This window comes from Idiotropiscis lumnitzeri, chromosome 7 (assembly GCF_059441095.1).
Source record: "Idiotropiscis lumnitzeri isolate Australia: NSW breed Sydney's pygmy pipehorse chromosome 7, RoL_Ilum_1.0, whole genome shotgun sequence".
Classification (NCBI taxonomy): domain Eukaryota; kingdom Metazoa; phylum Chordata; class Actinopteri; order Syngnathiformes; family Syngnathidae; genus Idiotropiscis; species Idiotropiscis lumnitzeri.
Window position 1 is genome coordinate 6,925,083 of NC_142397.1, and position 110,111 is coordinate 7,035,193.

Consider the following 110,111-nt stretch of genomic DNA (forward strand, 5'->3'; position numbering starts at 1 on the left):
TTATGACACAGCAACATTGATTCTATTTGTTAGCCTGTGTATGGCGTTTCACATTGTGCGTTAGCATTGAGCTAAACAAAATTTCCAACGGGAACGCGACATCTTTGTTATAAATGCACGTGTATTATGTTTAGTTTGTTAGTAAACTTCACCTGAGGTGCCAATAAACAGCTTGAAGGCTCTTTTTGAAGAACTGTTCACCATCTGCCAAACTGCAAACCCATTTCGCATGAAACATAAAGTAAAAAAAAAAAAAATGTTTTAGTGGGCCACATAAAATGATGCGGCAACTGCATCTTGAGTTTGAGATCACTCTTTTAGCTTTGATCTTCTTCCGCTACCCCAACCTGACCTAACGCTATTCCCCCAAGACCCATGCAGCACCACATCCGTCTCTCGTCTTCTCCTCAAGAGTGGGGGGCATAAGCGCCTGCCTGGCTGGGTGGTCCCCTCCGAACCATACTCCCCCTCCTTCACCAGGGTCAGAGGTGAACCCCGACAGTGTGTGGGAAAGGTGCAGTGCGGTGCGCGGCGCAAAGGAGGAGGAGAAGGAAGGAGCTGGTGGAGTAGGGGATGGGGGGGGGGGCTGGCGTCGCTTCCTCCGCTAATGCAGCGCCGCGGCTCTTTAATGGTGCTGAGGGGTCAACAGGACAGAGAAACACAGGCGTGTTGCTGCACGATGTCGCTTGCACTTTTGATTTATTGGCCCAATTTCTTCTCCAAACGGGCCTTTGTTTGGATGACGCAAAGGCGCGGAAGACTGACTTAAGTGAGGGGAGGCGCTTGACTGCAGGGTGATGCTCAGTTTGGAAATTGAATGTGGAAAGTGAAGCCTCTGGAGTTGAACATATGAGTTGTCCTCATTTTGAAATTGTTCACAGCTTGGTGGAATGGGACTGCAGCCTGAGTCTGAAGCTTGGAGTTCGAAAAAAAATATATAAAAAAAAAAAGTATGCCTGTTTGGTTCATTGAAAACTCTAAAGACACTTTTTTATTGAACCGGTTCCACTCTGAAATTGCCTGGCTGGCATTTCCATTATACCTTCTAGAAATGTTTTGTCTCCTTATGGAACATCAGTATTGCAAACTAAACTTGAAACCCAAATCATTGTTTGCAAAAACGCAATGATCAAACTGTCCCCGGAGAGATATTAAAAACTCAAAACTATTTTTGTGGTTGGTGAATGAACGTCACAGTCTGCGCTCTCAAGGACATCATTTTTTGTCAATGACATTCACGCGGTGGAAAAAAAAAGAAAAAAAGATCCACATTGGAATACAATGTGCTGACAGGAAATTAAAGCCTTGCGCGGCTCCGTCTTTTACTTTTAATCTGTTAATTCATTCTGGCTCTCTTTGGGAGTCTTAAAAAAAAAATTACAAAATAACTTGGGGATCATAAGAAAAGACAAGCAGCTGCTCCGAGTTTAAAAAGCATCCCAGTGTGAGCATGTGTACTTAACAGTGCGCATACAATTACACACATAAAAGTATGCAGTAAACATACTTATTGTTATGAGCAAACATGCCCTCATTCACAATGCCGCCTGTGTGCTGACAGATTTGTGCGTGTCACCGCACGGCCACGCCTCCTTTCCCAGCATGTGACTACAAACACATTGCGTCAACAACAAGACTGCGTGATGCTACATCATTTGCCAAAACATAAAATTATCCAGTTTTTTTTTTTTTATACCAGGATCTAGATGGTGGTGAACTGATAAAACAAAACAGCTGTCTACATGAAACACTCTCCCGGGTACGGAGTTGGATGGCAGTGTCACAATGTCTAATGGGGTGTTTCTCGTTAGACAGTGTTCATTTGCTGCGGGAACGTGTTTGGTTTTTCGTTAAAATAAAAAAGTTTACGTTAGAGGTGTTTTGCGCTGAATTTTTGTGCTTTATCATAATCGAAAAATAGGAAAAAATATTAGAAGTTTTCAATTGCGACCACGAATTGTACCTCAGCACCACATGAAGCCAGATAATGCAATAATACTCACTGGTATATACTGGTATATATTCTTTATCCTCTGCAAAGAATGATTAAGACTACTGCAGTGCTGAGAGGCTGAGAGAGGCGCTGACTCTCAATTATGTATATGTTATACTGCCACCAGGTGGCCAATGCATGACATCACAAGGAGCAGCAAAATGTTCATCGAATTGAAGCAAAAAAATATATAAAAAAAAAAAAAGTTGCTGCTGTATTGAGAAATGTTGAAGGTATTTATAGTTTAGGTTTTGCACCGGTTTCTGGTGAACAATCCATTTTTTTTGTACAATTTTCGACTAAATTCTATAATTCAAGTATCAGTGGAAACTGATTGAAACTGTTACCAACTGTGCACATGAAATTTCTTCTAAACAAATTTGTTGCCTCTTTTATTTTTGTCATTTTTCTTTTCCCAGTGGCTTTACTCGCATTGTTCTGCTACAAATTAGCCCAGCGTTACATGAGACTCACAAAACAATACAGCACTATCCTGCATTTACCTATCGTCACTGTTAGCTTTCGCAAGCGGTCACGCTTTGTCTGGAAAGTTCATGGGCGGGCGAAGTGACATCATGGAAATGTCATTTTGGAGCCGAGACGGCAGCCCCCAGGTGGCTTTTATGATTAAGAGATTATTAGCAGGGAAATGAAAGAGTTTCGCGCTCATTTCCATTGTGTGTGTGTGTGCGTGCGTATGTTTATGTGCATGAGTGTGTAAGGTAAAGGAAGTTAGGTCATCATGGTTGCCTGTCCTGACCAGTAACTCAAAGAGCTTGCCTGCAGACAAACAGCCTCACACCACCTCCATTCACTCAACCACTCCAACATTCAGACATCTAGTGAGCTCTCCCCCTTCTAAGATGTTCATTTCATTGAGTCATCCTCGATAATTAAAGTCCAAGCGTTTCATGTATGTCTGGCCCCGGCCTGTTATTTTCCAGAGTGTCTCCAGATCCGCTGAATGTTGACGAAACAAACTTGGAGATTGAACACTGTCTAATATTCAGGTTTTGGTTTTTTGTACACCTGATCCTTTGTTTGTTGCTGAAAATTCTAATTGGCTAATTTAATATAAGCTACCACTGCCAGTTAAAATGAATTGTAATCCTTCCACAGGTGGTGAGGAGACAAAGGGAGAATAGACACATCTTATTCCCATCACTTTATTAAACAAACGGTAACAAAATTGCAGAGCTGGGCACTTGACCTTTTTTCGCTGGTCAGTCCCTCGCCATCCGGACGCTGATTCATTTGGGTTCCAAATTGCCTTTGGTTTCATAAGCACTGACGGATAAGATATGTGACCTATTTTTTATTGTGGCTGATGGGAATGCTGATGCTGAGCTCAAATGTTTGCGCACGTGCCGGATGAAGGCTCTTCTTCTCTGCCTAGAAATTCTGCCCGAAAGGTTATTAAAACAACTGGTGACTAAGGGCAGTCTTGGCAAAGTCCAAACTTTTGTTGGAATCAATTATTAGTGAAGGCGATGCAGACCGAACAGTCAAGCAGCTCATGCTTACGGAGAACCCTCCACATCGCCCAATGGACACCAGTGTAAGACTTTCTACTGGAGCATAAATAATCTTAAATCATGATGAGGAGGAGATTGAAACCCGGCACTTTTTTTTTTCACTTAAAGCACTGACAGGAAGAATTAAAATAAATGGTATCCCTACTTGTGTGTCTTTCACACACGTTGATCAAAGCTCAGGAGGCGTTTCAGGCGCGGCATCGGGACGACGACGCTTGTGCTGGCATCAAATCAAGACCGTATTTACACAACAAAGCCGGCGGGCCTCACGTTGAAAGGATTCCACGTGAACCACCTTACGAGCTGATGTTGCCACATGTCGTCCATATGTGGTGATTATGCGAAGGTTGAACAAAAAGCTCTGTCATCCGCACCTGCCCTGTAAGATGAACCGCCACTGGCTGAGCTAGCAAACGAAGTTCTGATACTTTCAAGAAAAAAGGGAGTGGAAACTAAGAGTAAGACATCAGAAAATGAAGTGTTCCATCTGAAAAATGCTTTTTAATAAGAAAAGCGACACTCAGTAATGACAAAATTAAATATATTTCAGCCGAGTTCCACAGTTTTGTCCTTCGATGCACATTGCGCTGCTCATTCTGCTCAAAAACGTACTTTATTAGAGACGCCGCTATTCGCTCCCATTCTCAGTATGATAGTAATATTCGTCGTTCTTTGCAGAGGATAAAGACCAATTTACCATCCAGTATATGTCTACCTGTTGCTTCTCTATTTGTGTTCAGCTATAAATTGCTAAAACACAGACGCACCCATTTTAGCGTTAAACTAGCCAAGCATATTTTTATTTTTTTTTCAAATACAATACAGATAATTCTCTCTGTTTTGTATTGAGTTGGACAGTAAGCTTCAAATTGGATTGGCGCTGAAAAATTTGAAGCCTGTTTTTCGGCAGTCGTTGTGAAAGTGTTCGTTTGTGCCCCCCAGGGGCTAAGTCATGTGCACCAGAAGGAGGTGCAATAAATGAATCGTGATGCACAAACTGATTAATTATATTGTATTTAATTGTTAGAAAGTTCATAGAAAGTGTCATAGTTTCCTTTGTTAAAATACATGACCAAATATTTGGTTGGGTTATGGTTGCCCCCTGCTGTTCAACTCAAGCACAAATAAAACTGTCTTTTCAGATACAATTTTGGGCAAACCAGAGACAATTTGAACGTGATCCCCCCAAAAAATTTGACTTGTCTCCTGCATACAAAAACTCTCCATGAATCCTTAGATGTGATAACAATTACAGTGTGAGTGAAATCACAGCTGGATTGAGTGGTTTCTAACATGTTGGGGCTTGTTTGCACCCAGACAAAAGGTGTGAGGCAGTGTTGCTATGGCAACAATAGCAGGGTTTGACTTAATCGCTACTTTCCCAGGTGAGCCCCCCCCAAAAAAATAAGCCTCCTGACCTCCTCACAACTTGTCACTTCCCACAAAGGCTAATCCGGCCCCTCCATTGGGTCCCGCTCACATAGCGTTCAGGCCCCCGCAGGCGAGACGCTGGGAACGTCATGTAAAAAGCCAAGATTGTAAAGAGCTACTGTTGAGCCGGGCTTTAACTTTATTAACCGCTGGCCCCTTTGAGGTGGACGAGTCAGCCTTGACTGGGGTCCTTATGAAATCTTGGCTTGGAAAAAAAGTTTTCCTTTGGTGTGCATTCAGAGAGAGCATGAAAGGGTCGGCAAACACAAAAGAGGCACACTCCAGCCATAAATGACACACACTGTTGTGTGCACGTGCGCTCTCATTGGTCGCAAGTGAGAGGACGCAAGGGCAGGGCTGGACTCACGCCAAATTAAACACTGTTAACAGGTCATCAGCACAATAACATGTTTTGATGGGAGAGAAAGTTTTGTGCTCAAGAGCTGCATTTCATTTTTCAAAGCCGTCAGGAGGAATGGGTTCAAAAAAAACAAAAGTCAAATATGCATGTATAATTTTGTAATAATAATTTTATTACTCCAGTTTTTTTTGGGTGGGGGGGCGAGTTAACAAATGGCATACTGCTGATAATTAAACAATGGAAAAAGAGACTTAGTGCTTATATAGTGACAAAACTCACTGTGGGTCAAAGTTCTCTAAAATGTCTGACGCAATGGAGAATTCAGCTTTGAAAATGTCTGGCAGTGAATATTTATTTCACTTATGTGCAGTAGATTTTAATTGAACTAATGGGTTTTACCCCACAATCTATGCATAAGTGGACAGTGGCTTTTTATGATATCAAAATACATTATTTAGATATCAAACATCTGTCTCGGTTTTGATTAATCACTCTGGCCTACAATAGCCTGCCGCTGTTGGTCTGATGGTGGTATTTAGAAAGCATTTTTAGGCGATACATGTCGAAGGCTCGAGATCCCTTACAATAGGTCCTCCCATGATGATGTCATTTGACAGCATGAGATTCCAGTGTAAGAGATATGAAGGTTCAAACACGAGTCTCTTGGGGGATTTTAGAAAGGATGATAAGACAATTAGAGCTAAAAGGATGGTCAGGAGGGGGAGGCAGGCAGGACAGTGAGTCACACTCACCTGCGTGATTGGGCTGAGCGCAGGTATTGCACACCTGGGCCTTTGGGGAGGGGGGGGGATCACCTTTAGCCTCAAATTCACCCGTCTGGCTTGGGGGTCAATAACCCTCTGGCCTCACACACATGCACGTGCATTTAAAGTGGAATAGTTGCAGGCTAAGAGATGGACGGATAGATATAAGACAAATTAACTAACGTTGACAGAATATTGGAAAAACTAAATTTGGTGTTTGTACTCTTAATGTCAGCGTTAAAATAGCAAGTGAATGTTTTAGGTTGTATTAGGTTGACGTGAGTGTACAATAGGGTATAATAAAACTTGAACTTTTTTTAACCTCCTGAAAAGTTGTCATTTTGACAGTTTGGGGATTTTTGGATTTTTTTACACACAGACAAAATAGGAATTACCGGTAATGAAAATTGTTGGACAAAAATATCAGATGAAATATACATACTGGTGCATTTTAGGAAGCAAATACAAAAAAAATAAATAAAATAAAATAAAACATTACATATGAGACAAATATACTACACAATAAACATTTGTAACTAAAGAAAACAGATATTTTAAATTAATTCAGAAAAACAAAATAATTTTAAAATGGTATCCAAAAATATTGGATTGACAAAGGCAAATACAGTTACAAACAAATTGTTTGACACAATACAAAAAATATAAAACAATCCAACAAATGATGAAAACAAAAATATATTACTAACCAAAGCAAAAATATGAAAATATTTTAAATGAATACAAATTGAGTGACAAAGAACAAAAATATTAGATGAAAATGTGTACATTTATGAGAGAAAATACAAAACAATTGAAAATAATTACAAAGGAACAAAATTAATAGATAAAGCTTATTAGGAAAAATGTCATTTAATGTGAAAAATATGACATATTTTATAAAGGAAGTAAAAAATAATTTAAAATAATACAAACTATTACACAAATATTAAATAAAAATCTATTAGTATTAAATGTGAGGTATTACCCAAAAACACGACGCTAAATGCGGAAATTGTTTGAAAATAATACTGTTCAACAAAAAAATAATGAATTAATAACAAATAAATATAATGTGCAATATTTCTTATCTCATACATATTGCTGGCGTCGGGCCAAAGTCACATTTTGGTGAATTTCATATTTCTTCAAAAATCAATGCTATTGGTCAGTCCATGGGAGCTATTTTATTTAATTAGTCACCAATCTAAATTGTTGAAAATGGCTTGCTCTCTTTCACGATACAACGCTAATGATTGAACAAACTTGTAATTTTGGAGGTCTTCTGAAAAGTGACTATTTTGGAGGAATAAACTTTTGGCCCAATGCTGGTGATATAAAGTCAATAAGACACGATGCGGTGTACTCACTGAGGAGTCTTCTGTGATTTTAAATGCTCGAGACAGGGGGGATGTGACGGTTGATTTGCGGGCGTCTGGTGTGGAGGTCACTGATGTCATTCATCAGTCCTGACATCATCCTCCAGGGCCGAATGTCTTATCTCACTGACACGTCGTAGTGCTGAGGACAGGAAGCAACTTGCACAGACCTTGGAGGGAAGCTCCCCTTTGTATTTCTTTATGAAATTACGAGTGACAAGCGGCACAGATAATGGATGGAAGGACCTACATTTCTCAGATTTATCATGTTGGAATTCCTTATACCGGACATGCTTTTAGTTATTTTATCTGAGTTTCAGTTTTGTAATTTGGTACCCTGTAGAATGGAAATGTGCAGTTTTAAGAAATTTGAATCAATCTTTCAATTACAAAAGAATCAAATGCAGTCCTGGTCCAACACAAATACAACATTTCAATTTAGAATAATGTGGATTTTATGTTTTATGTTTTACATGATACGTTTTGTTAAATTGTTGAAAATTCTAATCTGATGTTAGAGCACCCAGTAAAATAGGTGAAAATATTTGCCGTTTTCAGAAATTTGAATCAGTGTTTAAATTGCAAAAAGCAAAGTCTCAAAAGAGTCCCGGTCCAACAAATTAGACTGATGCAACTTTTTTTGATTTATAAAATGCCAAAGGTAAATCAAGGTAACTAGACTTTTGAGGTTTGTTAAAAACTTTTCTTCATCATCCAAAAGGCACGTTCACTTCACATTTTAGATTTGGAGTCCTCCTTTTCATATCCACGGTGAATGTATGGTTTGTGGCATTACCAATGTTGTTGTTGCGAGGTGTGGCTGTTGAGTAACCGTTTCCCATAGCAACGTGTTGCTCACATGTGTGCTGGGTAAAACCGTTCCCATGGAAGGAGACAATCTTTTTAGGGGCGAGATGTCATAAGCAAACGATAAGTGTTAGTTTATAGCTCCTTTTCTGTTTCCAGAGGGACAATCTAGTTCGACATAGTTTTCTTCTTTCACACCTCTTTTAAATCAGCCGTATTCTCTGTACAACATTTGGACATTTTTGTCCTCAAACAGAGAACCTGATGGCAAAGGTTTTCCTTCCATATAAAAATGTAGGAATAAAGCATTTCTGGATTATTTTCCAGAGGATCAATACTGAGGGTTTGTGACAAGCGAGGGAGGAAGGAAATGAACGGAGATGTTTGGGGAATGTAATTGTGCCTGGAGGGAAGGTACACGAGCCTGCTGTGACTACGGGAAAGTGAGGTAAACTCAGAGATGATAACAAACAAATAACAAACAAATGTGCTTTAGTTTCACAAAATGCAAATTTAGCATCGGTGCATTCGAGTCTCTGTACGTGCCATGTAGAGGAATGAGTCTTTTGTTGTCAACAAGTTTTTGTGCCTGTGCAGTCTGGCATGTGTCATTAAAGACTTGATGTTCTCCAGAGGGATCTTTTCATTGAAGTGAGTGTTGAAAGATGAACTGTCAGTCACACTGACGGAACACTCCCCCACGTGAGGACATCTGAATGTGTGTTATTTGCCGTGGCTGGGTGGGGGATAAAAAGGGAACAAATGACAAAAGACACAGGGAGGGCTTTACAACGCAGACTTGTAATTTGATATTCTTAACATTAACTACCTACTATCAATTCCAATCATTGCAAGTGACATCATGGAGAGATTCCTCTACAAGTTCCATCCGGCAACACTGAGGATCTTACAGGTCAATTTGTGTTTTCACAGGAGATACAAATACAAGATTGATTCTTTCAGTTCAGATGAGAAAAGCCAGATCAGTAATCTGAACTTTCTGAACTTTAGTTTGAATTCCCTCCGCCTATCTACACACGATTCCATCCATCTGAACTGGTCATGTTGAAACGTCCAAGGTCGACGCCAACACGCCGCGCTCACAGAAGCACGTGTGTCAGACATCCATCGTGATGATGAAACCTGCGTAGGACTAAGAGGACAAGAAAGAGAGAGGGAGGGGAGACAATGTGTGATGAGACACCCACAAAGCACAGTAACCAAAGACTAACAGAAGCGCTGTCTTCTTTTTTTTTCTCCCCCAGCCAGCTGCACACCTTTGAGCCCACCTTAGGAAAACATCCTTGCCCCACACGACGCACAGCCCTGTTTCCTCCCCGGCTTTAATCTCAGTGAAAAGAGCTTTTAACGATGAAGGGACCTGCCAAAGTGCAACAAAAGGTAAAAGGAACTTGGAGGGATATTATCAGAGAGGAAGGCTCTTTAATTTATCACCTGTTACCAATGGGGGGAGGCTATGTATACTTCTTGCCCCCGGCTTAGTGCAAGTGTCTCTTTATTAGTGGATATGCAAAGAGCAAGCACTAACATGCATCAAAGGGGAAAGAGTGAAGTGCATTTATACTTAGCGCGAAAGTGTGTGAAATTATTTTTCTCCCCAAAAGTTGTGAAAAAAACAGCAATTACTTTATCATCCGTTACATAATTGTGCAAACTCTACGGGGAAGATCAATCGAAACATAAATAGTAATGTTTTATCAATTTATATGGTTCCATAAAGTCAGATTACGTTGATTTTAATTTGTAGGGAAACTGTAAATGAAGTTCCCTTATCGCGTTATTTGCCTGCCACCTTGTGGCTCATTGTTGCCATTGCAGACATACCGTTGCTAAATTGAAGTCACTCGTTCAATCCGATTGGTGAAATGATATATGCCTTGATTGAAGGATCCATTTATATATTTAGTAGAACTAATCAATAAATTCTATGAATAAAATAATATGAACTTAAATTAGTGCTGACATAATATTTACATACAGATGTATTATATATAATTGCCCAAACAAATGTCCCCATTGATATTGTCCTTTCGCTTCAAGAAATCAACGTGAATTGATGTTTCTGGATGTTGCGAAATGTGCCCTGGCATCTAGCGGTATTTGTCTGCTGGGGAAAATAATCATAAATATATTTTAGAATATCAAATAAAGGGGGGGCTTAACGGGGCCTACAGACCCGGGTGCCTATGCCCCCCCCCATAGCGCCGGTGTAAGCCTAATAACCCATCGGACATTTACAGATGCAGCTACTTTTGATAGTATTTACTGCCAATGCGTTTGACTTTAATCAGAATTTGACAGTTTGGTTATTATTCAGTCCATTGGCCCCTATGGAGTGGAGCAGTAAAAGTGACGTTTGCTCATATAAATTGACTTACTTCAAACGTCTATCTATCAAAATACACTCGAGCGTTATGAATTCCAACAGACGATGAAATCAACACTTCAGGCGACGCATGACGTCATCACGTAACTCCGAGCTCTGGCTTGGCTCAGTTGGCTGTGGCCAAAGCGAAACAGCTAAGTCGGTATCGGACAGCATTAAAAAAACAAACAACAATAATAACAAATAACCCACTGACTTTACGAGTCAATTGTGCAAACGGTCCGAGTGACTCGAGGGGGACCAACATGTCCGAGACGTACGGTATGTTCGTTTTGTTTTTTAATTGGCTGAGGAAGCCGCGAATGTTCAGCTCAGTTGTGATGAGACGCTTAGCTACGCGGCTAACTAGCTAGTTTACACGTTAGCTGGCATCCCTACAATGGTAATTAATTAATCGTTTCTGGCCGGCACTGACTTATATAAAGACGCCTTTTGCGTTTGTGTTGGTGATTCTATCCTTCCACCTCCTCTTCCGATACACACTCCGCTTCCGTAGCACTGACGAGGCTACATTTGGCAGGTGAAAGTTGATCAAACTTGAGGCGCTGTGACATGTCCGTACATGAATGATGAGTGGACAGACACCGGGCTCCTTAAAATGAATGCAATGTGACTAGAAATTTGCTATAATGTCCTCACTGTAGTTTTGTTCCACATAACTTCACGTTTACCTCAGTGGCACCATGGCCTACTGCATCAAGAAGTTGGACAGCGGTTTTCTTTTTTTTTCTACCTGCACACCAATGCCTGATAGTGGTGCCTTCACCTAGGTGTTCAAATTATCTTTGCCCACTAAAATAAATGGAAATGCCATTAATTCGTCCTAGCCACGTATAAACATCATCCATCCAGTCATTGACTGAGCCGCTTATCCTCACAAGAGTCTTAGGGCAATAGGCATTGTACACCATGAACTGGTTGCCAGCCAATCGCAGGGTACACAAAGACAGACAACCATTCACAATCACACCTAAGGCCAATGTAGAGTGTCCCATTAACATACCATGCATTGCTTTGGAATGTGGGAGGAAACCGGAGTACCCAGAGAAAACCCACACAGGCACGGAGAGAACATAAAAACTCTACACAGGAAGGCCGGAGCCGGAATCGAACGCACGACCACTGCCCTGTGAGGCCATAGTGCTAACCAGTCGACTGTCCTATAAATACATTAATCATATTAAATTATTATGAAATTACAATATAAATGAATACCTCTGTCAGTGTCAATCAAATGTAACCATAATTGTATTGTAAAGACAACACTTTTTTAATGGATTAGATAATGCAGGTGTAGTTAACGTTGCACCTGCTTAGTATATGCCTTTGTGCATTATTCTCACAACTTGGTAAAATATGATCAGTTTTGACTTGTGTATTCTTCCATTCATTCAAGTCATATTCGTCAACTTCTCTCCTATTTCGCAGTGCCGTTAATGTCGTCTTGTGATGCAAAAACCACAACGTCCTGGTGGGCTGCTGTTAAAGTGGCAGCGTCAGCGTGTTGCTTTCACACTGACAGCCTGATTGTCATACAAGGGACTACGAGGACATGCAGAAAGTCACTAAAAAGCTGAGGCAAACTTTTAGAAACCAAGACTTTTGATTTTGTCAGCTTTATTGTCTTAGCAGAAGACCAAAAAAAGTGTGAATGCACGACGATGCCTTCATTTAACCTAGACGAAACAACACCTGAGTAATGTTCCAACAAGCAAGTTAGATGTGCTCTTAAGTTCCAAATTGACCGGACATGAACTTGAAACAAAAATTGTACAAAATTTAAAAAAAAAAAAAAAAAAAAAAAAAGGGATATTTACATTTGAATTCAACTCAGTCAGGCAGCACGGTGGACTTGTGGTTAGCACGTCCGCCTCACAGTTCATAGCTGCAGGTTTCGCTCTCAGGCTCTGGCCTTCCTGTGTGAAGTTTGTATGTACTCCCTGTGCCTGCGTGGGTTTTCTCAGAGTACGCTTGTTTTCCTCCCCCATTCCAAAAACATGCATCGTAGTTTAATGGAACACTCTAAATTGGCCATAAGTGTGATTGTGATTGTGAGTGCAAGTGGTTGTTTGTGTGCCCTGCGATTGGCTGGCAACGAGTCCAGGGTGTACCCGCCTACTGCTCGAAGTCAGCTGAGATGTGCAGCTTAGATGATGGATGGATAATGGATTCTATTCAAGTGAACAGAGAGACATTCAGCAGGAGCCGTGATGGAATATCCGTGCCTTCCACATCACATTTGGAAGCCAAAATGACATGGAAGAACAAAATCTTTGCGCTTAGGGGCTGTTTTTTTAAATTGACAGATGGGCCTGGTCATTTGTAGATAGGAGTAATTGTTCATGTGTATCAAAAAAATAGTTGATTCTAATCATAAAACTATGATTTGCTGTTTAATAACATTATTTTATTTTATTGACAAATTATTTAATTAGATGGATTTATTTATACAAAATTATAAAATGAATAAATGTGAATGGAATTTGTCTTGCTCTTTGCAATAAATAATTTAATCTTTCCCTTGCCTCCGCGTTAACTACCTCCCGACTTTACATTTAACCTGCTTCCAGGAATAATCCACTGCGCCTCAGGTGTGTGTTTGCCAAAGGAGGCGGCTTAAGTGAAAGTTTTACACTCTAGTAGACTGTCTTATCCTTGGCATAACCGTTGTTGACCATTAGCTCGGCAGGAAGCGCCGTAGGTTTGTGCTTAGCACGTCTGCCACATTATCAGAAGATCTGGGATTGAATCTCATTTGGAAGTGGGGAATATCATTGTTCTTTCCATGCTTGTGTGGGATATTCCATTTTTGTCCACATGAAAAAAATTCCTGCTCTCAATTTCAGACTCAAAAAAAAGCTTCACCAGGGAGGGTTTGAACATTAACAGATTTCAGATTCACAGTTATTTCAGGTTATTCTTTTACAACCAGACACAAACACACGCCCTCACATATTTCCCCTAGAAAGTAGTACAAAAGAAAAATAATGAGTTTCACAGTCAATTGTCATGAACATTCTCCAATGCACAGACAGTTCAAAAGTAGTATCATTAAAAAGCCTGACTATTCTCACAATTAATGTTTTGCTAGTCAGTGTGACCCTAACTCGCTTTCATACAGAAGTAGACGAGCTATCGGACATTCACACCTGTGGGAAATTTGGAATCTTCTATGAATCTTGCTTGCATGTTTTTTGGGGGGGAATGTGGAAGGAAGTTGACATACCTGTGGAGAACACCTAAACTCCACATAGGAGGGCTGCGATTAAAAAAATATCTAAAACTACCCTAACTTGTGCTTAATGAATATTTATATAAAATAATTATTCTATCTAATTAGCCCATCAATTAATTGACTAACCCGATAAATATTGATTTTGCATTATTAACATGCATGTGAGGTGCAGGTATTATTTTTGGCCACTTAGGGTCACTGTCATCACGTTCTACATTTGTATTGGTGACTGAGTATGGATGGCCTGGTCTGGTGAGTGATGTGGGTGTCAGCGAGTGAGAGTGTAGAGTTGGCTGGCTGTTCTTTTAGTTACAAGACTCCGGACTGCGACCTAAATGGTGACATTTTGCGCTTAACATTTGAGACAGTGCGACTACATTTATTTTTTTTTGTCTCATCACACCTGTGCAACCAGTAAATTTGCATTGGAGTTATATTTGCACACCTATACAACACGGCATACTGACGTCTTGCATTGTAACTGCACATCTTCCAGGTTTTGACGCTTTAGAGGTTTATTTTTCCTCCAACATTTTGGTCTATACAAGCATCACAGCGCACAAATGCTTCTTGGATGTCATCAGCATGCACGCTGGCATCTCGGTGTCATCAGAGCCATCCAGCTTGTCCTCCTCAGCAACAACAACATCTGTACAAACAGCTGGTCACGGCTATGGCGCAGTCACCCAAAGCCATGTTTAACAGCTCTAATGCCAAACATGTGCTAAGTTCTGCTGCTTCACTTTCCAATGCCGCAAAGCACGCACAAGCCATATTGTGCGTGCGCAGTGATTAGGAGGTTAAATTAGGGCCTACCAGGAGCTGTGAGAGTAGGATCTTGATGAGATTAAAAGGATTGTCTGTGAGGCTCCAAGTGCAGCCGCTTCGGGTTGTCCCCTGACATTTGCTTGATATTGATTTCCCTCCCCTCTGCTTTCAGACTTCCTCTTTAAGTTTTTGGTGATTGGCAGTGCGGGGACGGGGAAATCCTGCCTTCTCCATCAGTTCATTGAGAGCAAATGTGAGTTGCTTTTTTTTTTTTTTATGCACAATTTCAAAATTGTGTTGTTAAACGTTATTCATTCACTTCAGACCCTCCAAAAATATGAAACCACGTTGTTAAGCATTGTGTTAAATGAACACTTCTGTGACTGCAGTCAAGCAGGACTCCAACCACACCATCGGTGTCGAGTTTGGTTCCAGAGTAGTCAATGTCGCTGGGAAGACGGTCAAACTGCAGATATGGGACACTGCTGGTCAAGAGCGCTTCCGGTAACTTCTCACAGTTTCAATTTTCAGATTTATTTTCGCAGAACATTTGAGAATTGAATCAAAACTTGGTGTATGGCTTCACAGTTCAGTGACGCGCAGCTACTATCGCGGAGCAGCCGGAGCACTTCTTGTCTATGATATTACCAGGTAAGATATTTTTGATAATTTTTTTGGTGGAGGGATTGCCAGCGTAAAATGCTGTTTTAAGGATTTTTTAAATGTATAAGCAGACACAAACAATCTTAGCAAAGCGCTTTCATGTTTATTTTGTTTCCGACTTCAGTACAAAGTTGGATGACGTCAGCTCAGGAAAATGTATTACTGTCAAATTAAACCTGGGTTTACCTTTTTTTTTTTTTTTTTTATAATTTCAAATGTATGTTTGACCAAAAAAATCCTCATCACCAAAAGAACATCATACCTACAGTGAAGCCTGATGGCGGCATTTATTTATGTTCCCCATGTGTCCCTGTGTCCTGTCCTCCAGCCGAGAGACGTACAACGCTCTGACCAACTGGCTGACAGACGCCCGCACACTCGCGAGCCCCAACATCGTCATCATCCTGTGTGGCAACAAGAAAGACCTGGAGGCCGAGCGAGAGGTCACCTTCCTGGAGGCGTCTCGCTTCGCTCAGGAGAACGGTAACTCCAAACACACTTGTTCTGCCTTATCACCTTCTTGCTGTCGTGCTTCTTCATCGCGCTTCCTTCTCTGTTTGCCCAGAGCTGATGTTCTTGGAGACCAGCGCTCTGACAGGAGAAAACGTTGAAGAGGGCTTCCTCAAGTGCGCTCGCACTATCCTCAACAAGATCGACACGGGTACTCATCCGTTGTATGCCGTTTTTTTTTTTATCTTTCTGTGCTGTTCACTCATTTCCCTCGCCAGGCGAGTTGGATCCAGAGAGGATGGGCTCGGGCATCCAGTACGGCGACGCTTCGCTGAGGCAGCTGCGACAGCCGCGAGGCAGCACCACACAGAACAAGCAGCAGTGCAGTTGCTAGGGCTCCGCCCTCTTCCTCATCCAGTACACAGAACATCCCGTACAGGTCAGTGACTCCTTATCAAACGCTTGTGTTGGAGCCAGCGTTTGTGTTTTAAGTCGTCTTCTCTTCTGTGTGTGTCAGCTCCAGGTGTTTTGGGGTGTCTCACACACCTCGGAGCACCTGGACGAGTGCTCATGGAGACCACTGCAACTCCTGAGCCTTGACCTCTGGTAGGGCGTATTTATGCGTGAGGACACGCTGAGATGGTCTTCGGTTCTTACCAGATATGGACAAGTCATGGGTTGTTTGTATGGGCTGTCATATTCGTGTTTTTTTTTTTTTTAATTCATGTGCTTCTCATTCTTTTTTTTTTTTATTTACACACACAGCTGAAATTTGCACATCTTTGGTTTATAAATTATTGTTGTTTAATGCGTTTCTGGGTGTGCTCGCTTTTCAGCACTTGAACATTCGTTGACTCTTTTTGGAACTACTGTGTTTAAATAGGAGGGATGTATAATGCTGTCGCAAAGCTTATCCGTAACTAAAAGCTTTTTTTGGGTGTCGAATTGCACTTTTATTACAAGGGAGTATTGGCCTTGTTTCAATCCATCGTAGAGTAGATGAGTGTTATTTTGAATCTGTATGTTGCCCACTCCTTGCGTAAAAGCACAAAAGTTGAGCCCACGCTCCAGCTGGCAAGTTTAAGTTGTGCTCACGGACCTCCCAAGTCTCACTCCTCATGCACATGCAGTCTCCAAACGTCATAGGAAGCCACATTTCCCACAATACCCTCAAAACGCTCCTACGAGAGCAAGCGCGTTTTGAACCTCCGGAGTAGTTTTTCACTTTCCCTCGCCAAGCACAGGAGTAGCTCGGCGCTCGCCTCCATGTTATTGAGAGAGCAACGGGGAATTTCCTTCTTCTCTGCACCGCAGCCTGTGAGCTTTGTGGGGCTGCCGAGGCCACGAGGGTGAGAAAACAAAAAAACGTCCGCCCGAAGTCAGAGTGACCCAAAACCAACAAATGCGTTTTAATGTCATCTCCTCTCGTGTGTTTGTCTTCCCACACATACACACTTTATCATTTTGACTGAGCAGGCCAACAAACTTGGAGCAAAAATGTGGGAGATTATATATCTATATATACATCTATAAATATACAGTATATCAAGAAATTGTTTTTATTCTTTCTCTAATAGTTTGTCTACTTCTTTTTGAAGGAGTATTAAGGTCACACTGACAAGAAAAGCAAGAATTGTGAGATTAAAGTCCATATGTTACAAGAAAAAAAAATGTGATGTGCTTAGGAGTATAAGTTGCATTTTTGGGGAAAATTTATTTGGCAAAAACTGAGACAGAAAACCCGGACTCGCCCCCAAAATTCTGTTTCCCTAATCATGGGTGCATACGGACATATTCTCCAAGCGTGCATTGCTTCACTCACACCGTTGGGAAAATGGTTGATACTTCCGCTTAAAATGGGAACAAGTTTTTCTTTTTATCATAATTAAAGTGGCTTGACTAGAACCCCATGTCGCTTATCTGGTCAAAGGTAATAACATTCTGGTCATGCATTGCAGCTTTAGTGTAAATCCTTCTTGTGGTGTAAGGAAGCATGGTAAACTAGTGATAGGTCACATATTCGTTGCCATGACCACCACCTCTTCCATTCCCTCTGCTACATTCTTTGGTAAATACTTTTGGTGCATTACTGTCAGTGACCTAATGGTGGCGGTAACCACCAAAGGAAATTCAACACGTTCAGGGAACATGGATTTTGGGTGCCAGTCCAAGCGCCAAATTTAAACGATACAAGTTGCAGGACCAGGCAAACTATTGAAAAACTGTGACTTTAGTCCACTGGGCATAAATATTATACAGACATGCAGACAAAAGAAGAGTTTTTCCTCAGCTACTGTTTTTTTTCCTTGTGACATTACTTTTTTTCTCATTTTTAAATTCCCATAAAATGTTACTCTTTCCTCAGTATTTTTCTTTTCAGTGTGGCCTCAACTCTCCTTCCCTCTGCAAGTGCACTTTTACTTTTCAGATGTCTTGTTTATATGCTGTAATTATAGAATTGCACATTTTAGTTGACTTGAAACTGTAATAAACATTTTGACTTTAGATGTCATCATTTCTTACTAGGGAACAACTGAGTGTGTAAGGTTTCTGTTTTCCTGGAAGAGTTTGTGTTCAACATGCAGGCGGTAACAAATGCCACATAATCTGAAATAGGACTGTACATGTATGCTGTAAATAAGCGATGTCTTGAGACGGCGAGTGTTGCTCAAGGATTGTAATGATTATGCAATACCCAGTAAATCTTCTTGTCTTTTTCCAGTGAAAACCGAGCACCTTGTCATTCCATGTCTCTGACCACATAATGGGCTTCCTTCTTAAAGTCCCACAAATAAATCGCAATGAGTTTTGGCACGCCCTGAATTGTAACAATGGCTTCGCATCATCTTCCACCGTGGAGCACTTTGTCTTTAAGAAGCAACGGAGCGAGGTTATAATGTCAATGGGCTCACATGATTAACAGTAAATGGCCGCCACGGTGCCCCAATCGTCTTGATTTATGCCCCTGGCTTGGTTCTGTTACAGCCTGGGTGGTTTTATGTAGCTGGAGTGGCTCTATCGACTGATTTATTGATCTTAGCCAGGCTGTCGGTGTGATTTCATGTTATAATTGCACGAGAAATTGTGTTACTGACAATCTGCCACTAGATGGTGCAAGGTCACCGGGTTTCACACTGTATTACGTCATTATTGTGATAATCCGGTCAGAACTGTGTGGATTTGTGCAGCGTTTCCACCCTTATCAAAAGAAAAATATACCTTTCCCCCCCCCATTTTTATCCTTTTCAATTCTCTGCTTCATTTTATTCTAAAATGACTGTTTTTATTTAATATTTACGTCAACAGTAGTTGGATTTTTTTTTTTTTTGCGTATCCCAGTTAATTGTAAAATCAGCAAAGGTGATAATTTTGTAGTGGTCTTCTAGATTCTCTGAGCTGCATATCAATGCTAATACTAGTATTTACATAATTGTTCCGGGGACCTCAGGTGGCTACTTAAGGCCATACTTTGCGCTTTCGCACACCATTACACAACCGAAAGGTTGCTATGTGCTAGGTAACGTTCCTGTTAATTTGCATATTTCAAATCTCCAGGTTGGACCGAGAGCTATAGATTCCTACTGGTTATGCTCCAGAAGTGACTTATTGCCATGAAAAGGGAGCACATACGTATTTGATATATATATTTTTTTCTTTCGGGTCATTATTCTCACCCAATACGCTACCAAAATGATTCAATGCCAATTATTGTAAGTCACTCAGCTCCTCTAACATGTCGCTGCATTTTTCAGTACATTTTGTGTCAGCTTGCGACATTCCCGCTTTGGTGCACCAAAAACGACAGCCCCGGAATTGTCCGCCCCTTGGTTTCACGTTTGTTAAAAGCTAACAAAAGTCTCCGTAGTTAGGCACAGTTTTCGTCTTTTCAAAGCGACAGCAATGCGGTCAAAGAAGCTATGCGTTGTTTTAAGAATATTTGCACTTGTAAATGTACATGACATGAAATTAAAAATAGACAATTAGATGCTAACACTGTTCTCATCTTTGTATTTACACATAATGGGACATGTATTTAAGATGGAAGACAATACTGCAAATAAAGACTTCCATCAACACACTTGGAAGGAAACTAAAGAAAAGCAGTACACATGTAACCAATTGACATATACAAAAACATCGGAAACCACGATTGAATATGGTCAATGTTAGGCTATGAGAGGTGGTTTCACAAGCAAAGCATCTTTTGTTGTTGGTTACATTAAGCCAATAAGTAACTAAGCATTTATCAAATGACTAAACACTTTTTGAAGCGCACGTGTAGTGCGCTCTGGAATGAATGCTTCATTTCATAGTCAACAATTATTTTAAGATACAATTATATATGCACAAACCATACTACGCATACATCACAGTACTGCTTTAGAAAACGTGACAAGCACCACGTCATGAATAGTAGACTACATTATTTGAAATGCCATTGCAATGAGGCGGCCATCTTGTGACGCGACGTGTTGTCATCGCACACTTGGCACGCCCTGAATTGTACAGAGTGCACTCGTTCGAGCCACTCTGAAGGGCCACCTAATTAAAGTTAATGTAAAATGCCCAATGACGTGTTTGATATGACATCAGTGGCGGGTTTTAAAAATCTCTTAAGTGCTGAATGCACTGATTATGATGGTGCGTGTTCATGACAATAGTGCTTTGAGATGAAGGTTAATTGGGGGAGCTGGATGCGAGCACACGGTTACCAAGTGACTGGAAGAGACGACTCACTTCACTTCCCAAATTCAAATTTCATATTGGGGATTACGAGCAGTGCGACACAGCCAAAATATCACGAAGAATTTCAAGGTCTAGGAACTTTGCTTCATCCACAGGAGAGAAGCCAGGAACATGTTTGTTGTCTATTCGAGCGACTGGAGCATGAGGAGCTGCTTGAGGACCTTGGTCTGACTGGTCTCCCTGATCTCGCCGGCGAGGAACATCTCGTCCACCACCGTATACACCTGAAAGGGACGATGGCTTGGTTAAAAAGGGCAGACGGAGTTCCAACAGACAGTAGATCGGCCGCGAGGGGAACTGCAGAACAAAAATAGTCAATTACTACCACAAACCACAGACTGAAAGTAGACGTGACATTATCTCTTTCCCTACCCGTATAAAGACGAACTTCCTGGAATGGTGCCTTACCAAATGACAACTTGTTAAGTCGGCATATTTTAAAATAACTACCAAATGACAATTTCTTCTCGGTTCGGCAGCACAATTAAGTGTAAAAAATGGTGGCAAAACTATAGACTTAAAGCAAGTTTATTTAGACACTGTAAGTCAGTTTGCAAAAACAATTTCTGACTGAGATAAACAGATCTGAATGAAATAACTCCTTGAAGTCCGGAGCTCACAGAGATCACAGATTGTGAGTTTTTTCAAAGAGGTGCTTTAGCAGGCCTTCACTGCCGTCACTTGCAAATGCATTTAAAGCATGTGGGAGTTTAGACCAAAAAAATATATACCAATAGCAGGTGAGGTCTGTCACCTGATCTCAACCCAACAGAGCATGCTTTTCACTTACTCAACACCAAAGTAAAGGTGGCAAGACCCACAAAGAGAAAATGAATGCAAAACAATCATAAATCGCCAAACTACTATGTAGGACATGAAAAAATGTAGATTTTTTTTTATTGTACATTTATTGTGGTGCTGTATGAACAAAAATAAACCTAATTGTCCAAACACCTTTGGACTTGGTTATTATTCAGTTACCCAAAATAACAAAACACGGCAAGTGTTAAATTAATGTGGGCGGAACCTACGTTTCAGACAAAAAGTAATTAGCGTGGCAACAGCAAGCTGGGGAGTTTTTTGTTGATAAGCATTTTCGCCTTGACCTTCCAAGGAACCGTCGGTGTTAATTACAAGGGGGAAGGAAACATGCTCATTGTCTTTTGCGTTATGTGAGTCATTCTGTCAAAGCGCTTACCTTGTAGAAGTTGAAGACGAGGTCCAGTTCACACACGTTGTGGAAGTACTCGTTGAGCACCTTGGGGGACAGAGAGGCATAAATTCAAGTCTTGTCGGCGCAATCAAATGATGCTTGTGTATTATGGAATACACTTCCACGCGTAGCTTCGAAAGCAACCAAATATTCAGTCACATGGATCCAGAATGTTGTCCCTCAGATGTTAGTTTATCACAAAGACGACAGTGTTCTAAAAAAATTAAAATAAATTTGGGCCGCGCTAACTTAGGTGAATCATGTGTGATTTGAGTGATGATTGATATCTGAAAGGAGGCGGCTTGACTCTGCAATGCTAATGTAGCTTAGCGACGACACAGGATTGCTTTGTTTAACATGCACCTTATGGCGTTTTAACCGGGAATGTAAGTGCTTTGCTTTAAATGTACACTAGCGATTATATGTGATCTGTGAATTTGAATGAGCTTTGATCTCCATAGCCAACATTGACTCACTTCAGTGAGCGCATATTAGAGAAGATGCAACTAGTACACACTACACACCATTACAGGTGTGATTCAGACTCACAGATACAAGTTCTACTAATGCATTCATCCATCATCTTAGCCGCTTTAGCCTCATGAGGGTCGCGGGTGTGATAGATAGATAGAGATAGAGAGATAATCATATGTCTCTGAAAGATTATCCTGAGCATAAAACGATCAGGGGCCGACAATTGGAAAAGTTAAACCTGATTCTATATTTGGTTCTTAGTATTTTCCAGCAGTCTGGATGCACTCTGGCACCATGCTGCCTCTCACATGTCAGTCTTGGTAATGAAACTGATTTGGAAAGAGAGACTTGTGACTGTAAATTAAGATGTATGTATGTCTGTTATTTATTTTTTTTAATAATTAACGACAGTATGTATAATCCACAAAAGCTGAATAATGAGTAGTGTACAAATAATACTTAATGGCATAGCTAATACAACAATGCACTTCTCACAAGAATGTGATGAGGTACAGCAGCCAAGAGAACGGTAATAATAATCATTAACAGACATTCCGGAACACAATCGGAGCACAAGAACTAAATCATCATAGTTGACTTACTGAGTAGCTCTACTGTATATAACAGCATGCTGGGCGCACGTGTTTCTTACCTCTACAAAGTTGTGGATTCCCTCGAGATATGCCAGGTTATTATCGGTCACGTCAACACAAATGCAGAAGTATAGTCCAGCATAGCGTCGGTAGATGATTTTGAAGTTTCGGAACTGTGGAAACAACACTTGTTAGCTTTAATTATTTGATCTTGGGGTGTTTTTGAAAATGCAGTTTGACAAGAATACAGTCGATAGAAAAAGTCACGCCCGTTTAAATGCCAAGTATAGTCATAGGAAAAAAAAAACACAGACCAAGATGAACCATCTCAAAACTTTCCCCACTATTAATGGCACAACTGAGGGATATACATTTTTGAGGGGATATAAAAATAAACTAAGCTAGTGTGACTGTACAAATGCGCACACGCTCTAATAACTGTACACATTGGCTGTGTTCGGAATTACCCAATCACATTCAAACTCATATTACATGGAGTCAGCACACACCTACACCGTGTAAGGTGGCCCTGATTATCCCGAATACATTTCAGCTTTTCTAGTAGGATTTTCCTGACATTTTTTTGTGCTGTAAGGAATTCCTAAAGTCTGGGGACTGGCCTACACCATCATATGTACAAAATATCCACCTGGAATTATTTCTCCGAAATTCTTGGAATGTTTGTAGGTCATTTTGTCTCCAATTAAAGCATTCTGACACTGAGCTTGTCTTTGTCACGCAAGTTAATAGTTGATCAGCTGCTCAGTATGAGGTACACAAATAAGCGGAGTATCTATGTGTCACTGTATCCAATACATGATAAAATAGTTAATGAAAGGAAATTGCGGCTTGCAATACCAATTAGGAATAGATTTACCTCCACAAAGTTGGTGTGCTTGGCATCTCTGACAGTTACCACGGCGTGTACCTCCTCGATCAACTTCTGCTTCTCGTCGTCGTCAAACTGCATGTACCATTTAGCGAGTCGTGTCTTGCCGGCTCGGTTCTGGATCAGAATGAAGCGGATCTAAAATAGACACAATTATATGAGACAGGGGGAAAAGACAGCATTATATCACATTGTAATGTCATCGATCAGTATTGCTTTGACGTCGAGTGGAGCATTGGAAGACCCATTTCATTCAAAGGTAAACATCTTGTTTACGAAGTCGAAGCGAGGACGACGCGATCCATAGTACTTGTTTTCATAAGTTGATGTCACATTGCTTCTCAGCGAATTGTTAAATTGCCTTATTTTAATTGTATTACATTGTGTGCCTTTAGCGATTTAACCAAGCAGCTATGTTGCTAAATGTTAAGCTTGCTAGCGGCGATAGGCAACAAAACTATTACAAATGTATTACATTAATCCGCGACGTATTTACCATGTTCGTCTCCGGATTTAGGACCTTATAAACTCCAGCAAGGCACGTTCGTGGAATACTATGCAGCGCGTTTATTCCAATACATAAGTAATTCTTCCGACCGCTCGCCCGCTATCTTTTCCAAGCTAACAGGAAGTGGGGCGGTGGGTGTGAATCGCGTTGCATGCTGGGATGGGAAGTTTTCATGTGAGCGTTTGGCGCTACTGCGAGTGATTTTAAACTACACAAACTAGCATCCCTCAGTAATGCATTTCTCGTGCCTATGTCACATGATGCTTAACCAGTTTCATCTTTTGCCCACAGATAAAACTGCGGAATAATGACTTAAAAATTATTGTAATCAACGAGTTAATCATTTTTAAGAGTGATAACCATATTGCGAAAAATGGTACATATTTACGGTCTTTAACATGTTATCAGATAGTTGACATGTTAAAACTTCAGGAACTTATTGATAGGGCGCAAGCACCCCAAGAAAAATAATAATAAAACCACACAGGCAGACTGGATCCCTCATCCCTAATTTCATTTAAATAAGGCACTGATATGAATAAAAACATTTTTTAGCAAATTTTCATTAAAAAAACAACGTTATTATGTTTATCAAACACATTTATGATTTTGTAATTGTAATTTACTCTCATTATAATTTAGTCTAACATGGAGGTATTTTATGAGTAGAACGTTCAGTACCTCTCCAATCGAGCTTTAGTTATAAAGAGCAAAAACAAAAAAAGGAAGACACTCACTCACTTTGCTCTCTTTTGGTCTCTCCAAAAGTGTGATGTCACATCCACAATATGGATTTATGGGGACTATTTTTTTAAATATTTTGCTTTAGCGGGTTAAGCTACCACAGACCAACATGGTAGAATAAAATAACGAGGATACATGGTCAATTAGAAAACGGAGGAATACCGCAATCTATGATCAAATGGTTTCACAATTATTATTTGATTTTCAAGCAAATTATTAAAAGTCTTCATTGGGACGGAAAAGACATAAAAACACGGCAAAAAAAATACAAACTAGGAATGACCCATAACTGAAAGTGGTAAAATGCAAACTCCTCAAAGTAGGACCCCAAGCCAGGATTTGAACCCAGAACATATTGATTGTGAGGCAGATGTATAACCACTACCATTACATGTTGTTCACCTGAATATTTTGCAAATCTTCCATTACTGATTAGATTATTGATAATAGATGGTTAGCTTCATCATTTTATGATGCATCTACTCTCTTTGTTTACTTTAAACAATGTGTGTCTCTACTGCATAATCACGACTACGGAATTGCTCGATGGTCTGGAATGGCAGCATGTTCAATCGGCCAGGAAGTTTGGACAGCATTCCCGACTGAGCATTCATTGGAATTAGACAGGGTGGAGGAACTGGGACTGTCAATGTTTGAGTGGAGGAATGTGTTGTTGGCCCTTGAGACAAAAAAATATTTCAGCTGCAAGTCCAGAGAAAGGGATGTGGTGAAATGGATAGAGAAAAATGCAATGGCAAGGAAAGCTAGTTTAGGTATTTAGAGCATCTTTATTGTAATGGCTTTTCTAATTCAAAATAATAATTGACCAGTGTTTAGGCCAAGGCAGAAAGAAAAACAAAACGGATGAAAAACAGAGGCAGATTATTTTAGCAGAAACTTTGACCCTTGTTAATCTTGCTTTGTGTGACCGGGGTCGTGCAAATATTGATTGAGAGCGACACGGTGACCAATGTGATTGGACATGAGCTTGTGTGTTTATTCAAGCAAAGGGCAGTGCACTTTGAACATAAACTGGCTGTTTATAAATAAAAATGTGTATATTGTTAACTATCGGGGCTGCTACATTGGATTCCTCCCACCTTTAAAAAACATGGAGTATGGTAACTACACCGAAGACTAATTTCATCGTGTCAGTCCTGGGATTGACAGGTGAGCTGTTCAGGTGTGTTACGCCTTTACCCGGAAGCCCTTTAGGAAGCACCTTATCTTCTATCATGACACCAAAAAGGATAAACTGTACAGAAAAAAAAATCTCCGTTTTGATTGACACTGTCAAGGACATCTGAATGTAACAATAAGTGTACAATTTTTGCTGTGGTAGCATATATCAAATTGAGATAATTATTTTAGATAGTGAGCCTAACCTAATGACAGTGGCAAAATAAGAGTCCTTATGTATCCCTTCTACGTTCTAGAGAGCTTTTCCTCATTAGCGTCACGGGTGAGCTGGAGCCCTAATTCAGATGACTGGGCGAGAACAATCAAGGCTGGTCACCAGCCAATCGCAGGGAATAAATTGCTATAATTTTTATTTAAGTTCATCAATTTATTGATTCTGTTAAAAATGTATTTATTTAAGTTAAAAACATTCTGTCCCGACAATAATTATGACTTTTGCAACTGTATCATATTTAGCCAATACTAGCCAATATTATTATTCTATTCACTTAATTAAGTTGATAAAATAATGTTATCTACAATGATTGTTTATATATTAAATAATGTTAGAATGTTATCAATATTATTGTTGCTGTATTTTATATATATATATATATATATATATATATATATATATATTTTTTTTTTTTTACATATTGTAGTATCTAACACTTTTTCACTTTCTTTGTTTTAAGTACAAGTACATTACTATTATTATTTATATAATTTGTTTTCCATTTTAAGCATGTTTTTACTCCACGCACACGTACACGTATATACACGCATGCACACACACGCACACTCATACCACGTGTGTGTATATATATATATATATATATATATATATATATATATATATATAATGTATATTAATGTTGTTTGTACAAGATTTTACTTTAAGTATATATTTTCAAACTACGAATCACATTCAGTTTTTAATGCGTTTATCAATAGCACCGTGCATTTCCTTTATTGGTTGCCTCAATATGTATCTTTTACTCCAAATTCATTTACAATCCTTAATGGTGAATTGTCTTCACTTTTAAAAATGTCCTAAAATAATTCCAAACTGTTGAGTTCCACAGCTATGTCAAATGGAACCGCGACAAAGCATTCAACAGTGTTGATGAAAACGCAAGCGAGAGTGCGCGTGCACGTGCGCGTGCGCCTTGTAATAGTGTGCATGAACCACTGGGCGAGACTGTCTCTCTCTGTTGGCCGCGAAAGAGGAGGGGAGATGCTGCCCGGAGTCAGGAGAAGGGCCGCCGCCATTATTGGGAAACTGACAAAAAAATAAGACTTACCACACACCGTCACACATTTTTTTAGCCTGCCAGCAGCTCTACAACACTAGCGAAGAAGACGGGAATCCAACCTTTTTTCTCTCGCTCTCTCCGCTGGGATCATTGAAGACAGCTCGCCCCTTTTCCCTCTCCTGGCGAATCTTTTATTTTGGGCATAACAAAGGAAATAATAATTGCTTCTAACAACGTGGTGGCGAAGCAAGAAAGGCAAGACTTCCGAAAGGATGATTTTAAACCAGTAGACCCTCCGTTTCGCCCCTCTTCCTTGTTCACAGGCGTGTTAAAGACGACTTTGTGCGGCATTTTTTGGTCGCTTTTCCCCCTTTACTAGCATTCAGTTGTTGGTTAGCCCTCCGGCACACACAACAAATGCTAATGTGAAAACTTCAGACGTGAGCGTACAAAGTGACATGAAATGGACGCTTAGACTCTTTTCGCCCTTTGGAAGCGGATAATAATCGATGAGAGTCTTGGCGGGGAGTGTTTTTGTCTCTTTTTAAACACTGCGAAGAGGGAAAGGAGTGGACGGAATCCGGAGAGGAAGGAATGTTATGGTACGTAAACTACTTCCTTTTAAATCTTCCCCAATCTTCATTGTGTTCTGACAAATAATGTGTGATTATCCCCGTTTGTGCTACTTGTTCCAGTTTAAGAATTTAACTGGGAGTGGTTTGTGACCCTACTAAACCCCTTTTGTAGTAACGATTATAATTCATCTTATTGGATTGCAGCTTTTGTGTTGATTTCTATCTTATTAATGGGAAGTTTACAGAGGAAGGAACTCAATAAACATGAACATCATCCGATGAAACATTCAAACAATTGTTTGGAGCACAACACCAGGAATGCATTGGTTGTGTCAGGCCTGTAGAGAAACTGCACGAGTGTTGGTTTTAAGGAACAATCACAAGGAGGGACAGACAGCATTTAACTCATGCCTGTGGTTTATATAATCCCAAATGAACCACAATGTGTATGTAAGTAAGGTAGTGTTTGGTTTTAAGTTGTCAAATTGGACATTTGGGCACCAAAAATCAAGAGCTGGAACTGTGGGTAACCTAAATTGTCCTTATATTATATTCCAGACTATCAAGATCTCTCATCCACCCTCTTGTACGCATCAATTTCATGTCACTTGTGGAGCTATGTGGCTACCATGTTTTATGATAATGTCGCGGTAGATTTATGGGGGTGACCTCATGTTAACCATTAACATAGCCGTTAATCTTTTTCCGTGCCAGTCTACCCATGTCACGCTTACTGCAAAGTGGTGGTTGGCCCCGCCAGCCACTCCCTTTTTGCGTCCCCCGCTGGACATCTGGCCACTTCATTTCAGGAGACGTCTCTCGTACTGCCACGCTAGTTTAAGATTGATGCTGAAGGATTTCAAGTGAGATACCGGTGGCAGGTGGGGGCGCACACTGCTGTGTCATTGCCGAATCGAAGAATGAGATAGGAACTTTAAGACCAGATGAGGATGCTGGTGTTGTTTCCCTTGTTAAGTAAATCAGTCATCAACCAGATGGTTATGATAAGCAGTGGAGGGATTGAAGAGTGCACTTAGTGTGTTTAGTGCCTGTAATGTCACATGTCCCAAAAACATACCAGACGACGTGGAAGAAAATGTAATTTAATGCTGCAATGATCTCAAATTAAGTGAGTTCCCAATTTAATAATGAGTCACCAAAGCGTATGCATATTTTACAAACCATGTTTCCTCAGATCGTTGCCTCCAATGCTGGACTGATTTGCCAGATGCTGTTATCCACTTGAATAAATTAACACCACACCCCAAATACATAACCCACCACTCTATACCCAAACATTTACGATGAATCTACTGGAACTTTTTGTACATTATAGAAAATTAGGAAGCGTCACGGAGGAGTCACCGAAATGATGTATAGTGCAGGGGTGGGGCTCGTAATCCATTATTTGATACATCATTAAGAATTCTGTTAATTGTGTGGAATTAAAGCAGTTCAGCATCTCTAGGATAACCATAACTATCAATTAGTCGATTAACTGATGATGAAGAGCTGTGATTGGTTGGTAACCATGGTGTCAGTTAGGATAGGCTCAAGCTCACTTGTAAACCAAATGAGGACAGATAATGAATATATGGTTGTTAAGCATTGTTGATTAACAGTAACATGCCGCCAACGCGGTAAGAAGCCCAACTTCAAAATAAACCTTACCATACCAAATAATGAAATGACATTACCTTGGTACAATTTTACTTTGAAGTTGTTCCTGGCAGCGTGTCGCAGTGTAATCTCCGACTCGACTCGTCTTGTCTTGCACACTGTGTTTTGCGCGCTAATTTAGTGCGCTAAAAAAAACAAACGTAATTACGTAGACTTTGCGCCTGTTAGCAGAGTTTAGCGCTACCCGCTAGAAGCACTTGAGTTAATAGAGCTAAATGATCTCTGCACACTTTACTATTGAAGTCCTGACACAGTTGCCCTTCCTACTGATCAGTTTTTAACAAACCAGGTTTACTCAAGTGTGTTGTTTAAGCTGAGAAATTTGCTACTGTGCTTCTGGCATCAGTTCCTCTTATAGACTAAAAACAACGGGGAGAGATTTGTCTAAAATCCCACTAACGTTTCTAGAGTGGAAGATAGTGTGCCTTTTTAGAGTGCCTTGTTGTCAGCCATGAGTCTGTGCATGTGACATAGAGAAAGACGACAGGGCTGAGGTGAAACGGTGACTGCAAAGCCCGTGGACTAAATCTTACAGCGCCTTGTTGTCGACTATCAGCGCACGCACGTCACATACCCGAGCTGTGGACTGGTTTCAACCCTGGCATTGCGACTTTAGAACGCCTCGTCGTCGCGGCATGGAAAAGCCCTACACCGACTATACATTCGAGCGGCTACATTTTCATGACTCAAACCTGTAGTTGTGTGCAGGCAAAAGAACGATGCTACACGAAGTAGCATCCACTTTTCCAGGTTGCCAAGGATATTTGATTGACAGTTAACAATTGAGTGAGCGTGCCCACAGCATGTTTTAACATTTTTATAGCCTCATATTGTATACTCTATTTTTAAAAATCATTCAAAGTTGGCAGGCTTGTTAAGACTGCTCTCTGTGCTGCATCACATTTCAAAGACATCAATTGACTTTATGGCGACTTTAAAAAGGAGAGCAATAGTTAATTTAATTTTATTTTCCCCATGGTTGAACAAGGAGTTGTCATAAATGCCCATCCCTATTTTTTTTGGGTCCTTTCCCAAGCAGATACTTTGACTCATCGTAGCCTACAGTACGTTTGCCACCATTTTATGATGAGTCTCCCTTTCACTGTGGTTCATCAACTGCCTTGGAAGGACAGAGGTGAGAAGCAAGTCAACACGCAATATTTTCATAGCAGCACACTCATCGGTTTGCTCCCAAGTAAAATGTGTTAGAAACTGTCAGCTGTTCTTCCTCTCCCCTGATTGGGCTCATTGAAGCGCGGTGGTCACACCTTGAAGCGGCGGGCTCGCGACCGGCGTACCCACTCACCCCTGTACCGTCTGACGTCGGCTCGTGTCGATCCAGTCCTGGGATTAAAGGAGGCTGGCTCTGCTTGCCAGGCTGCGGGCCAGACATGCGAATGCATACTGCGATTAGGACACTGGAAGTGAGATTAAGTCCCTCATTATCTGGACAACTCGGAGTTTGACAAGCGTGAAAAGCGGAGGGGTGTGCTCTCCTCGATGTTTTCTACAGGATGTGAAATGGTCGCGTGGAGCGATTTTTAAAATCAATATTGAGAGGCTGTTATTTAAAATGTGACCAAGGTTGGTTTAAATTTGAAAATCTACCCTACACCATATTACCGTGTCAACCCACTCTATTATTCCCCAGCCTGTCACCTGCACATTTGCACATCCCCCCCGACGAGCCTACCCGTCAATGCCACGCAACTTCATACGCCAGTGACAGATCGCTTCACTGCTCATCAAAAAATGGTCTCTTTTCCCTAAATCTTGTTTTACAGCACAAGCTTGCGTGTAAGTCAGCGAAAGCCTGTGTTTGATGGAGAAACCGGAGCTAATTATAGCAGGCGGCTTTGCAGTTTGGTGGTCCAGATTACAGTCACTCTTTGCTCAATAGTGGCTTTGTTCTGGTGACCGATTATTAGGCAGAAGGAGGTGCATTCTGGGATGATTGCGTCTGAATTCCCATTAGAAAGTGTGCCGGACTAGGTTGAAACGAGGCTCTCTTCTCTCCTCGGTGTTTCAGCCTTTTTGCATATTACAGTTTTCATCTAAAGGCCTCTCCAGTTTGCCCCCTATTCTGCTTTAGGGGTACTTTAACAGACGAGCTGAAGTATGTGGCAGAGACTGACCTCGAGTCAGCAGTTCCACTTGTGCCCCGCATATACTCCTGGGAACAAAAATGACTGTTAAATATTGCCCGGCTTTATAATAAATTGCACACTGAGGAACTTTGAATGGACCGTTAACAAAAATTGCATTTGCCCTATACCTAACCCTCCCTGTAAAGGTATTGTTTTCCAATTCATATGGCATATTAAGCGTGATTGCTTGTAGTAAGTACCGCTTTTAGATATGATTAATGGCGCAACGGGTGGCTCAAAGGAAGTGAACACGATAAGAGTGGTCTTTTAAAGAAGACCCCACGGTGACACGGTTTCCATGGTGGCCTTGATGATGTTAGACCTGGATGTGAGCGACAGAGCTGAATAGTGATTCCTTGTTGTGTGAAGACGGAGAATGATTGAATAACTGGAATAATTTAATAAAAAAAAAAAAGTCTTAGTAAAATCTATGCCTCGAAGCTTTGCTGGCATTAATTTTCCACACGAACTAATTTTACTGCAGTCGCCTGCTGCAGTCCTTATTAGTGACGTTATTGTTTACTAATCCAACATACATTTTCATTTGATTATCTGAATTTTATTTATTTTTTATTAATCGATGGGATAATTGGTAGAATTCAACTAAGAATTGGGTGCCTTCAATGTTGAATAGACATTCATTGAGTGCGAAGAAAATCAAATTAGTTCTATTAAAAATAAATACTCATTGGTCGTGCTTCGATTAGGAAAAAAATATTAATCACAATTATTGTGGTAAAAATAGAAATCACGATTTGTCAAATGATTATTTTTTTTGGTAGGGGGGAATCAAGAAAAACATTTTTAAATGTAAACAATATTACGACAAATCAAATTCTTTAAAACACTGTAATTATGTAAGTACCTTTTGGACTGGATTTGGTATAACACTACTATATTTTCTGGACTATAGGGCGAACATGTATATAAACCGCAGCAACTCTTTATTGGAAAAAAATAAATAAATGAAAATAAAAAAAGATATACAAGCGGCACCAGGCTATAAGCCCCAGCATTCTATGTTGAAAAAAAAATTGTCCCCCAATTCCTTAGTCAGTCGTTGGCAAAAGAGAGAGCCCGAGCAAACTGCTGTTAGTTTCTGCTTCAGGGCTCTGCTCCTGGTATGTGCCCTTTCAGCTTTGCACTCCAGGATCAACCAATCAATGACGGCCATAAGTTAACTCTGCTGCTTGGCTATTGGCCACGGCTGAATTCCATGACTCAGCGTGTCCGTAGATAAGATGTTATGATTGAGCTGCTGCCAGCGAAATGAGGCCACTGCCTAGAGTTCGCTAGGTTGGACTTTTGCTGTTTAATGGGTCACGAAGACGCCCTCAGGGATTGTCATGGGTGTTTTTTTTAACATTGGACATTATGACTTTCATTAGCTCAGATTTGTTTTTGTTTTTGAGGGAGAGAGTCATTGTTTAAGCAGAGTGTACTTAAGAGACCTGAAATCATGAGATGCTTTGTACTTTTCTTAATTTATCTTATAGTGTTTCTTGTAAATGCAGCTTCTCATCGCATGCTCTTTTTAAAGAGTGCTGCTATGTGTTTTACTCCTCCGTCATTTTATTCAGTGCTGGAGTGCTTTGCTCTCTTGGAAGCATCTTTGTCATGAACCTGATTTGTGACGTCAAAGAACTTTGAGGGGTGGTGGGAATTGTTATAAAGCTATTATGTGGAGTATAATATAAGAATTACAATGACACCGGTTTTTTTCTTTCAATCAAGTACAAATAAAAATAATAGCAATACTTGATAATGCTAGTGTTATATTTGGCTTCCAGGTGGCAGTATGGTGCACTAATGATATTTGTAATTTTTTATTTTTCTAACCGACCGTTTTGCCTAAGCTGCATTATTGCAGTGTATAAAAAAATACATGAATATATTCTAGTGAGTATTAGTATCAACTTTCTGCATGTCATCATTTTTTATTTTTATTTTTTACATTTTTTTTTTACATGAATGGGGTTTCTGAGTTACAGACATCCTATTAATGTAAAAAAAAAAAGTCCAAATTGGACTGTTTTTCACAGGACCATGTTTTTCAGTAATTATTTTAAGGTTTATACGCCAACACTGATTCAAATTTTGTTTGTTGTTGTTGTTGTTGTTGTTGTTGTTGTCAGCCTCACAAAGTATTGGCGTCACTGTATTGGAGCATTTGTTGAGTGTGAGTACATGCGCACAATATGGACGCCGATACTGCACATCCCTAACTTTATTTACTACACTCAGCAGTCCATGCTGCCTGCATGTCCAAAACCATATCCTTTTGTTTTGATGACTAACAGTAAAAAAGACAAAAAAAAATTGAATCACTGTTCTTAGCCGTCTGTTTTGGACAGAAAATCCTGAAATACTGTTTACTCTATTTTCTCATGTCCCTTATCACATTGTGTCGTTTTCTTCGGGCTTATCCACTGGCTTATGAGGTTCAACAGTTCAAAAATCCTGATTTAGATTGTGTGTGCTCCACAGCAATCTAGAAAATTTCCGTTCAAATTTAGCCCAAGATGTTGCTTCCTTCATCATTGCACGTGTCACTTTAACTACCTCAAGGCAATTAAAGCTGGCCCCTTTAGTCACAGACTGGCAAAGATTTTACAAGAAATGAGAAAATGAGCCGCAGATACCAGCTCCCGCAGGTCTGAAAATACCTCATCCGACCCTGCGTGTTCTTTTTTTTTTTTTCAGTTTTTTCTTTTTCCCTTCCCTTTTGTTCCTCACATCGTCATCATCTATTTTAATGTGGCCATTTTGAGGGCATGATGCAGTGTAAGTGTCAGCTGCAGTTGAAGGACGCAGGAAGGGCAGCGCCTTGTCACCCAATGTTTGTCTCTGATGCCACTTCAGGGGGTTCTGACCACAGCGTTGGCCTCTGGCGTGTCCTTTGCCAACTCGTGCTGCGACTGTCTTGCACACAAAACCCCATCAATTCCTTTTCGGAACTTTGGTTTGATGCAGGCGTTTTAACTTTGGAACTTTGCTGGGATTTATTTATTTATTTTACAATTTATGGCTGATCCAAGTGACTTATTCTTTTTGTAGTATTTGTAGTTGAACTTGATTTTTTTTTTTTTTACTTTAATTTTTATTCTTTGGCTTTTGACTCAGCATTGGACTCAGTTTTGGTTTTACTGTTTTTATGCTTTTTACTGTCTTCATTATTAATTGGTTTTGTTTGTTGCGCAATGTACAGCGTTGTTGATACAGCGGTGGTTCTCTTAAAGTGCTTTATGAATGCAGTTGAGCGGAGACAAAATTACCTGTATCTTTATCGTTTCACATTTTTTTTCATATCTCACAGCACTAATGGCGTATTCTCTCTTTCGTACTGTGAAGCGACTTAAATTGCAACCATTAGAGTCACGGATTGGTTCAGCATCAACATATTGTGGTCTATTGTATTGTAAAGAAGAAAAGGACAACACTGCTCTGGAGTCATGAACATTAAAAATCATTATTTTGGCCTAAACTAAATAAAAAATTAACAACTCTTGACAGTAGACGTGCAAAAAAAATGCTATAATTTTACCAATGTTCACCGCTGCGTACTGCTTGGTAGAAACTGATCTCAAGTGACCCAGTTAATCCGACCTCCCAGCAAAAATGTCAAGATTGTTTCTGGCATCTGAGTGGTGGCGTGACAGTGGACATCATATCCTCTTTAAGGTGGGAAGATAAGGTGGCTGCACATAGCTATTTGATATCCCGGACCGCAATTCCCCGACACCTCTGCATCGCTTATCTGACCTGGTCTAAACCTGTGGCCCCAGCAAATGCTTACGCAAGCCAAGGGCTGATGAGTAAGCACCCCCCAGCCTGTGGATGGTTGAGCCGGACATTATCGATCGCCGCGCCGCACCCTGTCACCCAGCCACCACTTAGCTAATGATGTCCATGCTATTGTCGCATGATTGAGAGAGAGAGGGGGGGGGCATTAACTATAGCGGCGTTTAAAATAAAGATGGAGGAACCCACCAAAAAAGCTTGGACCCAAGCAGTATTCTTTCATTTGGTTGGTAGTACTAGATTTACTTGCCGCACTCTCGCTGTCTCCGTCCGACTCTGCGTGCTGGCAGCCGTCTTTGTGGTGCTGGCGGGTCCATCTGCATGAAAGAAAGACAGACCACAGTTTCCGACAGGCTGCCAGTCTCCAAGTTGGACTGGCTTTGACCTTGTTTCTCTGAGTCGTTGTGTTTTTGGACAAACAGCACATGGACGCTCCCAACGATGAACCACCTGCTTGAAATTAAATTAAGATTAAAATGAGAGAAAAAGGCTGTTGTGTTATGGACAAGTCAATGTTTTATTTCACTGCTTTTGCTGTACTGGCGGGTTTGTGTTTTTTTTTTGGTCTTTGTATCCTTTTTAAGGGGAATGTCCCGATCACATGTTTTTTTTGACGCCCGAATCCAAGCCTTTGATTTTAAGGATCCGACGATCTTGATTCCAGATCCAACACTTAAAGAAGTATAATAAATTAATAATTAAAATGCTTAATAAAGAAATGTTTTCTGTACATATGGACATGTATACATAGTACATAAATCTGTTCATATGTTGAATTTTAGTGTGTATATTTTCATTTGTACAATGCACCAATTTAGTGCTAATTGCTTGTACCAATACTCGAGAATGAATAAACGATCTATCTGGTTTTTTTTTTAGCTCAAAATTTGATGATGCACATTGAACATCGCATATTTTATTTATTTTTTTATTTTAGTTAATTTTTTTTTAAACTGAAGCCCTTTATGTATTTGTTGATTCTATGCTAAAAATATCATCAATGATAACTATGACATTTGCAGTAAAAGAATGTTAACATTAAGCACAATACGTAATGTGTGGGACGCGCTACAAAAATGTATTTTTTTTTTTTACTGTAACGTCCATTTGTATGCTTGGATTTGATTTATAATGATGGTAAACAATTGTTTATTGGCGTGTTCAGGCTACAGAAAAAAACAAAGCCAAGTCCATGGAGCTTCGTAGTTGGCTGGTACTTGCTTGACTGCTCTCATCTACAAACAACACTATTGATTTACGATCTTGTTAAATGCATCCAGTTGTTGACAAGCTTGCTTGTCAACAAATAATTTAGACTCGTTAAACTTGTATTTGAAGTTATGTTGTTTGGAGGCATCACAATCGCTCACCTGTCTGTCGCTCGTTATTTTTTTTTGTATAATCAACAATGTAGTTATTATTAGGCAGTAATGTCGCGTCTGCTTACGACACAACTTGCATGTGAGTCCAAGTGACGACGTAGCGCATCTAGTGCCTTCCCATTTCCTAAAGGCTTTGCTTTTCCACCCTTTGTCTCTGTCTCCCCAAACAAGTTAAAGCGGGAGGGGGAAGACGCAGATAAAAGCTGAAGCTGAAGGGAAAGTAATGGGATGGGGCCTTATTGTCACTCAGACTACTACCTCCCAAAAATAAACAAAATGGAACATTTTGTAAAGTAAATTAATTTATTACTGCTCCATTTCAGTAAATAGTTATAGCATTAGATTATTTGCTTACTTTGTGACCTTTAAAATTTCAGAAGATGGAGAAAAATGATCTCGATCAGGACATCTCATGTATCAAAAACAGCATTTTGGAATTGTGACATCATTACTCTAAATTAAGGTTTCTTGAGGGTGACTCGGAATAACCTCACCCACCAACCAACCCCCCTCTCAATGCCAGAATTTCCCAGGATGCACCAGAGGCCCCAAAGTCCATAGTTCTTATGTCAGAGTTCATTTCCTGCTGCTGGGCTGTCGAGGATCCACCATTTTGGTACATTCCTGTTGTTCAGAAAGTGTGTATTCCTCCCCTATCTTCGAGGCGCTCAAGTTTTGAAGCCCCATGCGTGAATAAACAGGGCATGGATCAGTATTACTAATAAATCAAGTAGAATGTCAACAACAAAAGTTGGCATGTTTTTTGAGCCGTGTTCCTTTTTCAATGAAAACTACTGTTACGTGCGTACTGTCCCCAGATTTAAATCCCTGCTTCTGCTACCTTCCATCTTCCATTGCTGTGCTGACGTGCATGTGTGTCATAAGTTGTAGAGATAAAAGTAACACGGGTGAAGAATGTAAACAAGAGTTGTTTTTGACAAGACGGCCTCACCACACCACACCACGGCTTGCGTTAGTCACAGTTGTTGGAAACGAGAGAATGCCGACTTGTTTTTTTTTTTTCTTTTCCAAAAACCCAATGAGGGAAAAGGTCATTGAGAATGCAGTTTGTCAGGTCAGGACGAGCTGGGCCTGTTGTAACTGAAATCCACGTGACTGCTGTGTGTGTTTGGTTAGTAAACGTCAACTGTGGTTCAGTTCAGAAGGTAAAATGCTCACTTTATTTGTGTACTTGATGTAGTGGGATTATTTCAGATTTTGATGTTTGCAAGGAGGCCTTGTCAGTGTTTGTGTGCATCTAAGAATTGTCAGAGAGTCACCCAGACTATTTGAACCCTATTTTGTGTGACTTTAGACACACATTTTAAATGTCATTGAAATGATTAAAAAACCTCATAGCTATTGTGATTGACATCATTTGAAGGAAGATATCCTCAATAATGCATCAAGTTCTCAGTAATGGCTTACATTATGTAGAATTATCGACCGGGCCGATTATCATGGCCAATATTTGGCATTTTGCCGATCTGCCCTTTTTCTTTTTCAACTTTCAAGGCCAATAAATTAAAAGCTGGTTTATTTCGGCTTGCTGCAGCACACTTCTCTTGCCCTCTTTGCTGTGCTTGTGGCCTCGCCTGCAGAAGCAGATTGGCCTGCCCACAGCACCACCTGATTGGTTCCTTGTGAAGTGGGTAACAGCCAATCAGCACTAAGCTGCCTGTTTGCTTTTTCGCCTCAAGTCACACGCACTACAGGAGAGGTCCCGTGAGGAAAGGAACGTAAGGCAACAGACTTTGCGGAAATTTTAATAAATGTCAGTCTACTGCAGCTCCCAACTAAAGCAAAAACATTTGCGGGAGCAAACTTTAAAGCGATATTTGTTTTCATTGAACCATAAGACATGCAGCTGAGCCTGGGAGCTCCATGCGGTTTTTGTTAGACTTTTAAAACAAAGTAGTCTATTTTGTAAAATCTAAAAAAAAAGCTTTTACATGTTCTAAATCACTAAATTTGTTTAATAAACATGTGCTTGAATTAAACAAAACCAAGTTTTGGAGTTGCTGTTTTTCAAAATGTTGACACCATTTTACCCCTTTTTTTTCAACAAATGATTATTGGCTTCAAATATCGGTTTATCGGCCTCCATGACAAATAATAAATGGTATCGGTATTGGCCCTGAAAAAAGCATATCGGTCTATCACTAATATATCACACAAAAAGTCTTCATTAAATCCATGACTAGTTATTACTCATTCAGCAACAGTGAGCGGGAATGAACAAAAGCTTACGGTTGAGTTTGTTTTTCGTGTTGCTGAGTCATGATGAGTGCAAACAAAAGTGACACACAAATTGATAACATGCACATATGTGCAAATCCTTTTCTGGCGATACATTTTGTCAATGCATATTCATAGATTTGAAAAGCTCATTCCTCAAATCGGCCTGTAATCCTCCTGTTGCGGTGGACCGCAAATACAGATGATGGCGGGTAGATTAACATATTTGAGATGGAAAGCGCAATCGTTCGTTGTCGTTGGTTGACAAAGGGGGAAAAAAACTATTAATAATCATTTGTTTCGCTCTGTCAAATTTAAAATTCATCAGCGCCCATGCTGGTTGCGGCTATCTTGTGCAATCTATTTTGTCTCGGTTGCTTCAAGACATGATTGTTCAACAAACAGTCAAAGGTGCTAGTGATGCTCTGACACTGATATCATTTTTAAAAAATTTTTTTGAGTTCACAAAGTTGCTTACTTTTAACGAGTTTGTTTTTGGAGTCTGTATCAATTTTTTTTTTTTTAAATAGCTATTACAACTTACTCAACGAATATTGTGTTCCCCAGTGTTATTAAAAATAAATATTGATTTAATTTGACCATCATTTGATTAATTAATGGCTGCACCTCTTATTAATAAAGAACATAAAACAGAACACCCTATATTCAAGTGAAATTTGTGGCAAGAAAACGTCAATGACGGTTTTGTTTTGTACAATATTTGATAACATTAAAAAAAACACTTAGACAAATTATAATGACGTAATATGGTAACGGTGAGTGCTTGGATAATACTTTATCCTTAAGATATATATATTGTTGTGTCTGTCTGTCTTGATTTATTAATACTCCATTGTGAGCTAAATAGCCCAAAAAAATGTCTGACAGAATTCCTGTAATTGTAGCACTCAGCACTTACGACGGAGTTTATCAATTTTTCTTCAAGTGTGTGCCGGGACAACACAAAGAACACTCATTATAAGACTGTTGATGTTTCATTTATGTGCAAAAAAAAAAAAGATGGGGGGAGTAGTACTGAGGGTCCATACAAAAGTACAATTACAAGACAATCTGTACCTTTTTTAGCTGAGGTGTGACAAACACGCCGTCACGCTGCTGTGATTGCAAAGAATTTTCTTGTTTGTGTGCTTTTTGGTTGAACAAATCAAACAAGTCGGCTCTGACTAGTTTGACCTGCCCTTGAACCGCAGCTCCAGCTTATGCGCACACTTACCGTCAGACCCAAAGCAAACGCTGTGTGGTTCTACGGAGACTCCCATCCGTATTTTTTAATTTTTTTTTTTTTTTTTTTTGCTTCATAACAATGTCAATATGTGCTCTGGTTGTCCCCACTCAGTGTTTGGCTCGAAAAGATCCAATTCTGGGAAATTGTGCAACACTGCGAACGTTCACATGTAATTTCATCGAGTCCCGTTTTCCCGCCCCCGCCTGTTTCTTCAGAGTTCAGAGTTGACAAGAGACATGGATGGATGATGTCAGTCCTCTCCTCACGTGAGCACTTTACAACCCACCACCACCACCTCGCCCCAAGGGTGCTTTGCGGTTGGGCAAACGTGAGCACGGAGCGGTGATGGCAGAGTCCGTGGGGAAACGACTCACTGTTGTTCCACTTTGTTCGTTTTTTTTTCACGTCAGTGCTAAAGCTAGAGACACAGGATGTGGATGCTCAAGAAGAGTTCATAGTTTGTGTGTATGCCGTGTGCTTGAGCACAACACGCAGTGTTGAGTTTTAAAAACATCTGTCCTGTGTTTCTTGTGTGACCACTGCCAAGGAGGCAATGTTTTCACTGCATTTTTTTTTTTATTTGCATAATTGCATAAAAGTGACCGTCACAGACATTCACAACGCATTTTTGGAGGCGAGGGAAAGGGTGAAGGATACGGTTTTCGGACAATACTGAAGTGTTTTTTTTTTTAAATGTATATTTATAATTAAAAAAAAATATCAACAAAATATTAACCTTTTCTTGAACATGGAATATGTTTCACTGAAATAAATTTCTTAGAGCAGTGGTCACCAACCTTCTTCCCGCCGCGCACCGGCAACCTTTGGGGGAGGGTGGAGCACTTTTCGGTGAGGGGTTGCAGTGCTCACCGCATGTTGTGCAAAGCAGGTTTCGTACATGGTCTGTTTTTTTTTTTTTAAACTCATTTTGCTAGCTTGTGGGTTTAATATTTGCGTAATGCGACAGAGACAATTAGCATCTTGACATGCGTCAAGAGTCTGATGGAACGGAGAGAAGGTCATTTTTTTAAATTAAATATTTTTCAGCCTCAAATAATAAAGAAACCGAAAGTAGTGCAAGATTTTATTTTTCAATTTTCATTTAATTTGTGTGGAGTTGTTGGGAAAAATGTCTGAGTACGATCTTATTATTACGACAATGCTAATAAATCCCATATTACAAAACTAGATAAAATAAATCATTACAACTGCGACCATATTTGGTGTGTTAAATAAAGCAATACAAATATAAATTCTCCATAGTATTTATTTATTTTTTTAGCTTTTATAATACCGTACAGAGAAGAACTACACCGTATCTTACTGAAAAATGTGATTGATTTATTATTGACCTTATTTAGCGCCATGACAGTTTGTCATTCAAAAGTGATCATTATAAACTTCGGCTGTTGTCTATTCATTTAATTAGATTATCCATGAATTTGTTTGGAGAGCAAATCCACCTTCCATATGTATTTTGTGTATGTTGCTTTCCTCCATTCAACAGACGGCAAGAGGAAATCTGCCACCTGCCTTCTCTTCTCTATCATCCTTTCATCCTCTCCCTCTCACCCACTCCCAGCTGCTGATTGGCTGGACAGAAAGTGAGGGATGAGGTTTTTTTTTTTTTTTTGTCTAATCTGCCAGCAGATCGCCACTGATGGGCCTGTGCAGAATGGCTTTAGTAAATTACTGTTCCAGGGTAGAGCAAATCCCTTCGATCAGATAACGGCTCTCTCTTCACTCCAGCCTCCTTTCCAAGTCTTTCTCTTGGCGACGTCCATCATGCTTTGACTTTATCTCTCCATCGCTACCTCGCACGCCGTTCTCTACTTCTCTGTAGCCACTTTGCCCTTTCCTTCCCGTTTTGTTGTTTGCTGGCTTTCATCATTTAAACACCTCCACTTGTGCTCCCATTGACGGGCCGGCTGAGTGGAGGAAGAATTGTCAGAAAATAGACGCTCAGCGGATTTGGATCACAGGCTGTTTGCCGCCTAACAGACCATGTGTGACCAGTTTCTCAGACACCCTGGTGCGTTGGCACTTGTTAACAAGATGGACCCGTCCAGAGGGCGGCCATCTTGCTCAATCTGTAGCGGCACACGAGCCAATGCTGTGGAAACTCCAAAGTCGAAGGCATGCAGGAAATCCGTATATTTTTAGATACTTAAGATGATCGTGCATGTGTTTTGTTTTGTTTTTCCGTGGCAGGCCATGCATTTCACACCTAGGCCTTCAGTGAAGTCCTACTTAGTCCGACTCGAATCAATACCCGCCAACCTGGCGAAATAATATACAGAAAAAAAACAGAAATACCTACAAATATTTGCACCTTAAACTTGAAAATTAAATAGTATCTTTACAAAACTGGAAAGAAAAACTTGTTTTTGTATTTTGAGTAGCTACAGGTTGCAACCATCTCTTGCCTGAGATGGAGATTGCATAGAAAGCAGAGTGTAGCCAAACTCGCTCTGATGCATAAAACTGCCAACATCATGACTATTCGTTCACATACGGCACTCAGCGTCATACAAACACTGCTTCCTTCATAGGCCGCAAAACACGGCATGCCGGTCCACCAACTGTGCGATAATTAACATCATTAGAAGAGGTGTGGAAGGACCACACACACAGACACACGCACACACAAGTGCAAATGGGTGCTAAAATGTTTCATGTGCTTCAAGCTAATGTGTTGTCCGGGTGGTAAATTGTGTTGTCCGGGTGATGTATTTAAGGTATATTTACTAGACACAGACTCTCTCACCGCATTTCCAACAACATTCAATCCCATTTTAAAGTGTTGTTTGGCCTAAATAGGTACTTTTAGTACGCTCTTTAAAAAAAAAAAAAAAAAAAAAAAAAAAAAAAAGCAGAGACACCTTTGGTCGGATTGAAAAAACAGTGTGTGTTTCCCGCTGAGGCCCTTCCCCCTCAAGGCAAGAACCAGATGCTAGAACATGTTCGTGAGGTTGTTGTCCAGTTTTGGCGGCTGGAGGGAAGTGGACGAACATGCAGCTGCACCAGAGTGGTGTTGAGCTGCAGGGACAACACCTCCTCCCATATTTCACCGTCTGTCAAACTGTCGCCGTTGGAAAATCGTTATTAATTCTACATTTTTTTTTAAAAGGCAAAAAGAAGTTAAACACTGTTAGTCTTAACATGTAAAACAATGTTTTAACATTATTTACTGACAGCTGTTTTCTAAACCGTTCCCCATATTACCAGTTGCTTTCGAGGATTTTGGCGACTCTTTAAGACCTGGGGAAGATTGTGTTCTGTAATAAGACTTAAACTTACCCAAAGGATAAACTTCCCTCCAACCAGGAAATTATGATCTGTAGGAATCAGCATGGGGAGGCTTCAACAAAAAGACTGGTTTCTGTCCTTGAAAGCTGATGAAACGTTTTTTTTTTTTTTTAAAGAAACGCGTCAAGCAGAATACTGACTTTGACAAGATTTTTTTTTTTTTTGCTGTTTTGACAACTCAATATGTAAAACAACAAAACAAAGACTGAGAAAGGGGTTTTGATGGCAAAACAGTTTATCTATTATATTCTAAGTATTTAATATATTTTTTATAGTTTGAGCTTTTCATCCTGGTTGACGTCAGCCGTTAGCATGTTGTTGCTCGAGCGTGTGCTAAATTGCCAATGTCGCTGTCGTCTGCATACACATTAATTCTTATACAAATTTTCACTTCTGGCTCTACGGCCTAACGAGGTTCTTGCCAGACTTCTGTCAAAAGTCTACTGTGTATACCTAAGCACTTCATTGTGGTCTTTCTCGACTCTGCAATTTGCATGCTTAGCGACTCGTCGTTCGCCTCCTAGGTGAAAGTGCTATTTAGGTAGGCTAGTTTATATGTAACCACGTAGGAGAGAAACCACATCGCTCAGCTCCTTGCTGCTACTTCACATGAATTTACATAAAATAAAAATCAAGTCTGGATTTACAGAGGGTTTATTAATCTGTATTACGAAAGGTCAGGTGTTAATGACGCCCAAATACACCCATTATTGAGGCCAGTCCTTTTGGATTAAGTGTTGCTAAAAAGCCAAAAAAAGCTAAATATACACAGACAGGAGTTAATCCTTTGATGCTTATCGATCTGACTTCAGTGCCGTCTGCCGTCACCTTGCGCAATGTCATGCATGACTGCACTCTCTTGTTTGTTTGAAGTGTTGCAAAAAGCCAAAGAAAAACCAAGTCCATAGACACTTTGAAGTCTTGCGTGATGTGTCTTATTTCATGCATGGATTTCAACTTAGAGGACCACCCCAACCCTGAAAAACATCACTTTTCCCGCTGGCTGTCGGAATGCTACATTACACATATGCTACGCTAGATGTGTGCACTCCAGTGGAGCTCCAAATCCCTTCCCCGCAATATGGAACCCAGCTGTCTCATTTACCGGACATTAACATGTCTGCTCATTAAAGAAAGCTGAGCTGGTTGTTTATGTGCATGCAAACATGCAGGGTCTGTTAATGTGGAGTCTAATCCAGCGGTGGCGTACCTCGGTGGTTGCGGGGTTGGGGGGTTTTATGTTTGGCAAAGCCAACCGTTCTCCACCAAGTCTCTCTCAATGCCTCGGCAACTAATCCTGCTCTCATGGCGCATGCTCTCTATCCCGCTCACAACCGATGTCGCAGCCGCTAATCTCTACCCACGTTAAAGGCCATGCAAAGAATTTATGTCGGCCCGCCACAGGAAGAAAAGGGGAAGTGAAAAAGCATTTGAGGAGGTTGACAGATAAGGCCCTTGTGCTTTCCGTGCGGTGCTTTTTAAACCATGTTAAGCTGCTTAATTAGACATAATCTACAGGCCCCAGACTGAGGCGGAACTAATGAAGTTAAAAGACTCAAATCCCAAATCCTGCCATCACACTCTCCTCTACCCGCCGCCATCCAACTCCTAGCGACACTTCCCGATATGCTGCCTGAATCTTCCTTCTTTCCTTTTGAACACCTGATTTCGCCCACTGCATCATCATCATCAAATACTTGACCATTAATAAATTATCATAGCTTTGGTTTAGTCCCTCAAAGACCTGAGGCTGTTTCTGAACAGTCGGTCAACAGAGGACACGTATCATCACTGTCGGAAAAGCGCCATCTTGCTTGCAAACAATTAGCTAATTTATTACGTTATGGACACGTCGCCTGCGCTCGTGCGGGGGCCCTGACAGAAATTTTAGTGTTTGAGGCACATATTTTAGTAGAGGGGTAGGGAACTCCACTGTTTTAGATGTCTCCCTCCTCCAACACACCTGATTTAAATGATCATGATCGTTTCAGGCTTCTACAGAAACTGCTGTTGAGCTGATCATTTAAATCATGTGTGTTGGCGTAGGGATACTTCGAAAACAGGCACGATATGGCTCTCGAGAAACCGGAGTTCCCTCCCACCTCAAACCACGTCGTGTTGAATTTCAAAATAAGAATTTTATTTGTTGTATATGCTTGTGGTGGCAAAAGTCAACCAATTTTCCTAGATGATTCCAATGACTGATTTTCTCCTTCGTATGATAAGAATATTACAAACGTCGTTTCCTATTCATGCAGTGACCTTTTGTAAAAATCATCGTCGCATAGATGGACAATAAATGTAGTGGAAGATGTCTTACTCAGTCACTGGACTTGATGAAAGTGACACGCACGCTGCACAAACCCAACAAGCAACGATATAATGATGGCTGTGTTGGGCCAAGGCGCCTCATCACCGGCTGCTGCAGCCATGCAAATTCCTGACTCAGAATGTTTGGGAAAGTGGTGAGCAGTACAGCAAGTTAATTAAAGAGTTTTCTGCCTTTTAGCACATTTTGGTCTCTGCTGCACTTCTGCTTCCACAGTCTCTCCCCATGTCCTTGTTCTCAGTTCCTTGCATCTTCCCCATGTATTCGAAATTGAAATTGTGTTGTTTGGTGACCCAATTTATTTTACTTAATCTCACCATGGGGATATGCACACTCGCCAGACACTTCATAAGGTACGTCTGTGTCATGACTGCTCTATAAAATGTCTGCCTTTACAAAGACAATCGTCAGGATTTGTTTCCAGTATGGCATTGTCAATATTTTCCATTTTATTATAATACTATTATTGTCTATTGGGGCAGTGTTACCCCCTCCCCCATCCCCATCCGTCAATGAAATTGTTGCTGTAACTACAATTTGTTGGATTCTGTGCTTTCAAACTTCATTCGAACTTTGATCTTCACTCTTAATTCTCGTTTCATCAGAATCGGGCAAATGTAAACATTGGCCTAACTTAATTTAGCTTATCAGATGAGACTTTTAAGGCAATTTGTTTCTGTCCACAATGTATTATTCCCATTAGATAAACGTTCACTCCCCTCTGCTACCGCTTCTTCTTACTTTCACGTCCTTCCGTGCAGGCTCTCCACTCGCTATGATCATTCCACCGATGAGTGGCCTGCATTCTGGCCGTGCTTGATTAGCTCCAATATGACGCGGTCGGTAGCTTTGTTTAGTGATTGAATGGGCGGTTGCAGTGAGAGCGTCGTGGTTGTAAGGCTGAGGATGGAGAGGATATGGGTGTTTCGGCAAAGAAAGAGGAGGAGGATGCTGAATGGCGGAGATAAAAGCCAGGGAGGAGGATGTGAGAGCAGGTGGGGAGGAGATAAATGAGACGGGAGAGGTGATGGGAGGATGGCGATGTCGAGAGGAGAGACCAGAGGAAGAAAAAAAATAAATGACCTTTCCTTCTGTGCGCAGTGATGATAACTGTTTAGAAATGCTGAGGTGGACAGAAGTCATATCTTCCCCCAATAGAGCATCTCGTGCTCACCTGCCTGCTTGCACTTGCTTCCTTTTCAAAGATCTACTTTCTAGTTCATCACTTGTCTGTGTGGGAGTTGTTCAGATTTTAGTTTCCCACTAATTCTGTTGAATTTTGATGAAACTAAGAAAGAAGATCTACTGGTCGGCCGACGTCATCCCACATTCCAAAAACATGCACATTAGGTTCATTTTAGACTCCAGATCGTCCGTGGTTATGATGTGAGTCGGAATTTTTTTTTTCTTGTCTGCATTATATTTGCCCTCCAGTTGGTTGGCAAGCAGTCTATAGTGTACCCTGCCAAGCGCTCAAAGTCAGATGGGATGGGCTCTAGCTCAAACGTGACCCTAATGAGGACAAGCGAATGAATGGATGGGTGGATGCATTGTGATCTCATTTTTTTTTTTTTTTTGATAACTAGCAGGAAAAAGTCATGTTTGCCTACTGATGATCTTTAAAGTATAATATAAGGGAACGCAGTCTTTAAGTTGAGTCTGACCACAGTTTTTTGCTGTATTTTGGGTGCAGAATCCAAAACCGATCTCAGGTTTTTGTGTATGGATAGATGTAAATAAAACACCAAGATGGAACAGTGACAAGCTTTGAAATCTTAGTTAGAAAAAAATGCATAAGACAAAATACACCTCTCAACGGCACACACTTGGTTACAGGGTTACGAGAAAAGCCAGCACTAATCCTCTTAATTCCTACTGTGCTAGCTTTCTGTTTGAAGATATTGATAGTGCTTACTTATTGGGAGCCGCACACACCTCTCACTGCACTATCTCAGTTGTGACAAGTTGCCATGTAACTGCAAACGAGTCTGAGTAAATAAATGTTCTTTAGAAGGTTCTTGAGCCACATTTTACAAATCGTCACCTCTACCACAGATGATGGTCATGGAACTTAAAAACGGAAGCTATATTTAACGTAGCCTAGCGAAGGCAGAACTACCCCCTGCACACACTCTCTCATCCAATCACACATGTAACAGCAGCTGTTAAGAGTTGTGATTGAATGTAAATATGCAGAGGATATTATGGCATCATTCATGTTTGCGTTTATGCGGGCTCTGTCCCTACCTCTTGCGAATAGCGGGACTCCACGGCGTCTGGTCACTGGTTAGCCAAGGTTCCAAGTGTCCCAAGCTGTCGCCATATGGATGGAAGGAACCGGGTGCAGATTTGAAGATGAGCAGATTTGATATTACCACGTCATTTTGACGTTTGAAAATGTTAACTTTTGCTGTTTCTGTCTGCGGTATAAAATTAGTGTCTCCCTTTTTATGCAGCGCTGTTTTCTTGCTTTCTTGAATAAAAGGTGTCTCTTTACTGTAGCAGAGACTCCATTGTTGCTGTTTGTCAGCTTGTCTCGTTCCAACTGATGCACCGTGGTTTTCACAATTTTCCGCCAAGAAAATGTGGGTTATATATTCATATCTATACTTGGGAAAAAAAACAAGTGTAGTGCAATTCAAGCGTTTCTTCATGCCTAGCATGTGTGAGATTCTCTTCAGCCCGTGCCAGCGCATGCGTTTGGTTTTGTGGAAGCAGACTGCCGATGGAATCGAGCCCACTCTGGGTGTTGTCAGTGTTGTCTTGTTATGGCTGAACGGGTACATGAGCACTGAGTGCCATGTGTTTGTGAGAGGAGGTGGATGCACGGTGTTTTCCTTGCACTGTACAAGAAAGTATCTCCAACAATATAAAGGTTGCATGAAAATATGACTTGACCAACCTTCCCCATATGTTCTGTCATGCCGGCGTCTAATAAGTGACTTGTTTTCTGCCTCCTATTTTTCGGTGTCCCTGCGTATTTCTGTCTTGTCTCCCCATCTTTCCACTCCTCCCTCTCCTTACAAATGGTCTGTTTGCCAGATGACCAGGGAGAACACACCCGTCTACACATCCTTTTACACAAAAGCGAGAGGCAGAAATAAAGAAGGCCTTATCTCTCCTACCAGAGACACTTTGTTCATGTGATTGCATGCTGATGAATAATATATGTGCTCACATACACACTCCCACGAGTCACACTCTTCGATCGGTGATAATGCTGACATGGGCCCTTGTACAGTGTTGTGTGTGGGGGTGTGCGTGCGTGTGTGCGTGTGTGTGTGTGTGTGGGGGGGGGGTGTAGGTGGGTGTGTGTGCGCTGCAGACTGTTGTCACTGTGCAGGGATGAGGACTCTCCAGGGATATGCTGATGAATGGAAGTGTTGTCACCAGTCAGGTCCAGCTGCCTTAATGCTGCAAGCTCGGCTTTTTCCGTCTATGGCGTCTAGCAAGAAGAATGAAGTTGAAAATTGGAGAAACACCCAAGCACTGCATTATGTATTAATAGGGTGGTTTTTGTGACAGTTGTGACTCAACGTAGGGATGCACTCTAAAAAAATGTCGAGTACTGTTGTAAATTGAGTTTATATTTATATGTATTTTACTATAAAAAAAAAGGTTAGTGCCCGGGGTGGCCACACTTTTCGTTCAAGTTCTTCAAACAGAAAAATGCTAAAACGAATCCACCAGTCTAAGTGAAGATATGCCAACAAATTGTATAATGTTTTTATTAAGGCTGTCGAAATTAAAATGTTAACTCTGGAGATTAATGTTAACATTTTTAACTCAGTCAAATATTTTAACTCGGTGAACTCAGTTTTATTTAATTCATAAATAATTTGCATACTTTGCAAAGTCAAATTCAAATACAAAACACTTGAGTTTCCACTGGGCCTTGGAAAGTAACAATGCTGGAGTGTGGTGCTCGTGGGCAGTTTTTAGGAATGTTTCAAAGAAAAATTCTTGTAAAGACGACTCAGCTTAGATCGTAATCAACGATCAAAGAAAGCTATTAGAACGGTCTTTGAATTAAAATATACTTCATATTTGGTGATTTTACATTAATTCCAAAATATGTAAAAAAAAAAATTCTGTTACAAGTTTTACAAAAAATAGTAGTTAAAAAATGTGATTAATCACAATTAATACTGAACATTTTTGTGATTAGTTAAAAAATGTAATGGCTTGATAGCCCTTTTTTATGTACTGTATATACATTTTAATTTTATCTTATGTTGAAGGCTGCCCAAAAAATGTTTAGTGGGTTACAAAATGAGGAAATTAAATTTTCATATTAACTTACCGGTAAGTGTCTTGGAAAGAAATATGCTTCTTGTATCCCCAAAACTTAATGTCGGAACCCAACACTACTTTATGGTGAGTCATCAACGCCAGAATAGTTCTACTTTACTTTCATATGTTAAACTGTACAATATACTAATTTAACTTTGAATTTCTTTCGTGTCTACGGTCTGTAAGTGTTATATTTACTGTTTACCTTACACTTGTTTTAGCTTATGTTAGTAATAGACAACAAGTTCTGACTTATTTGGCTTATGCTGTCGCCATAGAAACAGAACCCTACGATAAACCAAGGTCCTCCCGCCTAAAGCGATAGACTCCACATCGCCCAGTGAGAACAAGTGCTCTACAAAAAAAGGACGTCTGTTTTGTCACATCTCCAGCGAGTGGATTTGCACCTGTGCACTTGCCTCATGTTTCAGTTGATGCATGTGCTGGGTTCATTTAGCTAATTACGCGCCGCTATTCGTTAGCGGAGGGTGTCTCCTGCGTACGTTTCAGCGTGTGAACGATGTGTCCCGTGGAAAAAGAAATGCTGTCACAGCAGCAGCAGCAGCTAAATAATTTTCCAACAGAGGCATTTGTGATTGGGTGACGTGCGTGCATTAATTCAGCCCAGTGGAACCGGCTGTACATTTTCCGTGTGTGATATCACAAAGCCCATAGCTCAACTGCAGTTTTTTTTTTCATCTTCTCCCTGCTGTTCTCTACTTAAGTATCGGCTCCAATGGGATATCTTGTACAAGACAAGCAGAACACGTACTATAGAGAGCCGCACTAGGTGGTGCAGAAGTTATGTCTTCCTTTTTTGTGTGTACAGTAGTGCGGTTATGTGTTTGCCGTGTTTTAAGCACACTCTGCCATAATTCTGTTCTGTTCATTCTCGTCTTTCTTTCAAATAATGATCTTGTGTATTGTGCAATCCTTTTAATGGAAATGTACAGTAGTTTTCTGTAACATTGGGACAGGTTGCTCAAATTGAAAAAGCTGCTTGCTATACGGGGATTAGCCATTAATACTTGGTAATATTAACTGATTTAATCCCAGTCGTTTTCACGAGAGGAAACACCTTAATCACAGCGTTTTCTTTCTTGTTTTTGACTGATTTTGCAAGGCCTATAGAATATTGTGTTCTAAAGATAAAAACATGGAGCTATGGCACCAAAAAAAGCAAAAAAAAAGCTAAGACGTATAAATACGTCTTTGGGAGGCAGGGACTACAATTTTGAAAATGTGTTCATACGTTTTATGGATTGAATGAGTTAAGTAATAGGGGGGTCTTCACATTACGATAGAATCGGCATGACATTGCATTTGTGCGGCTGCGTATCAATACAGTGCCCAATTATATCCTTTCTTCGCTTCTATTCTGTCTCAGCTATCATTCAGACAGGCGTGAGGCCATTATAATTTCAGAGCATTTGCTTTGCCACCAGGCAAGAAGCTGTTATGTCCCTGACCTGAGTTTAGTTTGAGAAGCTTTATGCCCGTCACACTGCTCCAATGCATACTACAGTTTCCACTCTCCATGTCAAAGTTTCTCAAAACGGGCTCGATTATTGACAAACCACACAGCGGAAGGCGTTCTGCAGTCGGGCACATTTTCTTTGGGCCAGACCTCTGCCAAAAATAAAGAAGTGAATACTGTTTAATTTTTTTTGCAATGCTGCTCTAACAAGGGTCAGAGATTAAGGCTTTTGGACTGGCGAGATTGGTCATACGGCCCAAATTGGGCTTGGCTGGCATGTGTTGGAGGAGGGAGACATCTAAAACAGCCTTGATAGGGTCTCTCGAGGACTGGACTGCTGTACATTATCATACACCTCAAGAAGGCGCTCTTAGTTCCCACTGTACTTAGTTTTTTTTATTGTTTTGTACAACATTTATTACCTAACGTTTTTTTTTTTAGCAAGCAGATAGTCACAATAGTAATGATTTACCGCCTCCTTAGCCAGGTCTGAAACTTGTCCTCGAGTGATTCGGGTTCCTTGGATCAAATAAATTTGCTGAGGATGCTTAATTAACTCTTCCAAGCACAATTTTATTTTTAAAATTTCGTTCACGCCATTGTGACGTGAATTTGACTGCAGCTCAGTTGTTCATTTTGACGAGGATTTATCACCCTAATTACGGTGAGGTCGAACACATGCGCACCCGTAACGTGCTGTCAACGCCACGTGTGTCTGCGGTGATCTAAATGGGATTCTGACACAAGGTTAGCATGTCGCTGTGCAGAACAGCCCAGCAAACACACCTCCTGACAGGCCAATTAATGTGGATGTGTGTGAAAGGGATTTAATACTCAGCGCGGCGGGAATGAACGGGACAATATTTACCAGTGTGGTCAGGGCTCAATCGAGTTGAGATTGGTCTCGCCGTTCCGCAACACGCCAGTTGTCTTCTAATTCGTATGATTTAATTAGCCGCCTTCGTTATCAAGCGATTGTGCCAAGAATTTGATTTAGCTTCTGTCTTGGATTGTTTTGAGTCGGGCGGGAGCCTCACTTGAGAATCCAAACATCAGAGTGGCTATTGGGCCGGGAGCCAGGCACAGTCCGCTGTTAATGCCATGCTTGTGATTAATGCCCACGTATGTTTAGTTCATTAATTAAAAAGCTGTAAAACATTTCTGCGAGGTGAATGGATGGATCGTGTTGCGGTAATTGTCCGTCCAGAATGCAGTTGCAAAAGGGATTTATTTGACATGGTCGGGCATTTATTTATTTAACTGATGAGTTTAACTAGCGTTTCTTATGTTCGAGGTTTTCACTTTTTGAGTTCAACATTTTTACAGTCAAATTTTGAAAATAATTAAAGATTGTTATACGTGAGTGTGTGTGTGTGTGCGTGCATGCGTGGGGGGGGTGTATAAGGGCTGCCAAGATTAGTCGACTAGTCAACGTCAACGATCAAAATTTTTTGCTGTGAATTTTCTCCCATTTGAATGCCAGACTGCCTCAGTCTGAGTAGGTGTTCCAAATAAGCCTACTGAAGGTCATTTGGTCAGACTGCAAATCGAGGTTATTCCTACAACGCTCCCACGTACCATCGTCTTAATGACTGACTCACCCTTCCTGTCTTTCTCACTCTGCTCTCCATGGAGACTTGGGAGAAAGAACGGAGAAAAAAATTGTTAGCGATAGAAAGAGAGAAAACAATAAATCAAAGTCCCCCGATGTGTCGAGTGGAGTGCTGACAAAAATACACGCGACAATCATACTAATGACTTGAGCCTGGTTATTATTATACAGACCTGCTCGTTTTTTTTATGTACTCTTGGACATGTGAGATGTGCAGTAACTGTGTGAATAATAATAACAAGACTTTAAAAAAAAAAATCATCAGTGTCTGATTTATTAAAGTTTAGAGCGTTCCAAACTTCATTTGTATCGTTCCACAAAAAATAATCAACATTGTGTCCTCTTTTGGATCATGGAAGAGATCTGCAACTTGTGATCGTAACTCCAAATAAAACATAAACAACCAGAATTTTGCTGACTCTGGTTTGGCCTTCTTTTGCGCTTGTGTCTGAATTATTTTCAGAAGGCTTACGCTTAAACCACAACTCCATTGTTTGCGTCTTCAAGTGATTGACGGGTAACGACATATGTGACAAGTTGGGTTGAACCGTTTTACTATGGGGAGAATCTGAGTTTTTAAAATGAAATTGAATACATTTAATTAATTCAATAATTATTTTCAAAGAGTTTTTGCATGTTGGTTTGTTTTATTTAAAATCTCACATACCCCTGCAGTTCCTTCAAGAACCCCCAGGGGTTACGCGTATCCCCATTTGAGATTGCTTGGACTCTCAGATAAAATGTCCAGACATTACTTGAACAAAGTTGCACAGCTGCTGAGACAGTTGTCTATTACATGGAGGCAAATGAAGTCCAGAAAGTGATTGTGTGCGTGTGTTCCACTTCAGTTTTCAAATCAAGAGCTTACTTCCGTACTTGTTGAGGCTTGTCAGGAAGACAGCAGTATGAAGAGGATTTGAGTGATGGCGAAGTAGCTCCGCCAGTGAACCATTAGCCAACCACAAGTGCTAAGCACTCAGCAGAAACTTCCAGCGTTAACCTTCTCATTCCTTGCTCCCTCTCATCTCTTCTCCTCTCCTCTCAACTCACTTTTGCCAGAAAGTCATCTTACGCCGCCGTGTTGATTTTTGCCCCGCTTTCGTTTGGGCTCTCACACCTCCACCCGCCCCTGACAAGACTTTCACCCATAACAGTCATTATTTTCTTTTGCTCGTCTCACTTGAGTAGCGTGTCCCACTCAGGCTGCAAAATGGCTTCAGCTCCTATTAGAAAATTATTGTTGCTCACAATTCTGAGCCACTCACGCATAACGCACAAAAAAAAAAAAAATCCAATCTGGCGTTGATATTGACAAACAATGCCTGAATTCAAAGCTGTCACTTTCAGATCCATTAGTTTGCTGTTTCTTGCAAATCATTTCACAGTCAAATTGACTCTCTAAAATGTGTCCAATTAACTTGACTAACAAAGCAAGTACTCTAACCCCATTTATCGCATTGACTTCGTTCCAGAACCTTCTGCGAGAAGTGAAAAACCACACCATAGCGCTACCATTTCGAAAAAGCTTTATTCCGCCCACATGGTTAAAACCGGAGCAATCATTTTCAAGGATAGCACACAAATGAAGAAAAGCAACTAGACCTTGTTGTGAGAATGAAATGAGAACGGCAATTGCCATGATGAAGGAGCACTTTTTCTGAACGTCTATAAGGCAAGCGAAAAGGGCACATTGATTTAGAGTACATGGTAAAAAAGAAAAAGTAGTTTTTTTCTATGAATTTTTTTTCGTCTGATCGTTGAATATAAAGATTTTGTGTGCAACTGATGCATGGTTTTTGTGCACAGATAAAATACTTTTATTTAATCTTTCAATTGCACTGCATCAACATTAAAGAGCACAGTGCTACAGAGAAAGCTACTACACTGAAGGCATGCCGGTCGAAATTCGAAATGCTTTTATATGTTTGTAGAAACCCATGAAAACAATCGCTTATAGAGAGAGATGAACCAAAAAAAATTCTGTAACTGCTTCACTGTAATACAAATCAGCTGACAGCTGTTGATTCAACTTTGTCACAGGTTATGTTTTCAGGATGACTCCAAAACACTTGGGTGTGGCATGGCCAAGGAAGAACCTATGAAACTCAATTTGGGGGAAATATAACGGTTCAGATCCAGGATTTCATCTGACATTACTTAAATTCTAATGGAATATAAATCAGGCAAACGTAACAAAAGGCTTCTACAAACCAATAAAGATGGCGGCAGTCGTGGTCAGCGGTCGCGTCGGCCTAGAAGTCGACACGTCGGACCGAAAAATGACAGAAGAACACGCCGCAAAAGACGATGGAGACGGCAATTACTCCGGACCTTCTCCGCATACGTGCGAATGAGTGATTAATTCCTTTTCACGTTCTTCTGTCTAGCTAGCCTTCATGTCCATAGTGGAGATGAGCGAAGTTGATTTCAGTCCTTGCAAAATAGCTTCAATTTTCACAGTTTTTCCACTTTTGTCACTTCCCGACTCTATGACGTTATGCGCTACACAGAACAGGCGGCGTGTACCGACTTTCCGACAGCTGTCGTCGGATTGGTTTGTAGAGGCCTTAACTCAACTACTCTGCATTGTAGTAGTCTAGAATATGCTTTCTGCTTTCATTAGCCTTCATCAGAGCTCATAAGGACGGATCCCGCTGAGTGGAAGCGGCACTTATTGGGCCGTGTGTCGTCTTGTGCTTCTGCCTGGATGAGTTGATGCTGTTGAAACACTTCAGCCCGAGCCCGCCCCAATCGCTCTTGGTCTTCTCACACATGAGAACATGACGAGAACAGTGCCTGTGCAATTGTGGTGTTCACTGGCAATCTGGCAACACTTTTCGGAATACACATTCTTGGAAATGGCTTTACACTAGCTTTCATTTCCCTCGAGGCTGACCCTTGTTCTCCCGTTCTCTTTTTCTCATTTAATTGGACCCAAGACTCAGCAGTGTATGCAAATTACTCACGGTGTAGAAAGTGAGGTGTCTTAAAAAAAACAAATTTATTTAAACTTTGCCTATTTAAGTAGAGTGCAGACAGGGCCTGTGTGAGAGTTGTTGACGACACAGCATCTACGTCTGGGCATATGGCGCACTTGTCGTGTGTGTGGGGGGGTGTTTGGGCGTGTGTGTGTGTGTGTGTGTGAAGACCATCTGTCCCCCAAGGGTGCGGTTGTTGCATGTGAATACGCATCACCTTTTCTAAGCGGTATAGAACCTGAATGTGTGAAAGCCTGTTGCTTCCAAGACCACACAAGAAAAAGCTCTAGCATCAATGCATGTTAGTTATACTTTGGTGAGTGCTTATTGGTGGGCAGACTAATTAATTTTGTAAAATGAAAGTAAAATCAATTAAAAGGTGCAATACGTGGCTGCATTGCTTTTACAAAATCTGTCTTTTCTAATGAGCCGGATGAATTTATATATTTATTCCATTACCGTTTGCTTCGGTTATCTTATGTCGCGGGTTAATGCCGACGTCACACTACTCGAGTAGCCCGATTTTGGGTCGACAGATGTCACAGATGGCAAACATAGTGTCTCATAACCGATTTTAAGTTGTCTTGATGGATCGTAGCCCGTGCAGTGTGTCGCACTGAACGATTGGCCATTTGGCGTCACGACCACCATGATGAAAGTCTGGCATGTCAGAATTTTTTTTTCGCCTTGCCGCATAGTGTGACAAGTCCTACGTCGTCCTTCGATTGGTTCTTCGGCATTGACCAATAGGAAGACTGTGCATTTGTACTTAGTATGTCGAGAGACTGGACGTGATGCACATATACAAACCGTTAAAATGGCGAAAAAAGGAACAGACAATAGGGAGGAAATATCGGAACATATATGTAGCGTTACTTTTGCTAACATTAAAGCCAGAAGCTGGTTCGCAAATGTGGCGTCATTAAACAAATTTGTTACATCAAGTACTTTTTGGAGAATACTGCCCTCTCCCTAACATCCAGGAACATGCCCATAGTCTCTCTCGCTCTCTCTTTTTTTTTTTTTGCCTGTTCCCGGAAGAGAACAAACACACATCTCCATAATGCCTCCATCGACGTGATTTAGAAAGCTGCTTGTCCATGCGAATGGCAGACTCCGCCCGGAGCTTGTCGCCAATCAGTGCAGGGCATATATTGACACGGGCAACCATTCGTGCTTACTTTCAACCCATCACTGAGTGAGAAACGAACCCACACTACCTGCAGTGACCGTACGAGCAACAATTTGCACACTATCAGTTGACTCCGTTCCAACGTTCAACTGAAAATGTCCTCACTACGGTATAACAGTACACATTGATCGTCTGATAACATGTCATAAGAAAAAAAATTACATCGCCTTTTGCACGGAATTAAAACTGTTTCCCGAATTTATCGTATACGTCAGCCAGGAGAAACCGACAAGGTCCAAAGTATATTATTAGATATTTACTATATCAGCAATGTTATTTTTTGTTTAACTTTAGTATCTGCACAATAAATGTTTTTTTTCCTAATCATTTTTCAACTCTGTTATTTATTCATCATTTAAATTTTGCTACAGGCTCACATACCCCATTAAAAAATATTTTTTAAAAAACGACACTTGTGAATGTTCAAAACATTCCTAAATGGCATTCAGACCGTCAACCCAATTACACTCGTACTTGGCGGCGCATTCATGCGGCGCCTCTCAATCCCATTCAACAAGTTGTCATGAAAGCACACACGTGTGTACGTGCTCGGAGTTTCCTGTTAGAAATGTTGAAGTGCACTATCCTCAGGTGAGGCTGGGGGGAGATAGCTCGCGATTGAATGTGTGGCAGAGCGTAGCTGGTTTTTGTGGTGGGAGATTATGATCAAACACGCTCTAATCTAGCCAGCAGACATTCTGCCAGGTGGTGTTGCACTAGAGAGTAAGATAAATATTGAGGGTCAAGAGTTGCTGCTTGGAAAAAAAATGGATTTATCTCTTATATCCCAACTTGGATGTATAGCTTGTGCTTACAAGCCTGCAAATCCATTCCCTAATGACGTATTGTTAAATGAATTCCTCGTTAAGAGTGTCAAAGAAGTAAACTCTCTTGACGAAAAGTGAATTCTTGTGACCGATGGCTGACAAGTTGTCTCCAAACTTAAAGGTTGCTCAAAACGCCTAGGAAGCGATTGAGTCCCATCATTTCTGCTCTCTTGCCGTCCACTCGGAGAGAAACGGCGTCCGCGTTGAAGTAGACACCACGCTGTCACTACTTTTGGATGAATGCGCGACACTGAGAGGATTTATAAGGCGGCAGTTTTGAACTTCCGGCTGTCATAGTCCACCGGCACATCATATTTTGCGGCGCTATCAGCGAGACCTTCTGCTGCCGTTGAAGAGGTCAAACCGCCGTTACACAAACTCTTATCCTCAGCCTTCTCCAAATTGGCTCTTCATTATTTCACGAACCCCTTTTCATCTGACTTCCAACCCTTCTCTCCCCTCAGCTGTCTACGTGGTGTCCCCTCTCTCTTCTTGTCTTGTATCCTGCATTCTTACTTGTTGAGTGTGTGTTTGTTTACAGTCTTTGTCTCGCTTATCCTTTTTTTTTTTTGTACCCTCATCCTACATCCTTCCGCCCTCTGTCCGTCTGTCTGCCACTCTCGTCGGGAGGTCCATGGGTGTCCTACGCTCTATCGCCACCGTGCCAGGCGGGCGGAGGGAAGAGGTGGAAGTGAGCTATAAGTAGAAAAGAGCAGATAACCAACTAAGTTTCTGTATGTTCTCTAAAGCGGTGCAGTAATAAATGTAGGCTCATGTGCTTTATGTCCGTATGTGCTTAGCGGGATGACAGACATTGAAGGGATTTGTTACCGTTTCCCCCGTGGTTGCTTTATCGCCGAGCGATCGGATCATACCATTGAACATACAGCACCATTTGCGAAAATGTAAATATTTTTCGCTAATCCGCAGAGTGTTTATAATCCCACTTGCAACTCTTCTGGATCAGATCGTCAACATGTGACGGTTGCTGCAAGTCTTTGGTGGGAAATTATTCACACTCCTGTCATGATTTTTCTGCAAAATTATTTTAGGACGCGCCGATCATCGTAATGGCTCCAAAGATAATGTTATCCGATATTTCTGCCGTGTGTGGTGTTTTTAGACTGATCTCAACCGTTCGGAAGGACGTTTGGGCCGCTCTGATCTCAAATGGGGGATATTCGACATTTTTGGATTGTTTTGGCTCGACTTCTCACTGTGTGTGGTGTGCCCCGAGGACAGGCGAGCACGCAGTTTGACAATGACGTGCAGCCTATCAGAAAACGAGGTGGCGAGGAAGCGCGATACGACATCCAAACTCAGAACAGTCGAGGAACAACAGAAAGACCTCACCACCCATTTGATCTGCACCTTTTTTTTCACATTTATTTTTGCTAAAACACACCACAAATCGCCACTGCCTCCTCTTAATCCGCAATATATTTTTTTATCCTGAAATCACGTTTAATCTCGAGAGAGATTAAGATTTGTTGTGCCATATTCTTTTGTTTAGGTCCGTTGTTGCTCCGTTTGTATTAAAGTAGCAGTTGTTTCAAGATTTACACTGACCGTAGCATCTACGCTAATTTCTCTTGTGAGGAGAAGCGGCTTAGAGAATGAATGGATGGATGTTTAATCCGCTTTTGTTTTATGAATCAGTTTTATAGAAAACTTCCACTGGATGCAACAATACAATACAACTTTATTTATACAGCGCATTTGAGGTTGAATCAAGCATGTTTTGCCTCTTATTTGGAGAGCTGCTTGGTATCGATTGAAATTTCTAAAATCGATACAATACACAACGGCCTGATGCGTTTAAAATTTCGATTCACTTTGATTGATTTTCAATTCAATTTTATTTTCGGATTTCCAAGAAGAACTAATGCTGCAATTATTACGAACTAGTTGCTGTAATTAGGAGCATTCGTGAAAATACGAATATCTGCATCAAGAATTGAAGCCAATGGAGTGACATTAATCATGTACGTTTGATTTAACATGACCTGATCAAAACAATAAATGCATCTTCCTTCATGTTTGTTGGTGCTGACTCCTCTGATTCCGCCATTTTGTTTTGATACGCCACTTATGTGTAGTAACAAGATCTTGCGCGAACTCATGTAGCTTTATCGGTAAAAGATATTATTAAAAGTAACGATATATGGTTTTATGAATCGATATTAGGCTATGAAAAGGAAAATTAATTCAAATGGATTTTTTTTTAACCTGGCCGTGGAACAAATACCTTATACTAAATGGGGGTTTGCATCAATTAGTAAATCAGGATAAACTGTTTGATCAATTAATTTATCCCCTATTAGAAGTTCAGTTTTTTTAAATATACATCTTGGATTGCTGTATGAGAAAAGCTCTTTCAATACTCACATTAGTTGATATTGTTACGTTATCTCCATGTGCACAGTAAGTGGTAATACATGTCAGACCTGTTCGCAGTTTGCACATTTGTCCTCCTCTGCCATTTCAAAGTGGGAGCACATGACGATCAGGAAGTGGTAACAGTGCAAGGAGTGTCCCTCCCCTCAACCTCCAATTTCGTACTAATGGACAACACATCCCCCGAGACGGCGGTATGAATGGGGCGCAAGAGTATGAGCGAGGGTGATGGTCAGAAAGGCAATCCTGACTGATGGCGATAGGAAATCTATAACGTGAAGATAATATTAGCGGAGGTGACGGCGCACGAGCAGAACAACAATAAGGGCGAGGTGGGAGGAAGTGCTTGCACACTTTGCAGCTTGCAGAAGTGGAAGAGGGAAAACATGTTTGCACCAAACGGGAGAGAAAAAAAAAGCAAGAGGTAGACTTTCCAATGTTGCCTGTCTGCCACCGTCATCGACATCACAGTCGCGTTGCTTCATGACTATTTCATGACCTTGTCAATTCCCAGCCCTCGTGAGTGGATAACACCGTACTAGCAAAAGGCTGGCGAGGCAATCTCGCCAAGCGTGATTCTTCAGTGTGCACTTTTCATTACAAAATATGTGGCAATCAGCAGAATAAAATCAAATGCTGTTGTCATTATGGAAATGATTTACCTCAAGGAATATCCCGTGGATATCTGGGAGATTAATCACTGATATTGTCAGCGCCCGACTTGCAATGTTCCCCTTCAGCAGTTAACATTCATTAGTTTCCAGGAATAGTGGTCTTGAATTATTTTTCTCCTCAGCTTGTGTTGTTGTTGTTTCCTTGCACGTACTTGGCATGAGCTCTGGCTGGTTCTCTACCCTTCCAACTCTTGTTAGCTGTGTAATGAGAGGAATGCAGCTACCATGTGAAGGCTCGTACATGGGCATTCTTTATTCTGGACAGTGAACCACCGCCTCTTCTTCTCTCGTTGATTTTTGTAGCACATGTTTTCATGAACCTCACGCCCTGCTGCGCCATCAGCATCAGTGCTGATAATCTACTTTTGTACAAAAAGTCATTCTTGTAAAAAATAAATAAATAAAAATGCACCGATACTACATCACCGAATGACTTCACTTGCCTGAGAGATAACTTACGGGAAGAGATACTTTCTGCTAAACATGGATGAAAGCACTTTCAGCAGACGGCAAATTGCGCCAATGATGATAAAAATGTATATCTTACGGGTGACCGTGTGGTACATGTGGCAAAAAAATCCTGAAAATACCCCAAATTCAATCATCTGGTGTGGCACCAAGGGGGTTCAAGCATATTTCAGGGGACGGCCTGCGGCCCCTGCGGTCCACCATCTAGTTCCAGCCATGCTAGTATCACAAAACTGCTGTTTTGTTTTTTTTCACAAGTATTTCTTTATGACTTTATTTTGTAGTTACCACACAGCAAGAGTACGATATCCATATTCCTCCTTTGTTGTATCCATCAGGCTCTGTTAATCTTTATTTATATATTTGTCTCTTTTCTCCTGTATGTACTCCTTTTCCATAGTGCCATCTGGTGAGACACACCCAAAGTGCCTTGCGTGAAAGGCTACATATAAATGAAAAGTTAGGGCAAGACTTTTAGGAAAAACATATTTGGATTTTAAAATGTCAGTTTTTACTCTTGTTGCTAAGGAACAATTTTCACCTCAATTACAAGACATAATGGCATTAGTATCGTATTCAAATGCAAGTACTTCATACTTGGTCTAAAAGAAAGAAACAAAAGGGCTGTCATTGCATCCCGAATGCAAAGTGTGATATTTGAAGTTGCAAAACTGGGTAAAAACGAAAAAGTGCTTATGCGAAATGTTTCACAGGCACTGACAGCATTTTTAAAACAATCCCCCAATGTACTCTTCTAACGAATAGTACGCATGCAAGACCAGTAGTTGGTGACGCTCTTAAAAGATGAATGAAGAGACTTTTTTAAAAGGTTATCAAATCAGGCCGCCAAACATCATAATTTTCAACAGATGTCCAAAACCAGCTGTTTTTATCAGTCTCCCATTAAAACCCGTCTTGGGTAAATGGCCCCTGAGTGTTAGACTCTGACCCTTCACTCATCCACACTTTACCACACCCTGCCCCTTCTTTCCTGAGGGGATTCCAGTGTGCAGCTCACATGGCCTGGGCCACTGACCTCTATCCCCTTCCCCTCCAAACCATTCTTCTCCTTACCGCCATCCTCTCCCTGTGTGCTAACTTCCCACCCTCTGCCTCCTCCCCCAAACAGCTCCTTCCATTCCTTCCTGCACTTCTTCCACCTCCTAGTCTCTCTCACTCTGCTTTTTCTGCTGACACTCGATTTTTTTTTTTTTTTTTGTAAGATGATATGCAAAAGGCAGCACAGGCTTTAACCTATCATCTTTGCCCTGAGACACTGGTATGTAGCCGGACATGCGTACTAGACATCAGGCCTCAGGGCGAAGCAGCAAATTGGTTCTGTACAGCTCTTAAAGCTCGTTCGGTTTAGAATGTGGTGTTTTCATGGTCTACCCAAAAATGGGTAAATGTTCTCCAAATGAACACATCTGTTGTTTAAGAAATGCTGCAGGAGGCAGCCGGTTGTTGAAACAGGCAGATTTGTGCAGTTTTACAGCCATTTGTGTTCTATTGTTCTGTCAGTTTGTCGTGAGCAGTCGGTGTCGGGAGATGTTTATTTTTTTCCCCCACCTGCCATTCGACTTTTATATCCGAACATCTTGGAAGATGGAGTTCTGATTTCTGTCTCTGTCAGTGTCAGTCAAAGCAAAAGAACTGCGGATGAATTTGACTCATTTTTTCCTTTTTTTGTTGTCAACCCACACATAGAGCATTGGTGTCAAACACACGACCCGCGGGCCAGACCAGGCCCGCAAGCGGGTTTAATCCGGCCCACAAGAAAATTTGGTAAAAAAATAAGTACGGCCCAACGGAATAAACAGCCGCCCCAAAATTCGACAAATGGACGACTTAATTCAAGGGACTTTTAAAACCTCTCATCTTTTAACATGTTTTGTGAAATTCAACGTGGCGGTCAATCCGAAAGCTTTTCGTTCAGTGTTATTCTTGATATTTACAAGCATTGCTCAGATGAGTAGAGCAAGACGAACGAGGGGAATTCACACACTGCTGTCAAAGCATTTAAAAACGCTTATGCTTAAGCACTGGCATGGTTTTGGGAAATTTTCACAGACTGTTTGTGTTTTCCTTCGAGTGGTCAAATGTCTGTTTTCAGTTGTTCTTAAGGACGGTTCTGCAAAAACTACCCCTGACATATAAATTGTTAACCATCTGACACAAAGATTCCCATACAAAACACTTCAATGTTCTCCTTGGAACAAAGGTGGCGTTGGGGCACAGATGCCAGCAAATCATCTCCATGAATGTAGGCACTTTAGTGGTGACAAGCTAGATTTTATCCTCAGGAATGATCTCCGGCATGTTGCAAAAAAAAAAAAAAAAGGGAATCATCTGAGTAGTCTTTCTGTCCACATGCCTGGGCATGTTTGCTTACGCTAATAGGTCAGTTGTCTAAAGTAGGACATCCTCATGCCGATTTGTCACGGTATTTTGCAATGGTGTCATAAATGTTCCCACTCTTTAAGACTGTGAAACTTCTCTCAACTACCTTGACTGTACGTTTAAATCGATCTGGCAAAGCACGGCAGGGAATATTGCCTTTCTAATTTCGATTTACAGTTTTATGGGATCGTTGGAAAACCAGGTTGTAAAAGCCTTGCTGTAACTGTCAGCTTTGAACTTTAAGTAAATGCCTCCCAGCTTTTTAAAAGAAACTGAAAATCCGTTTTATATGCCGTCGTTGCCACATGGCAGTCGTGTAGTTGTGTTATGCAGTTGCTTCCACTGTGTTTTTAATTTTTTTAGAACAACATATTTAGACTGTGAAGATCAGAGTTGAACGATGAATGTGGAACCACAGACCCGCTACAGTTGTGGTGCAGGCTTGGTTTAGTTTTACAGTCTTTCGAGCAGGCGAATCATAATGGCTTTCACGTTTATTTGAATGTATTAAAAGCTTAAGTTATGACGTGGATAAGAATTGTCATGTTTGTGTTTCCCTGTCACGCAACTTTAGAAGCATTTTGTTCTGTGCAAATTGTACTGTCAGTGAGGGTCCTTTCATGAAGAGCTTTCTTGTCTCTCGTTGATTTTATTTTTAGACTGTTTCATGAAAGGATGCATTTAATGGCAAATAAATGTGTACTTGCTGAGATGCCAACACAACACTAAATAGTTGCGTCTACTGTTGGATGGCTGTTGGCACATGAACAATTTCAAATCAGTAATATCTGATAGTTTTGCCATTTGAGAAAAGCAGGAAAACATGTTTTTGATTTTGAATCAAGTCAGCAAACAGACTTCTCTGCTTTTAAAATGCAGATGGCTTTCCCTAGTTGGCCAATTAGTAAGTTGGAACACTTGTTTGCTTTCATCTATTTGTCGTGCGTGCCTTTCGTTTGCTGTGATGGGAGTTTGATGTGCTAGTTTTCACTGCCGTGTGTGCCATTATGCTGATGCTTCCTTTGAAAGCATCAAGACGACAAGTTTTTTTCACAGTAAGACCCACATTGCGTTAATATTTCAGTTAATAGCCGATAAATATTGCGTCTCAACAATGAGGATACCCACATTGTTCACTGCCACCCTGTTGAAGGGAGGGATTCTCTTTTGCTGAGCTACAGCTCCGTTAGGTAATGCACACTGCCTTCCAGTAGATTTTCTATTGACCTCAATCTTTCCAGGAAACATTCACTGAAGGAATGGGATCACAAATTAAACATGATTATCAGCTGTCTGTAGTAATTAAGATGAGAAGCTCTGCAACTCAACTAATATAGTTTGTCAATTTAATGTGTTTTATTTTAGTATCACCTGATTAATTATATTTTCCCTCTTCTGCCTTCCTTTGTCTGTCTCACAGGGTCAGTTCCGAGTATTGTGAAGTCCTCTTGCATGGGATTTGTGTCCCCTTGGAAGCCTCCGTCTCTCACTAGAGCTTGAGGCAAGCATGACAGGATGAGCTTCTGCCAGCGATGATGATGGCCAAAAAGCAAGATGTCCGGGCACCCACCTATAACCTGGTCGTGGTCGGGCTGTCCGGTACAGAAAAAGAAAAAGGCCAATGTGGAGTGGGAAAGTCCTGCCTGTGCAACCGCTTTGCACGACCAAGCGCCGATGACTTCTACCTAGACCACACCTCCGTTCTCAGCACCAGTGACTTTGGCGGCCGCGTAGTGAACAATGACCACTTTCTGTTCTGGGGAGAGGCTGGGAGGACCATGGAGGAGGGGCCAGAGTGTCGTATGAATGTGGTGGAACAAACCGAATTCATTGATGACCAGACGTTCCAGCCTCACCGAAGTACTGCACTGCAGCCATATATCAAGAGGGCCGCCTCCACCAAGTTGGCTTCAGCCGAGAAGCTGATGTACTTTTGCACCGACCAGTTGGGGCTCGAACAAGACTTTGAGCAGAAACAGATGCCTGAGGGCAAGCTCATGGTCGATGGATTTTTACTCTGTGTGGATGTGAGCAGGGGCATGAACCGCAGCTTTGAGGATCAGATGAAGTTTGTTACAAACCTGTACAACCAACTTGCCAAAACTAAGAAACCTGTGGTACTGGTTCTCACCAAATGTGATGAAGGAGTCGAGCGCTATATTAAGGACTCTCACACCTTTGCGCTAGCAAAGAAAAACCTCCAGGTGGTGGAAACATCAGCACGCTCAAATGTCAACGTTGACTTAGCCTTTCTGACACTTGTTCAGCTAATTGACAAAGGTAGGGGAAAGCCCAAAATAATCCCTTACTTTGAAGCGCTGAAACAGCAGAGTCAACAGATTGCCTCTGCCAAGGACCGCTATGAGTGGCTTGTCAACCGAATTGTGAAGAACCACAATGAGTTGTGGCCCACTGTCAGTCGCCGCATGCAGACAGCCCCAGAGTACAAGGACTATGTTTTCCTTGAGGGGACGGCTAAAGCAAAGAAACTCTTCCAACAACATGTGCATAGACTAAAGCAAGATCATATAGAGAAACGCAGGAAGGCATATCTAAGTACTCTGCCACAGGCTTTGTCTATACTCTTACCGCAGTTGGATGAGATAGACCACTTGAGCTGGTCTGGAGTTCAGAAAGTACTGGAGACCAAGAGAGATTTTTCCCATTGGTTTGTTGTGTTAGATGACACACCATGGGAGACCACGCCCCACATTGACAACATGGAGGATGATCGTATCCCTCAGGACCTCCTTGAAACTCGCACGGCTGAAGCTATTTACGAGACCCATCTAGAGCAGCTCAGGAATGACCGCAAACGGGCTGAAATGAGATGGGAGTTCAAGGAGAAGCTGAGTGTCTCTCCGTTCATTACTCCAGGCAAACCGTGGGAGGAGGCTCGGAGCTTCATCATGAATGAAGACTTCTACCAGTGGCTTGACGAAGCGGAATATCTGGACATCTATAATAAACACCAGAAGGAGATTATTGACAGAGCCAAAGAGGACTTCCAAGAACTGCTTCTTGAATACTCTGAGCTTTTTTATGAACTGGAGGTGGATGCAAAGCCAAGCAAAGAAAAAATGGGAGCGATTCAGGAAGTATTGGGAGAAGAGCAAAGATTTAAAGCCTTACAGAAGCTGCAGGCAGAGAGGGATGCTTTGGTATTGAAACATATCCACTTTGTCTACCACCCGACAAAGGACACCTGCCCCAACAGCCCTCACTGTGTGGACTCTAAACTCGAGCAAATACTGGCCTCCAGATTCCCCACTCGCTATGCATCACCAGATAGTTCGAGACTGGATGGGAGCCGGGCGGAAAGGATAAATCTGGTCATACTAGGGAAAGATGGGCTTGCCAGAGAGATGGCAAATGAAATAAGGGCGTTGTGTACCAGTGACGATAGGTACGTGTTAGATGGAAAGATATATGAATTAGCCCTACGTCCCATCGAGGGCAATGTACGTCTGCCGGTTAATTCCTTTCACACACCGACCTTTGCACCTCATGGTTGCCTGTGTTTGTACAACTCTAAGGAGTCACTGTCATATGTCGTTGAGAGTGTCGAAAAGCTCAGAGCGTCAACTATAAGTAGAAGGGACAGAGAAAACATTTTATCCCAACTCCCTCTTTTCCTCCTGCTTGTGACTAAGCGTGGGGTGGGTTCCATAGGAGACATTGGAGGGGAAACAGCGCAGACTCTTATCCAGCAAGGGCTGCAGGTGGCTGCAAAACAGCAGTGTCGATACCTCGACCCAGCCTCTCCAGGCATGGGCTATGGGCGCAATTTCAACGAGAAGCATCTCAACCAGATGCTGAGAGGCCTCTTAGACTCTCGGAGAAGCCTACGGAGCGGCTCACCACCCTTACCCCCTTCATTGTCTGCCTTCAGAGACTCTCAATCCCAACCAATTGTAGAATCGGACCTCAAGATTGTCATGTGCCTCATGTGTGGAGACACTTACGATCTAGACCAGCTCCTCGCTCCATTCTTGTTGCCCCAGCATTGTCGTCCTACGAGCAACCTAAACAGTGGCACCTCTGTCCTGCTGGATCTGAGTACAGGTGGTCAGAAGCAGACTATTGAGCTGTCTTTGCTGTCCTTCCATTCCTCATTCTCACTGCGCAAGACTAAGCTCGTCCATGGCTACATTGCAGTTTACTCCGCTCGCCGGAAAGCCTCTTTGGAAACTTTATGTGCTTTCCTGTGTGAGGTTCAAGACATCATTCCTGTCCAATTGTTAGCAGTCGCGGAAAGCCAGATGGAGCTTTCGGACTCCGAATCCGCTAAAGAACAGGTCAGTCAGGGAGAGGAACTCGCTCATGAAATTGAGGCAAGGTTTAACACAATAATATGTGGACATGGGGGAGTTGTGGGCGGGCTTCATAAAATCGATCTTTTCCAATCTTTTCTAAAGGAGATAGTGGAGAAGCGCACTATTATCGAGGCTACGCACATGTACGATAATGTGGCGGAAGCATGCACCAATGAGAGCACCAGTCCCCGCTGTGGCTCTCCCAGTCCAGTGAACATTCTGATGGACTCCGAAGATGATATTGACCCATCACCACCTTACCCTATCCTGAGGGAAGACGGAAGTCTCGGCTCCCATCTGGTCAGCTTCAAGCTACCGGATCTTGATTCAAGTGATGCATTTTCCGTCATTTCCGAACTCAGCAGTTTTGAGAGCAAGCTGAACAACAAGGTGCCGCCTCAAGTGAAACCTAAACCTGTCCGCAAAGTTAATCTCGGCCCTTACATGGACCAGCAAGTTGGCACCAACCGACGCTCCTTGCCCCAAGCTGTCACCTGGGCTCCAGGGAGTGACGGTGGCTACGATCCCTCGGACTACGCGGAGCCTATGGATGCTGTGAGCAAACCTCGACATGGAGAAGAGGAGAGTATTTATTCTGTGCCTCATGATAGCACGCAGGGCAAGATAATCACCATCCGCAACGCCAGCAAAGGTCACTCCAATGGGAGTGCTGGGGGCAATGGGTCAGACAGTGAGGCTGATAGCAGCTCACTGGAACGCAGAAGAAAGTTGTCGGCCATCGGGATAAAGCCCAAGCTTTACAGAGATCGATCCAAACGGCTTGGAAAGTTCAGCAGTTTTAGGACGAGCTTCTCAATAGGCAGCGACGATGAAATGGGGGGACCACCCAAGGCGAGCCAAGATGATGGAGGAGCCCAGAAGGACAATTCCATTGAGGAGAGCGAGGATCCTAAAAAGAGAAATATCCTGAAGAGCTTGCGCAGAAATACAAAGGTCAGTCTTTCTATAGATTGAATGCGACTGTGTCAAGTTAACCGTGATAACATACTACGTTTTCTGGTATATAAATCTCAGAGAATGTCACCATCAATGCTGTTCAACGAAGAACTTTGAACGGAGGAGGTCCTTACATCTTGTCACTTTAAAAGCAGAACTCTGCTCATAATAGAGGAGAAATCATTCTCAAGAATAATTGCACAATCCTCACCATCAGATATATTTTGATCCTGGCTCACCTAATGAATTGCTGAGTGATTTATTGTGTCGGCAAAGCAATTCATAAAGTGTTCATTAGTGTCCATAGCACAGCGTATTTATTATTAAACAAGTGCACTATTCTCGTAAGTCCTTTAAGAATATTTTTTTCACAACAGCCAACTCATCTCCTTACTGATACATCCCCTAATGTAATTATCCTCCATATAATGTGTCACTTGTTGAATATTTTGTTCTCACGCATCAATGCAGGATGTTTTCCGCATGCATTTGTTTATGGTGAGAGTATAATTTCTTGTTGGCTGAGAATCAACACCTGCTTCCTTTGGTGGGTAATTATTCACTGAAGTTGAAGACTAATTAGTGTAATCTCTATATTCGGACAGCCTTGCTCAGTGAAAACATGACAGACTTTAGAGGATCTTCCTAAAGCTTTCGCGACATTGTCCCTGACTGCTCTGTGGGAGCCCTCCCAACAAGCCGATTATCAGAGGCAAAATAAAAACTCATTAAACTCTGATTACAGATGAAAGACTTTCACAGTGAAAAGATATAGTCACCAATACTTTTAAACATGAGTCAGAATGTGTCATCATTTTGTTCAGCATATTAATTAACCAGTTTAATCCCACCGACACGTACTTGTGTGACATGGGTCAAACTACTTTCAAAACTAAATATTCAATTGAGATTATCATGAAGTAATTAGTCTTCATTCTGCGAATCAGCGAGCTGGTCTCCGTTGCAGCAGTTGCAACATTTCTTTTTCAAATATGGATGAGTCCACGTCCCAAGCCTGAAAATTAATTGGGGTTTGTCAAGACTGAGGTGGGTCAAAAAAACCTGCAAGATGTGCCAAACAATGGTCGCCTTGAATATCAATTCGCTACCACTTTTGTTCCTCCGTGAATAAAATGAAAAATTGAGCGAATCAGCGACTCCACTACCGCTAAAACGATTCATACTCTTAATGTCTTTTCTCTTCTAACCTGATTTTTGCCTTACACCGGCATACTTGACTTGAGACGTAAAGTATTTTGCCTTTGTGATCAGTGATTTACACTTGACTCTTTTGAATTTCTAGTGGAGTATTTTTCATTGGTATCTTCGCTCAACTCCCCCAGCCCTGCGGTGACACTTTTGACCTTAAACTGTTTATCAGTCCTGCTATGCTGTTCATTCTCATGCACCGCATGGTACAGAAGGCCCTTGTGTCTATGTTGCACTCGTGTGATAATTACCATGCCTGGTAGCAGGGTGGAACAGGTTTTCACACATTCATTTTGAGGTCAAAGGAGTGAGTGAGGTCTGTGTTTTATCACTCAATGGTCACAAGTGTTTTTATTTTTTTATTTTTATGTATTTGACTAATTGGGCCCTATTTTCATGCCCAGCGCAAGTCGAGTGCAACGTGCAGTCTAACTGTGCGCGTGGGTGGAGTTTTCTTTCTTTTGTTTTTTTGAGGAGACGGGCTAGGAAGAAAGGAGCGTTTGCGCTATTGTGGGAGCGGACACAACCACCTTTTCTGCCAGCCAATGGAAGCCGCTCCCCTCATTCCTTTTAAGTTCAGCGCACAAGAGGCACACAGACTAAATGGCTGAAGGATTCGCTGGAGTCCATCCATGAGATTGGTGCAAGTAAAGTACATTTAAAAGGAACTGCAAGAAGACTAGCACTAGCGGATGATGTTAAATTGCTGTGGATTTGGTGAATTTTGATCAAATTCACTAAAATCGCGTTACATCACCTGCACCCCAACTTGGACCGGCTTTTAGGTCGTCCTCCCTGGTCACCAAATGGCCAAATGCGTCAGGCCTTTAGAGGCATTTCGTGATCTACCAAATTCACAAACATGTTAAATTAGGCTTACCCCGGAAAACCAAACGACGATGCGCCCAGTTTTGCGCCAAGCACACGGACGCCTGTCTACAAAAATAGGGCCCATTATGTGCATCAACAGCTTGAGAAGTGTCAAGCCAGATTGTTCACTGGCCACACTTTCATTTCGGTGGCCCACAGTCTGTGACCTACATAAGCAAGGCAGGCTCCAGTACTCTGACCTTTTCCTTGAACCAAGAGCTCTGTGACCTAGCCGTGGAATGGTGGGGGTGAAGATGAATAAATGTGATTTTACATCTACAATGTATATGGAAAAAAACAAATCCAATCCTGCAGAGTTTGGATCATCATTTTTGCACTAATTGGTGATTCTCCAAGCGCATGTTTAGATATCCGCATTAAAAGCCATTCTTGCAGTAAAGAAGGGATCAACTTCCATCATAGTGTTTCTAACTCAGCGGGCCCCACTAAAAAAAAAAAGAAAAAAAAAAAAAAGCTCCATTTACAAGCTGCTCCAGCCTGGAATCCCCTCAGGGTAGCCGACTGTGTGGATGTTTTTCAGTTAGCTGTTCATCTTGGCAAGTATACTGTGCTTTGACTTTTTAAGCAGTCAACACATCTGAGATCCGCTGTGAGCCCGAGGGTACCTTCACCTCTGAGTTGTGACGGGCGGCAACAAATAATTGAAACAACTTTCCGAGTCCCATTTTAACACGGCCTCCATTTACTTGAGGGACCACAACACATGTGACTGTCCTGGGCTCCCTCCCCGAAACGCCGGAAGCATTTTTTTTTTTTCATTTGTCCTCAGCCGGCAAGAGGAATGTTTTGAATTCCTCTGTCACCTAGCGCCACTTGAGTGTCCTCCTGCAAGAAGTAGAAGAGTGGGAGATTAGTTCGACATAGACAACACAATCCGACAAAGATATGAAACTAAGCTGGGGAGAAATAAAGAGTGCAGATATTGTTGACAATGCTCCTTTTATTTTATTTTACAATAATAAATTGACCCTGCAATGTACTTTTAAAACTTTTAAGGTGGTACTTATGTCAGAGCAGGAGCTTATTGACTTTGACGTTTGCGTAAGTCATCCATTGTGGCTGCTTTATGTCTGCAAATGTGGTTAATATCTGCAAATATTATACAACTATTGAGGCATCACTTAAGTCACTTTGAGGAGAAGCTGGATGAAAGACGATCACTAAAAATGGGCCCATGTGATGGACAACTTTGTTTGTCAATGTGACAAATGCACAGGTCAGCCTCTGTTCAGTTCCTCAGTCCTAATTGGGAGTTTCCTTGCTTGTGTCGCTGTGTACGGTTCTTTCACTGCGTGTACAAGCAGGATGGAAAAACCTTCAGTGTAGTGCTGTGAAGCCAGTATCTGGAGCAGAGGCCACTCTGGGCTCCATCTCTCTAATGAGCCCTCCTCCACTGCACTGTCAGGCCTGCTCTGCTGCTACAGTCTATGTGCCCAGCCAACCATGCATGCCCGGCCCCACCGACCAGCCTGCCAGGACACAGCCCCGGGGGCTTGACTGCCTTACTAGAGATGCAGGCCTTGGGGGGCGGGGCTTTAAAACATGCCCATCCAAAACCATTAACGCTCAGTACAATTACTGCCATACGGAGGCAGGCAGGAAATGTTAAGTTGTGAGTATGTTTAGGAATTAGTTTTCCAAGGGGGGGCGGGGGGGGGGTTATGGCGACGCCATAGTGATGTCTATCTTCAGGATCGCCCAAATGATTGCTTATCATATAAGCTTTGAAGGAATGTGCGGGATGGGAGTGTGTGCGCTCATGTAAATACTTGCAACCATAACGCACAAATTGTACATGTTTCCGCACTCTAAAAAAAAATCATTTTTTAGCGGTGTCAGTCAAGCAAGGGAAACCCCTCAACTTTGATTCCACACACCGATCTTGTCTTTAATTTTCTTTCAGAAACAGCGAGCCAAGCCAAGGCATTCCATCTCGAAGCCTATTGAGAGCAACTACTTCGGAATGCCGCTGGTTACCGCGGTAACTCCCGAGAGGCCAATACCAGTGTTCATTGAGAAGTGTATCCGATTTATTGAAACAACAGGTGAGAAAAAAAACTGCACTGCTCTTAATCATCTTTTTTTTTTTTGCTCACTTAACGTCACTATTCGCTCTCGTTGAGCTAAAGCAAATATTTGACATTCAAAAAAATTATCTCACGGCACACCAGATCAGATCAAATGGATCACAAACAGTTGACACACAGGTTAATTGAAGTGCCTCAAGGTGACACTATATTTTGTAAATAATTTTCAGACCAATGAGGTGCTCATTCATTTTACTGAATCTTCATTTTTTTCAGACGAGTCAAATTGACGCATATTATCAAAAATACATTTTTCACATTTTACTCTGTTGCATTTATTTACGTTAATGCTGCAGGATTCCAATGTTTTTTGTTTCCAATGTGTCTTGTATCTCATTAAAAAAAAAAATCATGTCATAACAAGCAGTACAATATCCAAGTTTTTTTTCCCTGCACCCCCTTTTCCCAAAATCTGATCTTCCCCTTTTCGTGGATATGAATCACACGTTATTGTGTGACTGCAGTCACCCCCGTATGTCTTCAAAAGGCACAAAACTCCGTAATTGTTTCACGAAACACACCGACAAACACAATGGTGGACAAAAAAGCAGGAGCCAGTCAGTGGTGAAAAGAAGATAATTGGCGCCACAACAAACAATGTGAGCTGATTTCACACCAACTTCCACGAGTTTGAAAGCATCATCAAGCTTGCGGTACGCTCTCAATCGCTTTATTGAACAAATGATGACAAAATAGATGGGTAATAAGCACATTAAAAAGGAAAGCTGGCGCCAACAGGCATACACAACAGCAAACTTCTCCATTCTTATTCATTGACTCACACGTCACTCACCATGCTTAGTTGTAAATATTTTTTTTATTTGATAACTTCATTAATTGATGACGTAATCAGTAGGATAATCAATTCTACAATTTTTTATTTGATAGCTGTCGCCCTACATTTACAGCATTTCCATTGAAGTATCTGCTCCCAACTTGTTGAACAATTGAAGCTCGACAAGGCAAACCAATTATCCCAGCCGTCATGTTGAATGTGAATACTGCCCTTTTCAAAATATTTCTACATAAACTTTACCTCGCTTTTTAATTCAGATGCTCTAAAAGCCCAAGACAAAGCAACCTGCATTTTAGCACGCGAGTTCATCGAAAACATCTCTGCTTGCTGCTTACTGACATCCCAGCGCTTTCCGCCTTTCATCTCTCTGTTGTTTAAAAGCCCCGTGTACGTGTGGATTACGCAAACCTTACAAAACATCCACCGGCCTACTGCAAGTGGAAGAGCGGAGAGGCAAAACTCCGGATAATGAGGCGTCACGTTAAGTTTCACCTTGCCGTATTCACATGTGAAATGGAGCAGTTACAATAACTTCAGAGCGGGGGGAGTTGCGTATTTGTTTATGCACACGTTCCACCTGAGGTGTTATTATTTCATTTGCAACTTTATACCCGCCAGTGTTTGATTTATTCCGTTTCCCCTCCTTGTCCTTCACTGACCTTGTTTCCGTACCTCTGATTCACTTCTCCTCCCCCCTCTCTCTGTCTCTTTGAGTACTTTCTACCTGTCATCTTTGATTTCCTTCATCTACTTCTTCACCCGCATTTCGATTTCTCTGCAGTCTTATCACCTGTCTCCTTCTTGTATCCTTATATCTCTTCCTTCTCCTCTATTGCATTCCTTTTATTGTGTGCATTCCACTAAGTCAAAAATCACCATCCGGGTTATTAAAGTGATGCTGCGTCTTTAAACCTGAATTGAAATGCACTCACCTGCTACTGCATTAAGTACAACTGCGAAGTTAAATTCAAATCGACATTGCAGTGTTGTGGAAGACACTTTCCGTATTATGAAGCCTGAGATATTGAAATAGAACACACAAAAACTGGTTTTATTTATTATGCCTGTTTACTGTTGTAGTGTCTAGATACGTTCTGGACTTAGGAAGTTATTTGATGAAACATGGGATGAGGCCCTTGAAAAAAATGTTCCTTTTTAAATCGCAATATTGAGGGAAAAAAAATAGATATATTGTCGAACGCATTCATCCCTACAATCTGATAAGATACAATACAAGTGTAGAATCATAAGTTAGATGATGGAAGATAACTGAAAATTACGTGAATTGTGCTAATTTTTTTTTTTTTTTTATCGCAATTCTTTTTTTACCCACGGTTCCAGAGCCGCATGCGGAACATATTCTAACACACAAAATGGCACTCAGGCTAATAAAGAAAACGTAAAAAAAAAAAAGTAACTGAATAGTCAAGTTCAATGCTTTAATACTTGCTGGAATTTTCGATAATTTGTGCAAGAATCAGCTTTGGTATTCAGCCACAAAATGTAATCTTTTTTTGGAACGCTGTGTATTCCAGGTGTACCTAAGGAAGTGTTCACTGAATGCATTTCATTTACATATCAGCTCACGGTTTTTACACAATGGCACCGCCGACACGCGGATGAGGCGGTTGAAAGGAGGAACAGGTCACAATGTGTTATGATTTTTTCGTAGCTGCTGTAAATCAGACTTACTTGGCGGCTATCTGCGTCTGCAATCTGCCGCTATAATGGTGCTTGCAGGAAATTACGATACAGTGCTGACGCCCCGTGTTTGTCACCTTGGCGGCAGCTGATTATCAGCAAGCATTGTGAAGCCGACCCCAAGCTCTTCGCTTTGACCCGCATTCTTACCCTCTTGCGTAAAAATATCTTCAGCAAAGGGCTGATGTATCTCATATTATCCTGTTATATTCAAAAACATCTTCAATGAAATCTTTTTTGTATAGATTGTTGGTAATCCTCACTATGATCGCCAACCAGATCGAATCTGAAGAAAAGGCTAATTTGTTTTAATTGTTCACATTTTATTAACAGTGTCTCCAACTTTCCGTGTCCTTCGGAATACTGGCTGTGTTATTTGGAAGCTTTTCTACATGCAGTTGTATCGAATAAATCCACGGCAGTTTGGTGTTATCTGCCATCGACTCTGGATTATCGCTCAGCGTGATAACCCCGCGTCTTGCCTATGGGTGCCGATGTGATACAGGCGAACGTGTACGGGGATATCTGCCGCCTGTGTGAGCCTCTGTCGTGACGTAAAGGGTAGCACCCGCCGACCCGGCTGTCTCCGTGGTGAGCGATGAAATCAGCCTCTGGGTGGCGAAGGCCATGGAGAGATTGTTTGGAATCTGGGTTGATGCACGGTCAGTTGGAGCGTATTCCCACTGTGACATGTGGCGTGGGGGCATGATCAGTTAACCTGCTGGCGCTTTAGTGCCACTGAGTTCATGTGTTTGCTGCTTCATAGGGATCACATTTTTTCCTATAGTAGCCACCTACATCATCATGGCGAGATCAGCCAAGCAGAAAGCTGATTCACACTTAAATGCCATTGACGGATATTGACGTCAAAAAGTATGTTCATTCAAAATGGACTGGGTTAACCCCCAAATTTTCTTTAAAAGAATATGATTGATGCAGGCCCACTCGTCAAAACACGGCATTCTGATTAGCATTGTGTTTGTGGAATATGAGTTAAGCAGCAAATTCCACCCGTTTTTGGGGCGGCTATTTTGCCACTTGTTGTCGACTGAAAATGACATCACGGTTGCTCAGGGGTCGGACACCAACCAATCATGGCTCAGCTTCAGAAAACAGGGGAGCCGTGATTGGTTGTTACTTGAGATCTGAACAAATGTGATGTCATTTTTCGTCGACGGAAGTGTCAAAATGACCGAGTGAGATTGCTCAAAACGGGTTGATTTTGCTTCTTAACTCATATTCCACAAACGCGATATTAATCAGAGCGCCATGTTTTGAGTGAAGGTGCATAGAACATATTACTGTAAATGATTTTTTTGTTTGCGGGCTTGGCTTCCCCTTTAAAGAAAAAGAAAGAAAGGCGGACTGAGTCCGTAAGTCGCGTTTGGCATTGCACATGACGTTTTTTTTTTTTTTTTTTTTTATGAAAAATGAGCAGATATGCAAAAACATTTTGCAACTAAACAGAATTGCGTGAAAATAGATTTCGAAATCCTTTTTCACATATTTAACATGATAATTTTAAAGACTGTTTTCCTGCTTTTTGGTAGGTGCTGCTGTTTGGGTTAGCAACTGAATTTACATTGGCTCTGCAGTTAACTGAACTGAATTTCCGAGTTTTTCTGGGATGAAAAAAAAATGAAGGAAATCTATTTGAGGTGAAGGATTTTATTTATTTATTTATTTATTTCACAATGCACCTGGCCATTAATTCACAATCTGACTCTATTCCAAGTCAATTATCGGCTGCTTTCCAGCTTGTTAAATGCATAATGCAATCCGAACAAAATGTCAACAGCATCTTATTGAAGTCTCCTAGTTTTGATTTGCACCCTTGCAATACTTCTTACCCCACCTTGTCTTCCCCCCATCTGGAGTTGAACTCTTTCATCCTTCCGCCACACATCCATGCTCTTTTTGGCACTCGTCCTTGGCTGTTTACTGCTCACACTGGCCCAATCCTTCGCCCTCTTTCGCTCCCTCTCGCCCCGTTTTCTTCTCATCTGCTTTGAAAAGCTTTTTGTGGATAATTGATTGGGAGACAGAGGTGGTCGATGCCGTACGCTCTGACTGAAAGCACTCTTCTCTGCCTCACCCCTCTTATCTCCTTACCTCCCTCGCCTTCTTCGATTGTTCTTTGTCTTTATCGAATGTTTGAAAGGACAATTTCAGCGATGACAGGTGGATCTTTGTTGTTTTTTTTTTGTATAAAAGCTGTTAAAATTATGATTCACAACCCTGATTGAGCTTTTACTTTATCACACACTTAGCTGTGTTCTTGTCATCCGAGGCGTGTGAGCTCATCTAAATCAAGAGTCAAACTAAGGCAGAGTTGTCTTGATTTTACAATGTTCCCTGAAAGTTGTGCAACTTTTTAACATGTTTTTATGAAGGAATTATTATTTGATATTTTCAGCCAGAGAAAAATTCTTCCCGCTCTGTGTGTTTGCCGCAAGGTAACGTTTGGGTTTGGCACAACTTTGCCGAATGAGGCAACCTGTACTCATTTTGGGCCCACCACAGTAGCGGGTTGTGCAGGGTTGGAATTTGCGGTGCTTGCAAATCATCACAGATCGCTTCGTGTGCGGTGGAATAATTCCCCACTCTCCTTCCACTTTGATGGTGTGGGCCGAAAAGCTGTTCAAAATCCTACGCGAGCCAGGCTTTTTTACCCTTTACTGGTTCTCCCTCATTGAGCAAATCATTCAGAAATAAGAGACAATTAAAAGGAGACTCGTTTCATTCAGTGCACTCATCGGTTACTGCAAGTGTCTTTGCCTTCTCCTCACGCCCGCCAAAAAACGTGTTTAGCGACTCGTCGAGGTGACGTTTGAATGTCACTGTGGAGGAGTAAAGCGCCAAATCAACTAGCCGTGCAACCTTTACTAGTTGCTATTATTGTTTGTCTGTTATTTACCAAGTTTTGCAGTGGTTACCTTTCTTTTTTTTGTTTAATTATAGACCTCTTACTGTTATAATTGTGGACATACTTTTAGAGTGCTATAAACTCTTAAAATACTTAAAATACTTTACACTTTTAGAATAAAGAGTCAAAGTGTTTATCGTCACATGTTTTCCTGGTGCAATAAAATTCTTGCTTACCTGTCCTTATGGGTGCCATCATAGTGTAAAAAGAAAAAAGGTAAAAATGGAAGTCAAGTTCCCAGAACTAACTTGGCGCATGGGCTGATCCTCTTAATATTTGTTTTGTCTTTAATTATTTTTATTCATCCAGCCATTATTTGTTTTTTTTTTGTTTCTGGTCTCCCCCTGCTGAGGAGGCGAAGCTTAACTTTGTTTATAACATTGTCTCGGAATAATGATCGTCACATCATTTTTAGAGATGGGCAAGTAACGATTCCAGGTATCGGGTCAATATCGGCCTTATTTGCCGATACCAACTACTGATACCTAAGGAAAAAAATAAGAATAATAGAAAGACAAAAGGTCTTTTTTCACATTTTTCTGTCATTGTCTTAACTAAATTTCTTGGAATCTTTCATTACCAGTATCTGTACTTGGTATCAGTGACATACTGGTATCAGTCTGGAAAAAACAAATCCTCATCATTTTAATATATGACAGTTTTTACAAGCACTATATAAAACTCTATTTACATAGAAGCTAATGTGATGAATATTATTAATACAAGTTCAGGAATATATTTTTCCATATATTTTCGTTCCTCGTCTTGAGGTAGCTACCTAAACCAGCCACTGCGCCTATACTAATTGCTCTCTATATAGGTGATAAAAATGGCCGCATCCAAGTGCCTTTTACCCTTTGGTTTGTCAGTAACCGGTGCAACAGAACATCGATCAAACGAGTTAAAAAAGGAAGAAAAAAAAAACGTTGATGGTTTTCTACAGCCTTTCATGTTGCCTGCGATGCTTTTCATGCGCTGTTAGCAGGCAATGAAAGCTAACAAGGGCTACCTTAGCGAGCATTTAACTTAAACCACAAGACATCACACTTGAGTGCACATTTTGTGTGACGTTAAAAGCCAGGCAACGTACGAGCACACGGCCACGAAATCCAAGGTGGAAAATATTAGATGGAAAATATTAGCCGTTGAAGTTTTTTCGCCGTTTATTCGTGTTTTCACAGTGAATCCTTGAAATAAATCTGAATCTGTCTCTAAACTAGAGCATTAAAACATTTCTAGTGCTGCAAACAAGAATGTCTGAAATGTGTTCAAATGTGGCCCTCAGGCAGCATGGGCTCGTCATCGGCGGCCTTTTAGTGGGCCTTCAACGGTTCTTCATGGGCTTAATGAGTTCTTATGGTGTTGTCAAGAACACGTGACGGAAAAATGGGGCATTGCAACCCCGTGGGTCTGGATCTCAACATGGCTTTTGTGTACAAACCACAATGGCAGGTTTCTAAATGGGATCTCCTTCGTTCTTTTCACCAGGTTTGAGCACCGAGGGCATCTACAGGGTCAGCGGGAACAAGGCGGAGATGGAGAGCATGCAGCGTCAGTTTGACCAAGGTATGTATTCTATCGCTTAGATTTCTCTCTTGTGGGACAATACAAGTAGACAATGTAACAATGTATCGTCACATGCCACAAAAATAATTACCTACATTCATAATTGGGATGTGCAGTAAATGCTCCACTACCCCCCAAAATAAATATATCACAGAATCTTGTCAGTGCAGCAGAGTACCAAATGGCCAGCTATGATCCAATCAATGCCAATATTCTCCATTTTGATGAATCTTGACATTGGCCTTTTTTTAAAAATTTGATGGCTGGTAATAAAGCAACGTTAAGGAACTCTTTATTTAAATTTTCAGTTTACCCTCACCTTTTTTTTTTTTTTAAATCAAAACTATTTTAACATTAGTCATTTTGAAATTTTGGATACCTTTTATTTTCTGTAACTTTTTAATAAATGTTGAAGACCGTGGTAGCTCCCTTCAAGTTTTTGTTTTTACAACAAAAATGTATATTATCAAAAATGTCCAATGATAATAATAATAATGCATAATAAAGAAAAAAAATTCAACAGAGTTAAGAATTTATTTTGTCAAATTATATTTCCTTTTTTACTGAAAATTAATATCGGCTTCAAGTATTGGTTATTGGCTTGCCCATTAATAATAATAATAAAAAAATTAAAAAAACATATCATCTCAAATCTCAAAACAGTTTTGGACAATTCAATAATTTGTGGGAACCCAGGGGTCAAAACCTTCTCTTTTCTCGCATAACTCCGCCCACTGTTTTCTCAGGTCTCACCTCCCTCACAAATGATCTTCATGCCTTCAGCTACACATCCGCTTCAACATCCCAAAACATTTGCCGCCCCACTTTTCCCTGAAATGTTCATAGACAGCCTTTTCTTTTTTTCCAAATGTAATGACACTAGGGGAGAAACTATGTAAATAGTAGCTGTCTCCTCAGTTTTCGACTTGCTCTCTCAACGTGCATGTGTGTGTAAGTGCATGCTCATGCATGTGTCTTATACGGTTAGGGCAGTTCATTATCTCCAGATTGCTTTGTTTAATGAAGCATATCATGGGTAAGATGGATAGCGGACTAAGATGGCGTCAGAATGCAAGCGCAGAGACATGTAAATGAGGTCGAGTCCAACTCGGGGAATCAGACTTGAAAACGTTCTGAATAATTCAAGGCAGTCATTTGTATTGACACTGTCAGGGAGTTATTCCGTAACAATGTGTGTTTACAGCGCTGTTGAACTGTACCGCTTCAGACTGAGAGCTCTTGCTAATGTTTTGATTATCCCATTTAGTTAAATGAGTGGGGTAAAATATCCCTAACGCCTCGCAAAATGATGCAATAAAGTTTGATGATCCACAAATAAACATCAAAGGTGTTCATTTTTTATTCATAATTGAACTCCAGTAGGTTTGTATTCTGAAGGCCCCCCAAAGCAAATACTGGGAAACACCATCTGCACACATTTTGAGTCAAAACTTTCTGTTGCATCACAAAAATAAGAATCATTTGTTTTCCTACTTATATTAAAATAATTACTATTAGAGGTGCAACAATTAGGCACTAATCAGTTAAGATACCTTGCTTTGCTAAAAATTGGCAGAATCCTTGGAATTTCAGCCTCTCAACACTGGATATCCGATTTCTTTAGTCTTCCATAAATGCTGACTGGTTATCGTTTTGTTGAATCTAATTCATTTTTTAACGACTGCTTTTACTCTGCAAGACAATTATCAACATTTTTGCATGTTACATGTATGCATGTTACGGACCATATTTTTGAACAGTGATGGTAATTTAAAAATAAAAATCACATTCATTGATTGGTCAAAAAAATATTGAAGGATTAATAGACTATTGCAATAATCGTTAATTGCAATAATAAAAATAACAATATAATGATGATAATAAAAATACAGTGGTGCCTTGAGTTCATAGTTCAATCTGTGAGCTTGCTTGTCACTTAAACACTCATCTTAAATTTGGAAATGAATGGAAATGCCATTAATCTCTTCAGTCCCCCCCTTCAAAATAAAACAATCGTAATGTGTTATTTAATGAGAAAAATATGTTTTTATACTTGTACTTTCTATTAAAAGTGAAGAACCCCCCCCACACACACATTTTCCTATCATAAATTCAAATTATGCTTGAGTAATGTTATATTTAATGCCTACATGCGTTGCTGCACCGTTTGTGTTCGAAGATCCACATTGGAGCACCAATGCTATTATATGGTGTTCCCCCTTAGTTACACAAAATGTAATCCCCTTTTCTATAGCTTTAGCGTGATAGTAAATTTTAACCTTGGAGTCGGATGTTACCTGATAAACACTGTCACGTCTTCTCTCATCAGATCACAACTTGGACCTAGTGGAGAAAGACTTCACTATTAATACAGTGGCGGGAGCCATGAAGGCCTACTTCTCCGAGCTTCCCGAACCTCTGGTACCCTACAGCATGCAGGGCGAGCTGGTGGAAGCATTCAGTAAGTCCTGGGGTGCGCTTGTAAAGTAATGTATGTTGGTGGGGAAATTGTGCAGTTGGTGGGAGGAGGAAGACGGGCTTCTTTAAACCCCGAAGTGTATTGGATTTTCCTTGAAATCCCTTTTGCATTTCTTGAGCCTAACAAGCACAACTTTCACAAGGCAAGTCCATTCATGGGGAGAATTGGATTTACCCCTCAGTGCGAGCTGTGCAAAATAGGATGGAGGCTCGAATATTTTAGGCTTGGGGGGTGGTGGTGCAGGAGAAGTAAATGTGGCGATGACGGCAGGATGCAAGAGAGTTAGGTCTCCTTGATGAAGTCGTGGCTGAGATAAACGAGGTCGCTCTGCTCTTTTTGTCTGCCTGCTTCCACTCAGGAATAAAGATTTAAGGCAGAGCTTTGACTCGCATCGTGCCAGATATTTAGCCCTGGGCCGCGTCGCGCTGTCACCTTGCTTCGCTCACACATACATTCAGATATGCGCGTGTGTGTGTGTGTGTTTTTCATTTTTTAACGGCCCCGGCGAGACCCCTCAGCCGTGACAGGGACCTGATAAGGCTCCTGCAGGCGCTACCACAAAAGAGGGACTGAACACTGAAAAAGAAAATAAGTGCAGTCTGAAAGCTTCGTTTGCCAGCTACTGCAGTGCTTTTTGAGAATTCCCCATCTTGCTGGATTAAAAAAAAAACTCATTTAAGTTTATATCGCTGTGTTTGGTTTTGTATTGTATATTTGTATATTTGCATTTACTGTCGGTTGGGTTATATCAACTCATGCCTTGGAAATCTGAGTGTGTCTGGTTCATGTCCCACAAATGCCCAATGTCTGACATGAAGACTTGAGAGGTTCTTGTTTGGGTGTGAAATGGTGCCTTCCTCTTAAATAGATGCAGCACCCCAATTAATTGCAATCTGCATCATCCATTTGGCTAAATAAACAAACAAAAACAAAATGGTGGCACGTGACTGGAATGACTTTTATGATCACTTGACATCATGTAGAGCAAATGCAGTGATAACACTGGACTGGGTAAGGTCGAGAAGGTTTGGGACAAAACTTTTGCGGAACATTTATCCCATGCTGGACAAAAGAAGAATAATACTTTGCATTTGACTATGTGAAAAGATGCATTAAAAGACAGAATAGCATGAAAAAAAAACAATCAACAGTAATGCAATAATAAGTCATTTGTTTGAGCAGAATCATTGAATATTTTTTATAATCGTACTTATTGAAACTTCGATTTTAGACATATCTTCTGTCGTTACACTATGATATGGTATCCCGTCGTGTTCAGGCACTTGTCGGGCCCGACATGGCCAGTACAAATTTGATACACATTTGTTTTGTGGGTCAGGTTTAAATCCTTCCAACAGAATGGCTTGAACAAGATACGAACCCCAGAAAATGTATAAAAAAAAAAATTCTTATTATTAAAAAAAAAGTTACTGAGCAGAAGTATTTTTAAAAATATATATATTTTCCTGTCAATATTTTTTGTCATTTTTATTTCTCCTCCTTTCCCCCCATTTCCCAAGAAAAAAAATATATAAGAAAACGTTTTTTTTGCTTTTCGTGGGCTGACCCTGTTCCTATCTGCCGCAAATAGCTGGGCCAACTGTATCAGGTATTCTACTCTGGTCAAATCACAACGGGCATCCAAAGCAATCACGCCCTGTGACGTTTGCCCGTTCGACCATCCCGTTTCATCCACATGGCCTGAAATGTGTCTGCCATGGACGCCAGGAACTTAGTGCGGACATACTGTAGCTTTTGGATTGCTGGACCGCACATAATTTTTTAGACTCCACACCCAGGTATTCAATCAGCATTCTAAACCGCCGAATGCTCGGCAAGAACTGCCAGCTACAAATAGAAACAAATCAAGTCTTAGCTTGCTCTCCGTGTCCAATATGCGTTGATGTCAATGTAACACAAATGTAAGAAATCACACTCGGGTCGCAGTTGATGGATGCAATGCCGTAGGGAGCCCGTTCTGCGCATTGTGATTCCACCTAAAATGTGGTTTTGATCCGATGTGACCTCAAGGCGGGAATGAGAGTCCAATTCTCTGCGAGTAAATCATGTGTGCTGTGTGGATAAGAACATCTGCTTTGTCCGCCCTGCTCACATATACAGTACACACGGGACCGACTCCTCGATGGGTGACGTCAGCTTTTCTGACTCACTCCTCACTGCCATCAGTCTTAACACACCCTGTGTACGTTCATGCTCATGAAATCTCCAGCGGTCGTCTGTGTGGTATTCTTGTTCTCTCCAATGTGTGTGGTCATTGTGTCACAGTTTGGCAGCCGTTTTAATCGTGTGAAATGAGTACTGTTGTTGGATGAAATCACTGTGTCCGGCGCGGATTATTTTCGGAGAGCTGAGTCAAATGACCCCTTGTCACACCTTTCCGTCATGTTTGATGTTATTTGCGTCGCTCCGTCGCTCCCTGACATCTTATTGTCTATTCTCTTTGACATTTTCTTGCCTCCTCCACTCATCTCACCTCTCCCTCTCTGCCGCCATTCAGAGATCAACGATAGGGAGCAGCGCTTCCAGACGATGAAGGACATTCTTCGCCGCTTCCCTCGGGAGAATTATGAGGTCTTCAAATATGTTATCAGCCACTTGAACAAGTGAGTGACGAGGTCAGAGACGTCCTTTGATGACGTTGATGACTACACCTCTTTTGATGTGCCTTTCCCCTGCACGGTACTGCTGCGTTCCGCGGCTGCATTGAGTACAAGTGACACAGTGGTACCTTGACTTAGGAATGGTGCCACAATACCAAAATTCAAAATTCAATGCTATATTAACATTAAGTGCCTCAATACTTGCCTGGCAAAAACAGTGCAAATATCAATGAAAGCACCGGAATCATAGAGGTCAAAAGATGCTAGTTCCATTTTTTATTTTTTTTTTAATCAATTATCGATTATATAACTGAAATAATTATCAGCATCTCACATTACTTTCCTGCCCGGTTATACTGCTGTTGTATGGTCTCTTGCCGGCAGTAGCGAATCGCGACTTTTTTTTCCCCAAGCTATTTTCACCGCTTTAAATTGACTAAAATTGTCTAAAATTACAGACAAAAAAGGGGACATACCTGTAGTGTCAATTTGTGTGGGAGCCAAAATAACTTGACCATATATGGACATATGAGCTTTCCGCTGGCCAGCGAAAATATATATAATTAGCAATTTGAATTTCCATTAGTCCGTACATAGTGTCCCATAGCATTTGGCGAGCAGACTTTCATTTGACAAAATTACCGTTTTTTTTAACTATTTAATTTATTTCACTGCACTGTACATTGTACAAAAGGCTGAAAAAAGATAGGCTAACGTCTAGCACTGCTCAATACTTTTACTCACATAGCAGATTTGCTGTCATAAACTTTAGCGACCCATTTCCATCAAGTAATACAGTTTGGTTCCGTTACGGCAGTCATTTAAACTCTTCCCAGCGTCAAAGATTTTCAAAAATATGATACGGAAGAGAGCATCCTTATCTGCTTCTTGTTTACAAATAATGTCAGTATGCAACAATGTTATTTGTCATGTTCATCTTATTTGGTGAATTTGTTGGAGGCTGTCAAGCAATATTACAGTTTCACATTCAAAATGTTACTGCAGAGGGCCGGACTGCTTTGTTGTTTTTAAACATCACCAGCCCGGAGTCATTAGAGAGATTTGTCAGGGACATTTTGTGGTCCACATGCATCCGCATTTGCTATGAGTGTGGTGGGACATTGGGAGGGCCGAAGAGTGACTCACGATTAACTGCTTCGAAGGACACAGTTGTGGATTCTCAGAGCACACAAGAATGAAATGCAATCCGCCTGGCGTCATTATTTGCGTCGTCGCCACATGAGTCGTGTGATGTTTTGATGGCCTTTGCTATTAGCGGTAGAGCATCACACTTGAATAATTACGGGCAGATGTTTTGCAATGAGCTGTTAGTTTGTTGGCTTCATGGTCGGGATGGGCATTTGTGTAATGCACTTTCTCCATTTTGGCACAATTGATTCAAGGAAAATGGAGGTTGGCGAATATTTTATCTATTTTATGGAGTTAATTGACATTTAAATTGTGCTGATTTTCTGATTTTTCTGCTCATGCAAAATTATAGGTGGACAATTTTTTTTTAAATGATGGGCCAGGTCAGCCTTTGATGAGATTTAGCAAAATAAATGACAGTGTTTATGTAAAATTGTCTATTTAACTATAAAAATAATTCATTTATGAAATGTATTTGGGCGGAATCCTTATACTTCCAAAATCAGGTATTGTAGAAGGGTGAATTTTGGATGCTATTTTCTGTTCATTGGTTCCTGGTCCGTTAAATCGAGTGACCACTGTATATCACTGGACTAGATGGATAAGATAAAAATGAATATTTTTCCGACGATTGAAATGAAATTGGCTGCTAATCTCTCATGGCACCTCAGCGCAGCGGTTGCGACTCACTGTGCACGTTAATGGGTGACTGTGCTCCGCAGGGTGAGCCAGCACAGCAAGCTGAACCTGATGACCAGCGAGAACCTGTCCATCTGCTTCTGGCCCACGCTGATGCGGCCCGACTTCACCACCATGGACGCGCTGACCGCCACGCGTACCTACCAGACAATCATCGAGAGCTTCATCCACCAGTGCGCGTACTTCTTCTACAACCAACTGTTGGCCGACGGCCTCCCGGGCTCGCCCACCTCTACGCTTCACTACGGCGGGGGCACCTCGGCGTACTCGTGCATGGCCGGCGGCTACTCCTCTTCGCCGGCGCCGTCCCCCCCGACCCCTTACGTCCTCCCGGCCACCCCTCCCGTCATCCCCCACTACGGCCCTCCCATCCACCACCACCACCACCACCAGTCTCCGCCCCATTCCCCGCCGCCCACCCCCCAGTTGCCCCTCCCCGCCCTGCTGCCGCCATCCCTGCACCCCCATCACCCCCCTACGGAACAACACACGCTGTGAACCGCCAAGGGATCAAGGGAACCTTACAAAAAAAAGAGAGATTGCCTCGGAAAGAGATTTGGACAAAGGAACGGAAGGTGAAAGTGGGACAGGAAGTGGGAAGAGGACATTGAGGGATCTGCAGTATGAACAGGGAGATGCTTTGGGAGAGGGCGTGTGAGCCTCCTGTGCTTTTCTAGAGAGCCCCAGACTAGCCACTTGAATTCACTTTTTTTCCCCCCTCTCAGTGTCACTTCAACTGGGAACAATATGGCAACGACGAGTGACATGTTGCCAGAACCTTTTAGACGATGTCACACAGGAGGGACGTCAACTGACAACACGCCATCGACACGTTAGCAGCCCCTCCGCCCATTTTTTTTTTTTTTACTTCAGCTTGAGCCCCCCACCCCAAGCACACATTGTTCACTCAAATTCTTATCGCTGCACATGCACACGAAGCCGGTTTCACTCAAGGCTTTTTGCCAAGCACCATAGAGAGAGAGGGAGAAAACAGAAAAACTCAACGAACCGGATCGGCAGATCGGCCCAAACGATCATGCCGCCACTCACGCCTGTGGCATTCAGTCTACTGTACGCTGCATTATGAATTTACTGATAAAGTTTTTTTTTTGTTTTTTTTTAGTCGGCCCACACCTCGTTATCACCCTTTTCCGTCATCAATCAGTCAATGGTTTGTGTGCGTGTTCTTTCTGCCTGCTGCGTGTGTGTGTGTCTGTATGTGTGTCATTGCTGCAGTTTTCATCGTAAGGACCTTGTTCAAAAGCACTTTTCTGAGCACTTTGAAGGCACATTTTTTTTATATTGGAGCTGTGACTTCACTCGAACTCACTTTTCTGGGAGCACACCACTGACGTCTAGAGGAGCAATTGGAGTATTGCAGCCACGACATGGGCATTGCGCCTCTTTTTCTCTGCTGTTTCTTTTTTTTTTTTTTTTTATAACAGCTTTCCGTTTATCAAAGACGGCGTTTTTCAACTTGTTTCATGACAAGGTGCATATTTTACATTATGAAAAATTTCACAGCGCACCAAATAGTGGATACGTGAGTTATTTCACATATAGTTGAAGAGCGTTTTAGTTGTCACGACACTTTGCTGGCATAGATAAATGAAGAAAGACACCTTTTTTGTTGTTGATAAATAATATTCAGACCTGAGAAGCGAAATGTAACAATTTCCCTCACACATTTTAAATTATTTAGCAACGCATTAGCCACGTTGAAGTAATTGCTCTTTCTATTGGAGCTGTTGAAAAACCCACAAACCTTTTCAGATAAATTGAGTGTAAGAGAATTAATATTAAAAATATTGAGATTGGCACCTAGTGGTAGCGGTGCAGTGCAGTAAAGTAGGAGAAAGCATCGACATGCTTCTGATGAAATGATCAGCAAGCTGCTACGCTTAGCCACAAGGCATATGAGGACCACATTGGGGGGGGGGGAATGACCAGAATACATTTGTAATACATTGCAAAAAATCTTTATTTGGGGAAAATGAGAATAATGTGAATAAATTAATATTTTGAGAAATACACAGTTACAAAACCAAGATTTGAATTTGATGAGAATAAATTGATTACATGTTTTTTTTTCTGATAGCATTGTGACATTATGCTTTTAAACTAAACTAGAATAAAGTTAACTCATAACAACTTTTATGTAACATGAAAAGCAAATCATGCAGGTCACTTTCACATTTTTTTTTAAAAACATTTTTGTTTGTTTTAAATTATTACTTTGTTGAGAACTTGATATTTCCTTCAAATAGCCGATTTCATCTTTTATCTGGTTAAAAAACGCTTCTCTCATATTAGCCTGACTATTTGATGAAATTTGTATTCCCAAAAAAATAGTTACAAATGATATATTAAAATATTAAATTTATAATTATGGCTTTATTCTGATAACATTACAAGATTTACCTCAAAACTCTAGAAATGTATTCTGATCATTTCATTGTGGCCCTAAAATCCTTGGCAGCCTCCTCATGTGCCTCTGCAGACTTTTGCCATACTGCCCCCACTGGCGTCTTTCTGACACTACACCCGCTTGTCACTCCCCATCCGAGTGAGTGCCTCTGCTTGTTGTTTTGCCAATAAAGACAGGAACAGACAGTCCATTCATCCGTCAGCACGACCGGAACGGAGCATCCCAAATTCCCTTCCGCGGCCTGCTGTTACCGTAGAAACCGCCGAGACGGGGGGCCCGGATCCATAATCCCAACAGCTTTTGAAGTGCATTTTTTTTTTTGTGTATTACGCAGATGCTCATCACCAAGGTCACCTGAATTGTCCTCACTGGCCCAAAGCTTTTTAAACAATCACTGAACTCTTACAGGAGCTTTTATCACACAACACTACCTATTTACCCACTTTTCTTGTGTGTGCGTGTGTGTGCTGCAATTCGGAGTGTGTATGTTAGACGAGCTGTCCGTGGCAGACGTCCAGACAGCATCGTGATTCGAACAAAGGTGACGGCGAGGAATGCAGCTCCCCTGGTGCTGACTGCCCCTGCCGGGTAAGCCTGTTTGCTCATCCACATTATTAGGAACACGGGGCGTGGGATGATTACTTGGGAGACAGAGAAGAAGTGTCGACCACTGGTTTTGCGTGTGCTTGTGTGAAAATGTGAGTGTGAACGTGTGAGTCCTATCCGTGTTGCAATGATTGTGAGGCAGCCAAAGACTGGACAAAAAAGGTGACTGTGCAGAGAAATTGAATATTAAAACAAACAAATGTGATTTTTTTCCCCCAAAACAATGGTGACAGATGTCTGTTAAGTTAAAATGAAAACAAGAAAAAAAATATATAGAAAGGGGTTCTTTATGATATGTTGGGGTCGGCCCGGGGTCTAACATTTTGCCCTTTAGTCAGTTGTGGTAGGAAAAAAAAAAGTTTCTTTTTATGTTTTTATGTTGATAGTAAATAAAAATGTTTTTTGTTTGGCTTTTGATGCCCACTATAGTGCATGAATTCTTCCCGGCAAAGGAAGAGCAGGGCTTCACCACTCCAGACATAATGACAAAAAATATTCTGAACTGTTTCGGGGGTGGGGCCATAATGGTGGAAAAAAACATGTAATGAAGTACTGTAAACTGAAAAGATAACATAACATCAATTTGCTGAGTTTGGTAATTTGTCTCGATGGGAATGGTGTATACAGCAAGGCCTTACGTGATCTGTATCATAGTTAATAAATGAAATCTTGTACAAAGGTGCTTTTGTGTCTCATGTTTAAGTGTGTACAGAAAACGCAAGAACCTTAAAAAGATATTGTCCACTTTCTTGCCTTTCTTTCAACAGTTAAATTTTTTAAGTGATATTTTGACTTTATTCTTGTACAATTTATTATTTGGAGGAATGAAAATTTATTCGGAATTTTTACACAAATTTTACACGAAAAAACAATATTTTAGTGATCAATGATGCATTAATAAATAATTGCTATTTTAATCAAAACCAGTTAAACTAGAGTGTGCCAATATGGTTTGAATCTGAAAATCCATTTGGATTTAAAAGAAGATTAAATCAAATTAAACCGAATTGAATGTTTGCACTATTAAATATATGAAGATATGTATTGAATCACCTTTTGTTGTGGAGATCCATCTTGGAAGCAAATGACACATTTACAGTACTGGCAAATTCAAATGACAACACGATACCCATTGCATCATATCCCATCTCAAAATTGTCTATGGATGCCACAAGATGGCAGCCAAGCATTTGGATGACATGTTTCGATTTATTTGTTCTAGTCTGCAACATATGGAATCATCAAAAACATCAACCCCATGCACCTAGCATGTACACAATCATGAATCCATGTTACATAGACGACAACATTGACCAGTTATGTTTGTCAACAAAGTTAATTAGTCGTAGCCGGTCTAAATAACAAGCTAGCACATACTAACATGCCATTACACATGACTAAACAACAATTTTACACCCCACCCAAACTAGGAGTTTAGGGTGCCGTGAGATCTCACGGTCCCCTGGCGGTGTACATGACGTAAAGGCCTGCCATTTGGCGGTGCCCTCGTCTGCCCTTTTCATTGGGTCGCAGCAAAGGAAATCCATGCGCGTGACCTTTGTGCTGCGTCTCGCTCTCTCTGTCTCCATCTCTCTCCAACCTGGCACGTGAAAAGGGCAGGCGAGTGTGCACACACACGATACATGACCCTTCAACTTTAACCTTTACGGTGTTGCAATGGACAGACTGGTGTGTGCAGTCTTCAGTAGGGGTCAATACAAATGAGCTCTGGAATGAGATGTTACATTTACTGAGACTTTTGGTACAGCTGCAATGACAATACAAAAAAAAAAAAACACCTTTGCGAAGACGGTTGAAAAAAAAATACCAAATAAAAACTGGATTAAAAATTGTAAATTAAAATTAAAAAAATAAATATATAATTGAATTTAAAGTGTAATCAAAAATCTAACTGAATGTTAAAATATTAAAATTGAGATTATATGATTTTAGAAACTATGCAATTATGTAGAAATACAAAATCTGCATAAATGTTTATTAATATTTTTGACGTTTTTAGAATTCCATATTAATTCAGTAGTCTTACGTACGCATTTTTCTATAAATACTTCATTTGCACTCTGCTCGGTGTACCTAATAACATGTCCATACATGTATTGCGTATTTCTTCCACCAGGGGTCTCCCTCGTCCCACACGGCTAAAACTAGTGTTTCGGAGTTCCACTTCATCTGCAGGCGGTCTATCTTCCAAATGATGGCCGCAAACAGAATCTCATTGACCGGATCAAATAATTGAGTCGGTCGGTTGGTCGGGAGGCGAGGCAACGAGATGAGGACAACGAAAGCTCGTTTAAACTTCTAATGGTGGGGCGAGTAAAAGACAAGTTATTTACAGTGGTCACAACAGTACTCATTCTTTGTACGAAATAAATTATTGTGTTAGCGATAAAGTACTGTACTGATGGAAATCCTTTACCCAAGTAAAATAGGAAAAATACAGACTCTACTTAAGTATGAAAGCAAAGGCGTTTTTTTCTGACAATTACCCGTTCTGATAACATCAACAGCTAAATTGTTTTGCTATCAAAAACGCGTTTCCACCCCCAAAAAATCCGATCCAAATGAATTTATAGAGCACATTTGAAAACAACAAAGTGCTGTTCAATTCATTTAAAACACACAAGATAGAAAACTAAGTAATATTTCAGAAGATAAAACCAAACAATATAAAACCAATAAAACAGTGAGTGCCAGAGTAGCAAAGAAAGAAATCAAACACCAAGCTTGCAAACGATTGGTGAGGAAATACCAAGGAGGGGGCAAAAAGTGTTTTTCTAGAAATTATTTAAAAAAAAAACTGCTTGGATGCGGGTTGGTTCCACAATTTGGGATTGATTAGCACAAAGGCTCTGTCTGCAGTGTTTGTGATCAGGAGAAACATATTCCATATTTTTGCTCACGTTGTGAACTTACTCCAAATGTGAAAATAGCTAGAAAACTGAAAAAAAAGAACATACACCCGACCAATATGTATTTATGGAATTTTGTTTGGAATGTTACTTTGTATGCACTTTCTGAATCAAGTCTCCACCTGTGCAATACGACGGTGGAATAGTCCATTGAATGAGAATTGATTTAAATGGATGAGAGGGTGGGAGAAGCATTCGAAAAATAATAATATCTTGAGCATTTTAATGTCTTTTTAAGTGAGTGATTTGAGACTAAAACCTTCATCATTGATCTAAATGGAAGAAAACGTTTTTATGTGATTTTTATTGGCCCTGGAATTTTCTGTACATTAGGCTATTGCCAAATTGTAAGTGTGGCCCCGTGCATACCAAAACCAGAAGATATTCCATTAGCGTCTTCCCCCCTTGCCATTAATTCTTAAATAGTTGACTCATAATTTCCTAGTGATGCATGCCAATTTGCATTTTTGCAGCATCATTTTTGCTTTAGTAATTTTCTGTTGCTCAGTCACAGTGCGTCCTTCACACATTTGTTGATGTTTTTTTTTTTTTTTTTTACATTTATTTGTATTCACCGGGTCATACAATTTCAATTTCATTCAAGTTTAAACACTTGAAAGTTAGTTTTTCATCATTTATCAATTTAGGGTCAAAGTAACAATTAAATGCCTCACTCACTCCAATGGACCAAATGAATGACGCAATTTGATTAAGAAGTGGAAATGCCCTCTGAGGACCTTGACAAGAGAAATTATAATTTAATTTCAAAAGTGGGAACATCTCTGCTTGCTTGTCGAAAGACTGTACTATTAACATCCATGCAGGTTCTGTACATTTGATCTTAATATAAAAAAGGTAGCAACAGTACATGAAACATAATGCTGAATAATTTTGAAAAATAATTTGTTTTACATTTTTTTCTAGTCAATATTGCTATTGCTATTTCATCTGTGACAGCTACATGAAATTCCACCAAACAGGTGTGGCGTGAACATAAATCATAAATCAGATTACAACAAAAACTGAAATAAATCTGTGGCTTTATCGCATCAACTTTTTTTGTACCAAATTGCAGCCTTGGCGCTTTGTAAATGACATTCTTCCACGTCGCGCTGTCCAGTTGAATTCGACTAATTGTTCATCCCGACTTCCCACCACTGTTAATTCTTCGCCCCCCCTTCAACTCCGAGGCTTTAAAAGAAGCGTTGAGGAGGAAGGAAGGCAACACGATGATCCACCATGACGAGTCGAGGCACGTAGCCGCACTCAAGCGTGTCTTTGTGCGGCTCCGAGCGCGCAGCTGCGCCGCCTATTGAATTGTGATGCGGGCCGGCCTCTACAGGTGGAAATGCTCTTATCAATACGGCCTGTCCGAGCCTGACCGCCGGCCGATCCGTCTCATTGATGATTACAGGTGCCCCCTCCCCCTTCTCCCGTTTCCCCCCCCTGGCATCCCCCGCGGGAGCGCCATTGATTCATGTCTGGGCCATAGTGGTGCTATTTCCATATTGATACCTGGATGGATGACGACGCTCCGGGAACAAGCTGCTGCTATTGAGCTGCTCCGCTTGATGGGTTTATGCCCGCTGCTCATAATAGCTCTTCTTCTAGGACGTTTATTTATGCAAATGCGCCACAATAATGGGGATTATTCAGTGACTTCATGTCTGATATTTATTGATACATGCGTAAATAATGGAACTGTGTTGTGAGATGGCAATGCATACCTGCTTCAAATCATTAGGGATAGAGCCACAAAGGAATTTTCGTGAATAATTGTTGCGCTCCTAAAAGTGATTTGATTTTCTTTATTATTATTAATGGAAAAGACTTTAATAGCATTTCAAATGCGCATCTTCATTCAGTGCTGTTTTTGTGATACTGGTGGGAAAGGGACGTTGGCGCTACAATGTCAATTTTCAGGTTAAGGTCAAAGGTCAGGTTTTCAGAAAATTTCAAAGGGATCGTCGAGCCAGGATTGTCCATTTTTTCAAGAACAAGTTCAATTTATGTATTCCTTTGAATAAATAACTATTTGAAAACCACCCCCTAAAAGTAAAGGTGATAGCCACGCCCCCTTACGTCCCTCCCTGTCTTGGTGGGAGTCACACCAGGGACTGATCAAAATGTGTCCATTCAAAGTCAGGACCAACGACCCCAAAAGGTATGTGGACACCTCTACTTAGAATATATCACAAAACGATTCGCCTTTCCTTGGCTGACTTGAAAAGAGAAAAAGGAAATGAGGCGCTTCTGTGCAGTTTCTGACATATCTGTTTTCTTTAATAAATCATCAAGATAGGCAAACACAATCCCTTCTGAGACGCTTTTTGCACGGTTTATTGTTTGTGGGTCTATTATCTATTACAACTTCATTCATAAGCGTTAACATGACTTTTGTTCACTAAGGCCACTCGGGTGGTGCGCCGAGACGTCTTATCCGAAAATGACCCGTCCAGTGCGGCGACCCTCGACTGTGGAGTCGGCCTCCTCGCTGGAATTTTGGTACTCTGAATTTTTCAGTCTGTCCATCCATCCATCCATTTTCTGCATTGCATATCCTCACCAGGGTCGTGCACGGGCATGCTGGATGTCCACCAAGCCACGAGGTTTTCGTCAAGCTATCGCTATCCGACAATAAAGTAAAGAATGTACTTGACGTAAGAAGCTGTTCTGCTAACATTGTCTGTTTAGCGACCCAAAGCAGAGTACCGAAGTAATGTGCATTTGAAATTTGGTGGCCGTTTTAGACAACAGCCCTGACAAACAAACAAAGCAATTTTACAATGTTTTTGTCCCTGCTGTGACGCAAACAGCTGAGATGGAAAAAAAATAACCAGCCGAGCTCCAAACGGGTCTGTGCCACTTTCTTGTAAATCTCATCCCAAAACAGCCCTTAAATCACTACAGTGTTTCAGGCGGGTGAATTTTAATACCGATGTAATTTGTACATGGATGTAATACAATACAACTTTATTTGTGACGTGACAATGTTCCGCTGGATCAAGTCTTCCTTTAAGCGCCGTCGCATGTTGAGATGCAAATAGACGTAATTTATGCTTTCTCCCGTCAATGAAACGAAAATGATGTGAAAACGCTGCGGTGACGTCAGCGTATTGGATGCCGAGCATAAAAGTACTCCCTGTCCTATAAAGGCCAAGGTTCTTTGCCGATGGAGCAAGAGCATGCGCAGAACATGAACCAATGCCATGTTTGATTGAAGTACCCCGATTCTGTTTACATCACGCAATATTTGAGTTTGAAAAGGGGTACCCCAGGAGTCTTATTCGAGTTTTAAAAGAACCCAAATAAGAGCATATGTGGCTTCCACTCGTTTTGATGCTGCGTTAAGCCTAGTTTGGCGAAACTATCTTAAGCCGAAGCATCTTATCCGTCCTCTCACGCTATTAATCACAAATCCAACACATTTGCACTGCTATTTGTGATTGGATGAGTGTGTTGCGGCCTGAGAACGCATCAAGTGAGCTTTTTTCATTTGATTGTTTTGCTACTCAGGGCTGAGGAGAAAAAAAACATTTATCTTGATTATGATTTTACTACCGTGGCAGAAGAGGTTTCGTGAGAGACTACAATGCGTTTTGCCTTACAAATTCTGGTTACTTTGCTGCCATAATAGGAATGGAACTCCCTCATAAAACAAGGACCCCCCTTTAGTTCTTCCGCCGACTGCACTGCATTATTGATAGAAATCAAGGGCATAGAGGACACGGGAGTAGAGGCTGCTCCTATGAGTCGGTTACACATCCAACGCCATTGTAACTGTTCTTTGTTGACAGCGGCGCGTCTAACCCAGGAAAAAAATTTAAATGCCGTCTCCTAAATAAATTCTCCAGACTCGATATCAGTTGTGCCAAGCTAATATTTGTCGCAGCCTACATTATAGTCATATTCTTTCCACAAAGTGCTGTGATGACGATGAAACCATATAAAATGTATAATTGCCTCTTCTTGTTACATATTCACAACCACGTCTGAAATCACAAGTCATAGAAAATTGTTTATTCGTCTATTTGTCAATTTATTTTAAAATAAGCTTGCTTGCTGTTGTTGTTGAAAGTGAAGACAATCGAGCTAACAGACAACCAGGTCGCGCTCATTACGTTTTTGTCATCTTGCAGGATAGTGATTTGAAGTTTTATGATTCCTGCCCAATTGCTGCCACGAAAGCTTCAGTGCAATCAGGGGCGGAGCTACGTGAGAGCCCCTCTCACGCCACCCACATTTTGTGGAAGCTTTTGATGAATGTTGATGCAGTTGAGCTGCACGTAGAAAATGTGTAAAAAATTCTTAGCAGTGAAAAAAAATGTTATACCGTTTTTTTGCGTAATTATTTCTTCCAACATGGCTGAGAAGTCATTGTTTATCGTACCGTCCGCAGTCGTGGGTTCATGAAATAAAATTCACACCTGTACTAATTTTGCCCAAGACGCGCATAATGCAAACAATAACAAATCTAAGTTAAAAGAAATGTTTTGAATTATGAAGAGTTAGAGATTTTTGTGACATTGTGCTTCTTCGAAATGAGTTGCGTGAAAGAGCCGTTGATCTGTCTGGCTCGCGATGATGTTTGCGCTTTTCCAATTGAGCTTTTCACAGAAACATGTTGCGAGTGTATCAAGAGTGTTGCGTGGTGACCAACGGTGGCAAAATTAAGGGCGTGACTTCGATGAGCTGACACAAAAACAAAAAAAGGAAAAGAAGGAAATGACCTTTTGTTCTCCGTACAGAAGCAAAGGCAGAATTATATTAACATTTAAATCAGGTCGGCCAGTAAAATGTGCCACAAGGTTGCATGACAATCAGCATCGTTTGTCAGTCAAGAGTTTGCCGATCGATACTTTGATAAAAGCGCCGGGCTATAACCTGCAAGTGTCCTCCCTTGTTTAGCCGTGTCGCTACTTTATTTTTTTGGGGTGCCGTGATATCCGCAGTATCTCTTTATTTTAAAGTGGTTAATATGTCCTCTCATTGGCTCAAGTGCACACGCTGCATAATGCGCAACAACTCCGCAGAGAGCTCAGAGTTGTGAACCCAATTTTGAAGACATCCTAATTTAAAGGACAAGGAGACAACAGCAGCATTCGGCGGGACTTTGGAAAAAAAATAAAAAATAATAAAAGAGCTGAACTGCTCCCCCCTTCTGCTTGTAGGGTCACTGCTTTGAGACAGGGACATGAGCTGGAGGTCAAAGTGATGCGGAGCAGGGGCGCCAACATATACACGTGCTGATTACCTCCTCTCAAGTGGAGAAAAAAAAAAATGCAAATAATAAATGTATGAGCAACGTGCTTGTTTTTGTGCTTGATTAATTATGCCGTTTAATTCCACATCCACCGTGCTGCTCCTCCATATAATTTCCCAGTGGTCACGGCTGTTTCTTCTCTCACTCTCTGCTCCTTCTCCACCCCCCTCTCCTCATAGCAAAATGAATCATGGATCCGACCGTGTGCACCCATGGGAGTGCGGTGAGCCGGCGCGCGGGCTGACCAATGGCGGGCATCGGTGCTAGACTCGCCGAAGGAGGGAGCCTCCTCGTCAGGTTAAAACGTTGTTGGCGAATGCCGATTTATAACATCTTTTCTGAAATGTGATAACATGTGACCCTTAGTGGTGTGATAGTATGTGTTAGGCCCCGACTGAGTCACAAAGGGCTGAGTCGAAGTCAAGTTTGAGTCCACAAGGTCCGAGACGAGTGACGTAATAAAAAAAAAAAAAAAAATTATATATATTTTCACGACCACAAAATTAGGAAAAAAATCATTATGCTCAACACTTCTTTGATGGCATGGAACTATTTACTTTTTTAACCGTATGCGCAGATAAATAACAAAAAAGAAATCCTTTTATGGTGTCTCTACGGTTGAAAAATGTCACGCACCACAGGATATTCTGTAAAAAATTTAAAAAATTACACTTGTCAACTTTTTAATCACAGATGGCTTTATGTAGTACTAAATGCATTTTTGAACGCAGTTTTTTTTTAGCTATTCCATTTTTGGTTTTCAAGTGAGACCTATAAAAGCTTGCGCAATACCGATTTTAATATGCCTTGTAATTTATAGCAAAGACATTTCAGGGAAAAAAAAAAATCACCTGTTGCTGAACATAACCCTGAATTAATGAATTTAACAAATTAATTAATTAATTTTAAAATTAATTAACTCAGATTTAAAAGAAAGTGATTTTTTTTTTTTAATTAAAACATGGCTGAGTAAGAAGAGTAAAAGCCTAATACATCCCCATGTTTTTGTTCTACAGCTTCCCCGGTGGTGTGTTTTTACCGGCAATCCCGATGGGGCCCCGACGGCGCTCTTCTTCCCAGCTCGGCCGACCTCCTCTTCAGCCTCTTGACAGTTCCAGGTTAGAGCCTCTCTCCACTTTACCCCCTGGCCCTCCTCTTCTCTGCCCTCCCGCGTTCCTCTCCGAACCTCCCTTGGGGCCCCCCATAGAGAGAAGCGCTCAGATCCTGAGGCCCCCGCCAAGCCCGACCTAATCCTTTCCATCGATCGCCCTGAGAATTTCCCTTCCCGGCGCAGCGGGCGCCGCTCGCCGCCATTCGCACGCCTCGACCGTGAGCAGCCTGCTCTTTTCATTTGGAGACAAAATGGGTGCAGACACATTACCTGTGTCCTCTCTCATCTTCTTCACGCTGCTTGACGAGGTGGTTATAGCAGGCGGCGTGTTGCTCGGATCTTTCTTCAATTTAGTTGGACGTGACTAGTCTCTCTGTAAACAGTTTTCTCTAACACCACTAACACCGCATCACAGGGATCTTTTGGTTTGTGTACACCAGCCCAAATTAAACCATGCGCTGCAATTTGGCACAGTGGAATTTGGTGCCGACAAGGGGCAGTTGGTCTGCCTTACCATTACCTTAAAGACCTCTCTACGCCAATCTGACGTCGGTCGTCGGAAAGTCGGTACGGGGTGTCTGTTTGGTGTAGCGCGCAATGTCGTAAAGTCGGAGCTGTTGTTGGGGCGTCTGAGGGGGCGGTTTCGGTATGTAGATTCGGTTCGGTATGTGATTTTGTTTTTCCGGACTATGATGTCTCACTTTTGCTCGTCAACTGAGTGAAATAATTGTCCAACTCTCTCCCTGAAAATGACAAACGGGATGATTTGCTTCATATTTAATTAATTCATTTCGTATTTATTTTCTATTTAATTAATTAATTTCGTATTAATTTTCCGTTTTCTATTTAATTAATTATTTAATCTTTAATTAAACTATTTTATATATTTAATTAAATTATTGTTTTGGAGCGGGGCGCTCTCTAATCTCGTTGCACACTGAGCACAATGACAATAAAGGGCATTCTGAGTCTGATTTTGATTCTGATTCTTCAATGTTTGACACTGACGCGTTGGCTATCTGGCATGTCGCGCGCTAAAGGCTACCGCTGCAGCTAAAGCATGTGCTTGCCGAGCTATTTGTGTTGGCGGAGCCAAATAACTGATTTAAAAAAAAAAAAAAAGACAAAGATAATTTATTTGTATTTATTAATTAAAAAAAATAAATGCCGATTGTAGGATTGGTGTACAACTTCGGCATGTCGTATAACCGCGTGTTTGACCAAATTACAGATGTGATGATATAATACAAAACATCACAACCTTTCGTGCGATATCGCATCGTCATTTGAGCCACTCTGGAGTAGTGAAGCGGTTCACCGGTCACTCATCTTAACAAGACTGGCTGGCAGCCAGTCTAATAGTTCGGGATGATATGATAGAAATGGATGAATGCATGGAATCAGGAAATAGCAATTACCACTAGAAGTCGTAAATTATTATTTTAACCATGACTCAAATGACTAAAAGGGAGCAAAAAAATAAACGCTGTAACAAAATTGAGAAAGTAATGCAGTGGGCCTTCAATTTTTAAAACGTTTTATTTGGTTCAAATGGCCTCAGCACTTAAATGTCTGAATGAACAATAATAACATCCACAATCAGGTAATTAAATTTACTCGTTTTTTTTTTCCCTCTCCTGGCAAAAGAGAAGTCATTTATTTCTCTAAACTAGTAAAGTAGACAACACTTGCTGATTCATTTGGGCTTGCTGCCTATTACAGGGATAAATGCTATTTGAGGAAATGGCGTATTCAAACGGTAGTTGTGTTTTATGTTTTGCTCTTTAGTATGTTCAGCATTTTGTTACAGCTGCGATTGTTTTTAACGTGCTCTATAAATAAATTTGAGTTTCGTAGTCGTCGTAGTAGTCGTGTGCAGCCGAGGCACAAGATGAGCATGCATCATTACGAGAGTCCTCCTGGGAAGAGCCCTCAACCAACAGTCTATTCTGTGTAACATACTTGGTCATCATTTATTTATTTACAAGGCAAGCTCAACCGCCTCTCTTTTGTGTGTGCGTGCGTGAGTGTGTCTTCCACCGCCAGCGTGGATGTGTTTCCTCCCTCCATTTCTGCTGTCTGTTTATGAACAACAAGTATCGGGAACAATAGATGATTAAACCTCATACTTTATTAACACGTTGGCTGCGCTGCCGGCATGCTAAGTAACGGTCGGGGTCCATCCCAGGAAGAGCTTACGGAGTAGAGTGGGGACCTCCGAAGTCGAACGTCTTGGAGCTTGACAAATTTCGGAGTTTGACCAGAATTTGGGGTTACATGTTTACATTTTGGAGCTCATGGCATCAGCACACCTCACGAGACCGTAAAGGGTCAACTCTGTGTTGGATTTGCTTGATTTGACACTTTGTCCTGTCCCGTTCATTAGATTAGTGGCTGATTTTGGAGGCTTGTGGACTTAATTTAAAAAAATAAATAAATAATAAATCTTCATTTATCATTGACGTTAACAGACTATTTCAAGTGTTTTATTGTTTCTAGCATGAAGTTCTATGACCATTAAGAATGTTAAAATCTTGCGTAAAACATTCCCTCACGAATTGAAATCATGATTATCCTGATCCAATTTTTTTGGTGTTAGCACAAAATTGAACGTTTAAAAATCAGCCTGGTGGGGTACGATGTGACCTCAACAAGTCCGTGTGCGAGTGTGTGGTTGCGAGCTGTGGCCGACAGCAGCTCCCGTGCGAGTGTGCTCATTGTGTGAAAAAAAGTGCTCTGGCGACATAACGTCACTGTAAAAAGCCATTAAATGCATATTCTAAATTCAGTACTGTATAAATGATCTCATTGGAACATTTTGTTTTGAAGGTCAACTCAATCAATAGTAAATATATGTGCAAAAAGAGCTCATCACATTTCTGAATTAGCCCTAGACTTTGGATATTTTTTATTTTATCTACTCAATCCCGCCCAGCTAAACCTCCTCAGTCCATCATCTTCAAGCGCCCTTCATTTTTTTTTTTTTTTTACCTGTAGTGAACACAGAGTCAGCCGCACAGCTTTCACCCCCCTCACTCCCAGCCCTCCATACTTCACTGCTCTTTTCCTCAGTCCTCCCCTCCCATTCCCCCCCATCACCCGACTCTCTGCTCCCCTCCTCGCATGTCCGCTACCACCACCCCGGCCCTGTGCCCCCCTCCCTCCTCTGCCGCTTTCTCTTTATTAATTTATTGGGTTGTTATTCTCCTTGCCTGGCTTCGCTAATGAAGGCGGGATGCAGATGAGGGCGAAGGTCGTCTCCGTAGCGATCGACCCCGTCGCCCTGCAGCATGGCAGTCTGACTGGCATGGGTCAGTGGCAGCTGTCAATCAACCCACACACACACGTACGCACGCACACACCTTGCATATGTGCGTTTTCTAGGCGGCCACACTATATTTGCGCCATCATTTTCTGATCCTTAAAACAAAGCTCAGTGCGCATCATTGTGCGCTAAGCAAAAAAAAATTTTCAAATGATACATATCCAAATATGGCTGAACGTACATTACGAATGTAACAAAGTTGATTCTGTTGGGAATTTTGTGACTTTCCCGAACGGCCGGTCAATTTCCCCATCGAACCTACACACCGATAACTCAGATTTCAAAATGCTAAACAAAATTGTTGATGAACTCCTCTGATAATGTTAAAAAAAAATCACTTTTTCAGCACAATTGCAAGTTCTGATGGCATTATCAGTTATCGGTAATTGGTACCGGCGAGTTCTCAAATTTGAGCATCGTGCGCTAAAAAATTGTATTGTATTGTGTAGTTGTGACGTTTAAATAAAAAATTCTACCCTCTTGCGAAAGTGAACCCATAATTCATAAATATGACTAAATATATTGCTATATTAATATTATTATGATTATTATTGTTATTATGAAAAGAGAAAAAACAAGGGCTGGATCAGCACAAAAAAATGAAAAGTTGCATTTCTGATTAAAATATTTCGTAAAAATGTATTTTTTTTTTCCATTTTACTGTTTTGTCTTTCTCATTAATTGTTCTTCTATGTTAAGATTTTATTTTGTTTTTCATCTTTTCATTTAATCATTTTTTTCACATTTTATTTCCTCACCTAATGATAGTCACACCTTCAGTGTCTCATACATTGTTGCCGATACGAATGAGTTTTTGGAGATATTTTTTGTGGTCCTCATTTACATTGTGTCACTTGAACCATGCAATGTGAAACCAGCATCACTTTCTTAGAAATGACTTAGAGGTTGGAAAGTTTAAAATCATAAATTTGTCTGGATCATACACAAGTCTGTCATCTGTCAAGACATCGTGATGCAACACAGTCAGTCATGAAGTCAATTCCCGTAAAATATCTTAACATAAAACATTTAGCACATCCATCAAGGAAGGATCCATCATCCTGCCGGTTGCATTGGTTTAATTAATGAAGTGGCCACAGGGGTGTTTTTTTTTTTTTTTTTTTTTTTTTTTTTAGAAGGCTAGGTGAAGTGCCGTCTTAATGGTTAACTGCTTCATGTTTTTCATCATTATCTGGATTATACTGACACTGGTAGATCCCTGACTTTGATTCTGGGCCATCAACAGGTCAAATCTCTCACTAATAATCTGAAAAGTCATCACCATTGAATAGATTTCTTGATGAAAGACACCCAGTTGACAAGATTGGAAAATTGCCTGATTTTGAAATGTTGGAAAGGTTTTTGTTTGAAATAACGCTGGGGAAAAATAAATTCCCTGTATTCATTTTGTATGCAAATGAAGACACGTTAGCATACAAAGTCTTGTTAAACAAGAGCATAATTAGCTTGTTCTGCATTGAGTTCAAAAGTCTCCCAGCACAGAATCACGGACCAGCTCTCGAGCCATCTTTGTGTCTGCCTCTTTGTCCAATTGTCTGTCTGTGTTGTCTGATAGCCAAATGACTTTTCATATCTCTCCAACAAGGTGGCACGTTTAGCTAGTATCTACTTTAGCTAATGCTATAGTTCTCTGCCAATTCACCAGCGTTTTTTTTTCCCTGTTTGCACTTTAGTTAATGTTACCAACAGGACACTTGACCCTTTTTTGCCTGTCAGTCCCCCGCCCTCTGGTTGCTATTTCGGTACGTTTTCGGCTTTGACCCTCCGGCCTTATTCATAAAAATATTCAGCCCAGCTCTGGTTACCAATAATCTAGTTTCCTATAAGTCTTTTTGTATGTCTATTTGTTGCTTCCTTCCGTCATCTGTCCGTTAGTCAAATTACTTTTCTATCAGTCTTTTAAGATAGAAACTTTAGCTAGTCCTGTATGTAGCATGTGCTGTATCTGTCTACAGTGGATACAAAAACTCTAAAGATCCCAAATTTCAGGTTTTTGTGATATAAAAATAAAATGATGAGAAATAAAATGGTAAATCAGTTTACTCTAACCCAATAATTTTTAGAAACAGAGCACCCATAACTGATCTTTTTTAGCGCTAACCATGCTAACGCTTGTACAGTACTCAAGCTCACTCTTTCATCAGCTGAGATCAAGTGCATTTGCTAACACGCCGTGCGTTTAAGGTGCACGGGGTATAATAACTTTGTGGCTCAGATTTAGGACTGAGAAATTACTTGGGAGAGTCAAGAAATACGCACTTCATGTTACTTTGACGCACTATTTGTTGTTTAGCGTACGAGTACTCTCACCACTTGATTCATCTTCATCTCTATCGCGGTATGCCTGCGTATGTGCGCGTGTTTGTACAAAAACTCTTGTATCCATGTTGCGCCTTGTGTACATGTCAGTATTGCTTACAGTTTATTGTGCTGGATGTATTTATGGACTTTGACATGTTCATGAGTCTTCTCACCTGAGAGCACACACACACACACGCACACGTATCTCTATTAGCAGTTTCATAGTGTTAACAGTGTGATGCCATGCGTGAACCTTCTCACCTTTGCCTCATATCTATGCAAAGCTGGGGTCTTGTCAATCAGTCACCTTGGTGACACGGAGCCCCACCTCCCCAATTAGAGCTGACAGGGCAGGATTAGGAGGGGGGCGGGCCCCCGCCGACCTGCCTACGTGTCAATCATGAGCCGGGCATCGGCGAGCCTGTTTACTGTCAGATCCCATCTCCGTCTGTCAGACTGCTGGCAAGCGTCGCCCAGGGAAGTGAGGCGGCGTCGGCGGCGGTAGAAAGGGCGGCGGTGGGGAGGAGGTGGTGGGTATCTGATCGGAATTAACTATGCCTCTCCCCACAGAGCGGCCGTGCTTTTAATTCATGAAAGGCACGAGAGGGAGAGTGGTAGAGGGAGGAGAGCGTTTAAAACCCAGAGCAGGGCCTTCTTTAGAAGTTTTCACACTGATGTTCCGTCTCTCCTTGACAATCACTTTTCGCGCGCTCGCTGACTCTCCCTCCCGTTGTTCTGCCTCGACATCCCTTTCTTTCGTTTCCACGACCTGCTTCCCACACGCTTTAGACTGGCCAGCATCATCAAACCTCCCTCTGAACTTCGTATTCCTCTCTATTTTTTTTTCTTTTTCACTCTGCCAAGTCAGAAGGTTTTAAGGAGAGATGTATCATCATTGACTGCTTTTTAGGATGACGCAAAAACCTCATGAGTGACGTCATGAAACTTTCTGAAGAGTTTGCATTCATTTACTCCATCAGATTTTTGGATTTACAATACAAATATACAGTATATGGGCGTGCATTACAAAAACACAATATAACGTCAAACAACTGTGGGACTTTAATTTGTGCAGATCTTTACAGGCATGCTTTGCAAGGCAAAGTTAGCTGAAACGGAAATTTTTGCTCTGAGTTTGTAGGACAGAAAATCTGACGCACAATCATCAAGGGGGCGAATCTGAAATCGTATTGGTCAAAGAAATAATAAGTACCTTAGCTAATTTGGATTTCTTGAGCCAGCACTGAAATGCGATCACATTGGACAAAAAAAAAAATATATATATATATACACATAGTTGAACAGTGCAGCCAAGACAAGCAATACTAAATGAAGAGAAGAAAATTTGGCAGTAAATTAGTATCATTTCATGGAATAAATGTAAGAATAAATGGTGGAAACTCCATTTAACAATCGAATTAGTGCAAGGGCTCGTCTGTTAGAGCCGATTATCCGTTACATAGATGTACTTATTTTCTTGGCCTAGAAGAAGAAAAAAAAAATTATATATATATATATATATATATATATACAAAATGAATATTGAAAAAAAGCTTGAACCCATTTACAAAGTTTTAGTGTATTTCAATTTTCCTTTTTGCTGCTTAGGTTGGGGATAATGATGTGCTTGAGCCACGATGTTCCTTTTTTCACCTTCGTAATGTTTAGATGCCATAGATAAAGGTTTTACAAAAACAACTGAGTACTACCAAAAATAGCACGTTCGAGAGACGTACACTACTCGAATGGACAGGCTCCTTATGAGCTGCGTGCTTACAGTGATGCTAAGCTAACTTTGCTTCCATCCACGTATGTCCAAACAATACTTATGATGGATGTTGGCGCCCCTGCAAACATGGCCGCCACATTGCCACCCTTTTTAACCTGCTCACGTCTATTGCAATTGTGTTCATATCAAGTGGGAAGAAAGAGCCATTTACTGGCAGATCTGGAACCAAAAGACTTTGAAAGGATCGGTACAAAGGAAGTGTTTTGAGTGGCTTGAAAACAATTTTCTGTCCGTTCAATCTGGGGTCTGTTGGTTGGGGAAGGTGTTGCTTTGCTGAACAGTGATTAGTCTGCCTCTGTATGCATCCGCAAACATTTTAATATTTTTACTTTTGTTAGAGGAATTTATTTCCTGTTTTTGCCAAAGCTACAGTTTGTAAATCTGATATTATTCTTCATGAACCACGAAATGGCCTGTTCCCACTCGGACAGAATACGGGATTTTTCCCATTATTTTGAGCAGTTAAACCTTGGCGGTGGTCTTCATGCTACAGAGTGTTGTTTTATTTTTAAATTGCACTAATATGTATTTGTCACGCCGTTAAGGTCAGTGTTTATTTGCGCACGTCTCCGTCTGTGTTTCAGTACGTGTCTGGAGAAGAGGTTAGTGTGTGCACATACAGGGGGTGAATACATAATGCTGTTTAGCCCTCAGTCTGTGTCATGTGTCCAGGGTTCACAAAATGTGTGTGCGTGTGTGTGCGCGCGCGCGCGCGTGTGTATCCTCGGCCCTGAGGTCCCTGGCGTGTTTGCATTTCTTCTCTTTTGGGGTCTGTGGCGCCGGCCTCACTTTGACCCTGGTGCCCCCACTCTAATCCTTTAGCAAATTAGGGGTTGTGTGTTTCTGAGGGGGGTGTTTGGGGTCTGGGCCAAGCCACGGCTGTGGGATTAGAGGAGGGAAGGTCTCAGGCTTGTGGAGGATGAAGTGGAAGGAAACAAAAGGTAGTGGTGGAGGGAAAAATGAACGGTTTTGTCAGCATTCTGCGGACTGCCAATGCTCAAGTGGGAGCTCTCATTACCTCAAGCAAGACAAGTTGTATTTTTCAGTCTTTTGTGTTTGCAGGATTAAAATCTAATGAAGAGATTTCAAAAAGGGCTCGATTGTTTTGTTTTTGTAAACGGTGTTCACCTACTGTGGTTAGAAGTTTGCTGTCAATTTTGTTTCTGTTGCATATTGCGCATGTTCTTTTTTTGATGAAAGTAGTTGTAGTTGTTCTGGCTAAAAACGGGAGTGGATATGCAGCAAAACAACAAATATTTCTTGAAAATTCATTGGTGCCTTAAGAGGCACATGACCCAACGTACGAGCTGCCCTTTTGCCTTTTTTTTTTGTTTTTGTTTTTTTTGCTGTGACTGGCCAGCAAATATTTTTAGATATAAACATAAATTGGTGCAGAACAAAAACTGAGCATGATCTGATCAACCGGTTCTCACCGTCATTTATCCTCTGTGAGGAACAACTAATATTAGCGCTGTACTGATGAACTTCAAGGAGCTGTGACCACTCAATGAACGGAATATTCAATCTGTCTGTTTTATACTGCCCCCTGGTGGCCAAGGCTGGCACACGAAAAAGAGCAGCACATTGGCCGTTTGACTGATGCAATATGACAAAAAATGGCTTAATTCTATTTAATTGTGTTATGACTGTATGTTTTTATTAAGTAAAATATTATGCAGTGCTAATTTTCCTCATTACAATGCAAATTACAACAATTTTTATTGCTTCTCTGGCACTCGTGGGATTACATTCTAATGACTAATTTTCCCCCTTTTAAATACGACGCTGCCGTCTGATGTATTCATATCCTGTTCGTATGCATTTTATTTGATCCATGTGAGTGTCAAGGTAGCGTAATGAATTTATTCGGAACAACCAGTGAACATTTTGCTCGGCCATATGTGCCGCTGACAAGCTAAACACGCATGCCGTCACGTCCGCTGATTGCCGCGCGTTTGCAGCAGGTGTCGGTTGCCGGGGAAATGTGGGCGGAACATGTTGGCGCGTGTTTGCATTAGAGATGCATGGCGTGTTTGTTGTCTGAGAGGCGGCTCAGGTGTCTGTTAATGTCTGCTGAACGACCTCGCTGCAGGGTACGGGCTATCAGGCTGAGAGGGAGCCTATCATGTTAATTACTTTACACACACCCCGACAACTACGCACACGCGCGGCGAGAAATCACTCATCTTTCTTTCATTTTGTCATTCCTCCGCATTCTCTCTGTTTGAAGGTCTCGCACGTCAATTCCCCTCTGCGTTCAAGAAAGATTGTTTTATATTCTAATCAATTCAAGTCGGTCCTGTGAAATTAATTGGCATTCATTCAGTGATTCCGGATTCCTCCGAGGCTGCTTTTGTTTCCGCCTGTCAGCGAGCTGCAAGTGAGATTGGGCTAAATGTTTTGTCATCTGGCACTCCCGGGTAAGCCCACTCCAAAGCGTGAGCCTGAGGTCAGCTTAACCTCCTCACAATCCTGTCTTTACCACTCATGATCGAGAGAAGGCGAGAGGCGGGGAGCTAACGT

At 41.2% G+C, this 110,111-nt stretch overlaps 3 protein-coding genes across 3 annotated transcripts; 2 read left to right on the forward strand and 1 right to left on the reverse strand.

Annotated features, from left to right (window-relative positions):
- The first annotated feature begins 10,770 nt into the window (after positions 1–10,770).
- On the forward strand, positions 10,771–18,522 carry rab4b (RAB4B, member RAS oncogene family). The gene is made up of 8 exons (XM_088301494.1): positions 10,771–10,935; positions 14,850–14,930; positions 15,067–15,181; positions 15,266–15,328; positions 15,669–15,823; positions 15,906–16,001; positions 16,069–16,229; positions 16,308–18,522. Exons 1-7 carry the CDS (start codon positions 10,920–10,922, stop codon positions 16,182–16,184), a joined length of 642 nt encoding a protein of 213 aa, XP_088157620.1. The 5' UTR covers positions 10,771–10,919; the 3' UTR covers positions 16,185–16,229; positions 16,308–18,522.
- Positions 18,523–19,781: 1,259 nt separating this feature from the next.
- ap2s1 (adaptor related protein complex 2 subunit sigma 1) lies at positions 19,782–24,370 on the reverse strand. Its single transcript, XM_088301492.1, has 5 exons — positions 24,202–24,370; positions 23,694–23,843; positions 22,876–22,989; positions 21,735–21,794; positions 19,782–20,760 (listed from the first exon to the last, which is right to left on the reverse strand). Exons 1-5 carry the CDS (start codon positions 24,202–24,204, stop codon positions 20,659–20,661), a joined length of 429 nt encoding a protein of 142 aa, XP_088157618.1. The 5' UTR covers positions 24,205–24,370; the 3' UTR covers positions 19,782–20,658.
- Positions 24,371–27,330: 2,960 nt separating this feature from the next.
- Positions 27,331–91,530, forward strand: arhgap35a (Rho GTPase activating protein 35a). The gene is made up of 7 exons (XM_088301491.1): positions 27,331–27,994; positions 65,838–69,687; positions 73,694–73,835; positions 80,789–80,866; positions 83,196–83,327; positions 85,864–85,969; positions 87,838–91,530. The coding sequence occupies exons 2-7, from the start codon at positions 65,950–65,952 to the stop codon at positions 88,310–88,312; spliced, it is 4,671 nt and encodes a 1,556-aa protein (XP_088157617.1). The 5' UTR covers positions 27,331–27,994; positions 65,838–65,949; the 3' UTR covers positions 88,313–91,530.
- The last annotated feature ends 18,581 nt before the right edge of the window (positions 91,531–110,111 follow it).

What these genes read in the sequence shown, in the direction of transcription:
- rab4b (XM_088301494.1), top strand. An exon ending in TCAGTTCATTGAGAGCAAAT is followed by an intron (nt 14,931 to 15,066) that starts GTGAGTTGCTTT and finishes CTGTGACTGCAG; the next exon opens with TCAAGCAGGACTCCAACCAC. An exon ending in CCTCAACAAGATCGACACGG is followed by an intron (nt 16,002 to 16,068) that starts GTACTCATCCGT and finishes TTCCCTCGCCAG; the next exon opens with GCGAGTTGGATCCAGAGAGG.
- ap2s1 (XM_088301492.1), bottom strand. An exon ending in AGCACACCAACTTTGTGGAG is followed by an intron (nt 22,990 to 23,693) that starts GTAAATCTATTC and finishes TTGTTTCCACAG; the next exon opens with TTCCGAAACTTCAAAATCAT. An exon ending in TCGTCTTCAACTTCTACAAG is followed by an intron (nt 20,761 to 21,734) that starts GTAAGCGCTTTG and finishes CGTCCCTTTCAG; the next exon opens with GTGTATACGGTGGTGGACGA.
- arhgap35a (XM_088301491.1), top strand. Translation starts at nt 65,950, where the DNA reads ATGATGATGGCCAAAAAGCAAGATGTCCGGGCACCCACCTATAACCTG. An exon ending in GCAGCGTCAGTTTGACCAAG is followed by an intron (nt 80,867 to 83,195) that starts GTATGTATTCTA and finishes TTCTCTCATCAG; the next exon opens with ATCACAACTTGGACCTAGTG. An exon ending in GTTATCAGCCACTTGAACAA is followed by an intron (nt 85,970 to 87,837) that starts GTGAGTGACGAG and finishes TGTGCTCCGCAG; the next exon opens with GGTGAGCCAGCACAGCAAGC.